A 121896-nucleotide genomic window follows, 5' to 3' on the forward strand; every position below is an offset into this window, starting at 1 on the left:
CATTTTACAGTCAGGTTAACAGATATTTAATGCCCGTATATGTGTCCATTATGTACCCGTCCTTTATTAGATATTTTATTGTTATTTTCCAGAGCACTGTCTCGTAAACCGTGGGAACGTTTATTCTCAAACATTGTTTCCGGAGGCAAGTATTTAGGTACACCCTAAATTATGCTTTTTTTTTTTAGCTCCGTGAAGCTAGCTACAATATGACTTCCTGTACAGAAGTTCCGGTCTCAACTTCCTGTGATTTTCCGTCAAAACAAAATAAGAGCTGCTGAGTAACGTTAAATAATGAGAACATACGTAGATACCGCGTTTTCTGCGCTTCCTCACATAATTACCATTGTTTAAATTCATTGCTGATACAACTTATAAAAGTCAGCAAGAAACTAACTTGCTATTTGACTAGTTACTATACTGTAGGCCAAGCATAAATTGCTTGACACTATAACAGTAACAGCTCATTTGCATACCTGCTTACTGTTTGAAAAATATGTTACCAAATATGAAGGGGCATACATTAAATCTATGTATAATATCTATAAAATTATACAATTATTATCTAAAAGCATGTTCACAGCAATTGTTGCTGTATTTACAGTGTGGTAAGGGCATGCAATGCCATTGACTGTCAATTCACGAGCAGCTCAACTGCATAGCTGATTACTCAAAAACTATAAATTGTTACCAAATGAAAGGGGGTATACATTCACTCTATAGACCTATATCTTTATTATTCTACAGTAGTTTCTGTGAAATCATTTTCCCAGCAATTGTTGCTGTGTTTCCAGTGTGGAGTGGTCATACGTTGCTATTGACTGTCAATTCACAAGCAGCTCATTTGCATAGCTGATAACTCAAAAACGGTAAATTGTTACCAAATGAAAGGGGGTATAGATTTACTCTATAGACCCATATCTTTAATATTCTACAGTCCTTTCTGTGAAATCATGTTGCCAGCAATTGTTGCTGTGTTTCCAGTGTGGGGTGGCCATATGTTGCAGAGAAACTACTGTAGAATATTAAAGATATGGGTCTTTATATATTGGGCCACCCCACACTGGAAACACAGCAACAATTGCTGGGAACATGATTTCACAGAAAGGACTGTAGAATATTAAAGATATGGGTCCAGCTAACAAATGTATACCCCCTTTAATTTGGTAACAATTCATAGTTTTTGAGTTATCAGCTATGCAAATGAACTGGGTGCCAACTCACAGTCCATAGCAACGTATGGCCACCCCACACTGGAAACACAGCAACAATTGCTGGGAACATGATTTCACCAGACATACAATAGAATATTAAAGATATGGGTATATAGAGTAAATGTATACCCACTTTCATCTGGTAACAATTTATAGCTTTTGAGTTATCAGCTATGCAAATGAGCTGGGTGCCAACTGACAGTGCATGCCCGTACCACACCTGCCAGACAGCAACAACTGGTGGCAAACAGTTTTTATAGAAATTAGTGCACAATTTTATATTCTCTGCAAATACATCATAATTATATCCAACTGTATTAATTTTTTAAATGAAAATTTACAAAATTACAGTTCATAAATTATTTTTCCACCGAACTTTTATTTTGATAAATGCGAACCGGAAGTCTCCAATTGTGGCCAGCAACATTTGCCAACTTCACGGAGCTCACTTATTTGGGTCTCAAACGTAGAATTTTGGACACGATTCTGTGATTTTACAGAGAATAGGATTTGTAATGACAGGCAAAAGCCAAATATGTTCAATATGGGTCGGTTCGGAAACTGGAATATTAAAAGGTAAGAGAATAGTTTGTAGACTTTTGCTAGCACGCTTCTATTTACCTAATAGTCTGTTACTAGCTAGCTAGCTAGTTAGCTAACTCGCTAAGGACACGTGGTTTTGAAGTGCCATGTATCAATCTAACGTTAGTTTGGTAAAACTTGGGCCACACTAGAAAATATCAGCTGTCAACTGTTAACCTGCTAATATGGCTGTTTCTAATTCCTTTCAGAAGGCCATTCAGTAGTTACTAATTAGTTGGCTAGATAATATTTATAGTAATCCTTAATAAAAGCTATCTAGGCTATAATACAATATCGAACGTTACTTTGTTTATAATGTGCTGACAAATTGTGTGATTTTAGTAACCATATCTTCTGTCAGAAACTGAATGAAATAATTGCCCTTATTTCCTCTTGTGTAGGAGTGAGTCTTGCAAAGAAGCAAGCTTTCAATTTTTGTGAATTGAATAGCCTAAGTCGGGATCAGGAAGTCTGTATGCTGTGTTGGGGAGATGCACAAGAAACCGAGGTACGTTCAGAATAATGTGATGCTGCTTTCAGTACCTTTACTCTTGTGTATGTTGAGATTAAATTAGGGGGCAAAAAACTGTTGTTGTACTTGCTATGAGGAAATGTTAGTCTTTCATTGGAGGCTGAGTCCGCCTGTAATAATGAACTGTAGTTCCACAGTTTTTAGACGAGATGTGTGTTGTATGTGTGTGCTGCAGGTGTTAGTTGGCTGTGCGAATGGAGCCGTGAAGACTTTCAGCACAGAGAAGGGCATCTTCACTGAGAGCAGGCAGTGTGGGGACGGCACGCAGGGCAAGTTCACTGGACTTGCTGTCACAGACAGGTAAAGCTACAGGCTGCAATGGAAGTCAAAGGCTTCATTAAGCCCAAGTGGGAGCAGTTATGATCATTTCTTAATGACCTTAATCTTAATCATGACAATTTCCTTGGCAACGACATTCTCCACTGTGTTGGAGTACAACCTGTGTTGGAGTACAAGCGCCATAGCAACTGGTAGCAACCCATTCATTTTGGTGGTCAAACTAGAGCTGGATGGTATCTGTTAAAAAGTATTATGATGTCAATATCAGTTTTCATATACAGGCTGGTTGGTTGACCTGTAACAGAAGAAAACCAAGATCTAATGGGGGGAAGTTCAATAACGATAATAATTTGTTATTTAGCTGATACTTTTATCCAAAGCAATTTACAGTTGATGAGACTAAGCAAAAGACATTCCCCCCTGGAGCAGTGTGGGGTTACCCATAGCTGGTAGTTTGATGTGCAGAAGTAATATCGTAGTTTTTACTTGCATATACTTTCAGTAGCAAGTGCATTACGGTTACTGGTCAGAACCTCGTATGTTAGCTCACCGTGTTCCAGATAGCCTATAAAAAAACTTAGATAATAGCATTCCTCTGTACAAGTACTTTTGTAGACGTATGCAACCGCGCAACAATGATCATTTCTCGAGATAAATTTTAAGTAAACAATGCACATTCTATCAACGTTCTCCTAGTTAGCATGGTCTTAGAATTAGAAACTATTGTGCATTTGCTTCGCTGGACCCTTGCCGTGAAAAGGACATTGACATTACCTTATTTTGTGTAGTATGTGGATTTCCAAAATGCAGAGAAGGCAAGGTCCCTCCATGCTTGTTTTTCCACCCACTGTTGTCGCTAAAGCAATAGCATCTTAAAATAGGTTATACAGATAGAACTCTGAGTTTTAACGCTTTCAAACGGTATATCGTGCTACCATAGTGATTGAAAATTGCACCATGAAAAAAGGAATGAATGCAAAAAATAAATTAAAAAACACACCGGCCTAGCCCCCGGGTTAAAGACTAGAAACAAAACAGCTATTATGAAAGTTAGGTTTCAACATTTAAGGTGAAGAAATACAGTTTAAATGTTAATAGGCAGCAGTGTCCTAATTCCAAGTATTTTGAAGACAGATTTGAATCAAAGTTCACTAGAATTGTCCATCTTATATCAACCTTCCACATTAACACAAAAGAAGCACAGAGGGTGAATGATGAATTGACAATACTTCTCTGACAAGCAAGAGCCAAGGAATGCTATCCTCAAAACTTGCCGCTAAATAATGAATGGCATTGGCAACTGCACAGCAATTCTTTTTCCATAACCCTCCAATTTGTAACATCAGTCATGATGGATTCGCCCTTTCGGAGTACTGGTAGGCAGCAGCAGGCTTGAAATGGTACTGGGCACCAATCAATAGAACTGTTTGTATTCTCCCCGATCTATCATCCATTTATTTACCGTGTCAAAAACTGCCATGTTAAATAACAGTAGCCTACAAAACAAAAAGTGTGAAATTATTTTTTTATTGTTAATCTTGGCAAATACTGTGAATGTTGACAAGATTGTTGCTTTAGTTTACAATGTTTACAAAGGAGATGACAATGTATTATTGTCTGCGGTGACGAGAGAACTGTCCCTAAACTGCGAACACACATTCAATTTAAAGGTTTGAGGAGAAACCAGAAGGTCTAGAGCAGTGGTCCTCACCCCTGGTTGTGGAGAGCTGAAGGGTGTGCTGGCTTCCGTTGTTACTCAATACTTAATTGATCAATGAAAACAGTTAATTACACCATTAGCTAACCTCACCTGGTTTCTTGGGTCTGAATCGGTTGCTGATGTTAAGACAAAAACCAGCACACACTGCGGCTCTCCAGGACCAGGAGTGGAGACCACTGGTCTAGAGTGTGTAAGAGTTGAGAGAGTTTGCGTCTCCCCTCAGACTCCCTTCCAGTCTGGGTGAACTCTGTGCCCTTGTCTCTGCAGTTCCTTGGTTACTTGTGTGGAGTCTGGGCTCGTGAAGATCTGGAAGGAGGGGAGCACTGATACAGTGAGTTTTGTTTTTTACATGCATGTGCTTGTCTGTTGCGTGTATGTGAGTGGAAGAAGGCAAAGGTTTGTAATGAGGTCACATAGATTTTACTTGTTTTAATATCCTGTGCTAGAGAGCCTAGCCTTTTGGAAAAGTAGACTGACTTCTCTGGTATGTTGTGTGTATTGCTTGATGCTTAAAGCATCTCAGTAGCTCAGACATCTTATGCCCACTTCTGCTTCCTGACCTCCACCATCTTCTCTGTCTGACCAGGTGGAAATCAATGCAGGAAGCAGTGTGTGTCGGATGCGTCAGAACACAGCTCAGCGCCACCATATGGCTACCGGAGGAAAAGAGAATCCACTTAAAGTCTGGGATCTGGAAAGGCCTGACACCCCAATTTTCAGTGCCAAGAATGTAAGAAACTACATCTTTTTAATCTGGAATACCAGAACTTTCTATATGAATGAATATATATGTATTATGTATATGTATATGTATTCCCATGTATCCTGGTACATATTTTGCATGCATAAAGTTAGTTTATTAGCATAAACTACCACCAAGGTTGATATGCCTTTAAACTTTGTATATGGTGTGCTGCTATGTTGCTAGCTGTGCTCATGTACACATACTGTCATAGCAACAGAAAGCAGCGGGTGCTTGTGTGTTTAAACATTGTAGCATTTTATGTGGACATGTCGTGACAGCCTTGTTAAAGCTAGCGTTTGTTCCAGGTCCGGAATGACTGGCTCGACCTGCGCGTGCCGGAGTGGGTGAGAGACATGGCCTTCATTCCCGACTCAGAGAAGATTGTCACCTGCACTGGACACCACCAGGTCTTTACACCAGTTCCCTAAATATTAGCCCATTTTATACGTAAAAACCCCCCTCATGTGACCGCATATCAAACTGCAAGGCTTTTATGCTTTGAATTCTGGGAAATATGTTTTGTGGAACTTGTTTTGAAGGATAATAATGCAGTTTGTGATACATGGGTATTGCATATCACTTGCTTTTGACCATGTGGGCTCTACAGCATTTTGCTTCACTTATGAATATTCACATTTTACTGCGTCCATAGGTGCGAGTGTACGACCCTTCTTCCCCTCAGAGGAGACCTGTTCTGGAGGCACAGTTTGGGGAGTACCCCCTCACTGCCCTATCCCTGCCTTCCACCCCCGGCTCTGTTGTCGTGGCCAACACGCATGGTCAGGTGGCCATCTTAGACCTGCGTAAAGGCAAGTGCTTTGGTCTGGCTATCTAAGGCAGGAATTGGCAACTCTGGCAGCACTAGGGTAGCTAGTGCAACTGACTGGGCTGACAGGCCTGTTAGCTAACGTTATGTTAGCTAACGTTCGCCAACATATTCCCTTTTTTTTTTTTCTGTTCTGCATTAATGTTAGCATACAGTAAGGTAGTGTGTGGCGAACAAGAAATAACTGCTGACGTAGAAACATGGAGGACCCTTGCCATGTAGTGAAGTTCACAGCTTCCCTCTTCCCCGGTGCAGGTCTGGTGCGCGGCTGTCTGAAGGGGCTGGCGGGCGCGGTGCGGGGGCTGCAGTGCCACCCGTCTCTGCCCCTGGTGGCCTCGTGCGGCCTGGATCGATTCCTGAGGGTACACAGCCTGGAGGACCGCAGCTTACAGCACAAGGTGCACACACATGCGCGCACGTCCATGAATTTCATGGACAAGGATTAAGCTCTGTCCTGGACTCGGCTTAATCTGTGTCTGTGAAATTGGCACACATTGTGGGATTTTGTTTCAAGTTGGTTTATGTCCGTTTTTCTCCCCTGTGCAGGTTTATCTAAAGTCAAGGCTAAACTGCGTGCTTCTGTCCAACCGAGACCTTGAGGTAAGGGCGAAGAAAGGAGAGCTGTGCTATCATTTATACAAAAATGATTGTGGAATTGTTCATTAACATTGTGTAGGCCTTGTAACTTAACAAACGGTCAGCACGGTAACTTAATCATAGGTAAAATGGCTGCTTAATAGCAGGATGTGGATGTGGATTTGGATCCCATTCTTCCCTCTGCCCAACAGGCCTGCCCTCCTGCAGACGGAGAGCAGGAGGTGAAAGAAGAAGACGGAGCGGGTGACGAAGTGTGGGACACCATGGAAAAGGTGTCAGAAAAAACAAAAAAACGGAGAATAGAGGAAAAGGCTGACAGTGCTCCAAAAAAGACAAGCACAAAGAGGAAAAAACCTGTGAAGAAATAAAAACAAGGGGTGTCTGCTCGAAATAATGATATTGTGACTTATGAAGAAGAGGAAATCATTTTCTGGCAGCAAGTCCTGAGCTTTGTTGCCTGGCTAAGCTTGTACCCTGACCATTGGGTAGCAAATAGTGGATGATGGACTGATGATGATTTTATATATACATGTGCGTGTGTGCATACCCATGGTATTGGTGTGACTCCTCAAAGATATGTTAGCTTTTATATTTCATATCAAATGTATATGCACGTTCTAGGAGTGGACACGTGAGGGATGTGCACGATAATGTAAACTGCCACAAATGTCAGCAATGATCATTTACCAGTTCCAAAAATAGTAAAAAGCACCATTGTTTTAATGGAAGCAATTTTATTACTGTCTGGGAGGGTAGAGGATGGTTGTTATTAGGGTGGGGCCTACTGTCAATGAACCACCAAGGTCATTATATATGGTCAATTAATGGCTTTTCGAGTAATATCACGGTCAAAGTGGACATGATCAATCCTAGTGTATACTAATTGGCTGTTAGCATTGTTACATTCATCCAATAAAATATTCTAAAGTAACTGCGTAGTGAAAACAATTTAATTTATTCTTTAAGTCAGACATTTGAGCTGTAGTATTTACAGGTTCAGAACATCGAAGAAAACGTGTTTAGCTAGTTAGCGGCTTTGTAAATTGAATTTGCTAGTATGAACAATTTGTCAAGGTGGCTCTGCCTTAATTGGGCTTATCACTCATTTCATGTGAAGGCTTATTTTTCAAATGATTGAGCATAGTACAAGGCATTTGAAAATGCTACCTCTACAATTTGCATTTAAATTGCTTGTCACCTGTTGTTTTATAAAGCACTGAGTTAGGACTTCTTTCTACACAGGCAAGCAACTTCAGTGCAGTTCAGTGCATTTGAGTAATGTGTATTGCTTCACCACATTCATTTGTTTTGCCCCATGGCATTCATGAAGGCACAGTACAGTATTGCTTTTCATAATATACAGATGTAAGTGTTAGTAGGAATATTGTTTCACAGTATTGATAATATGTTGGTCACCATGATTTGGATAATGTCTGTGAATATGGATGGTCATCACTTGCTGGTTGATTAAGATAAAGGTTGGAAAATGTCCATAGACTTTGCAGGGTAGGTTAATTGGAGAGTCTAAATTGCCCCTTGGTGTACTCCTGCCATTGCCCTTGACCAGAGTAGTGGCCTCAGAACTGGAGTTGGTCCCCGGGCGCTATAGTATGACTGCCCACTGCTCCCAGGTAACTCGGATGGGTTAAATGCAGCGGACGCATTTCATTGCCTTATAAGGCAGTGACAATAAATTGAATCTAATCTAATCTATGACACATTCCTCAAAAACCCATTGTGTACACACCGGTGTAGTACTGTACTACAGGATGGATACAATCACCAGCTAGCTTGGTACCTTAGTACCCCCTAGTGGAAGCAATTGTTTGGAGATGGAACTTGGAGATAGTTTATGGTTTTTAAAATATTTTTTTAGTGTTAGAATATGTTTTTGATTGGTCCTGGCAGTTTTCTACATGTGATGATGGGTATTTTATGTAAGTTTCTGAGGATCTGCCAGCTTTACAGTTATTGGGGAATTTTGGGGTTATTTTCTAAACCAAGAAAATACATGTCAACTCCAAAATGGCTTGTGTAGCAGTGATATGTTTTCATGTACTGTACATATACTGTACATATGTAGGGTTTATTTAGAATTACAACTTCCATAATATATTACAATATAATGTTTATATTATGGAAGTACTTCCTTGAATTCCGCAGTTTCAGGTTCCATGTGCCATAGGAAATGGTTCAAGCCTAAAACAAGGTGTAATGTACAGATGCAGTTTCTGAAGGCATAACATTACTGTACAATCAGTTTTTGAAATGACATCTCCTTTCTCAGGAATATAGACTACAGAATTACCGCCTTTTAGTCAGCCTATGTGGTATGTCAATTTAGACCCTTGGAGATATCAACTGAAGAAACATACGTTGGATGTTTTTTCACATTTAGTGTGTGTTGATAGAATAGCTTGTACAGTGTGCATGTGTCTTCCTTTGACACTGTTAAAGTGTGCTTTGTGCTGTGTGCCTGTGTTCCTCTGCATGTGTTCTTCTGCGTTTGCTTTCACTTTAAGTGACTGGACTCTGCACATTGACACACCCAACTGTCCCTTGCTTCAATAGATAAGATAACAACGTCTCTGCTTACAAGGATCGAATGAGATATGACAAATAGTGAGAACAATGCCATAAATAAAAAAAATTTAAAACCATCAGTGCTAGTGTTTTGCTAAAATTATAAAGTCTGTCACAGAATTATCTCTTGGATACTCAGGCTTTATAGTGATTTAAGCAATGAGGTCTGGAGGCTTGTACTAATTTGGCTGAGAAATTAGTATAATTCGCATAATGATCATGTTCATGCAGGTTCACTTTAAGTATAATGTAAGTAGCAGTTGTCTAAAGAGGGTATAAGCTGTGTAGGTGGTATGTGATCCCTTGTGTCTTCAACATGACATTTTACAAGCAGTTAAAGAGGAATTTTACAAGCAAACTAACTTGTAGTGACGTTGTCACACTGAGACAAATCACACCTGGAACAGGCTACAATCACTCATTCAGAAATCCTGAAGGAACATTATGATGTAAAATGTCTGATTTAACATTGTTTGATAGAATGTAAGACTTCTTAAAGTGAAACATTCAAAATGATGGCATGTGTTTCTAAGCCTGCCAGCTCTAATTTCTTTGAACTTTCACTGTCCATTTGTGTCAAAGGGAAGCTTCTTTTGTTGTTTTTTTACATCAGCAATGAATTCTTTTTTGATTTTATCAGAATGAGGTAAACAAATCCAAGTGCTGGTCAACAATTAACACAATATTACTGTGGCAGATTTGCATTCCTTCCATTTCCACAGCTGTCATGTGTCTTAAAAGTATTATTTGTCATAAGTAAATATTGCCACAAAAGTGTAGTTTTAGTGAATAAATATGACCATGCTCTCATTGTCACACTTGCATTATGCTTTGCAGTACAAAGCAAGACGGAAACGCATTGAAAGCTCCCCCTTGGATTTGATTGCGTACGTGTACTCTTTAACCCTGTTACACTATGACTAAACTTATTTTCCTTATGGCATTTCTACCGCCATAAAGTCTTATTTCCCTGTGCAGCCTTTGAGATTAGAGTCCAGAGTCCTACACTCCCCCTCCAATTCATGTTTAATTGCCCATATTATGCTGCATCTTTGCTTTTGCCTGTAATTAAGCAATAGTGAGACAATAATGTGTACGTATGCGGTGACTTCTGTGTGCATGTGAGCACGGTGGATGAAAGTAATTTAATCTTAAATGAGGTTAAAGATCAATGTCCAGGACAGGTAGTGTATTCTAACAAACAAACAAATGGGTAATGACGATCATACAAAACTACGAAACTAGCGGAAACAGCGGCCCCTTGACACTACCATAGTTACCATCTTTATGTTTGAAACTGTTTCAAGTTTAAATATCACATGCATTGTTTTTCCCTGTAATTACTGATGCTCAGAAGCTTTGACATGGCAAATTACATTTTATATTTGCCCTAGAATACAGTCCCCTCCAAAAGTATTGGAAGAGCAAGGTGAATTCATTTGTTTTTGCTTCAAACTGAAGACACTTGGGTTTGAGCTCAAAAGATGTACAGTCATGTTAAAATAAAATTAACATCAGTAACCTGATAGTAGTAGTGATATTTCTGCATGGCAAATAATTTACTTGTAGATGTAGTAGTGTAATAGAAAAACAACAGACCCAACTGTCATGACATGCATGGTCCTTGTTCTGAGTAATTTACTCATTCATTGAAAGGGGTGTGTTCAAAATAATAGCAGTGTTGAGTTTAATTAGAGCATTGATTCTGTGAAAAAACAGTGAAAACGTATAAATAAGTGCAGCAAATTATGGGATGCTCAGCTGAAATGATCTCAAATGCTTTACAAAGGCAAAACAAGCAACTACTGTTAAAACGGTTCGAAGAACAGTACGAATCTTGGTTGCAGACAAAAAGGATGGAGGTAATGGAGTGACCAGCTTAATCCCCCGACAAAATGCAGTTTCTGAAGCAAAACCCAAAAATTCACAGGAACTGTGGAATTTAGTTTGTTCATCCTGGGCTGAAATACTTGTTTCTAGGTGCCAGAAGTTGGTTGACTCAATGCAATGCAGATGCGCAGCAGTTATGGTTATGCAACTAAATATTAGTTCAGTAATTTAAAGTGAAGTCTTGTAAAATGTATTTCATTTATACAGTAATTTTGAAGAGAAAAATGTCAATACTGCCATTTTTTTTAACAGATTAATATTCCTTTTCTTTGCTTCCTGTGAAAGAATAACACAGACTTGATAAAAATTTGTTAATGCTTTGATTTGGAATTGAATGTTTAATGTTTCCACTACATTTTACATATGATACTAAACGCACTGCTATTTATTTGAACACAACTCTACATGAAATTTCAGCTTTTATTTATTGGTTTTTATCTAGATTTGTTAAACAACTTGGAACATATCAACTTTCATATCAGACCACCCAATTTTTAGGGAAGCAAAAGTATTGGCATTGGCATTTATGTTAGAAAAGATAAACCAACAAGCCATTGCATTAGCATTGGGGATAGCTTGTACAACAACTTGGAATATTTACATTTACATTTACATTTTTGTCACTTGGCAGACGCTTTTAATCCAAAGCGACTTACAAGTGCCTGAATATCCTGAAAATGAAAGAGACATCAAACAGGTCGACCAAGGAAAATAATAGAAGTTGAGAGAAACATTGTGAGAGCTGTTAAGAAAAACCCAAAACATCAGTCAGTGACATCACAAACAATCTCCACAGGATAGGGGTGGAAATATAGAAGCTATACCACAAGATGCAAACCATACAAAGCCGAGATTACAATGTGCAAAGAAGTACAGTGCCACAAAATGAGCCACAAAAGTTCTGGAACAAAGTTTTATGGACTGATGAGACCAAGATTAACCTTTATCAAAGTGATGGAAAGGCCAAAGTGTGGTCTGCCAAGTTATGGAGAAATGCGTCCAAACTGATTGGGAATAACTTCATCATACAGCAAAACAATGACCAAAATGATATATATGAGATGCTTTTTGGTACAGTAAAAGTCTTACTCTTCCACAGTACATTATAATTCTTAAATAATCACTAAAAACTCTCCCATCTACTCCCTCTTCTCTTATTCGTGGATGCAAATATCAATGTTTTACAAAAGCCATAAAGAGAATATCTGTCAACTCTGAGCAGAGTTCAAAGGCAAGGCTACACACTGTAGTGTTTTTCTGTGTGTACGTGTACGTGTGTGTGTGTGTGTGTGTGTGTGTGTGTGTGTGTGTGCCTTCTGTCAAAAAAGAAAAGGGGGGGGGGGGGGGGTTGGTGTCCAGACATTTTTTCCTGGAGCATTTCAGTGGAGGAGCATGACTTGGGCCATATCACTGACATTAACATGACAGACTCCTCCGTCCAGGGCCACATGCCTTATACAGTCTGTAATCCATTTACATAGCTCAGATTTCCATGGAGTAATCACAGCTTGAAGCCTATTCAAGGTCTCAAGACCATTACTCAACAAAATCTACAGAAATTAATGGATGGGATGATGGATAAATAAAATATGTACATGTGGTTTCATCACATCAGGAATGACCATACATAGAATAAGATATACAGTCATGATAATTGTATATAATGAGCATAATCTTTGTTTTTATTAGCATACTTATATGGATGTGCTCCACATGGAGGCTAACCAGCAACCTGACAGAAAACAACAAGGTACACACTTTAGAAGTTAGCATAAATTACAAGTGATAAGTTACAATGTATGTTCTTTTGGCTCTGTACTCCAGCACATTGGATTTGAAATTAAACAATGAGGTCAAAGTTTAGACTGTCACCTGTCATTTCAGGGTATTTGGTGAACCGTGTTGGAATTACATACAATATATAACCCCTTAATTTTAGGGGACCAAAAGTAATTGGACAGTTGGATTTTCAGCTGTTTCTGATTAGTCAGGTGTTTTCAATGGCTTACATAGTGCAAGTATAAGAAAGCACTCAGTATCTAGTCTTGACTCTAGGCTTTTAATTTCCAAAAGGCATTTTTCAACATGAGGACCAGAGTTGTGCCAATGACAGTCAAGGAAGGTCCTTTATGAGGCTGAAAAATGAGAAACAAGCTGACATATGCCAAGCAATATGATTACCAAAATAAATAGTTTCAACATCATTAAGAAGAGAGTTCTGGTAATTTCAGTAATTGCAAAGGACCTAGTAGGTGAAGGAAGACCTCTACAGTTGAAGGATGAAGAATTCTCTCCATAATGAAGCAAAACTCCCAAACACATTTCCAACTGATCAGAAACTCTCTTCAGGGGGCAGTTGTGGATGTGTCAGTGACTACTGTCTGCACTTTTTAAACAGAACTATAGAGGCTTGACACTGCAAGATGCAAACCACTAGTTAGCCACAAAAAAAGGATGGCTGGGTTACAGTTTGTTAAGAACTACCTAAAAGAGCCTGAGTTCTGGAAAAAGGTTTTGTAGACAGATGAGACCAAGATTGACTTTTATCAGAGTGATGGCACAGGCAAGGGACGAAGCCTAAAAGGAACTGCCCAAAAACCAAGCACCACACTCACCTGTGAAACATGGGGTTGAAGGTGTTATAGTTTGGGCATGTATGGCTGCCACAGGTGCTGAGTCAGGTGCCTTCATTGATAATTTAACTGCTGATAGCATTTTGACAAATGGCAATAACTGACAATCAAAAGGCAATCAAAAGCCTAGAATCAAGACTAGATACTGAAAGCTTGCCTATATCTAAGGATGCAATTGAATACACCTGACTTATCAGAAACAGCTGAGAAGCCAACTGTCCAATTCATTTTTATAAAAAGGGGTGTAATTCCTACATGGCTCACCCAACATGGATGGATAATACCCTGAGATTAAAGGTGACATATTGCACTTTAGCCTCATATTCATTTTTTTATTTCAAATCCAAGTAGATCCGAGTACAGAGCCAAAAGAACAGAAATTGTACCACTGTTAAAATACTTACGGACTGCACTGTATGCATGTTAATGTATGTGCTGCATCTGAGTGTGTATGTGTGTACAGGGATTGAGTCTATTTGACCAAAATGAATACATAAAGTAACAATAATAATATTCAAAAATCTAATCAAAGGGGTGCATGGGGCACCTGGAACATCACCCCATGCACACGAGGGGATTGGGGGTGGGGGGGGGGGGGGGGGCGTGGGGAGAGGGAGAGGGAGTGTATTTCACTGTGTATGAGTACAGGATGTTGGATTGAGGGGCAGGGCTCCAGGCCTGTTAAATATTGACAAGAACCTTAATCATTAACCTGTCTCTAACTCCCAATCTCCTTTAAACTGGCCTCTCTTTCTCTATCTCATTACACTGCTGACAGAAGCACCCTCTCACTTCACCTGTCACTTGTATCTTTTTCTCGTTTCTTGTATCCCCTCTGTCTCTTTCATCTTTCCAACCTCTTTAAATGAACATTCTCCCTGTTCATATCTCTGTCTCCTTCTTCTCCCCACTTCTAAAGTCTCCCAGGACCGTCTGAAAACCAGTGACTCCATTACCGCACATGGTGAGTACAGGTTCACATTAGCATTGCAGGTATCTGTTTTCTGCCTTATAGAAACATATGTTTATGTTAAAATATTTTGAGACAAAAAGGGAGAACCAATACATGTGCATCATGCACATGGTAACACATATTTGGTGGGAGTGCTGTTGGGCTATCGCCTTAGAGATCTACTGGATTTCCTTGAGATTAAGGAAAGAATGAGTACAGATCAGTGTATAATACTGAATCTAATCAGGCCAAAACACTATCAAATAACAAGATCCCTCTATAAAGCGATTTGACCATCCAAATAGCATTTATTCTATGAATTAATTTCATCTAGAGGCTTACAATGATTGGATGTAGTGCTAAATAAGATAAGATCTGTATGTAGTGCTATTACATAAGATCATTGGATCATTTTAAAGCTGCCAACAAAGATGTACCGAATTGACATTAAAGAATAAAAGATTGCAAAGGTGCTGAACTTTAACTCAAATGAAAACCTTAGTACAGTGCAGTATGAACAGTGTAAGTGTATGAATATTTTAGAAATGTGATAATCCTGAGTGCTGTCCAAATTCTTATCTTTAGCTAAGAGACATATGATAATTATATGTGCATTTTACTGAAAAGTAAGTATATCTAGTGTGATAAAAGCATGTGGGTTTTCAATCTCTAGATGTCATAGGCTACTTGCCACCATCTAATCTTTGCATGCACACTTTAAGTATGATGTCATTTTTACTGAACCAATGACAAATATTTGGCAATCTGCATTCAGTTCAAAGAAACACATTAGCTATGACAACCTAATCAGAAAACACACCTTTTTTTCAGAACTAGAGAAAATGTCTAAATTTGGACATAATTTCAGGGTTGGTACAATAAGTTAATCATAAATATATAAGAAAAAATATTGCATCAAAATATTTTTATCTGGCAAGCCAAATAGGCTGTGAACTATTGTAGTATCAAAGACTGTTGCTATGGCATGGGAGGTTGTGTTGTGGTACTCGTTAAGCACCATAAATTAACAGAAGTATTTGGTTTTGTAATCGGTGCAAACAGAGCAAATAGACAGACAACAGAAAGCTTTTTTTCTGATGTACAAAAAAGAGACTGAAAAAAGTGATGACAAGGATAGAAGGGGGGCGAAGCACCTGTGTCTCACCTTTAATTGTTTTATAGTGTTGTTTTTCCAAGGATGGAAGGAGAATGGTTCACTGCAAGTCAAAGTCTAAAGAGATACCAGAAGGAGAGACGGATAAGTTGCTAGGCAGATGGGATCGTCAAGAGATCATTGTAATTAAAAATATAAGAGAAGTGGGGAAAAGAGAAGGCACTGGGAGTTAGCTTGGTGGAATGTACAAACTAGTTGTATGAGACATAATGAAGTAAAGAAATAAGCATAGAACAAATGTGAAAGATATCGAGCGTATGGCCAAAGCAGGATAAATACAGACACACCCATTGTACTCAACTTGTAAATTCACATAGCTGCTTACACTGACGGCGGCCATAAAAGAGATGTTATCTAGATAGGCTGCAGTACTTTGGTCATCTATGAGAGTCTATGGCCGGTCATAAAATTAAGAGAGGAGGGGGAAAAAAAAAGAGGTCAAAGTCAATTACAATCAGTTGCATGCTCACGTGTACTGAGTGGAGCAGGTTACCAAGTCCAAGTCCCAAATTAACCCTAGTTTCTCTGCATTCTCAATTCTGCTTGTGTTTCAGGAGGCACCTTAAGAACTATTCTTCAGAAGAATGCACATCCTGCTGTATGTAGGTAGGTATGCATCTACCTTGCATGCATACTGCCTGTGTGCCTTGTTTGCCACTGTGAATATGTGTTGTGTGTGCCCTCCCTGCCTTGTGGTGGTGCTGTTTGCCCTATAGTAGTAGCGCACTCTGGGATCTGGTGCTTGCTGGTTGTAACAGCAACTCCATGTGGAAGTTATTTGTGTTCCAGTGGAGCTGCTGTTATCTGCAGAGAGACACCTCAAGACTGAAGCAGCACTACAACAGTACATCGCCATTGAACTAACTTGAGATAATAACCAACGCTTTGCCATTGTAAATAATTACACTATAGCAAACTGTGTAATATGTGATTTACTATACTGTGTTATCTGTCTCATCGCATTTCCCTGCATAGTTCTAGTTTCACAGATAAGAATAGTGTAAACATGGTTTGTTTTAGGTGTCAAACCCACTGTTTAGAAAATAAACACAAGAATGATTATATGAAGAACATGATTCCTCTTGGAAAAAGGGACAGTATTATTATTAAAGAAAATGAAATGTCAATTTAAAAAAAACAATTTATGCCTGAAGACCAATGAGGAAGCTAGGCCACAGAGTAATGACCTATGAATTGACAGCCGGTGTTTGCTATTGGACTGCCTGTCAGTTCTGTAGGCCACTGCCCTGTTTGTCCTACCAACACACCCATATTTCGACAGAGGGCATGAAGGAGAGGTTCACTAAAAGGTGAATAGAGAAGCAAGGTGATAAAAACTGAAACTTGTATGTGCCATCTGTCAGAAACAAAATCTCTCTGTATATCAGCCACAGCATATCAACGCCTGTGTTCAATTTTATATTTGTCTGGCTTTGAATTCAACGATTAAACAATAAATGAAAAAACTGACTGGTCGTACTGAATTGCATGAATATGACATTTCTGTGGCTTTCAAATATAACAAAGATTCCTTTTCAAATATCAAAAAATAGGACTTGAAGAAAATGGGACAGCACGCCGAACAAAGTAATGACAAAGTTTCACCGCAAGATAGAGATGTTGTAAGATAAGTCTGACTGAGTCAGGCCTGAGTCAGTACTGTGTGACTCAACTTTACGGCTCAACTGTCATTTCTTTGTACCCTATACAAGAATCAAATTGGTTTCCAGGAAGAGAGGAATGTGGATTGCCCTTCAGGTCTCCTCTAAACTATATCACCTTCTATCTTTCATTTTCACTCTCGTCGTCTTGTGGGTCACTTCCACAACCCCCATCTTCCCCAACCTCCTACCATTCAAATTAATCTCAAGTCCATATATTTAACATTTAATTTCACTCACATTAATTACCATATATCACATAGCAAATCTGATTCACATTCTGAATATATGTATACACTGTGTACACATGCATGTGTGGGTGAATCTGCATCTGAATCTGTGGTGCCTGTCTTGCTCAACTGCAAGGTGACATCACACAAAGAATCTATTGTCATTGGTCCTTGAATGCTGAGGGTTGGGCTCTTGAGATGGCCAAGGAATGCGCTCATTGAATAAACACGCTAGGATTTACACCGAAATAGAAAGTAATTTGGTTTTACTATTCCGTCTTGACAAATAAATGATGCCTGAATGATTTTATTGTACAATTTTATTGTTCGGTTTTTTTATTGTACAGTTTTAATGCTGATGGACTTTCACCAGAATGCTTGAAATATGACAATAACCTGTATTAACCTCTACTTGACAAGTGAATGGTAAAATGGTTGGCATTTATATAGCACCTTTATCCAAAGCGCTGTACAATTGATGCTTCTCATTCACCCATTCATACACACACTCACACACCAACGGTGATTGGCGGCCATGCACGGCACCAACCAGCTCGTCAGGAGCATTTGGGGGTTAGGTGTCTTGCTCAGGGACACTTTGTGTGTGTGATGAGTGAGTTCACATATTTGTTGGTTTTGTACAAAGTTCCATTGGGTTTTGTAAGTAATAGAAGAACAGATGTGGGCTGATTCTAGTCCTTCACATCACACATTCTGGGCACCTACTGTATGAGTACATATGAGCAGGAAACAATATTGATAAAACCATGGAGAGTTCCTGACACAGCACCTGGGTGAAGTATATTTCCCTGGCTGACCAGAAGACAGACGAGTCCATGCAGCCTATGGAAATGTTCCTAAAACACTGCACTCCTATTTGCATTTGACTTTTATTAAAATCCTCAATCATTATAAATGTAACATGCTCAACCATCAATACAAAAATACAAAAACATTTTTAATGCAGGCCTACCCAACAGCAATACAAAACCATTTGCAGGCAGTCACAAAGGGGCAGCCAGTGAAGGCTGAGAAATAAGAAAAAACATGACACATTTATGCCTTGCCTCCTGAAGAGCCTCTGATCTGTTGAACAGGTTTCTCGGGGGGTTTTTTCATGATGGTGAGAATTCTTCGGTCATCAAGAACAGAATTGTACCAACTGTCCAAGTACTGTATGTAAGCCTACATACTGACATGGAGGATTAGTAAATATATATAAATATATAATAAATTATATAAGGATAAAATTATATTTTCATTAAGACCTTTAGCCAAGGCCCATATGAAGGCAATGGCTGACAAAAAAATTATACAATATGACATTCACAAGTGAAACAACATGAAAACATCTAGAGTGAAATTGTATGTAGAAATGTAGATTTGCTAAATTAAGGTGAATATGAACTTTCTTGACTTAAATTTCATGCTTACATAAACATACACTCTTATCAGTATGCTTTAACTCACTGCCTTCAGCCCAGCAGGGGAAAATGAATGATAAATACACATTCCTGGCGTGTTTCAGCTCCTAAGACTAAGAGGAACCTATATGATTACAGAGTGTATTAAGTTACCTAATAGAGGTTTGCGACCATGTATGATATTTCAGTCCTAACTGTTGTTCAATTTAAGGTGCTTAATCTAAACTGCCTAAATATGCAGTTTAAACAATACAATTTATTTTCTTTTTTTTGTGAGTGAAATGCTTTTTCTTTGTTTGGAAATCAATCAAGATGACAAATATATGTTTCAAAGTAATACTGACTATTATGGCAACCATCTTATTATGGCAAACTTACAGTCTTTGCAATTCATTAATGAATAGAAAATAAATGATTTAGCTTTGGAATTTTGATATGTCTCTTTCAATATAACTACGCTTTGGAGGAGAGAGAGGATGTGCCTACCACCAAACGATTGACAGCAGGTTCTTGCACTCAGTGAGCACTTTTAGGTATTTATTAGACATATTTTTTTACTGATTGGTCTTTTGCTGCTATAGCCTGTACACTGAAGAGGTTTGACACGTTGTGCGTTCAGAGATGCTCTTCTGCATACCACTGTTGTAATGTGTGGTTATTTGCATTACTGTCACCTTCCTTACATGTCATTTGGCTGTCGCTTTTATCCAAAGCGACTTACAGTTCATTAGACTAAGCAGGAGACAATCCTCACCTGGAGCAATGCAGGGTTAAGGGCCTTGCTCAAGGGCCCATCGGCTGTGCGGATCTTATTGTGGCTATACCGGGGATTGAACCTCCGACCTTGCAGGACCAAGTCATGTACCTTAACCTACCTACAACCCATTCCTGTCAGGTTTGACCAGTCTGGCCCTTCTTCTCTGACCTCTCTCATTAACAAGACGTTATTGCCCGCAGAACTGCTGCCCATTGGATGTTTCGTGTTTTCTTTTCACTGTTCTCTGCACCAACAATCATTCCACAGTGAAAGTCACTTGGATCACATTTCTTCCCCGTTCTGATATTTGGTCTGAAAAACAGCTGAAGCTCTTGACCATGTCTGCATACTTTTATGCCTTTTGTGGCTACAACATGATTGGCTGATTAACTATTTGCCTAAACAACCTGGTGTACAGGTCTACCTAATAAAGTGATCACTGAGTGTATAACCAGAATTAAACCTCTCCGACCATGCATCCATACTCCGCTAAAATGTCATGTAATTGGTTAATTGAAACATCTGTTGAAAGAGCAGACAATACATTCAATGAGAAATTAGCTTTGTATCACAGGTGAACTTGCCTGTGAATAATGAATTTGTGTGTAACGGCATTGGAGGCGCATGTCTTAGTGACCAGAATAAACGGTAAATGGTAAATGGTCTGCATTTATATAGCACCTTTATCCAAAGCTCTATACAATTGATGCTTCCCATTCACACACACACTCACATACCAACAGCAATTGGCTGCCATGCAAGGCACCAATTCGCCAGGAGCAACTGCTAGGATCGAACCGGCAACCCCCCGACTGCGTACCTAAGACATCCATCCATCCATCCATCCATCCATTATCTGAACCCGCTTATCCTGAACAGGGTCGCAGGGGGGCTGGAGCCTATCCCAGCATACATTGGGCGAAAGGCAGGAATACACCCTGGACGGGTCACCAGTCCATCACAGGGCACACACACCATTCACTCACACACTCATACCTACGGGCAATTTAGACTCTCCAAACAGCCTAACATGCATGTCTTTCGACTGTGGGAGGAAACCGGAGTACCCGGAGGAAACCCACGCAGACACGGGGAGAACATGCAAACTCCACACAGAGAGGCCCTGGCCGACGGGGATTCGAACCCAGGACCTCCTTGCTGTGAGGCGGCAGTGCTACCCACTGCACCCGTACCTAAGACATAATTTATTTATTTCCACAAGTTTTACCGATAATATAATCAGCATTTTCTAAAGATGACAACTTTATATTTACATCAGGCATTACAGTATAACAGGGATGCACAACTCCGGTCCTGGAGGGCCGGTCTGCGAGTCGGTTTTTGTTCCAACCAATTACCTTAATTTATTTTTCTGGCAGCTCTAGAAATGATGTTGGTTCACTCCTGTACTTGAGCACAGTACAATCTTTAGGATACACTAGCAGTCTGCAGCTGTAGCTAGTCCATATACAAATGTCTGATCAAGACATTATTCAGCTAATTAAATAATTAAGAGCAGAAGTTGGCACAAACTCCTGAAGCAGATCAGCCCTTGCTATACACCCCTGCCATATAAATTCAATTAGAAATGCGCAACTGGATTTTGAGTGCGGTTTGAATGCGTTATAGTTTTTATTTTATTCTTTATTTTCAACATTAGAAAGCCGTTACTAACATTCCTAATCTTATATAATATAGCAGAAAGTGTTACTATTCGGCCATATTCTGCTATATTATATAATACTGAATATTCATTCATTCATTATCCTAACCCGCTTATCTTGAACAGGGTCGCAGGAGGGCTGGAGCCTATCCCAGCATACATTGGGCGAAAGGCAGGAATACACCCTGGACAGGTCGCCAGTCCATCGCAGGGCACACACACCATTCACTCACACACTCATACCTACGGGTAATTTAGACTCTCCAATCAGCTTAACCTGCATGTCTTTGGACTGTGGGAGGAAATCGGAGTACCAGGAGGAAACCCACGTAGACACGGGGAGAACAAGCAAACTCTACACAGAGAGGCCCCGGCCGACGGGGATTCAAACCCACGACCTCCTTGCTGTGAGGCAGCAGTGCTACCCACTGCACCATCCGTGCCGCCATAATACTGAATATGAAAAAGGCAATTAAACAATCGCTTCCTATGGAATACACCTATAAGAGGGCTTTCAGTGTCATGATTCTAGGCTTTTGATTGCCTTTGAAGTCTCTTATTGGTCTTTGTCATCGGAGGAACAGAGCTGTGCCAATGACAGCCAAGGAAGCCATTATGAGGTCTGAGAGGGTTAAATAAAGCCAAGCCAAAATAAGAGTCTTAACCAGATGAATGATTGCATGTTCCTCAGCTAGACGAAGCAGGAACAAAGCTATAAATATTCCCAGATTTAAGTTTAAGGTACAATATTGAACAACCTTCAGCATTATTGACAGTGGCAAAAAGAAAATACCATTGTTTTGTAACACCTAGACTATTCATGTTAACCAGCATATTGCAGTGAATCATTAAGTCTTTTCACAATTTATTTAAATGACAAGAAAAAAATAGATCATAATAACTAATATGCTATAAATACTGCATCTGATAATCTAGGAACCCATTAGAAATTAAATAAAAATACTACATCATATACAGTATGTATGTATTTATTTTAAATATGTGAACACTGCTCCTTCATACAGACTCAACTATTACCTTTATGCCATTACCATTCATGTAAAAAGTAAGGAAAAAAATATATTTGTTGAGGAACACTGGAATTTGAAATGTATATGGTCAACAGACAAACCATTCACGGACAATTTCACTGACAAAGTCCATACATATTCAGCTGTTCCTGGACTATTGCGACTATTGTATCATTGTATTTATAACCAATTTATTTCACCACCACTAATTTTTACATCATGCATGCATTGCAATCTCCCATGGATCAGGCGAATATGGTGGTCCATAAAATCACAATATCAATATTTTTGGGTTCTGTGACTTTACCAAAAGGATGTGCTTTTATTTTGAAATTCAACTGCGCTTCCGGTTGCCTACATACATATTTTTTCGCAGCTAACTTCTGTCCTGACTCCAGACTTTACACCCGGCTGGCGCTATTGAGCCTGGGAACTGGAACAAGCTTGCACGCGTTATGACAGTTTGACAGGGGACACGCCTGTAACGTTAGTCTACAATATATTTCAGCAATAGAGGAAACGCAAATTAAATAGCCTACATTTATCAGTAAATACATTTATCTAAATTGTAAAGCAACTGGAAGACAATTATACACCACTAAAAATCTACTAAGACGTCGATAGCCTACCAAGTGACTATTCTTCATGTTAAGTCACTTTTCCCTAACCAAGGAGAAAATAACCTTTCAGACCTTTCATCCTCTCTTGCTTTTTTTGGAACGTTGGGAAATTTGCATGTCACCTAGCTGACAAAGTTAGTGTGTTGTTCATTTTAATCACAGGTTACAAAGTTTGCCATCAATAAAAAGTTACTTTAGAGTTTACGTGAGTTCGGACAAAATGTTCAGCTGGGCCAGCAAGAACGGGAGGAAAAAAGACCCTGAATTATTTCAGACAGTTTCGGACGGACTTCGCCGATTGTACCGAACCAAACTTTTTCCTTTGGAAGAAGCATACCGCTATCATGATTTTCACTCACCAGCTTTAGAGGACGCTGACTTTGACAACAAACCAATGGTCCTTTTAGTTGGCCAATACTCAACCGGGAAGACCACCTTTATTCGGCATCTGATGGAGCAGGACTTTCCCGGTATGCGAATAGGTCCCGAACCTACAACCGACTCTTTCATAGCCGTCATGCATGGTGACCAGGATGGGCTGATACCAGGCAACGCTCTAGTAGTTGATCCTAAGAAACCATTCCGAAAACTCAACGCTTTTGGCAACGCATTCCTCAACAGGTGAGGTCACCTACATTTTTAATGTAATTAATTAGCTAGCGTCTTTTTACATCGCGACAGTAATGTTAGCTTATAAAGTAATTTTAAAAATGATTCACATTCAGAAGATTCAAAAGATTCAGAAGATTCATTCTGCCTATCCAGCAGAAAACCACATTTGCTGTGCGATCAGTTCGATTGGTCTAACGGTCCTGTTACTCATGTGCTGAACTCATGATTTTTAAGACAATATTATTTATCAAAACATTAATACTGCTTTAGACTGGTTATTTTTTAATGCTTCATTAGACTCAGGAATAGTAGCCCACGCTATTTTAAACACACAAGCACTGTCACACGCTTAAGTGATTAAAACTTGCAAAACAAAGTCCAAAGGGTGGCTAAATAACCTTCTTATGATCCCATTCCCAGGTTTCCTGAAATTATCAATTATTAACTATGTGTATTTCATTTAATTCTTAAGTAGACTAATCTACACTGTTCTAAATGATTGGTTGCATGCTTACTGCTCACGGAAAGTTTTCAGGGGCCTACACTAGCCTATTGAATGAATGCGACATAATTGACCCCCTTGTTTAGTATCACTTTCATAAATCCCCTTTGAAACGGAGATAAGTCGACTGTGGCAATAGCCTACGAAGTGCTCGGTTAAATAAATCATTAACTGTCATTGCTCTCAACCTGACCGCGGGAATTAAAGGGATGATTTATTTTACCTTTACCATGTGAAAGACTGCAGCCAGTTATTTCATTTAGCAGTTAACAGTACACCATCGAGTTATTTCAGATTTCCTAGGCTGTTATAACGTTGGCTATCACCTTCATTATCTGGAATGAAAATGACCCTGGCTTCAGAAATCTGATTATGGTCTTACTGGACCCACTGTGTCACACTGTGTCACACTTTCACTTTGTACTTTGTACAATGTCTTTATCATGTAGTGATAGAAAAGGGTGTCAACTGCAGTGACCTTCATTGTGGATGCTTACTTTAACTTTGCTGATTCAGTGTCACCTACTGCAAGCTAACTTGTGATCTTGGCAAGTTATGTATTGTACAGTAGAGTTTGTAGCGATGTGTTGCATAGACTGATGGAAGTTTTGAGGGTTTAACTGTATGACCTGCTCTGAGGCTAACTCCAAGAATTGGTTATTTTAACTGATCAGTTTACCGCAAGCTTGGCTCACATTTTATGACAAAACACATCATTGTAGATCAGAATCAAAATCACAGTGGTTCTCATATCATAAAGAAATAGAAAATTTAAGGGTAAGGGTTTGCAAATTGTTTTATGTGTCTTTTCTGTGTACCCCTATAGCAACACTCATTCATGTATCGAGATAACTCAAACAGGGAAAACAATCTGATGTTGCACTGCAAAATTATGTATATATATGCATGTGTATTGTGTGCACATTTATGTATATGTGCATATATATATATACATATACATATATATATATATATATATATATATATATATATATATATATATATATTTAATATTTAATTAAATATATTTCTGTAATTGTCATTCTGCCAATACACAATTAATTCCAGATAAGCCCTGGAGATATTTCAAGTACCCACTTGAATACAAGTTTTGGAAGGAGTGGCTTCAAATGTTCAGTACCATAATTGGAATCCATTCATTACACGGTTTGAACAATGGTCATCAAACTGTGTAAACTAGAGGACTGGAAAGGTGTGTATAGACCTTAATATCATTAGAAAGCGCACTAATGCTGCCATCCATTATCCTGTCATCATCTCATAGTTTTGCTATAGGCTATTTTAGTTTCAATCATACAGATTTGATTGATGTACTAGGTGGTTTAAGCAGTCTTTGTAAGTTTGGTTCACTGGGGTTTGGGGGCTTTTCGGGTTTTTGTTTTTAAATTGTGGATATTGATTGATTGTGCCCCTTCCAAGCTTGCCTGAGAGGTTAATGAAAATCTTCAGAAAACTTGTACTACAAATCTGGGAAGGCCAGATAATGCAGACCTGTAGCTTTGTGTGCTTTGCAGCATTGTGTTGGTGCCTGTTTGATTTCCCCCCTCTGTGGTAGGACCTTTGACTTTAACTAGATTTGTCTGTGTCAGTTACTCTAAGGGTGACTTTGAGGACAGGCCAGGAGAGTTGGGAGGGCGGGATGTTGATCGGTTCATCTGCATCTCGGTTTTTTTATTTGTTATTTGTTATTTTTTATTTTTAATGTATTTATTATTTTACCATCCAAACTCACACATAAGGCTACACAGCCTCAGTAGTTCTCGGTTTAATAATAAAGGTTTAAAAAAATTTAAAGTAAAATGTATGGAATTCTTGACATCCATGCCACATATATCTTCCATGTATGTGGAAACTTCTGTCGATATGCTATAATGTAAAACAGGGATGTATTGGCACTGACGTCAGGAATATGGCATTGAATATCAAAGAAAAAGTAAGTTTTTTTTTTTTGCCGGGATTGCTTGGTCAGCCGTTGAAAGTGGAAATGCAAGTCAGTCTGTTTGTTCCTCTTCTGCCCTGACTGTAATAAACGGGAGAACTGACGTGGCAGGTTTAGAATTCACACACACACACACACACACGCACACACATGCACACACACAGAGAAATCCCTCCACATTCGCCTTCCATGCAGTTCTTATAACGCGGATGCTACTTATTTCCTCACACAGTGCTACGGTGCTATTTCTACTTCAAGCCCAATCTTGAACCTTAACATCAGCCCTGGGAACCCCTGCCACTACCCCTCCAACCCCCACCCATATACACACACACTCACACACCAGGTTTGTGTTTGTGCAAGTCTGACAGGCCGGTATGTGCCATCGTGCGTCTGTGCTACTCGGTGCCGTCTCTGTTTCGCCACGGTAAATGAGAGGAGACACAGCGCACATCGCAGCTGTTGCACAGCTAAGGGCGAGGAATGAACAGAATGCATGAGGCAAGGGAAGTATGGAAAAAAGAGGGAGGATGAAGGGAGGCCTGTTCAAGAGGAGAGTGATAAATAAAGGAAAAAATGACTGGAAAATAAGAATGAAAATTGATGGGGAGGGTGGATATTCGGGGGGCCAACATGCTTTCCGTGTGACGGAAACTTTCACGCACATTGTAGAAATGAGAGACTGAGTCATTGGTGTGTGTGTGTTAATGAATAAGGACTTAGATCTGCCCCACAGATCTGATCTTGGTAAAAAAAAAAAAAAAAAAAAAAAAAAAAGAGACAAAAGAAGGAAATGGCAGCCTTCGGTCGTTTCAGGGAAGAAGAGCGTGAGGACACAGGAAGGACAGCTTGAAGGGCAAAGCTTCACAGGGTTATTGCCAAAATATATGAATGCTTTTACTTTTCCTAGAGCTTTCACATTTATTCATACCGCCACATATTGAAATATTACATTCAATGTTTTTGACTGGACAGGAGAAGGCAGCACTGGTAAGGATAGTGTCCTTCATACAAGCCTCAATAAAGTGGAGCTTTACCATCAACAGCAGCCTTTCAACAGTACCTGTCCTTGTTGATGAACAACAGTAGATTTCAACAGATTATTATTATTGACTCCCGAGTATCAATTCACTTTCAGCCAGAGTAGAAGTAGTCACACACAATAGTACGCAGGATACAATAAGAGACACCGCTCTGACAAAGACAGCAGGAGGAAAAGACTCATTGATGTGTCTCACTCTGTCCCCAGGTTCATCTGCGCTCAGATGCCCAATCCGGTACTGGAGAGCATCAGCATCATCGACACTCCAGGAATCCTGTCAGGCGAGAAGCAGAGGATCAGCAGAGGTTTGTGCTCTCTCTCTCTCTACCTCCTTTGCATCTCACTCAAGGGATACTGATTTGGCCAAGCTTTATTTTACTGTGCTGCCCTCCGCTCCTCATTGTAATATTGAGGACTGAGAAGAACAAAGACACAGGAATGTGTAATGGTCGCTTAGCCTACAAAATGTTACATTTTTCTAATGTCTGATCAGTATCTTGTAAAGTAAATCAGTCTTAACAGCTCATTCATTCATACAGAAATACATGCAGGCTTTCAACCTTGAGATAAGTACAGGAAAAAAAATGTATTGGACATAAGAAAGTGGAGCTTAATACCAGGACAGTTGAGAGGGGTATTTTTAGCTGTCCTGTTTACGTTGGGGTGTGCCGACTTTCAGGCAGCTTTACATACCAAATCCCCTGCACATACGTGTGTGTGTGTGTGTGTGCGTGTGTGCGCGCATGTGTGAGTGCGTGTGAGAAAATGTAGAATTTTCGTGAAACCCTTTGATGTCGATATAAATCACCATTGGGTAGATACAGGTTTAGGCACCTTGACATCAAAATTGCGGGCCCTTTTTGTGAGTTATGTTTAACTGTGGTATTTTTATTTGCGCAAAACACACAGAGGAAATGTTCATTTAAACAGTGCTTGAGCAGATGACAGTTGTGTATACCCATGTAAGACGTTATATTAATGAGCACACGCTATGCTTCTGTATATACTTGGGCTTGTTTAATTTATGTGGTGTCATGCAGAGCATCTTCCTGTCCTGTTGTTGGCTTGCGATAGGTCAAAGTATTGTACCAGTCTGCTCCACCTCTATGTCCACAATAACAGGAGCTGGTGCAAGTGCCATCCAGAGATAAACAACCGAAAACAGAGCAGGGCCAGCAAGGGCCAGGAAACAGACAGTGAACCAGGGTGGGAGAACAGGAATGAACTCGTGGTTGGGGGGATATGAAGGGAGAGTGAATGTTAAACGGAGAGCAGGAGGAAGTATTGAGTTACAGAAGGTGAGGAACCTGACTACCAGATTAACTGTTTTATATCTTTTTTGATTCTACGTTAGGTTTTACTTGACACAATGAATTCACTCAGTATTACGTGCTATGAGCCCACTCCCTAACCTGAAGAGGAGCTTGAACGGTGCCATCCGGAGTGCAGTTATCAGAGCAGAGTTAGATAACAGATTTTACAAGCTCAAGCAGTCAGAATGAAGGTAACCTTTACCCTTTTTCGAAGGAGGGTGAGGTACGGGGCGTGAGAGAAAAAGAGAGAAGGCGATGGCAGAGGGGAGGGGAAAGGAGTAGAGGAATTGGAGACGAGATGAGCATATCCCTGCATGGAGAGACAGGTACATTTTGGTGGGGTAGGAGAGGGAAGAGAAAATTGGAAATAATAGCCCCCACTTCCTAGTCTTAAACCCTTAAACAGTGGCAAGAAAAAACTTCCCGATGGGAAGAAATCTCGAGAGGAACCTGGCTATAGGGAGATGCCCATCCTCCACTGGTCTATTGGTTAAAATGGTAACAGTTCAGGTATTAAAGGAATACACCAACATTTTGGGAAATATACCTTTTTTCTGACTTACCCATACAAGATGTTGGATTTCATTTTCATTTTTTTGCATTCACTGGCTCGGGTTTCCATGTTAGCATAACATGTTAGCTTGGCATAAAGACTTGAAGCTTATAGGAGTCAGTAGCCTACCTCCTTCAAAGTGAAGAAATACATCTTCAGTCACTATGGTGTCAGGATATACCATTAGACACTGCTAAAACTCACGGTTCTATCTGTATAACCTATTTTAAGATGCCAGCGACAACAGTTCCTCATTTTTTAATATGTGGGTGACAAAACAAGCATGGGGGGACCTCTCTGCAGTTAGGAAGTCCATATACTACATGAAATAAGGTAATGTCAGTGCCCTTTTCACAGCATGGGTCTAGCTAACCAAATGCATCATAATGCAATTCTAAAAACGGGCTAACATGGAGAAACGTCGATAGAATGTCCATGGTTTATTTCGAATTTCTCTGGAGGAATTATTATTGTTGCATACTTCTACAAAAGTACTTTTAAAAGTACTGTTACCTATGTTTTGTATAGGCTCTCTTGAACTAGAAGAGCCCACATGTGTGCTTCTAAGACCAGTTACGGTAATCCAGTTGCACAGTAAAGGCGTGATCCCCATCCATGACCAAAAAATACAGTATTATTTAAGGTCAGCCTAGAACCAGCTTGTGGTATGGTAAGTAACGACTGAGAAGCATTTGAGCTAATGACATTATGTTTCCAACGGTGTATAGCTTGTTAGGCTTTCATAAAACAACACAACATCTTTTCGTCTGAGTAACGAAACCGTAGCATTTTCAATATGTGCGCTGAGACTGTCACACTTTGGCGAAAACTGTTCTTGAGATTTTATGGCCAAAAAGGTTAATGTTTTACAACAAATTTGCCATGGCTACGTCTAAATAGGGGACTTCCTTTGGGGGACTTCCAAGGAATCTCTTGTCTCTCTAGCCTCTTGAGTGTTCTTGAGTGAATATTCCTGAGAAAGACAGTGAAAACTCCTTTGGCTCCACAATAGAGGTCCCTGTTCCTGGTCCCCATGTTGTGTACTTTAGTAAGCAAAATATTTTACCTAGACACTAGGAACACAACGATGTAGCCTACATCCCTTCAGGATTAGCACATTGTCGTCCATGGCTAAATTAAATAAATAAGCATTTTTTTAAAGTATGTAAATGACGGTATATTGTGGATGTGTAATCGAAACGCCAGTCATAATGGACATATCATGAATAAAAATCCCCATTAGCCATTAATCCTAGTGTCTAGATAGATTATCACAGTTTTGGGGAAAATGGTCAATACAACTCCTTGGTGTAAGTTGTTTCTGAGTTCATTTGACATAATGGCAGGCCTTGAGAAGGTGGTTAATCATCTGCTGGTGTCTGCTGACTCAACCTGGACTCTGCAATGGTCTACTTTAAGTCGAGTGCTGCTTTATGTTCTGTTAATCATGATATATTGTAAGCTATTTGCCTCAAGGCTTTGAAAATAATGTCCATGTGACTTTTTCATAACTTTTTCATTTTTTCATAATCAGGCAATGTCAATCTGTACTACATTGTTATTGTACATTATTGTATTTTATTTTTATCCATCTTGTCTCTTTTAGAAGCATGTATGATATGTTAAAAATAAAAGGCTATCCAGAGACTTCTGCCTGCCTCTAGGACTACAGTTATTATCTGTTGTTTTGGCTTTTATTGCCCTTGACAACTGCAAACATCTTGCTGTCTGTGTCAGTCAAGGGTGTACCTCAAGGTTCAGTTTAGGGACCACCCATTATTGTCCTGAGTGTCAGGTTTCAGGGTCATACAAATTAAACCTAGCAATTACATGAAGGACACAATGTTTTTTGCATACATTTGCATAATTTAAAATGGACTTTATGTAAAGTAAAGTAATTGTAGTTCAGGAGCACTCGCTGATATAAGACATTTTGAATATATTAAAATTAATGGATGTTATTGAATGGATGTTGTTGGTCCCATTTATGACTGGGTTTCTTTTTTTACTAAGAGACAATCCCATCTTAAAATAGCAGTAAACTGTGTTTAAAATACAACTACAGTCCCAATTACAGAATGCTCTTACATTATAAACGATATTGAAACATAACATCTGTTTGTTATGTGGGTCTCTACTTTTCAAAGTATTGAATGCTTTTTTGGTGTAGTTCACTGTATGCAATAGCTGAAGCCAACATATTTGACAGATCTGTCACCCAGTATGAGGAGGTTATTCGAGGGGTGATCACTGCTAAACACATAGGGACACACCACCTCACTCACACACAAAAAATCCATTGCTTTGCCAAAAATGATATCACTATTACAGTAACTACTGTCCTTTGGAACTTAAACCCATGTTCATTGAGCACGTTCCTCCAGTAAATGTTTTCTTTCTGAGATGGAATAATTTACTGTCGGAAGCAATCTTGCATTAGGATACCTTACTGTATCTTTGGAAGTGTGGGGGCGGTTGTGGTGAGGAGGTTAATAATATGCTAACAAATGAAAATGTTTTGGCATAGTTTTTGGGTGAGGTTGCCTTGGACTTCACAGCCTGATTCCCATAATATGATTCATCTGATAATATGAGAGCCCCCACACTTCCCAAGTAATACAGAGACACTAACTGATAAACAGCTGACATCTGTCTTTTATTTCTTAGTGGCATAACAAAGCAATGCAGTGTAGTTTCTAAATTTGTAAACATATTCTCTCTGGGCTGACTTAACATCTTAACTGTGAAAATTCCTGTGGCAATTAGGTTAGAGAATATTTGTATTGTCTGAAAATTGTATGGTGTAAATAGTTCCTGTAGCAGCTGAATGAACACACGATTTTACTGAAAGTAAGGCAGCTGGGTATGCCTATTTCTGTGTTGCCCTCATGGTTGGTGTCAGTTTACCAGTTGTGGCTTCATAAGGGTCAGTGTGTGGCTGAGGACTGCTGTGTTAGTCACTGCGTGTGCTGTGATACACACAAGCAGCTGACATTTCACTGACACACAATAGCACTCATTGGACTGAACTGACACTGTGGTGTATGTATGTACATTCCCAGACTTCAACATACACACACACACACACACACACACATACACGCACACCCAGGTGCAAACTATCTTACATCTCTCTTGCTCTCTCGCTCTCTCTCTCTCTCTCTCTCTCTCTCTCTCTCACACACACACACACACACTCACACACATATACACACACACTTCCAGTCACTGCTAAGAACACATATGAAAGGATCCCAGAATGTGGGCTTAGTAAGTGAGGAGCGTTCCATTACTAACACAGTGGAAGGAAGGAAGGGGGGGGTTATGATGTGCCAATGGAACAAAAAACACCTTCCAGTTCTCTCTGTGAGGGACTAGGACTGAACAGGGCATTGCATTCCATTGTGTTCAGATTACTGCAGTCACACTGAAGCTATTTACAGGGAAAAAAACAGAGAGAATAATAATTATTTTCTGCAATATCATTTAATTTATTTTCTTGTAATTATTTTATTGTACAGAAAAATACATGTAGAAGTATAAAATGTAAATATGTAAAAAAAAAAAAAAACATACACTAAGATACAAGTTGCTGTCCTGTAAAAGGCCTGAGATTTGTGTGGGAAAGTTTTGTTCGGGGAAGTAGAAAAGGAGACTAGATTACAGCGGTACAGTAGATGACAGGGCCAAGATGCAGGTGTAGGGGTTGTGCAGGTTGACTTGAATGGGAGTTGCTGGTAAGATTGTTTGAATGATGAGAGCGTGATATTCCGATGGAATGAGGGGATAGTGTTCCACATTTTGTGTGTGTGTGTGTGTGTGTGTGTGTGTGTGTGTGTGTGTGTGTGTGTGTGTGTGTGTGTGTGTGTGTGTGTGTGTGTGTGTGTGGAAGATGGATGTGGGTCATAGCTACGGTTTTAACTTGAAACAGAATTCTGAGGTGGAGGGTATGAATTTGATGTATGTTTGTTAATTTTAAAGAAATCTCTGCCACTGTTTAAGCTGTATCTTCACAAAATCTTGTAGACATGGAAGAACTGTTAAGATGATGTGAAACTAAAAAACTGTCAACATGACTGCTTATTCTGCGGGTAGGTATTACGTAGTTCAAGGAAAAAGTTGAAATGTCTGTAGTGTTTGATGAGGTGTTCGGACTTTCCCAAATGGCTTTGACTTTCGAGTGGCTTGCTGCTGTTTCACACTTTACATGATACTAGAGAAAGACCATAAAAAGTACAGGGAGCAAACTCTTTTGACTTTGTTGGATTATTCATTAATGGGGATGTGTCTTAATCAAGCATTCTGCTGATATCAAGGATTCCTTTGACAAAAGCATTCTCTCCCAGTCGGAAAAGATTTACTGCATGAGTTTATTACTGATGGATTGTATTTGAGCAGATTAATCTCATGATTATTGCTGTGCACACAAACCTGCTGAGGGCTCGTTCCATAAACCTATGAGACCGCCAAACGAAAGTCCCTAACATCAATGCAAAACTGAAAGAAAATGGAAAATCTTGTTTCTTTATCAAAGTATAGCTGGTAATATATATTTCAGCATGAACATAAATGGTCCAGTGGTCCTCGCTTACGTCTAACTCAGAGCCACAAACTACACGACTCCCATACTGACAGATGTGTCAGCGCGGCAGTAAGGTGAAAACATTGTGTTCTTTGTTCCAGTGCTGCTGTGAGCCGCAGTTAAAGGGGCAGAGGAAGAAGCTCGAGCATTGGGCTGCTGCCTCAGATACACAATTTATGGTTCTGTGCTTTTTCCTGTTTGTCGTGCAGCGGTGAATTTGCAAGCTCTGCAGTCAGCTACTCCCAGACGCCTCTATAACTGCCTCTGTCCGACAGAGCAAAAAGGAAGAGGGCCAGTTATTTGCGTTGACCACGCTGTTTTTGTCATGCTGTTCATGGGGGTTATTTAGACATCGGCTTCCTCAAACAGGAAAAATGCTTTCTTTCTCTCTGTAAAATATTTACCTGTTTGTGCCTATGGGTGGGTGTTGCAAACACTGGTGTCATTGGAAGGAAACACCCATCGGGGCATTCGATCACCAGTATTGACTGATAAACTCAAGTCACACACTTTCACACACAGATTTCTTGGTTAATTCTTATTTTATATTGGCCAATAATAATTTAATAGAGGCATGTCAGATCTGGCTTATAATTTCTAATCTGTTTAAAGATCGCTATAGCTTGCTGTACATAACAGATAGATATTACGCACTCTCTTTTCAGAGTGGCGAGACTCCGCTTCCTACACAGTCCCCAAATAAAGCCACACAATCCGTATGAAGAAAATGTGCATAGAATATGTCCGCCTTCAGCATGGTCCACCTTGTAGCCAGAAGAAATCCAAGCACTTGGCACAGACGCCTTTCAATTCGTTGGACATAACCAGCCAATCAGAACAGCGGTTCATTGATATTAATTAGCCTTAAAGACACAGTCATTATAACACCCTGTTCTTTGTAAAGCTCATGAGATGCGCCAGGGAATGGACATGTAAATCTGGATAGAGTTTAAGCAAACCTTTTCTGGATATCAGGACCTAAAAGAAAACACTGGAAAGGTGTACCATACGGGACCGTTAATTGTGAAAATGGCTGAAAAAAGATCTCGAATTCATATTTTGCTGCTATAGCGCTGCTTACTTCTTTGTCTAATTACACATTAATGACTGACATGCGTTTAGCTGAACTGGTTAGCTTCCCCCTAGCTATGGTGTAGAAAGCTCCAATTAGAACATCAGCACTAGGAATATGGTGAATAAGTTAAGATGGAACTATATTTTGAAAACCATTTTGTCTGTTGTCTAAAATAATTTCAGTTGCAATACTCACTGTCACAATCACATCATACAATTGTGCAGACAGTGTTGAACAATGAATACTCCCCATAAGACGTGAGTGACCAGCAACATGAATGCCCAGCTTAGTTTTCCTGCATGCATGATCTGTAGAAGTATGGGATGGGATGACCCACAGACATTCACTCCCTTCCTGTTCTTTCTCCTCTCCTCTCCTCTCCGCATCCCAGGCTATGACTTTGCAGCGGTTCTGGAGTGGTTCGCGGAGAGGGTGGACCGCATCGTTCTGCTCTTCGACGCCCACAAGCTGGACATCTCGGATGAGTTCTCGGAGGTCATCCGGGCCCTGAAGAACCACGAGGACAAGATGCGCGTGGTGCTGAACAAGGCCGACCAGATCGGCACCCAGCAGCTGATGAGGGTGTACGGCGCCCTCATGTGGTCGTTGGGCAAGATCGTCAACACGCCCGAGGTGGTGCGGGTCTACATTGGCTCCTTCTGGGCCCAGCCGCTCTTAGTGCCGGACAATCGCAAGCTGTTTGAGGCTGAGGAGCAGGACCTGTTCCGGGACATCCAGAGCCTGCCCCGAAACGCTGCCCTGCGTAAGCTGAACGACCTTATCAAGCGCGCTCGCCTTGCCAAGGTAAGGGCTTTGGATAAATGCTACTGAATGATATTCTACATTCTTGTGGCTGAATTCACCCCCAGGAGAGAGAAGCTACTTGTTGCAGTCAGGAGTTATCTAGAAAGAATGAGAAGAATTACAGTCCTTCAAAGAGAGAGAGGGCGGAACTGTGCGGTTTTGCTTTGTCTTTAGATGTTTACTGCCGGTTTTCGTCGTTATATAGAGTTTGTCAAAAACCCAACCAGATCAGTCCTTTTGCAGTGAAAAATCATACTGCCCAATCATACATTTGGTAATATAGTTTCCTTGCCTTCTTTAAACTTAAGATAATGTTCAGAAGTTTTAAAGTGATAATTGGTGTATGACTAATCTCCTTGGAAGAGTAGGCCATATGTACTGAGAATATACTTGTCCATTAACCTGGAGAATTGCAGGGTGATATATATATCGTAACTGATAACTTAATTTCAGTGTTGAACAGAAGCCATTATTAAATGAATTATCCTTTTTCCTTTTATCAAAATTGCTCTGTGAGTCTGCGTATACTGTCAAGGCAAAAGGCTGATCAGCTCATTTTTGCTCTACCTCCGATTGGACTCGGCCATTTCAATGTCATAATGTCATAACAGCGACAGGAATTGTCAGTGAAAACCCATGAGTCATGGGTTTACTAGGAAATATTCCCCTCCTTTTTAGGTCCAGGCCTATATCATCAGTTCCTTGAAGAGGGAAATGCCCAACATGTTTGGAAAGGAAAACAAAAAGAAGGAGCTGATTGCCAACCTTGGAGAGATCTACCTGAGGATTGAGAAAGAGCACCAGATATCACCAGGGGACTTTCCCAAACTCAGTAAGATGCAGGTACAGTATATACTTCATATACTTCAGGCAGGGTCGTGTTAAATTGCACTGTACTGTATTTTAAAGGCTGGCACACATTTATATATTTGGTAATTGTTAAATTATATAATCATTACACCTTGTAGCTTTGGAACAGCTCTGACATCTTTTTTTTTAGATTGCATTTGCACCTTTTGTTGCATCTGCAAAAAAGGTTATTTTTACTTGGATATCCATTGGACTTACTACAGACCTAACCTCAAATTATTCTTGATATTCCTCTCTCTGTACACTTTCCCATATCCAGGAGATCCTGGCCGGCCAGGACTTTACTAAGTTTCAGTCCATCAAGCCCAAGCTGCTGGAAGCTGTTGAGGATATGCTGGCCAACGACATCGCCAAGCTAATGACTCTAGTGCGACAGGAAGAGGCTTCCATGCCCAGCCAGTCCGTTCAGGGTGGTGCCTTTGAGGGCTCCATGAATGGACCCTTTGGCCACGGCTACGGAGAAGGTGCTGGCGAGGGCATCGACGAGCTGGAGTGGATAGTAGCACGTGACAAGCCCACCTACGACGAGATCTTTTATACCCTCTCGCCCGTCAACGGTAAGGTGTCAGGCGCCATGGCCAAAAAGGAGATGGTGAAGTCCAAACTACCCAACACTGTCCTAGGAAAGATCTGGAAGCTGGCCGACGTGGATGGGGACGGCTTCCTCGATGATGACGAGTTTGCCCTGGCCAATCACTTGATTAAGGTGAAGCTGGAGGGTCACGAGCTCCCAGCTGATCTACCCGAACACCTGGTACCCCCAACAAAACGACAGCAGGAGTGAGGACCTGCAGGAGTCTGGGTTTATGAGGGTGGTTTAGGCTCATCCATTAGCAAAATGCCAATACAAGGTGGGGTGCAGAGATTGGTGTTTAGAATTCAAATCAATATATTATAGAAAATAAAAGTTGATGACACAAAATATACATAGTCATTTTTAGAAAAATAAACTAATTTATTCCTCACCCAAATTGTTAGTCTGCAGTTTTTTTTTTTTACTTTTTCATGCACTTTTACTAATTCTGACCCTTCAGCACCATTTATTTTAAGCTCACAGTAATACTTTACTCCATTTTTATTATCCACTCCTTAATAGTGACAATGTCTGCTCCTGGGGTCTCATTCGTATGGGGCATTTGGGTTTATATGACTAGAGGGAAGATCGCACCTTACTGACCAAGACCTTCTTGTGGTCTGCCATCTAAGTACTAAACAAGCCCATACCTGCTTAGTTTCTGCCATTTGGCAGAAGCAGGGTGCATGATGGTATGGCTACTTTGTATCCTATTGTAGTTTTGAGTAGAACCCTGTCTTCCTGTCTTCCTCTGCTTTTCCACTGTAAATTGCACCTCACTACACTGGCAGTGGTTTATCAGAATCACATGCTTTCCAAGGTTCATTTTCTGAGGAAGAGACTACGCCTATCAAAGTGATTCCACTGTAACACTTAAAATAAGCTAATATCTCTGAGGGGCTAGTTAGAACAGAGAAGTTGCGTCTTTTCAAAGCGATTATCCTTGTTTAACTCATGCATACACATCAGGCTGTTTTTGTTTAGAATGATAATTGATTTTGTCCATAATTGGTCCATTTCTATCGATACATTGCATTCCTGAATGAGAAATAAGTTGATGTCTAACACTTTTGATCTACAAATTCCTTTAAATTTGTATGCTTATTTTTTTCAGCACGAATAGACATTTACTTATGTGAGAGCCCTCTGTAGGTGGTAAAACAGAAAACAGCTGAAGGTATTAATTCATATTTAGAACACTGAAATCTGATCTGAGCATAGCGTTCATTCAAAATGGCTATGCTTGTACTGACTCCATGTACATTATTCAGTAGCTGGTTCTCAACTGGCTAGTTCTTAAATCTATTGTTCATGTTATCTATGAAAAACCAGTTCATGCTCTCATTCCATGTTTTATAATGTTAATTTTCGAGTCAACTATATGAACTAATATGTCTGTTTGTTCAAGAAAGATACAAACAAACTAGTTGAGCCAAATTAGAGGACTTTTGGACTGGGGTTATATTCAGATATTCAATTGTGGCTATTGTTAGCACAGACATGTAATATATTAAAGCAGACTCCCAATATATTGTTCTTTAGCTAGTATTTATACACTGACACACTATAAATGTGTACATTGTGTATGTCTTTCTAAATAAAATTCACTCAAAAAATACTGTCGATTTTTCTTCTTAATCTATGTAATCTTCCAGTGATGTATGGGGGAAAAATAACACTTCTTAACGAGTTTACACATTTCAAGTGGGTCAAAGGGTGTCGTTTTAGTTGCAAACTGCTGTTCATTAACACCGCCATCGCACATTATAAAGCAATACATGTATTTTTTCTCTACTTGCACTGCAAGTTGCAGTTAATCGAATCCAGCCCTTATTGTACAGCGCAGCAGCGCCATCGCCTGGCCAACGATGAACTACGTTTTGGCCATAGTTCCGCAATGTTACTGTAAAAGCTTGAACGTGAGCAACGCCTTTGTGAAAGTTCCAAATGGGGTACAAAAACTATAATTGTGTTTCCATAAATACGCTATTAAACTGAAGTTAATATTTCTGACACTTGCGAATGGCATTACTGCGTCTCGTCACAAAACGCGCGTAAAATAAAGACCAACAATACTGTGCGCGTGTCTCCGCCCCTGAAACATTCATGGCGCTATGGCGGAAAGACACTCTCATCGCCGACGGTCTGAAGGCAGGCGAGGTTCTGGACTTATCCTACAAGCTCCAGCGCATGTCAGTGAGGAGCAAATACTGCGGGAGTCCCTTATCCGTCTCACCAGCGTTACTAAAGCTATAACAACCAATATCCGCAACATAAATGCAAATGTGGACAGGTAGGCTACTGCCGGATAGTTTACGCGCCGAATTTTGAAAATCTGCTTGCTACTTAACGTTACAATCAAAAGCCTTCCTCTGTTTTGGCATTCGCTAACTAGCTTACCAATCTTGCCTAGTTGAATAGGCTACCGGGCATGTAGCATACCGAGTTAAAGTTTATTGTGGCTTGCTAATATTGTCATGGACAGATCTACAACAGTTGGGTATAACGTTATAACGTTTAGCCAGTTGCACTTTAATTCGACTTTCCGAGCCAGCATAGGCTATAGTCAAACGTTATAGTCATCTGTCTATTTGAGACCTAGCTTCGATTATTTTTTTTCTATCAGCAGGCTACATGAATTATTTCTGTCAAATCAAACACTATGATTTAACTTTCTTGCAGGATTCTAGAGGATAAAGCTGACGTCGAAGAACTAGAGACGATACTGGTAGGTTATGAGTAAATGCGCTATGTTTTAGATGTCAAGAGTTCAAATAACTGGAATCAGACTGCTGCCTGCGGCCAATTACTTTTCATTTTTAATGACATAAGGTACAGCCTAGCAGATTTCTCAAATAGTCTGCGGTTAGTAGAGTTGGAGGCTAAAGAAACTGCATTGAACAACAGAAACAAGACTTAGAGAGGCATTTCCTACCAATTGTTTGGGCGCTACATAAACAACAATTCAGATTGTTGCCCATTAATCAGCTGTCAAAACAATGCGCTGGAATTCGGATGAGACATTTGGAACTTGTATTTTAGTTCTAGTAATTTACTTCTTGGTTTTCTCGCTTTTAATTGTCTCGATTTTAATACATTTATAAACATTTGTAGCCTACATGCTCATAGGCTACTTATTTGCAAAGATAAAACATGTTCAAAGGGGCAACCTGTTTATAATTTATTAAACGATTTGCTCTTTTCATTAATTAAAAATGAATCAGTCTGGTTGTGATTCTGCTTCAATCCAAATATGAAATTTCACCTTTTGTCTCCTATTGTCTGACTTTTTTTTTTTTCATGTAACAAACAACTCTTGGAGACAGGCCCCTGTCAAGCCCACCTAAACCGAAACAAAGACAATTTTCAAATAAACACTTCAATGTTATGTCTAAAAAGCTGTAATACATGGAAAGATTAATCTCTCATATTTCATTACACAGCAATTATTTAAATTTAAGAAATATATTTAATTTTAGGGCGGCACGGATGGTGCAGTGGGTAGCACTGCCGCCTCACAGCAAGGAGGTCCTGGGTTCGAATCCCCGTCGGCCGGGGCCTCTCTGTGCGGAGTTTGCATGTTCTCCCCGTGTCTGCGTGGGTTTCCTCCGGGTACTCCGGTTTCCTCCCACAGTCCAAAGACATGCAGGTTAGGCTGATTGGAGAGTCTAAATTGCCCGTAGGTATGAGTGTGTGAGTGTGTGAGTGTGTGAGTGAATGGTGTGTGTGCCCTGCGATGGACTGGCGACCTGTCCAGGGTGTATTCCTGCCTTTCGCCCAATGTATGCTGGGATAGGCTCCAGCCCCCCTGCGACCCTGTTCAGGATAAGCAGGTTCAGATAATGGATGGATGGATGGATTAATTAAAAATGAATCAGTCTGGTTGTGATTCTGCTTCAATCCAAATATGAAATTTCACCTTTTGTCTCCTATTGTCTGACTTTTTTTTTTTTCATGTAACAAACAACTCTTGGAGACAGGCCCCTGTCAAGCCCACCTAAACCGAAACAAAGACAATTTTCAAATAAACACTTCAATGTTATGTCTAAAAAGCTGTAATACATGGAAAGATTAATCTCTCATATTTCATTACACAGCAATTATTTAAATTTAAGAAATATATTTAATTTTAGGGTGGCACGGATGGTGCAGTGGGTAGCACTGCCGCCTCACAGCAAGGAGGTCCTGGGTTCGAATCCCCGTCGGCCGGGGCCTCTCTGTGCGGAGTTTGCATGTTCTCCCCGTGTCTGCGTGGGTTTCCTCCGGGTACTCCGGTTTCCTCCCACAGTCCAAAGACATGCATGTTAGGCTGTTTGGAGAGACTAAATTGCCCGTAGGTATGAGTGTGTGAGTGAATGGTGTGTGTGCCCTTGGATGGACTGGCGACCTGTCCAGGGTGTATTCCTGCCTTTCGCCCAATGTATGCTGGGATAGGCTCCAGCCCCCCTGCGACCCTGTTCAGGATAAGCGGGTTCAGATAATGGATGGATGGATATTTAATTTTATAGCTGAAAAGTCAGGCCTGGGTTTAAAGGGGGCCCATGTACCTTTTAAGCCCCTACGTGTTCCAATTACAAATAAGCCCATCTTTTCATCAATTTTAGTTTGGGAAATTCTAAAAACAAATTGACAAATTTCTAAAATTGTATTAAGACAATCTTATTGATTGAGAGATGACACTGACATCTGCTTAGTTTAAGTGGCCATATCTGATTTCTACAGTACCATTCTTTCACCCTGTATGAAAAGGGAGAGGCTGAGACCTATTATTACTCATTATCGGTGTATTGAAATGAAAAATTAAAACATTTTACTGCATCCAAATGATAGGCCTATGCCTTAAATTGGCTTGGTGGGCATAAAGGGAAGCACTGGATTTGATGGAAAATAAAGACTATACATAATATAGCATATTAACCACTATATATTATCATGCATTTATTTTTTTTATATTATGGAAAAGGTACATGGTCAAATGCATTTTCAGTAGGACAGTTCCCTATAAGCCCACCAATAAATTATGGTTGATTTCACAAATCGGACCCAAAAAAATCATGGGCATGAGTTTACTCAAGAGTCTCTTAAATCAAATATTACTACCGACTAAATTTTGTCCACAAATGTTCAAAGAATATATCTTTCTAGTGCTCCAAGTTGAACGAAGTTTTCTTGTGTCTTTCAGCATAGCTTCAACACAGTGCACTCACAAACAAAAAGTAATATGTGATCAATGTAGTTTTTTAAAATTATTTTTTTATAAAACATTTACGTTTTTTTACATCTTTTTTTTTTTTTTAGGTGAAAATTGAAGTGGGTTTAATGGGGGGCTTTCCCCTATATGATATGAGCCATTTCATTTTATGTAAAGTTATATATTCTGTAAAAGGCACTCTAATTAAGAATAGGTCACCACTCTAATCTATGTACCTCCTTGTCTTGTATCATTATTTTTTAAACTGTTTGAGGTGCAATCATTTTCTGGAAGTTGGCCTTTATGTGTGCATGTTTGTGCCCAACAGTTGCGGCTGTCCAAAAAGCACTAAGAGATCGTTCAGACAAACAGAAATGGAGACGATGGATTTCCAGAGGTTTCTTCCTGCATCTAGTACCAACGGGGAATCGCTGTAGAAAGGACACATTTTTTGATATTATTAATAATTTATTCATTTAGATTTTTTATATATTCTGACTGTCCCTCTTTGGTTCAGTATACATTTTATGTTGTACCTACTTTTGTTAAAAAGAAGTAAGTTTGTTATCCCGGGGAAAAGATTGATGAAACAATATAATGTATAATTTCTGTTATTAAAGCCACAAAAATACTTGTGCATGCTTGACTTCTGCATTTCATTTATAGATGCGCTGAGTGTTGTAACATTCTAGAGTGCTTATTTCATTTTAAATAGTCACATACTTGTATCCTGACCTGTGACACCCGTAGAGATATGAACATTTATTTAATGACCATTTTTTTAAAAACAAATCCGAATGTACAGTACAGAAGTCTTCAGCACCTGTATAACATTCTGTACAGATAAGATTCTTTTAAAAATAATTCAATGAAAGGTCCTGAATAAACATACTATACATTTTACCTTACATATTAGTAATTTGGCATAATAGTTAAAAACTGAATCAAATCAATATTTTTTGTGACCACCCTTCGGCATTAAAACTGCATCACCTCTCTGAGATAGCCAACGCTGTCCTGCGCTTCTATAAGACAATCAGCAGGGAGGTTTTTCCAAGCATGTTGGAGAACTTGCCACAGTTCTTCTGCAGACTTTGGTTGGCTCCTTGCTTCTGATCTCAGACAGATTTGGAAATCTCAAATGTGTTCTTTTATACTAACACACAAAAAAAATACATATATACTTCTACTGTATATGTATAGCTCATTTCAGAAATTAATTGTGAATGAATGAATGAATGTGCTTTGTAGCATACCCCAGCCCATAAAAAGTAGTCTATGGCAAAGGTGGCAAAGCAAAACCCTTTAGGTTAGTGATGCCCAATCTAATCCGAAAGGTCTGCTATGGGTGCAGGTTTTTGTTCTGTCCCAGCACTGAGGCAGTGACGTTTACTTTCTGAACCTGGACTTCCCACCTCTGCCTGAGCTACAAGAGAAAAATAGAATAGCTAAGGGAATCACTGCACAATTCACACAAATTCTCAAAAGTCTGCTTGAACGCTTGGACTTGGCATGAATGGACATTTGGCAATGAATGTAGAAGTTTATTTACAGATGTTAATTTTACATTATCCTGGAAGCAAGCGTTCACATTTATGTTTGGAGTAAATATGAAGTATGAGGTTTCTACTTTGGTGACATTTGTTTAGTTTAGGCTACCTGTTGCTTGTTACCAGGTCATACGTGGTATTGACGTCATTGTTTAAAGGGTAACCCGGATTAACATCCAAAAATCCTCTGCCCTAAGCTTCTGTGCTGAGCAATACTGATTTACTGGTAACGTGGTTATTTACTTTGTGGTTGTATAATAGTTTAGATTTTTTGAATAAAATAACTAATTTGTTTCATATTCCATTGCAATGCTGAGACCGTTTGGGCTAAATACAGTGCCCTCCATAATGTTTAGGACAAGATTCTGTCTTGATTTGCCACAATTCGGAATCACTCATTAACGTGATTGAAGTGCACATTCTCTGGTTTTATTGAGGGGTATTATTTAGACATTTTTGGTTTAACCATGTAGAAATTACAGCGGAGTTTATACATAGTCCCCCCATTTCAGGGCACCATAATGTTTGGGACACAACAATGTTATGAAGCCCCCCCATAGCATGATGCTGCCACCTTCACTGTAGGGATGGTATTAGCCAGGTGATGACCAGTGTCTGCTGTCCACCAGACAATGCTCCATTACACCTGCTTGTGTCAATACATACAGTAGTAAGAATTTGATTTTGAATCCTCATGTTTCCTACATTCACATTAATCCCTTAAGAATCAGCCCCTTTTCTTAACAGAAGAAACTGACATGCCCAAATTAAAATGGTTACTATTCTTCATCCATTTTGACGACATGAATAATCCTCATATATATATATATATATATATATATATAGATTGAGGTCCACTGATTCAAGTTTTTATCAAATACCCAGCGCCCTATCAACAAGTCAAAATATATTTTTGTTGTGAAACATCAAACTTTTTATGCATAAAGTCTCAAGAACTGCTTTTGCCCATGCGTAATGGTATCAGCTTGCATCCTGAAAAATTTTGCACAGGATACACAATTGGAAACGTTATTTCATTAGCTAAAATATTACTTGGTTGTCCACGTTACAGTAATACCATACTCATTATTAGTTTTTCAGGACAAAAATATTTTGCCATGAGAATATAACAAATTTATTATAACAAAAAAATTATAAATAAACTGGGGGGTGGACTCTACAAGAGCTCTGAAGGCGCCCTGTGGTATCTGGCACCAAGACGTCAGCAGCAGGTCCTTTAAGTCCTGTTTGTTGCGAGGTGGAGCCGCCGTGGATCGGACTTGTTGTTCCAGTACATCCCACAGATCCTCGACTGGATTGAGATCTGGGGGATTTGGAGGCCTCGGCAACACCTTGAACTCTTCCTCATGTTCCTCAAACCATTCCTGAACAATTTGTGCAGTGTGGCAGGGCGCATTATCCTGCTAAAAGAGGCCACTGCCATCAGGGAATACTGTTGCCATGAAGGAGGTCTCACATAATAGGTTACCCGCTCCATTACAAATATTCTATACACTAAATCAATCCTATAATAATACTTTTACAGCTATTGTTTTTTGCAACTTCTGGTATCATTGGCGTATTTGACATTTGTGAAGTATTGTGTAAAGTTGTCACTGATATGATTTGACCTGGCCATAAAATATATATTATCAACACATTGGGTACAGTTTACTCATGGAGATCACATGTAGGTCATTGAACTTACTAAATGAAATACTGACATTCTCAAAGAAAAGTAAGCAGAGATAAATATATCTGGAATGTTCTATTTTGCCTCCTTAGTTCAACCTTAACTGGCTGTATTTATTCAGGTTATACTAGGCAGCTAATTGGTTGCAAGAGTTTGCTGTGAATATCACCAGCCATTTCCAATACTAGCTCAATCAGGTAGTAAACCTGATTTTTTTTTACTTAAGGATTATCCACAGCTCACACCAATAAACAACAATTTCAAATTCCCTTAGGCACCATATGAACAAGGCCTACAATAACATCGAAGTTGCACTTAAAATTAAGCTTCAAAATGTCTGCAGTACTTAAGATCTAATAGTTAACACAACAGCCTTTACAGTTAATACTGTTGCACATTTACAAATAACATGGTGCGCAAGCCCCAGATTAAATATGTTGTGCAAATGTAAGTGTATCAGAACATCTAAAATCTCATAGTAATAGCTAAATGCATCCATTGTAAGTTAAAATATATGTGCTGATGACCACATATTTTGTGCTGGATGATTAGATTAGAGTGAATTAAGAGGATTGTGTATGTTAACACATGTTGCTTGTCGCTTGCATTGTGCTGAGGGCTTTTACGAAAATGTTTAACTGAATATACTGTATGTTACATGTAATAACACTGACTATAATGGATCCATAAAATTTAACAGTACTTCTATTTCCTTTCCGCCCACTTGGTCTTATTCAAGAGAATAGGAAAGGACTTGAACAATACTTTTGTGAAACTGGAAAAGCTCACAATCCTTAACATAATGTTAGCTAATATTTTCATTGATTGTAAAAAAAAAAATATTAAAAATAAATAAATAAATAAAGGACATGGATACAAGGTAATGAGAAGTACAGCATTTTGTTTATGTTCTAGTTGCCAAGAGAAAATCTTTATCTGACGACAAAGCCATGGAGATTGAAGAGCTGGCCTACATCTTTAAACAGGTATGAAACTGTCAAATTATTCTCACAGAGTAGAACTGAGTACTACAAAAGAATAGGTACAAAAACTTGACTTTTTACAGATGTTCAGTACTACACAGATGAGCCAAAACATTATGACCATATGCTGTTGGTCCTCCGTGTTCCTCCAAAACAGCTCTGACCCGCTGAGGCATGGACTCTACAAGAGCTCTGAAGGTGCCCTGTGGTATCTGGCACCAAGACGTTAGCAGCAGGTCCTTTAAGTCCTGTATGTTGCGAGGTGGAGTCGCCATGGATCGGACTTGTTGTTCCAGTACATCCCACAGATCCTCGATCGGATTGAGATCTGGGGAATTTGGAGGCCTCGGCAACACCTTGAACTCTTCCTCATGTTCCTCAAACCATTCCTGAACAATGTGTGCAGTGTGGTAGGGTGCATTATCCTGCTGAAAAAGGCCACTGCCATCAGGGAATACTGTTGCCATGAAGGGGTGTACCTGGTCTGCAACTATGTTTAGGTAGGTGGCATGTGTCAAATTGACGTCCACATGAATGCCCGGACCCAGTGTTTCCCAGCAGAACATTGCCCAGAGCATCATACTCCCTCCACCGTCTTGTCTTCTTTCCACAGTGCATTCTGGTGCCATCTCTTCCCCGGGTAAACTGCGAACGCGTACCTGCCCGTCCACATGATGTAAAAGAAAACGGGACTCATCGGACCAGACGACCTTCTTCCATTGTTCCAATGTCCAGTTCTGACGCTCGCGTGCCCATTCTAGGCGCTTTCGACGGTGGACAGGAGTTAGCACGGGTACTGCGACTGGTCTGCAGCTACGCAGCCCCATACGCAGCAGGGTACGATGCACTGTGTGTTCTGACACATTCGCCCCGTAACAATGATTAAAGTTTTCTGCGATTTGTGCCACAGTAGCCTTTCTGTCGGTTCGGACCAGACGGGATAACCTTCGTTGCCCTCGCGCATCAATGAGTCTTGGGCGCCCAATACCCTGTCGCCGGTTCGTGGTTTGTCCCTCCTCGGACCACTGTCGGTAGGTACTCACCACTGCTGACCGGGAGCAGCCCACAAGCTTTGCGGTTTCAGAGATGCTCCGACCCAATCGTCTGGCCATAACGATTTGACCCTTTTCAGAATCGCTCAGGTCTTTACCCCTGCCCATTCTCTCCGAAATCAAACACAACACTTACGTTTAAATTTTTCAACTCTTTCAGCATTCATGCCGTTTACTTGGGTCGTGACCCAGCGCAATGCACCGTGGGATACTCGTGCCAGTCGTTCTTGTATATTTCGATGGTTCCAACGTACCGAGGTGACTTAATGGAAGGAAAAAACCCATTCATATTCGCCATAGACAATTTGATTCGTGCATGGATATGTATTAATAATAAATGGCAGACTTACCATCATCTACCAGTTTGTGAAACGAGTGTGTACGCTCTTTTAGAAGCCACAAATCTGTCTGATTTCAACTTGTCTGTCTTCATGTCAAAAGAGTAAATGTTTAAAGTAAAAATATAGTTTTAAAGGGTTTATACATAAAATGAGAATTTATGGATAAAATGAGAAGTTATAGTCGCGTTATCCCTGTTTCGATAGTCTTCCAACCTTACATAACTCGCGACGAAGCCGTTATTCTCAAAAACATGGTTTGGTGGCACTCATTTTTACATTATTTTGTGGATAAAATTGTGGAACTACATAAGCAAGCACCATCGTCCACTTACGGTAGTTGCACTTGTTTCCGGCACGGGAGGAAATAGCAGAGATAGTTAAGCTCATTGGAGACTTTGGTTTCCATAGACATTTATATGTCCATGTTGGTTTCCCCCTTCGTAGCAATTTGGAGAGTTCCGGTTAAAATCTCAGGCCTACCCTTTTAGACCTATGACTACCCACATATCAGAATTTGTCTCGCGTTTCCGGTGAAGAAGGTCAAATAGCAACATTAAAACGTGCAGCTACCTGGTAAGTTAGCTATGAATGTGTTCGAGATTTTATTAAAGTGGCAGGCCAGATACATTTAACTTTAGCCACAAAAAAGGAAATATCCGTAGCTTCCTTCAAAATATCACTTCGTTGGACTTCCTGAAAGGACTGTTAAAATAAGTGGAAGATGTTATGAATTAAACAGGCTATTGGGAACACTTGCATTGGCTATCAAGATTTCAGACGTTAGCCGATGTTACAGTGAAAATGACACCATCCGGACAAACCTCGGAAACGTCTGCATCACCCTCGGTCCAACAATCTCTACCTGGTCGTTTGCTCAAGAATTGTTGGAGCTGTCGGATCATCACTGGTAGTGGTTTGCTCATATCAGGAGGATATGTGTTTCTCGCCGCCCGAAGAGTGATGCGCGCAGGGGGACAAACCACTTTCGGAAATGTTGCTCAGATCTCCTTTGCTGCTTGTAAGTGTCTTAACTGTTCTGTCTGAACATTAGCAAATACGTTTAACATATTGCTATGGCTCCAATGAGGTAATACGAATCCAACAGTTGCCAGTGGTCGCCTCCCGTAACAATCATTATCAGGCATTTATCAGACTAATTTATCAGACTCTTTTTCCAGACCATAAATTAAATGTTTTTGCTCAGTGGACTGAGCATCGACTAAATAGTCAGGTCACATTATGCAGTTGCAGACCAATTTCGATGCATATAAAAAATACTATTTATTTCTTCCTAAAAATATGTAAAAAGCTGGCTGCATTTCCCCCCTGATACCAGTTTAATAGCCCTGTTACAACTTGTCTGTTGTTGTAAAAGTTATAAAAACAATGCAATTATTTTGTTCACTCAAATGTACGGCTGTTACAGTTCATTTTAATGTGCTCCTTTGCATGAAGTGATATTTGCTTGGGTATTATATGCCTTCCTTTGAGATGTACTCAAGTGCTGTGGCTAAAACTCCCTTTCCATGGTGACAGGTCTGGCTGCTTGGGGAATTGTGGTGATTGCAGACCCCGTAGGCAAAGCAACCAGGAAGGCGTGAGGATTGTGAGGATTGTGCTACTCCATAAATGAGCCCATTGAACTGACCTGCGTCTATCAGCCCTCTGTCAAAAACAGAAACACCTGTCCAACATTACTTATGTATTGATGACTTATGACATCCTCTCTCCTAAGAGCCATCTAATCAATAAGCAGCCACAATGGAAAGATGAATTAAACTTTCAGTGCATCTTGTGATGAGTCATAATGTTTTTCATGTCTCTGAATGATCTTGCTGTGTTTTCATAAATCCAGAACCCCCAACTTCCTGACCTACAGAAACTAGTTATTTACTTTGACTCTTATATTTGATTAATACTCAATCCATTACATACATGTCCTCTTAAGATCCAGTAACTCATTTTTGTCCCATGCAGGGGGCATACATTTCTGGTCTTAATCTGAAGAACCATATTATAGTATGCTACAACCAATATAAACAATTAAAATAAATCATATTTTAGAAAATATTTTCTAAAAATTCTAATTCTAAATATTTTCTAAACTGACTTGAAATGTGTGTTATTATAGTTTGCATTACTTTGTATAGATATTGGTGGTGGATGTGTTTAGTGGATACATCCCTCTGTGATAAAGTATGGTTATTTACTAGTCACTTTAATGTTTTAATGAAAATACACAGCTTATATTTCCTAATAGGGCTGTACACCAGCTTGTTAATGCAAATCAGCCAATCATGTGGTAGCAACTAAATGCATAAAAGCATGCAGATGTGGTCAAGAGGTTCAGCTGTTTTTCAGACCAAATATCAGAATGGGGAATAAATGTGATCTAAGTGACTTTGACCATGGAATGATTGTTGGTGCCAGACAGAGTGGTCAGATCTCGGAGCTGCTCTCCTGGAATTTTCACACACAACAGTCTCTAGAGTTTGCAGAGAATGGTGTGGAAAAACAAAAAAACATCCAGTGAGCAGCAGTTCTGCAGGTGAAATGCGTTATTAAAATAGGTCAGAGGAGAAGGACTAGACTGGTCGAAGCTGACAGGAAGCTGACAGTAATGCAAATAACCTCGCATTATAACAATGGTATTCAGAAGAGCATCTCTGAACACACAACGCGTCAAACCTCTAAGTGGATGGGCTACAATGAGACCAATGAGTCTAAAAACTAAGTCTAATAAATACCTAATAAAGTGCTCACTGAGTGTATATTGCGAAATAATGTATGATGTACAATAATAGGCTAGTATCAAACGTTGTTCAGTTCAAAACGTGTGCACTGATTAATTCGAGTAAAGCAAAAATATTTTGCGTACAAAGCTACTGGTTATAATTATGCAATTTGACGTGCGCAGCGCGGTGCATTTATTTAAAAGACAACCTTCGGCGGCGTTCCAATTTCGTCATTATTCTGCGACAGCCAGTCAGCCACTGAAACATTCGCGAGTGCTTTGGGTGGCAGAATTCACATGAATGTCTAATACACGTGCATTATATTTGTCGCTGTAATTTGATTACATGGATAAAATGTATTATGTATTAAACGGTTTATGATTTACGACACGTATTTTGACGTGTTTGCTATCAATGCCAAGTTTGGTTTAGCTAGTACCCGACCATTTTAATAGGCAGCGAGAAGCACGTATAACGTTACAGCAATCTAGTTTGCAATTAATTACATCACTGCCTAGGCTAACAAGGTAAGATAATACAAGTTCAGTGCTAACGCTGATCTTAGCTTTAGTGTAGTTTTAGCGAATGCTACGCCTGCTCTTAGCTAACGTATACATTGAGCTTTTAAAAATTTTTTTATTTAGACTATGCCTTTAGTTATTGACTGATATATGCGTGTGTTACTTGTAATGAAGCTATCTGTTTAATTACCATATTATGAATTTTGAATTTGTATTTCAAAGTAGTATGGATTTTACACATGCTTACAGCCATGTTTGTATTTTGTTGTGTATTCGTTCAATTGTATGCAGATATTAAATCACATAACTAACACGTTTTCTCACTTTTGCTCCTCTGATAAAGGAAGCACCATTGAGACGCACTGCCACAGTTGCATTTGAACCATCTGGCTGAATAGCTTTGGCAAGAAATTGGTGTGTCATGAACCCAATACTGAGACACAAAATCCCTGCATGTGTGAGGACACTCTTGACTGACATTGGACCAAGAGATGAACAGCACTATCTCAAAGAAGAAAATGATAATGAGCCTGAAATCCTTACTGTAGATGGGATTAAACTGCCTGGGAGAGGAGTTGCAGTCCAGGATGAACTCCTAGCCCCAGCTGGAAGGAGAGAGGAGAAAGAAGAGGGGGGCATGGGTTTGAGAAAAGAAGGCAGGGTATGTGGATTGTGCTTATCCAAACCTCCTTTCTACACCTGCCCACGATGCAACGTGCTGTATTGTGGTTTGGCCTGCTATCGTAGTTCAGCTCATTCCGTTTGCTCTGAAGAGTTCTACAAGGAGTCTGTGATTGAGGAGCTGAGAGGGATGGGGGAAACAGAGGAGGAGGGGAAGAGGAAGATGCAGGAAATACTGTTGAGGTTGAGCAGGGATGGGGAGAGAAAAGGAGGGACAGCAGAGGTGTTTCAAGGGATGGAGGAGGGGGAAGAGGATGGGGCTCTGGTAAATGGAGAAGTTTTGGTTCTGCTTTCAAGGCTGGCAGAGATCCAGTCAACAGGAGCAGGAGACACAGGGGAGGTAGAAGACATATTAAAGAAACTCAAGGAGATTGGAGAGAAGGAGGGAGAGAGGAGACCGATAAATGAGACTGTAGCATGTCACAGAGACACCGAAGAGCTGGAGGAACAGGACTTGGCACAGCGATTTTCAGGGCTTGACATGGAAAGTATGCCTGAAGAGCAGCTCTGGGCACTGTTGCCACAGCAGGACAAGGAGAGGTTTGAGGGGCTTGTAAAGGATGGTGCAGTGGGTGGGCTGGTGCCCCTGTGGAGCCCCTGGTGGGAGAGGCATGAGGGAGGGGAAGGTGCTCTGATAGAGCTGTTGGAGGAAGAGCGTGAGGGAGAGGAACAGGTGGCCACCTGGAAGGAGAGCGATAGAGACAGTCCAGAGGGACGGAGCAGGTCTGGAGAGGGAGTAAACACTGAGAGGGAGGAGCAAGGAGAAGAGGGAGGTTTAAAAGAGAGGGACAGGAAACGGGTGAGAGAAGTAGAAGAGGAAAGGGGACGTATGCATGGTAAAAGTGAGAGGGGGAAATCGGGAGAGAACAGAACTGAAAGCAGTATTGCGGTGCATGGGAATGAGGAAGATGGGAGCGGAGGGGGAGAGGGAAATGGAACGGGACCATGTGAAAAAGAGACAACATCCCAGATGCAGCAGGGACACCAGAAGAGAATGAAGCCACCAAGGACAGAGAGCAAGGGCAAGAGCAAGAGCCCAAGCTCATTGGTGCCCCGGGTGAATAGAAAGATCCTACCCCTCAACACCCTCTCATCGCAGGCGTCCCCATTGGTGCGATACAGCCTGGTCAACGTGCTCTATGGCTACACCACTTCCCTTTCCCTCTTCAATGGAGACCTCTCGGAACTGGACATGATCCAGGAGTTCTGCCAGGTGGTGCTGGCTATATCCGAGTCTCTGAGCTCCAACAGGGTTTTCAGCTCCTTGCAGGAAGCCGTTGAAGCTGGTACCAGGTTGGCAATGGAGATTGGCTGTTTTGCCCCAGGAGACCCAGATGCCCAGACCAGAGCTGTAGAAGCAATTGCTCACATTCTGGCTGGGAAGAGTAAGCAGGACACTGTGGGATATACACTGGCTGCCCTGTCCCAACTTCAGGCAGTTTTAAGCCAGGCCAGAGGGGCCCTGCCCAAGGAGGGTGATGGAAGAGAAACCAGGCGGAAATATTTCTTAGCGGGCAAGAAATGTGAGTTCTTGCAGTCTTGGGTAAAAGACAGTGGTCCAGCAGTGAGACTTTTGGCTGGGTGTGTATGGAGGGAACACATGAAGATGGCGAAGGAGAGGAAGTGTTTAGATAAAGAGAAAAAAGTAGTAGAGGAAAGCTGGAAGAAAGGGAGAGGAAGAGGGAAAGGGAAACTGATTGAAGAGATGGACTGAGCGTGGTTGATTAACTTGGGTTGTTTCTTTAGGAGGTTGTAGAGCAATTTGAATCTCTAAAAGAAAGTGTCTGAAAAGCAGAAACATTACATTTAAATTGGCCATTTTATTTCATGTACATTTTTGTAAAAGTCATCTTTAGATGTAAACTTTTCCAGTTTGTCTGATGATGTATTTACATATCCCAGATAAGTTTTTAACATTTGTAACAAATGTAATTTACATCTAAAAAGACTGTACATTAAAATGCAAACAGTGAACTGGTAGAAAAAGGTCTCCTGGTAAATGTCCGTAGGAAAATGATGATCAGTGCATTGTCTTCCCTTTCTTTTGGTAATCAAATGATGTCTAGCTAACTTGAACTGTACATATCTAACATGCGTTATTTATACAGTCCTCGGGCCTCACTTATGAAAATGTTCCTGCATTTAAACTTAAACATAATGTTAAGATAATTCCTCAAGGTTATGCTTCATTTACAAAAAGAGACAAGAAAAAAGCTGCCTATGTCAGTTTGAAGTGACATATCTTTGTCTTACGCACCAGTGATAAAACAACAATTTTAACTCCAGTAATGCTAGTGAAACCATGATTGGATAATAGCTTTCTCATGTAGCATGCTGTAAGATGTCTTAAAATACACCTGGGAGTTGTCATGATTCTTGCGCTCTTCATGTGAGTTGTTATGGTACTTCTGCATGAGCCACTTTTTAACATACAATTTGATCGTAAGATGATTTTATAAACAAGGCCCTTGGTGGTTTGAAGGCTGGGGGTATATCTATTTTTTTCCATTTATTCTTTCCAAGGTTAGTTTAGTTGAAGTTGGTTTAGTTCTATTCAAAACAAGTTTGGGGAATCCCACACACAATGGAACAGCACAATTGGCCAGTCTATTAACATGAGAGGCATGTTGGATAGCACAGTCACTGAAGTTATGGTCACCTGTTGGTGCGCACTAATGCCCATTGGTGGGCAGCCGGTAGCGTAGTGGTTAAGGTAAATGACTGGGACACGCAAGGTTAGTGGTTCTAATCCCGGTGTGGCCACAGTAAGATCCGCACAGCCGTTGGGGCCCTTGAGCAAGGCCCTTGACCCTGCATTGCTTCAGGGGAGGATTGTCTCCTGCTTAGTCTAATCAACTGTTCGTCCCTCTGGATACGAGAGTCTGCCAAATGCCAATAATGTAATGTATGCTGCAATAATTCAGCCTTAAGGCAACCAACCCGTCACCTTTGACCCTCATTTCTTATCTTTAGCATTAAAAACTTTCTGGGAGCGAATTAATGATCCAAGCAGCAGTATTGTTCGAAAGCAACACTGCACAAAGTGAATCCCAGCGCTTTGATTCAGTCCAGTCAGGTTCAGCACATGTACTTCACAGAATGTTGTTGCCTATCCACGTGGAAGATGAGAGAAGGCTGTGACCCGTCCTCTCAGACCAGCAGCAGCCATTTTGGGACTCAGTAGATGTAGGGGATGATCCTGTAGGGCACTCTTCGGCAGTATGTGTCCCAGGCCAGCCCGTATTTGCGCCTGCACTGCCTCTCATCCCGAGCCTCCCGGTGAATCAGCAGGACGGAGAAATAAATAATGTAGAAATAGGGTAGGAGGTGGGACACACCTGCAAAAAAGGAAGAGAGGGTCACTAACTTGCTCACCGCGAGCAAACAGTGTATGAAAACTCTAGTGTTTTGCACACCCAGATTACACAAAGTTCAATTCCTTGCTTACCACAGGGTAGGGACCAGGCAGTGGCCATTAGCAGGTCCCCGAGGTAATTCGGGTGACGGACAAGCCCCCACCAGCCAGACACTAAGAGGCGCTTCCCTGTTGCCGTGGCAATGGTCTCTAGGCCTGCAAGAGGGAGATAGTAGTTAAAGTAAGGGATAGAGTTGAGTGAAAATGCTCAATAAATGAAATATTTAGTGACATTATGCAGGGATTAAGCAATAGCCATCAGTTCTCATTTAAGATCAATACCGGTTCTGAATGTTTAGATTGCACAATAATAACGTGTTGTATACGAAACATTGCTTGTGCTAGGGCTGTTAGCTTTATCAATGCAACTGAAATGAAGTGGGGCAGGGGTCAAATAAAACAAGACAGCATTTAAGAGGGTGGTGGAATATAGGGCAAAAATTGATAACTCAACTAAAAGTCATTAGTGATAAAAAGTTAAGGAATAACCACATGCATAAGAGTAGACCGTGCCACTCACCTGCCACGCTGGGATGAGTAGGGTCTCTTCTAAACTGGTTCTTTTGGGAATTCGACCTACGGAAGATATAATACCCCACACCTAGGAAGACGGGTAGGGAGGCTTAAACTACAGGTAACAATCAAATGCAAGAAAGACTAGACTAGACTAGAACACAGTTAAAATAAAAGTACTGATCTTAACGGATTGTACTGTTCCTCTTATTTTACCATTGAGTATGATGATGCTAATGCCTCCGATGGTACTCAGCGGTTGTGGGTGTATGACCAAGAAGATGGACTGCAGGCTGTAGGTGAAAGGAACCCAGGTCAGGTCTCCAAATGCTAGCATGAACCCAAAGCCATCATGAACAATATCCATGGTGGTCAACACAGCCTCCTGCAATACATAAAAAAGCAAACTTGTGTGTTTTGCAATTGTTCTTGGAATGTATTGATTCAAGCATCAAAAAGCACGACAAAATGAACCCCGGACAATAATGTAAATACCACGCATGTGCACTTCCTTGCTGTTTAAAATACTCCACCTTTCAAGCCACTCTGTTTTTTAAACCAACACTTTAGTCATTCTTAGAATACCTCCAACAAGATGGAACAAACATAACATGGAATGCATAAGATGTCCCCTGTCCCCATTCAGTTCCAGCTCACCTCGTTCCATAACGCATCCGTCACATAAATCAGCTGGAAGACATTGACCAATACCATGGCGAAGGAGGGGGATCCTCGTAGCTCTACCTCCTTCATCAACATGGCCAGATTGATCACAACCTGAAAAGCAGAAGTAAAGTAGAAGATCGGAGTCTTTAAATATTTATCTGTGAGCTTTCCTACAAAACCAAATAACATGAAAGCAACATAAATCATATGAACAGAAAACATATTTTCAGGCAATACAGGACAAGGTAACAGAAGTTATTTTTAGCTGACACTTTTATACAAAGCGACTTTCACTTGATTTGGCTAAGCAGGGGACAATCCCCCCTGGAGCAATGTGGGGTTAAGGGCCTTGCTCAAGGGCCCAACAGCTGCATGGATCTTATCGTAGCTACACCGGAGCTTGAACCACCAACCTTCTGGATTCCAGTAAGGCAATTTAACCACTCAGCTAAATGTTGCCCTCCTAAGAACAGTATGTTGGGGGCACTGTCCTGCTGAATCTCCAAACGGAAAGGTTCTTGAGCAGCATTTCAGAGACCAGTGTAAATTAAGGATGTTTTTTAATTGAAGTATATTTTTTAATTGGGACAAACTTCCTGGCTACACATGGTTATTAAGAGTCTCCAACCTTAAATTTATGGGTGGTAAGCAGTACAATATTTTCTGTGAATCAACAGAGCAGGCTCATCACTGCAGAGTTTGTGACTGCTTACCAAGCATACATTTAGGGTTAAATGGGAGTACCTTACAATGTCCACAGGTAGTTAAGCCTTCTCCAGAATGGATTCTTCACAACAATAATTTTACTCAGAATATTAAGGGTATTAATCTATCATTATTGAACATGTTAACATGCTTACTTTTGACATATTTTATCATTTGTACACAAGTTATTAGTCTTAGAATATCACAGTTGTTGTGATTATAATATTGATAATGGTGACCAGGATGATTATAATGAAGATGATCAAGAAGTATCCCCTTGTGAATGTCTGTCATGGTTTAGAGGGTAGTATGATAGATGATTTTTCAGCTGCGGTTTTCTTTTTTGTAAAATATGTGATTTTACATATTCATATATGTAATTTTCTTTTTCTTTTACAAATTGCATATGAAATACTTTCCCTATCTGGTGATTTACCAAAATATTTAACGGTATCTTATCAGAGAAAACGGCAATGTAGCACCCGGGAAGCAAATGAGCAAACACCAGTCCATATATCACCCAAAGTAATCAAGTGTCACATGGCTACATGATTGGTGGAAGGGGTCAATTTACATTCTTCTGCAAGGTATTTTGGACTTTGATGAAAGTCTAATGGTATTTTCCTCTTTACACGTTTATACTCACCCAACCAATCAGACCTGGCCGGAGCTCACAGAAGTATTTGAGGTCAAAACTTCCAATTCGTGGGTTAAGTTCACGCCCCATGAAGAAATCATAGAGGGGGTTACCTGAAAAAGATACAACGATATATACATAAGCATTGTCTATTGCCTGAAATTGATCATTATTGTAATAACACATCTTTTATACTTTTTTATACCATTTAGTAGCATTAAGCAGACAAGCTATTTTAAGGTTATAAGGTTATGTGATTCACAAACTGAGGACAACTAGTGTGTATGCTATGCAAAGATAGTAATCTATTTCACATGATTACAGTTAACAGGGTGGTCATCGGGTTCATGGTCTGGTGAGCTGCAATCACATAATGGTCATAATGTTCCATAATTTCCTGAATTGACTGAACTGGTATCGGACTGTCCCTCAAACCAGACATGGCTCGGGCAGTAAGAGCAGTCGTCTGGCAGTCGGAGGGTCGCCGGTTCGATCCCCGCCCGGGCTGTGTTGAAGTGTCCCTGAGCAAGACACCTAACCCCCAAATGCTCCTGACGAGCTGGTCGGTGCCTTGCATGGCAGCCAATCCCCGTTGGCGTGTGTATGAATGGGTGAATGAGAAGCATCAATTGTACAGTGCTTTGGATAAAGGCGCTATATAAATGCCTGCCATTTACCATTTACCCTCTCGCAGGCCATCTTCCTCACCTGTGTTTCCCCCCAAGGAGAGGGCTTGTTTTGGGGCCCAGAATGAGCGCAGATAGAGGTAGAGGGATAGCAGGAATGAGAGGCCCATGGAGTACACTGCCAAGGGAAACAACAACTCGAAGATGTATCCAAGAGGCATCCTCAGCCACAGTGTCAGTGCCAACACTATGGCAGTTATACAGAAAGAGTGGAACCCTGGAGAAGGTGAGAGACACACAGACATAAACGGGGTGAGATGAAAGGGGTACTGTTTCAGGAGAAGAAGAATGGTTATAGTAAGGTCCATAATTACTTAAGCTCCCTTAATGAGATTGTGTTTGTGTTCATTTAGACCTTATCGGTGTGATGAATTTTTCAGTAATTCCAACTTCACTCTTACCATTGATAGGGTACTTGAGTCTGGATCCATCCCTCAACACCATCCCTTCAGCCAGCTGCCAATGGACACATCACAGGTAACAACATCAACAACAAGAACAATAAATAATAATAATCATCATATTTATCGTAATTATCGTAATCATCATATTCATAATAATAATAATGTTATTTGTTGTCGGGCTCATTGTGCCGTACAAAATGGAAGACATTATTGAAATCAATACAATGATGCAATTCACATGAATAAATAATTGTCAATGACCTGTTATTTAAAAAAGCATGCTCTCTCACCTTTCCCACAGGCAGCATATAGAGAAAGCTCTGGAGGGCCAGCCACCCAAGCAGCAGCATGGGGGCCGACGGGTGCCAAAGCTGGGATGTGTGGGGCAGCGGAGGGGGCCACTGGAGCACGCTGGCCTCCGGGGAGCGACATACACTCAGCAGGTACAGCACGGTCAGAGGCAGAAAGACAGGGATGCATGTAGCACCTGCACAAGTTCAGATGAAGCGTGGACAAAATGGAGGAGAGGGGAAAAAATTCAGCAGTCAGGAAAAATTTAGGAATTGGGAAATATAGATAAAATGTCAATAACACTGATCTCTTTGAAGTGAGATAAAATACATAATGTCTGATACATGGATATACTAAAGAAAGTTAAACATGTAATCTTATTTTCCTTCCCTTTCGAAGCATGCACACACGCACACCTCTTACCCAAGGTCCCCCCGAATTCCCTCTCCGTGGTGTGTGTGGATCTCTGTTTATCAAGCTTCATCTCTGTGTTCTGTGACGGGCAAAGAAACAGAAGAGATGGAGAGGATGGAGGGAAATTAGTGTAAAGATACTGATGTAGAATTCCGGCAGTTACATTTAGTTTGCTTCTTTTTTATTTGTCTTTGTTTAGTCTTTGATATTGTAAAGCAATACAATGATATCAAAATATCAAAATAAACAGAATCACAACCATGCTATAATAAGTTATGTCTATGGATGCTTTTGCTAAATTACAAGAATCTCAACTGTTCAGTAAATGAATTTACAAGCAGGCCACAGTAAGCATGGATCTTTATGATCATGAAACTTTGTTCATGATTACATACTGTTTTAGAATACCCCAGTTAACATATATGCATCACAGTAAAAAAAAAAAAAAAACATAATTGCCCAAATATTGTATATGAATCTGCAGAAAGTTAAGGCTAGAGTACACTGACGCGAGCAAAGGGGTATGTAGGATTCTGTCAATGTCGGAACAAATGCATAACGTTCAGTTTTTCTCTAAAAACCACGAGATCTTCTCTAAATTTCCCATTGAAACTGAGTGAACATACTCAAACTATGTTAAACGCAAAATAATCTGCTTTGTTTCATAACGTCCAATCCGGTAATATGTAAGAGTACAATAGACAATGCGAAACACAATTCAGAATTTCTAGAACACTTCAGTCAGACAATGAACATAACATCTGGTCAAATTAAGACAACTACCGTAACAAAATATATATAAAAAAACATTTATTACACACTGATATGCATATGGATGTTGTGTATGTCTGAATATGTGTTCAGGGATATTTAATATCCCAACACCGTCGCTCACAGGAATACATTCATTCAATAAAATGGAGAGATTGCAAACGTGTCTGCACCAAACGTGAATACAGAATTATACGTTTCTAAATTTGAAGATAATATTTTAAGATCATTTTCTGATGCACTATATACTTACCAGGACGAAATTATTCAGGCGTCCACTCCACCTGAATCATGGAGCCCTGGTAACGCTGAAGAGCGAAGACATGCGTGCGCAGTACCGCCCCATATAACATCGCTCAACCAATCGGTTCAGGACATTGTCATGTTCTGACTGTGGAGAGGGGAGTCTCGGACCAATGAAGCGGAGGGGACGTGCTGAGCTTGATTACTATTGTACGATGGCTCTATGACAGGTGGAATGACGTCTAAAACACACCCACAATCCGGAGGTACGGGGGTAGATCCACAAACTGGTGGAAGCGGGCCAGGAGTTCCCAAACTGAGAGCCCAGATATCAGGCCGCTGACCGGAAGTCCCTGACAATATTTTGCAGAATGGACAAGAATATGTTCACCTTATAATGAATATTCTGCATTTAAAAAACGGCATTTATAACCTATGCTACATATTGTCATAGTCCTACTAAATACAGTATCTTAAAACATTTCTCACCCTAAGATTTCTTCACTCATAGAAACTACATCCATTGAGACAAACGTTCATGCACTTGTGTGTTATAAACCATTAACCATTTTATTGAGTTGGGTGGGACTCTTCACCCGCAGGGTATTGATTTTAGGGAATGTGTGAATCATAACAAAAATAATAATCTGTATTCTTTGCAACCTTTGTGTGTTCTAAGGTGCAAATAAGATCTGGAGAGAAATTAAACTAATATAAATACAGTAATACTGTAAGAATTTGGACAGTGGTACAATTTCTGTTCTTTTGGCTCTGTACTCAGCACATTAAATTTGAAATAAAACAATGAATATGAGGTTAAAGAGCAGACGGTCACTTTTAATTTGAGGGTATTTACATTCATTTCTACACATAATTTTCAGGGACCAAAAGTAATTGGCCCGTTGTCTTCTCCGCTGTTTGCGATTAGTCTGGTGTATTTAATTGCTTCCTTAGTAGAGTTATAACAAAGCTTTCAGTATCTAGGAAAAGGGTTTGTGGACAGATGAGATAAGATTGACTTGTATCAGAGTGATGGAAAGCGCAAAGTACAGAGGCTAAAAGGAACTTCCCAAGAACCAAAGCTCCCCGCCCTTATGTGTGAAACATGGTGGTGGGGGTGATATAGTTTGGGCATATATGGCTGCTCACTTGCTCATTGCTGCAGAATTAATTCTGAAGTGTACAGAAGCATCTCATCCACTCAAGTTCCATCAAATGCCTCAAAACTCATTGGACGGTGCTTCATTCCACAGCAAGGCAGTGATGCCAACCAAAAACTGTTGCTCTCTTCATAATGTTCCAAACAGTTTGTTTCGGTAACGTGATTATTTGGCAAATTTTTTATTTCTCAGCCTCATTGGTTACTTTCATTGGTACTCTGGTCCTAATAAGACTCCACAGGCAATCAAAAGCCAAGACTAGATACTGAAAGCTTTCTTATACATGCACTAAGCAAGCGATTGAATACACCAGACTAATCAGAAACAGCTGAGAAGGCAACTGTCCAATTAACTATGGTCCCCTAAAATGGTGGGAGAATGTATGAAAAGGGATGCAATTCCTACACAGATCACCTGATATGGACGTGAAATGAAAGGTGAAAGTCAGCACCTTGAATTCATAATTAACATTAAATTAATTGTTTAATTTCAAATTCAATGTGCTGGAGTATAAAGCAAAAGGAACAGAAATTGTACCGTTGTCCAAATACTTATGGACTGCACTGTAAACTACATTTCATCAGTAATACAATCAATGTTTTTATTCAATCATACAGACAGATCCAGAGCAATGCAATTGTTGTACAATCATATTTATATTATTTTTTTATTTATTCAAGAGGGTGAATAAACAGAAAACAAACTGTCATTAGTTTAAATGTATGAATGTATCTTGTATTTTTTTTGGTTTGGTTAAGATGTATTGACGTCCTGGAGATAACTAAATTACCATTGGTGGACATAAATATATTTTTTGACTAAATTTGACAAAGCCCAACCCCACCCAAACTATCGCTGTTAGCTTTGCCCAAAATGACATTACAGACCTTAGTGTCTACAGTGATCATTTCTGACCATCCTCCTCCTCCCCTCCCCCCCCAATGTCAATTTCCTGGTCCTTACTTCAGGATTGGTCCTCTTCAACTACAGCCCTGTAACCCCCAGTAACCTGAACTTTTCTAAAAGTAATCAGTCTAAACTCAAGAAAGTTACCCGAATCATCAGAGGCCTCCTTCTTTCCCTTCCTATCGTCACCCCTTGGGTGGCCAAAGCTCAGTCTACACCCCCCAGTCCTGCTCCTAACCCCTTTCGCAGATCACTTCAATGACACTCTGCTCCATGGGCGCGGGGTCTAAGCAGCGGTGGGCAGCGCTGCCCACAATCTCGTCCAGCAGGAAGTGCACCAGGTTCTCGTCGGATACGAAGCGCCACAGGTACATCTGCAGGTAGTGGCAGTCCACCTGGATCTGCTGCAGGCCGTAGCGGCCAAAGGTCCGCAGCCGCACGCACTCCAGGAACGTCTTCAGGCTGATTTTAATGATTCCTGTGAGGACCGAGACCTACGGAGAAATACAGTCTGTGAGCAGGAATGTAAGGCACAATGCTGCTGGATAGGCCCTAGTCCTTATCTTTGTTGTAGAGTTAGCAGTTGAAATTGTACTTCCCACTAGGGTCTTTTGGCGCACTTATTCCTGGTTATGGGTATGCCCTATGAACTTTGTTGTACGTCGCTCTGGATAAGAGCGTCTGCCAAATGCCATTAATGTAATGTTAATGTAATGAAAGGAGAGTAGACGTTCTTATACTCAGATCTATGCAGTTCCTTGTGCAGAATGTGTAACCACATGATGGTTTAAATACAGTTCTCAACAAAATACACCAGAAAACAGACATACATTTTATTGACAAATACCTTTATGATAATACATTATTACATTTCTGAAGTGAAGTAGCTTGCATCTTAATTCATAACATAACCTAATCACTATAGTTGGTGCCTAGCTTGTCCACATATATCTAGCCACACATTCCAGCCTTAAACTCACCTTGTTGAACTCCACAGGGCTGAATATGTCAATTCTCTCAGAGAAGAGTTTATGAATGTTACTGAGCAGGTTGGTATCCATCGGAGCACTGTCAAAGACACATCAGTGGAGGCATGGGAATGATACAAAGACACAAACCTAATTTTAAGCATTCCAGTCAAACCCCTGCAAATATCTTAAGAAAAATATAGCCACAAGTGGCAATTAACAGGGTCCAAGCAGCATTGGGCAAATGGCACACAACTGCACAGCCTTGTCCAGACGTAATGAATGACACAACATCGGACTCTGATGAATGTTGGAATGGAAGGATTTTGAACGAAGGCCGAGAGGTAGTCAAAAATATGAAAAATATGCTTCCTATCTGAAGTTGCTTACCTTGGTGTATAACTGGGAGCATAGCGGGCTTGCTGCCTGGAGCTGCTATAGACAGAGAAGGTCCTCTTGCTTGAGTCACTGCTATGGGCCTTCCTCACGCCCTCCTCATACAAGAAGCCTACCTGATTGAGAGGAGAGGGAATCAGAACAATTGCTGGTTGGAAATGCAGTATAGATATGCACACTTTGGGAATAGAAATGGGAGAGACCGTTACCACTTGGCAAGTGAGGTGAAATAAAGGTGTCAGAAGCGGCGTTCTGCACAGTTATTCTGTTGCTGTGACGAAGTCTGGTGAAAAGTACAGTTCAGATTTCCTGTGTAATGCCTGGCAGACTTACCTGTACATCAATGGAGGTGGTGTCCTCTACCACCCTCTTCATAACTGCACGCACGTTGCGTGGTTCGATTGTGTTGACCCAGTCTCGCGTTTCCACACTCTTCCTCAACATCTGGGAGATGATCAACCCCTGGACCTGCCCGTCACATACACAGATTACTCACAGTTTACAATCACATTCAAATCAACTTCAGACCACTGTATCTCATGAACAGAAATCCCATAAGAAGACAAGCATATAGACATTAATAAAATGAAAGAATAAAATTAAAGGTTAAGATGAACTAGAGCATGACTGTGAAAGTGCATCTTTAGTCTTGTTTAGAAGAACTTTCCAGCAGACCTGGGTCAAATTAATTAGACTCAAATACTTTTCTATGCTTTACTGAGCTTCTCTGGTGTATTGGAATCTATGAAATACTGCGAAAAAGTGCAAACCCCGCCTTCTGGTTCTCCTGGATGGCTCAATTGCACTGGGCAAGATCAACTGAGCACAATTTGATTCCAAAACAATTATGTATTTGACGGAAGAGTGGCAGAAATTGCGCGTGTAGTACCTTCACATAGTGATTCAGCAGTTTCTGTGCAGCCTCACGGGCCTCCGAACAAAGTGCTGTAACTGCAGTCACGGGACTGTGGTGCTGGAGACAAAAAAGTACATTTCACTGAGCACTTAAAGGTTGATTAATAAAACGATCCAACTTAATATCCAAATACCTTCAAATCAATCTAAAATTGAAAAACTGAGGTCAAACGGTTGCACATCCAGCCAGCCATGTGAAAGCCTCTCGCTTATCCCAACTGCGGAGCTTCTCCACCCTAGCTCCCCAGTGGTGGAACAACCTCCCCATTCCTATAAGAACTTTCCACCGCAGTCTGAAGACTCATCTCTTCACACGGTACCTCGACTCCTCTGCACCGTTTCAATCTTGTAGCCCCTTGTTGTACTTTGTAGTTTACTATAGGACTGCATTTGTATTTATTTTGGTACTGTAGTTCCTGACCTTATTACTTATGGACTGCTTATTTTTTACCATGTGTACTAGACTTAAAGGCTGTACAACTATTTCAATGTGAATTGTACCTTATCCAACCTGTTCTGTAGTTTGTCCCAATGACCACGGTATGCGTTTTTTGTACGTCGCTTTGGGTAAAAGTATCTGCTAAATGAAATGTAATGTAACAACACTAACCAGCTCTACCCAATTCCCAGCAACCCTACCTGCACGAGGAACTGTTCGTCGGTGAGGGTGAGGATGTAGGAGATGGTGGAGGTCTCGTAGTCCAGGCAGAGCCGGGAGAGCAGCAGCAGGAGGGCAGGCGGCGTGGTGCCGCCCCGGTCTCCGGCACTCTCGCAGAACTGCCGGGACGACTGGCACACAAACTTTATGAAGCTCACCACCAGGCCCTCCCGCACGCCCTCACTGCAGAACTCCCCCTGGGGGAAGGAGGGAGAGTCAGCTGTGACGACTGGATATGAAGCTGGAGCATCAAGTCAGGAGTGAAAATAAGACAGAGAAACAGGAGCAGACCAACAGTCAAACACAAAAAAGTAGCGCACATACAAGCAGAAACAGGTGCACGCCTACAGTCGAAACACTACAAACACATACAAACAGACACAGAGGCAGACTGTAGCCTAGTGGCTAAAGTATGTGACAGGGACCCGGAAGGATGGTGGTTCAAGCCCTGGTGTAGCCACAGTAAAAAGTAAAATCAGTGCAGCTGTTGGGCCCTTGGGCCTTGGTCAAAGGCCCTTAAGCTCACATTGCTCCACAGACAATCCCATTTAGTCTAATTGACCGTAAGGCACCAAAATCCTTCCACTGTAATATAAACAGGGGCAGGCACAGACATTTAACATGCACACTTGTGACCCACTCTCACCTTGAAGTAAGGCTTATTAGAGAATGTGATGTCCTTTGCAGTGAAGAGATGGACCGAGGCCAGCACCGACTTGATCTGGTTCAGAATGGATCCCGACAGGGAAGCCAGCAGGTCCGGGAGGCTGGGAGCCGCATCTTTCACAGCTGCTCCAAGACCCCCGGCGCCCGAAACTCCCGCCCCGCCCACGGAGAGCCGAGGAGCGGCCAACGCCTGCCTCACGTCCGTCAAGCTGTCCAAGTAGAAGCTCTGCAGGGCGGCCAAGTACTGCCTGATTCTCTCCCTGGCCGCCCGCACCACGATCTCGGTTCCCTGGCTGGGAACCCCAGACCCCGGAAGCAGTTTGGACACGGCCTGAAGCCTGCGATGGAAGCGGTCCAAAGCCCGAACGAGCAAAGAGTTATCTCCCACCCCTTTCTCCTCCTGTATCCTGCGCTCCACCAGGGCGAAGTACCGAGCAGCTAGCGCGTCAACGAAGCTGTGGAGCTTGCCGTTGGCCATCTGGGGGATGTTTTTAGAGGCCAAGTCGCCCTCTTGTGGACGGTTGACGAACAGTTCCTGATAAGAGGCGATAACCAGGCAGAGGCTACTTACAAATTCATTGCATCCTCGGTCAATGAATTCCAGAATGTCAGTCCTGGATGTTGGGGAAAGTAAAGTGGACGGGGGAGACCCTGCTGGAGCTTCATCGGCTGGTTTTGAGGCAGAAGTACTGGCAGGGTCGACTGATGTTACTGGTACAGAGGCAGACAGTGGCTCTCGGAGCTCAGCCTCCAGACCCAGCAGGTCAGCTTCCAGTCTGGACTGGGCATGGCTGAGGAATTTGTCACAGAGCTCCTCTGCAGGTTCATCCAGTTGCAGCAGGAGCTCCACACAATCGGACAAGTCCTTGGCGCTCGAACCCCCATCCCTGCTGGCACACACATTGTACAGGCGCAATGCAATCATCAGGCTGTGTAATGAGTTTGACAAGGACTCTACTCATAGTGCTTTAGAATTACATCACTCAGGCAGAAAGGTGGGCTCAGAACCCATCATGATATATTTAGTCAGAAGCAGCCAGGTTTAAGACTGCCTGGGCATGACACCAGTTGATCATAATGCTATGCCCTATATACACTCAGTGAGCACTTTATTAGGTACACCAACTAGTTAATGCAAACATTTAATCAGCCAATCAACTAAATGCATAAAAAGCATGCAGACATGGTCAAGAGGTGGAGGATGTTTTTCAGATCAAATATCAGAATGGGGAAGAAATGTGATCGAAGTGACTTTGACCGTAGAGTGATTGTTGGTGCCAGCAGTATATAGGCTACAGCAGCAGAAGACCAATAAGTAAAAAAAGTCTAATAAACATAATAAAGTGCTCAGTGAGTGTACATCACCACAATGTAAGTATGCAAACCTCCAAGCTCCAAATTGTTAGAACACAGTTGTCAGCAATCTGAACAGAATCAGTGTTATATGCAGAATCTTTAGCAGATTATACTGTATCTATGTTCTGACATAGAAGTCAGAATCTCTTTGCCTATAATTGGGATCAGCAGAACACAATGTCAAAATAAGGTGTCACGGTGTATATGCTAAATGAAAAGTGGCCGCTCAACCATAACCGTATGACTTGTGGAAGTTGGTACACAGCATGACTATGACTTAAAACCACCAACAGCCTCTTTTCATAACTGGCACAAACTCCCATGGTACAAAAAACAATGCCAGACATTCTGTCAAACCATCTATGTAAAAGACGACTATATAGGTGTTCCATAGTTGACAATGACAATCAAACAATAATAAAGGACTCCACTGGGACTTTTTTAAGTGTACTTGTTCCAAGTTCTGTTTGCCCCAGTTTTCCTCATTCTGGGCTAGTCTCAGAGAAGTTGTCTAGGCAAGAAGTCCTTTACTAATTTTTAAAATTTGTGTATATAATTGTATACAGTGAGAAGGAAAGGTATAATAAGCTAAGGCTTCAGCCTATACCTTCTTGCATTATTGTCTTAATATGTTGATTTATTGCTGTTTTTTTCTTGTTTTCTAGGTACATTTTTTCACATTGTTACTATTGTTTTTAGGGACCGAAAAACAAATAATTAAGTAAATATTGCTACAGTCAGCCCCGTGGTCTCCGACCTCTGACCTGAACTTCTGGCGCAGCTGCTGGGCCAGCTGGTCCATGATGGCGTGGCAGTCGTCCTGAATCCCGCGGAAGGAGGGCATGTGGCTGTACTGCTGGAGCACACAGCGAGCGCGGCGGTGTGAGCCCACCGCCTGGGCGTACGCCTGCAGCTCCAGGCACTTGTTCAGCCTCGCCGGCAGCTCAAACAGGAACTGCAGCTTCCGCAGAAGGCTGTGGACGCCTGGGAAAGGCGGGAGTGAAGAGGAGAGCCGGAGAAAAGGGGGAACGTGAGGAGACGCGCGGTGTGATAGGCAGACATTAAGCGCGGAGTCAGCGCCCGCCGCCAGAAGGATATGGTCAATGCTTATGAGGTGACAATGAAGTGGTGTCTCCAGGAGCTCAAGGTTTTGTGTTGTGCCAACAGAATTGCATGCGAGACACAGTATTATTAAATAATAATGTTATTTTAATATATTCACTGGGCCCTATTCTCTTCAGCTAGCCATTACACTTCTTATCACTGTTCTTATCACATTGAATTTGCAGTCTAGCGGTTTGGAGGGGGAGAGATATATAGAACAGTCTTTGGGGCTTTTCTGCATTGATGCAGTACCTGATAGCTTGGTAATCTGTGTGTGCTGGTCCTGTAGAGTGCCACTGATACATGCACTGAACTCAGTGATAGCGGACATGTTGGTGGACAAGCAGTCCATCTCATCCTCCATCTTCTTGAAGTCATTCTTCATCTTCCTTATTGTGTCTAATGGAAATGGAGATAGACAATTTACAATTCTGTTTTTTCTTTTTTTCCATATAATGCCATTAAGCAGATTATACACTTGCCGAGCACTTTATTAGGAATATTTTTACTTTACTACACCTACTTATTCATGCGATCATGAAATCAGCCAATTGTGTGGCAGCAGTGCAATGCATACAATTATGTAAATACGGGTCTTCAGTTAATGTTCACATCAACCATCAGAATGGGGAAAAAATTTGATCTAAGTTACTTTGACTGTGGAATTATTGTTGGTGGCAAACAGGGTGGTTTGAGTATCTCGCCTTGTTAATGAGAGATGTCAGAGGAGAATGGCCAAAGCTGACAGGAAGGTGACAGTAACGCAAATAACCATACATTACAACAGTGGTATGCAGAAGGGCATCTCTGAACACACAACGCATCATAATTCGAAGTGGATAGGCGGCAACAGCAGTAGAGGTCTAAAAAATAAGTAAGTAATAAATAATACCTAATAAAGTGCTCACTAAATAAAGTGTTGAACCATGTATGAGATCATTATTTTTTTTAAAACCAAAAAAAAAACATCTAAATTAAAAAGGGTATCAGCACTGCAATAAGTAAAGGTGCGGTGCCAAAGGAGGAACTGTAATTTAGGCTGCTACATGAAAATGAAGGTTTCAATAGTTTCAATAACAATGTATGTACACAATGAAGGGGGGGATGCAAGGCAGCCTAGTCAGTGGGTTTCAATCTCACTCACCCACCCACCAGACTACACCACACCCCTTGCTTCTTCACTGCACACACACACACACCTTTCCTTATGCCCCATCACCCACACAGACCTGTGGCAGATATGAACTTGTTGTAATTCTCATAGACTAGCGTCTGCATGTCACTGTCCAGAGCGCGAATCTGCTTCACCATACAGCTTTCCTGGTCCATCAGCTCTGCTAAGGAGCACTCCTTCCTCAACTGGAACCCAAACACAATGTACAATGCATTAGTACCGTCAGATAAAAAGCTGTAAGATTCCCATTTTTGCTTCTCTTGAACAGATAGTTAAATAGGTGTGAGTGACTATCATTGCACGTTATGATCAATGAATTATTGCTTAGTGTCAACTACGTTAATGGATGACAATAGAGTAGGCTACCTGGATACAGCCAGCCTGACACAGCTAGCTGGCTAACAACATTAGCAACAACACTAGACAGTTTCGCAAGGCCAAGTCGTCGCTTAGTGCTGGCGCATCTGCTCGACAGACAACATATTTAACTAGGGGGGAAATATGACAAATTCCTGCTTTGCGTTTTGTTTACCTTGTTCAAGAACACCTCCGGATCGAAATGCGGCCCGTTTATGTCACAAGGATCCAATGATTCCTTCTCATCGGGCTTCCCTTCTTCGTTCAACCCGTAATAAAGCTTCAGCATACCGTGGGCCCTTCGCTTACGCGCCGGATCCGAGTCCGGTGGGCTCACACTACCGGCAGCGGAGTCACTGATGTCCGCATCCATTTCGAACTAATAATCCGGAGAATGCTGGAAGCCAGGTAAACCGACGGAGGGACCAAATGTATGTGAAAACCGGTGCAAACACTGCAATACGGAAAACCAAGTTCGGTTGAAACAAATTTACCGTAATGCCTCGAATACATCCGCAAAATTGGAATGACGACTTGGCAGGACCATTCCGGAACTCGACTGTTTTTTAAATTTAAGAAACTAAAGACCACGGACAATTAAAGGCCACGGACAGTTATGTTCAAGCAGTGATAGACAATAATGTCAAAACTATATACTGTATGCTCAACTGCAGGAGTCAAAGCCGTTCTGTCACCTGCGTGAATTCTCGATCAGCTTAGTTAGTGAGCAGAATGGGGTGAAGCCATCCTGAGTGAAACTGAGCGGCATGACATTCACAAATAAATGTATAAATTATATTATATAATTACACAACATAAAATTAAATAATCAGCCTTGTTTTTGAAAAGAAACTGTAGTTGGTCAAATTGTCAGTAAGAACATGATCCTATACTGGCCAGCCTGCCAATTCCTTTTTGCAGAACATTAAATAATATTTGGTTTGCGTTTCGATTAGAGATATTCATGCATTAATGCAACAAATGCACAAAATAATGATACACTTGCAGTACTGTATCCAGAACGCACTCTTCATAGCAGACACTTAACCCAATTCTGTGTTCCACTGTGAAAAAGGAAGTTTATAAACAGGATTTATTCATTGCACTTTTTTTTTTTTGAGGATCAAACCTTGAATATCTGCTCTGGATATGTGACATGAGTGTGGTAGGTAACAACACATCAGCTGTTCTCTTGAGAAAACATTTACCATTTTTTCAACATCATCGGACTTGAAAAAATCCCCAGGAATGTCAATTGATTACTTTTGATAAATTAGTAAAAATAAATACATAAAATATATATAATAGTGGAGAGTATAGAATGACAATGTAAAGAGAAAATGAGTCAGCGACACAAAACGGCACCAAAAAATGGTATCAGCTGTGAACCAACCTTTTATGCTCACTTGAAAATGAAGGCACAGACAACTTCTGAGAATATATAAATCATTTCCTAACTTTGAAATGAAAATAATAATCTACAGGAGGTATTCTAATTGCCATGCAGAAGGAAAATCAGGACACAGAATAAAAGTGACAATATTTTATTTCCAAAACGTTAAATTAGGTGAATACAACAAAATCAGTGAGCATATTTAAATTATATATAAAAACTCTATGAAACCCATTAACACGATTTAATGTCTCGCAGTCAGAAAATTAGTATAAAGCAAGATTTGTACAGTACAAATGCTAGTTAGTTTCTGGTTATCCCTAAAGTCACTGAATGTGTTGTGGTGTGAATACAGTGAATGACATTAATGGACTATCATCTCATGGCTCTATACCCACATATGGGCAACATAACTACTGAAAACTAGTTTTACCGATATAAGCACTGGGATTAAATTTAAAAAAACCCTCAGTCACAGCCGAGACAGATAGGTGCTAATACAAACGTCTGGCCACTTCAGTTATCAAATTAGTCAAGTCAACTAGCCTGGTCCTGAATCGGTGATACCAGACTTTGCATCTTACAAGAACAGGGAGAAGTTCTATTGTTTTCATCCAAATGATTGGCCATTTGAAAGTTAAAGTCGGTGGCAGGATATGAACTTGCAGGTGCTGCCGTCATTAGCCGTTTTAAATACTTAAATACCCAGATGGAGGGTACATAGTACTAATGGTTGAGGGCATGTGCCCATCTCCTTGCTGAGGTCACTGCAAGCATTGAAAGGCATAATGTAAATCCATTTCCCACGAATCATAGCCAACTACACCACCTACCAAACATTTCCTCAAAATACTGAATTCTAAAAAAAGCAACCAAAAAAAAAAACATTCTGAGAATCGTGTGTTACCTGGGTTATATATAAGAAACATGTAAGTGTCTCATTACAACTAGCAGGAGTCTGCAACAAAACTCAAAAGGATAGAAGTAACAGAATTATTTCATATAATTCAGACATAGATTGATAAAGACAGCCGGACAAACATTTGAACCCAGGGTGGCTGACTGATTGCACATACAAGAGGCACTTGGTCTTTTTCAAAATCATAGTAAAACTACTGCAAACAAAATGGTTTTCAGTTTTAACATGTTCAGTTGTGTTTATGGCCATGAATGTAAAATGAAGTCTGAAATATGACGACATAAAATGAAGATGTAATGACTGTTTTGCAAAATGCTTACAGTATTTAGAAATGTATCAAAAGTGCAATTCTTAAAAAAAGATTTTTTGCCTTTCCCTCCTTTCACCTTTTTTGGAATATAATTTGATTGGACATGCCAACAGAGAATAAACGGCACAAGTATTTCAGTATGCGCGTACAGTAAACGTGTAGTGAACAATCCAAGGACATGCATAGATGCTATCTGGAGCTGAGAGCAGATCATTTGGCGCTAGTTTAGCTCAAATAGCTTTGCATAAGTTTTGGATATAGAATAAAAATTATGTCCTTCAGTTTTATGGAATATATACATAAACCACACACACACACCTGTCCTAGAGAAGGATACAGGCATTTTCCCATAACAGCAGTGACCAGGTTTAAGTGTGTCAGAGGAGGTAAAGAGAGGTACGGGTAGGCAGGAGCAGAGAGTAAGGTAAGCTTGTTTTGTTGTTGTGCAGTCACAGACAGAAGTACGGGCCCTTTCATGAGAGGCTAACCCCTCTCAGATTTGCATAGTTTAATGGATATCGAGAACTTGGGATTGCACTTCTATCAGTAATATTTCACCGTACAATGACCACAGTCAATATCCCATTTAAACTATCGAAGGGAAGATTAGAAGGCACTGCTGTCATGATTGCGTGCTACTCAATTGACAAGCAAGGATATAAGATAAGATAAGATACCCTTTTTGCCTACATTTGCCAGTGTCTTTGTACGTGAACAAATGTTCACACCAGTGGGTGTTTTTCTGCAATACCTACATCGAGGAAACAAACTTTAGCCTGCAAAGAATCTCAAAATCTTAAAAACTGTGAGTATATATTCAAACATTAAACAAAACTGGATATTTCATTTTCCGGCCAAATTGTTGGTCCATTTTCTTTTCTTTTTTGTTTTTTTTTTTTACATTTAAGTTTCTGTGACTATCTGCGTCTGAATGTCAGTGTTCAGACGCTGATTTTGGTCTCCGGGGTGCAGCTCCGTCTCCACGGGCTCACCCTTGCTCCAGATTCTCTCCCACTTGGACGGCGGAATAGTTGGGGGCCGGCGCCTGCCTGCTGAAGAAGGAAGCCGCCCTCTTTGGCTTTAGACGCTTGATCTCTTTGCCTGAGCGGATCGACACAAACGGGAAATCACAGGGGTTACAACATGTTACGAACATGTCAGCCGTAAAAAAAAAAAACATTAAATAAAAATAAACCAAGGAATAAACACCACAAGGTTATTTGTACCAGCAGGATAGCTTGCAGTCCTTTACTCTACAGTTTAGGGAAAAGGGAGAAAGCAAATGAATGGAATATTCTGGAATAAAATCCTGGTTTCCTAATACTATACAAGACAGAACCGGTTTCAAATATCTTGGGTCAATTCCACAGAAAGGTTACATCCAGTCCTAGACTGCATTCAATTCTGAAAGGAGATTCTCCATACAAAATATGGTCAGGGACTAAGCTTAATCTGCGTTTATGAAACCGACCCGTTATGTCCTAAAAAGTACTTTGAGAAACATCTCTCCACTCCAGGCGGAGCTCTCGTCCCTCTCCAGACCGCTGCTCACCATCGTCCACGTAGCTGATGGTGCTGAGGGTGTGCACCCTGCTGCACACCACGCTGCTCTGCCGGCGAAGCTTCCCGCGCCGCCCCCCCCTCCCCCTGCCGCTCGCCCCGGCCCCCCCAGGGGCCTGCTGGGAAGGCGCCAGCTCGCCGTCCGTCCCCGCCGCCTCCGCCTCCGCCGCTGCTCCCAGTTCCACACAAAACTCAATGAGACCGCTCATGAGCTCCGCCTAGTGGACAGGAGGACCGTCAGTATAATCAAAACACTACTCATTATATTCACATGAACATATTCCATAAAGGCAAGGCTGGTCTCTTTAGAAACCTACATTTTGAGAAATAATAGGTATCTACATAAATATATTCCAAACTCATTGTGAATAAATATATTTATTAAATAATTTAATAAATAAAATTAATTTCAAATTAAAAATTTAGTGTCAGCTGAACAACAAATTATTATCTAAAGCGACTTAATTACACTAAGCAGGGGACAATTTCCCCTGGAGCAACACACGGTTAAGGGTCTTGCACAAGTGGCCGCAGTGTCTGCTGGTTTTGGCTAAAGAATGCACACGCCTTGTTCTCAAAGCCTTCATTGACAGCAGGCTGAAAGGAAACCACAAAAAACCTGCAGACACTGCGGCCCCCCTGGGAATTCAGTTTGACACCGCTAGGTCTAGGTCGATACCTGTTTTGAGTATATCTTGAGTAGCTTGTTGACAGGTGTGCCAGCCTCCTCCCCGTCAAACTCGAGCCACAGGATGTGCGAGTCTCCCTCGCCCTCGGGGTAGCTGTGGTCCCAGGACAGCTCGCAGAAGCGGAGGCCCAGGAGGACATGCTTCAGGGCAAGCAGAGGGAGGGGGAGGGTGTTGTTTAGGGAGCGGGGCAGAGGCAGCAGAAGAGTCGAGAGACAGAGATACAGTACGTGTGGCTTCACGGGGATTCCCGAGGCCTGTTAATTTACTTATACCACCCTGGTCCTGAAGAGCTACTGGGTTTTCGCTGTTACTCTGCACTTAATTAATCAATTAGAGCAGATGATTACAGTTAACTCACCTCACCTGGTTACCTGGGCCTCAACAGGGTGCTGATTTTAAGGTGAAAACAAAAACCTGCAGACCCAGTAGCTCTCCAGGACCAGGGTTGGTGACCTCTGACTTATACCCATCACGCAGTGCAGGCCTCACCTTCTCTTTCACGTCGATGACGTACACTCCCTCCAGGCTGATCCCCACGTTCACCGTCTTGCGGCCGCCCCTGTGGAGGATCCCCTGCACGGGCTTGTCGATGTCTCCTGAGAAGAAGGCGCATCTGTGGGGACAGAATACACACAGTAAACACGCGACTGACGACTAGGGCTGCACGATATACAGAATCGCCCTTTTTAAAAAGGTAGTAAGAATCTTTTTTTTTTCTTCTTTAATCTTAACAATAACTGAAGTGGGAGTAAACAAACAAAGTGCAAGAAGCCATGATAAATCACTGAAATCTGTGTTGACAAGATAGCCAATCAGCAGCAAAAACAAATCACATCATCACGACCTTGCTGCCAATTGGATCTTATCAATACCTAGTAGATATCAGGGATGTTTTTCCCAGAAGCGTTTCTCAGGGCCTCTGACAGTTGTTTAGAACTGCATCAGGCATGATAAATACATTTTTTTAAAAGGAATAAAAAAAGATTGGATATATGCCGGTTATTCTTACGATGCAAAAAGCGCAACATCATGCAGCCTTACACAGCTCACACATACTTGCCCACGTAAAAGACAATTCCAAAACCAATGCTTCACTTTTCTCATGGAACTTCTGCTCCTAGATTCACTACATGGTAGAGTCAACTTGGAACTATATTACCAGTTTTTGGTCTCTGAAAGCCCCATCCTCCTCACCCGTAGTAAGGCAGCGAGTGACAGGTGCTGAGGTACTGCCGCAGGTAATGGGTGGGTTCCTGGGCGCCGCCGTCAGCGCTGGCGAGCTGGAGGTACTCTTCCAGAAGGTTCTGCTCCAGCCCTGCCTGACGCCCGCCTTTCCCCCTTAGAGCAGACAGCAGGCCCCCTCCCCCTCCTGTGACATGGGCAGGCAGGAAGGAGGAGAGCTTCTTCTTTCTGATGATGGAAGACCAGTCAGACGTTGTATAACACACTACTCAGATCACAAGGGTCAAACTGTGTTTCAGCCTTAATCATGGTCACTATAGTCACCAATTTCTCAAACATTAAATCCCTTTCTCCGATTTGTGAGAACTTCAAAGGTGTGTGTATGAACACAAAATTTATACATTTTAAGAGTGTGCAAGGTGCTCAATAAGTTCACCGTTCTGCTCATCAAGGATTAACTTACCCAATTGTCTTATATAAATAAGCATAATCAACGACAACACAAAGGGCTAAAGACAAACTTTTACTCCTTTGTGAAAGTCTACATTAGTGTGTGACCACCCGATATGAAGTCGTAAAGTTCAGTAGTGTAGTTGAAGTTGAAGCTCTGCGGAATGTACCGGATGGCAGCAGTGGCCGCCGGGGCGTCCAGGCCCACCCCGAGCTCTAAAGCGCAGGACAGCACTCCCAGCCTCAGCCACTGGTCAGGGTCACAAGGGTACCGGCCCTCCAAAATGTTTGCCTTGGCTTCGTCATACAGGAGCCTCAGAACACCTTCATCTTCTATCTGCAAATGGCCCAAGTCAAAGAGACATTATGAAAGACAAGAGGAGATAAAAAAAATAAAAATGTCATTTCAACATAATTATTATTATATATATTTTTTTAATCAATCAACCAATGTAGCCCAATCATGTCAAACACTATCTAACATAAACTCACAAGTTAGCTCATTATGCTCCCAACAGTGCAACTTTCAGGACAAATGAATAAATACTTCCAGATCAGCTTTGGTTTTTGTGTGTGTGTAAAGTCTAATTCCTTCTGTTTTCATAAAACCTTGGTACGAGTCACATAAGTGACCCATTTCAGCATACAGTGACATGGTAATGGTCATTGTGTACACGCTGTAACATTGTGGTGGGGAAGCTGTTGCTAATGAGAGACTACGAACTGGGCAGGCTTATACGGCTCAGCCTGCATAAAAGAGTGAATAGGTGTTCGGACCATCGTGGGATAGTCAATAAGCAACCATGATCATAAACCGCATTCCTCCGGTTAACTTCTGGTAGAAGCGGCCGCTTCCCCATGCTCTGTTCGGAACACTGTGAGCTTACGTTGTATGCACTTGTGTAAACAGGCAGGCCTATGGAGGGGTTCAGAGTTTATTCCACCAACCTCCGAGTGTGTAACTATTCACAAGCTCAGAAGTGCGTAGTACACACAGTCAGTTGTGGCTCATATGGTCTTATCTAATAATGCAAAGCATCTCTGGCACGCGTGGAAAAGCGAAACATTCTGGTTTGGAGCCTACATAGCGTACAGGCATTCCACTCATTCTCATGGTCTTACACACACACACACACACACACACACACACACACACACACACACACACACACACACTATACCTGCAGCTCTTTGGCTTTAGGGTAAAATACATTCCTTCTGTACTGTAGGCAGGGTTCATCTGAGGAGGCAGTCACAGAGAGGCAGAAGTTTTAACCAACGGGCCACACAGGAAAGACAGAGAATTGCTACCACAGAAATTCTGCACGGAGGCAAACTGAGTATGTCAGAAGCATCAAGGCATCAGGGTGGCCTATACACTGACGGACACACAATTGATAAATATTACATTGAACTGTATAAAGGCATTTCTTTACACACATCTCATGTATGTGTACATACTTTAGACTGAAACAGACACAAAGGGAAATGCAGACACTAAATCACCGTCTCACCCTGGGAGATGTCCTCTTCCGAGGCTTCTGTGAACCGGTACAGTAGGTCCTGCCACTGCCGGCAGAGCTTGTACGGCTGATGCTTCGGCTTTAACTGCAACTCTGCCATGAAGGACAGGGAACGGGAGAGGAGCAGAGCAGAGCAAATGGTTTATAAACAGACAGATATCGCCATACAAGCAAAAAAGTATGTAATGGTATACAATACTGTGCAAAGGTCTTAGGCACCCTATGTTTTATATATGAATTTGGCTTTATATTCTTTTTTTTTTATGCATTAGCGTGTCAGTAGAAACTAGCAAATGAGATTTGAGATTTCCAAACATTCATTTTTCTTTTGCATTTTGTTCAATAAAATAAGCAACATATTAACCACCATTTTTCAGATAAAAACTTGATCAATGCTGTATGATATTTCCTAGATAGCCAGAAGCAAGCAAGACAGCCAAGTCAGCAGAAGAACTGTGGAAAGTTATCCAATATGTTTGGTACAACCTATCAGCTGATTACCTTGCAAAATTGCAGTACAGTGTAACTTAGTGAACTGCTGCAGTTTTAACGGTGAAGGGTGATCACAACAAATATCGATTCGATTTAGTTTTCAACTATTCACTGCTATTTATAGTAACATTTTTCGACATTTAAAAATGTAGATTTAATTCTTTCTGAAAGTATCTTTGAGCCTAAGATGCAACACAGTACTGTACGTAATGAACTTCTGATACCGAGTAGAGGGGAGCAGAGCCAAAAGGCGAAGGCCTCCTGCGCTGTCTCTGGGATGTGGAGCGCCTCGCGGACACTGCGGCCGAGCTCCTGCACGTTCACACAGCCCACACTCTCCACAGTCAAATGTACTGCACTGTCGCCCACCAGGTACACCAGCACATCCTGGGCTGAAGCAGGGAGCAAACGGCAAGGTCATTGTCACACCCATTCTCCAATCCAATACAACATCAGGTAATTACGACATACAGTAATTACGAGTGACAGACCAACCAATCATGATCAATATCGAACAGATGCATGATTGATACCCGGTGAAACAATTCTGTCTTTGTATTATTTTCATTTAATACTTATAGTCTGAAAGTGGAGGCAGAAGATATTACTCACCGCGCAAGCCTGCTGATGAAACGCTTCCTCTCTGAGAGGGCTCCGATGGTTCGGGTGGGAACCCACACTCCCCTCCCTCCATCTAGCACAAAACATATTTTACCTGTTAGTAGCAACTACGTGACAATGTTCAAAGGGATAAACAAGAGTTAAAAAGTACGAATTTCAAAACACATTTTGTTTTAGAGAAAGTTAGCATTTTCAGGTAACTCCTTTAGCTAGCTATTGTGTCAAAATAACGTTGCACAAATGGCACTGTACTAACGTTATATGTGGGCGTCTTCGCTAGCTAACCATGACCGGAATTTATACAATAGATAGATGTTCAAATGCGTAGTTGCTGAGCTAGCTAGCTGCATAGCTAGGTAACGGTTACATGTAGATATTTCAGCGTAGCTGATAGTTGGGCTAACTTAGGTTAACGATTGCAAAGTAAGTTCACAAAAAAGCGCGAGTGCGCTCGCTTAATTGCTCAACAACAGACCCTGGGCGTTATTGGTTTGGCAACGTATTTCTCAAGGTTGAGTGTAACTGTTAGCCAGCTATCTAGATTGATGGCAAACTCACAGTAACTTTACGGTTGATTTTGTTATCCAAGTGAAAGTACATTAAAATGCATCAGGTACTAAGCTAGCGCTAGCGCTAGCGGTTCCCCCCGCCCAACACACAATAGCTACGCTGCAATTCCCTATCTTACGGGCTAGCTAGCTAGCTCACAAACGTTAGCTCGCGAATTTAGCTCTGGCTAAGTTAGCTACTTAATAGATCGGATAACGCATACCTGGTCCGTTTTAAATGTAACCGAGTTTTGATAATCCAATTGAAAACATGAATACGTTACTGAAATGCGTAAAGTAGTCTAAAGAAACAAAATTAAAAACTGTTTTCAACGGACATTATCACCGATGAGTATGAAACGGCGCCTACCGCAACCCGGAAACAGTTTAATTGTTATTGGCAGGAGTCACTGCGACGCAGCTTTGAGTGTATGTTTTGTACAGATTCGCCGTCCAGAAATCCTGGACAATGCAGAAGTCTCTTTGATAATGAGCTAAATGTGCCATATGCAAGATATCGGAATGCCTCTAAATACGGCTCATTTTTGTACGTCACTACCCACTTTAGTGTAAGTTTAAAGAACATAAATTATCTATGGACTTTGTTTATTATATCTGAAGACAGCAAAACAAGAAAGTCTGAGGTTGTTCTATAATAATATATTCCATATTTTTTGTTTGTAAAAAAATTATATATATATATACATATATATATATACACATTTCCTTCTGCTTGCAGTACACTTTAATAGTCATCTTCATTAATACTGTCATCATGCATCATTTCCTCATCGTCTCAATGCTGATTCAGGTCCTGGGTTTGAATTCTGGTCGGCCAGGGCCTCTCTGCGCAGAGTTTGCATGTTCTCCCCGTGTTTGCGCGTCCAATTTCTTCCCACAGCCCAAAGACATGCAGGTTAGGCTGATTGGAGAGTCTAAATTGCCCGTGGGTGTGAGTGAATGGTGTGTGTGCCCTGTGATGGACTGGCGACCTATCCAGGGTGTATTCCTGCCTTTCGCCCATTGTATGCTGGGATAGGCTCCAGCCCTTCTGTGACCCTGTTCAGGATAAGCGGGTCAAGATAATGGATGGATGGAAAATCCAACATGAAATTTATATTGGTGCAAAGGTTGAAACCATATTTTAATTTAGTATTTTAAGTTAATGGTTAATCTCTGCCCAGGAGCCTATAGATCATCCACCATGGAGGTGCTCCTGAAAACTGTCCTGAGGATGAAATGCATTAATCTATCTTCTCTAATCATAGACACAATTGATGTCATGGAGGAGTAAATGAGTCTGGAGAACCAAAAAGCTAAGCACACATTTAGAGTTAAATGTATAGAAGAAAAAAGAAAGCCCCAACTCACATCAAAAGCCTCTGCAGAGACATCCATGTGAGGCCCAAGATTAAATTCAGCAGCTGAGTTATGGCGGCCTGTAGCATAGTGGTTAAGGTACACACAAGTTCAGTGGTTCGATCCCCGGTGTAGCCACAATAAGATCCGCACAGCTTTTTGGCCCTTGAGCAAGGCCCTTAACCCTGCATTGCTCCAGGGGAGGATTGCCTCCTGCTTAGTCTAATTAACTGTACATCGCTCTGGATAACAGCATCTGCCAAATTCCATTAATGTAATGTAATGGGTACATGCTCAGATTATGCGGTCCACCCCTCAGCCTGCCACCACAACCAGCCTCCATTGATGACATTGCAAAACTTGATTGGAAAGTCTAGATACAACCCACGGCAAATAAGAATTTATACCCTGATGAACTTAAAATTAATGTATTGTGTTTTCAATTTTTTTTTTAATGCATTACAGTAAGGATACGGCAGCAAAATTCATCTAGAGTGGAAGAGGCATTCAATAATCTCCTTTATCAGTTGTGCACCCTCCTCTTTTGGTACTGGATTAGATTACTTTTGATGTTCTTTTACTGAAACACAAAACTTTCCAAAATGCCTTAAACCCTACCCTCAGACCCTATTTACAACATCCTCCACCCCTACGTTTTTAGAGGAAGCTTGGGATTGGACAACGTATATGACGGAATTAACGGCCATGCTTACATGCTTTTGACTCGCCTTTTTTAGACACGCCCCGTACTCCGGTCTGCCAGAGACTGGTTGGCAAGTTAGTTGACGCATAAATCTCCACCGCACCTGTCTGCAGGGTCTCCAGACCATAGAACTCTACGCTCCAGACTTCTCAGACGTGCCTGCCACGCGACATTACCGCAAATATAAAAAAAAATCTACTTGACGGTTCCAATGCACGCCCGGCTCGCGGAACGTTTTCATTAGACATTTAATTAACGTTTGCCAAGGCACTCTTGATGCTATAACCAGTAACCGACTATGAAACAAAAGAGTTTCACATAGTTATTTATCAGGCCTGCATAGTGCTCCCATTTAGGAACATTTGCTCCTGAAAAGAGCAAAGAAGAAGCCAGAACATAAAAGCAAAATAAAGGACCCAATTAAGGAACTACTCAGCACATTATGAAGAGGAATGTAGATTCATTTTACACACCTGGCTGGAATTAAGATGTAGTATTTATGTGTTTATTTATCCTGTCTCAGCCTCAACCCCTCTGAAATGACCCTGGTGGAATTTGTGGCAGGATGGATTTCAGGTAAATTTATAGCTCAAAGATTATCTTTGTACATGTCCACAATTTGTTCTATGGGAATTGAAATTGGTGTGCAACAATGTTAGATATTAAATTAGGTTAATTAATTTAGGTGCAGTGGGACTGGTGGTTGGACATCCAATGGACACAGTGAAGGTGAACCTGCATGCGTATAGCCTACTAATTAATGGATAATATTCATAATATGAAGGCAGTCCCTAACAGCTGGGTGTAGTGTCATTTTGAATTGTATTCCGATAGGTGCGTTTGCAGACCCAGACAAGGTACAAGGGCATCGTGGACTGCGTGGTCAGGATGTATGCACATGAGAGGGTGAGTGCAGAGATGCCAGCTTCTGAAGTTTGACATGGAGATGATGACTAAAGTACAAGTGGTGCCTTTCTATGCTATTAAGTAATACAATAATATACCAATTATCATTTACATTGTAATTTGTAAGCAGCAAAACCATGGAATAATGTGTTCTCCATATACCCCCAGTTTGATATTTCCTGGTACAAATGCTAACTCTCATATAACAATATAGCAATACTTAAAGTGACTGCAAAGTGGCCAGAAATAACCAGTGACATTACACAGTTAGCTCCAATGGTGTCTGAGAAGGCATTCTCCGCCATAGTCCTGCATTACTATTGATTCTGGCTACACCCTCAACAAACCCGCCAAACGGGATTGGAGACCACTGCTATATACAAATCTCATGAAACTATGGGAGGAGGCTCAATTGAGACACAATAATGCAATGACGCCATTCATTCTTGATGTCATCAAGGTGCCTGACCCAATAGCTCAAGAGTCTATTAATAAATTCAACTCCACCCATTCAATCTCCACATAGGAATAGGTGGAAATGTTTACACAGATATAAGTTGATATTTCAATGCATTTGATTCCTATAATTTTGCCGATGCTTAATACGTATCATAAAACCTCCATTCAATGTAGTTTAATGTACGTTCACTTGCAGCAATTCAGTTTCCTCTTCAGATATGATTACCAAACTCAGTCGGGTGCAAATGCATTTAACCCTTTTCTGACTTAAGCTGCTGCCAGAACACATGGATGTAATTGCGCATTCTTGGTTGGAAAAAAGTTTTCCAGGCATACTGATTCTACAGCACTGTAGTTCCATGTAAAAGTTTGTTATCATCCAATAGGTGCTGTTTAAAGCTCACTGCATTTTGGACTAATTCAGTTTGGTCTTGATCTTGTTCAACATATGGGAACTAAATGGTAAATAAATGGTAAACGTCCACATTTATAAAGTGCCTTTATCCAAAGCGCTGTACAATTGATGCTTCTTATTTACCCATTTACACACATGCTCACACACCAATGGCGATTGGCTGCCATGCAAGGCACCAACCAGCTGGTCAGGAGCAATTTGGGGTTAGGTGGAAAAGGTTTGCATACTGCCAGCTGCTGGATGATTAATTGTTGTCATTTTGTTTAGTTTATTTCTTGTTACGATAAATTGTCTTGTCATGTCTAGTTATGTTTTCGTTACGATTATTTTACCTTGTTATGTTGTGTGGTTATCGTCCTAGTTCGTTTAGTGTTATGTTTTGATTTATGTTTATTGTTACGTAAACTGGCCGCAAACCTTGCATTCCGGCTTTCTCTCTCTCCCTTTCTGTCACTCACACCCTAATTGTTTCTATTTGTCTATTTACTAAAACTACTAATGCTAGATCAGGATTGGGTAATACTAACAGACTAATCGTGATCATGTTACCTTACGTTTCTTGTGCATGTCATTTACTAATTTACTAATGCTAGGGCAGGATAGGTTTATTACTAACGATTACTAATTACCTTGTTAAACTTGTCATCCATCGCACCTGTTTTCCATTCCCTTGCTGCTCTCTAACTAATTGTCTACACCAGCATTTATAGCCCAGTCGCACTTCTGTTCTTTGCGAAATTGCCTGCCTGAGTTCTCTGAAGAACTCAAGTGGGTAAATGCCCTTTTCCCTTTGGAAACCCTTTTGTATATAGAGTGTTTTGTTTTCTGTGTTTTTCCATCTTTTTGAACTTTTTCTTTGTAAATATTCACACTGTGTTGTCTTGGAGGCCGGCATAAATAAATCTCACTAAACCGAGATTTTCCGAGTACGCCTGAGTTCCCAAGAGAACCCCGCCACATCCGTCAAAGCAACTCTTGAGCATTATTACCATTGATTTCCCGAACAAAGCCCTGACGGGACTTTATTTTACTATTGTTTCCGAGTCGTGCATTTTGGGTCCAACCCCCACGCACCCGTCTCAGTATTGGCATCAGGTTATCTTGGTTTTTGACAGTGAAACTAATAAACTAAGTGGCCAGAATCCCGATATGAATAGCCTGCTGACCTTGCTAAGCTTGCTACTGTAGCTAGCTACCCAGACTGCAAACCTTACTCACCATTATGGTTCACCAAACTGACAGCCTCAGACCTCATTCTGGAGGTTCCTTTCACTGTTTCAAAGCTCTCCTCTATAAATATTTGACATCAAAAGGAAATTAAATGTTTTCTCTGATTGTATATTTGGTGGAAGTAGCTATAAATCTTTTTCTCATGGCTTAATGAATGCACAGGTTCACATATACCCGTTTCTACATATATTTATTTGTCTTTGTGAGTATTAATTGCTAATCAGTTTCTCTCTTTATTAGATCCCTGGGTTCTTCAAGGGCATGTCATTCCCTGTGCTGAGTATTGCTTTCAGCAACTCCGTGGTCTTTGGTTCCTATAGCAATGCCCTGGACTACCTCACCCAGACACAGTATGGCCAATGCAGCAAAGACAACTCTTCTAATTTAGCAGCAGTCTTTATGGCTGGTTGCTTTTCTGGTGCAACCCAGGTAACAGAAAAAGTACAGCTGTACATTAACAAATTCAAATTCTGCGTGTTTGTTATTATAAGCACAGTTTTCAGGTTTTCTAAACAGTTTTCTACACAAATGTCTTGTATAAAAATAACCTGTTCTAATTCAGAAATTTGTTAAAATGTTTAAATTGGGGGTGGGACTGGTGCGGTGGCTACACTTTTTTGCTTTTGGAGCGCATTTGCTTGTAAAAATCTTGTTGCTTGAGTTTTTTAACAATGAGGGTGTTTCTTACGGCTTTGTGAATTAAACCATTTATCTTCACCGCCTGCAACATTGTTACCAATCCCCCACCCAAACTCCAACTGACCTTCTCATCTCAGATACAGGTAACACAATGCTCTCTTGTTGTATCGCCCTCTTTCTCCAGGTACTGGTCACAGCCCCCAGTGACCTGGTCAAGGTGCGGTTGCAGAACCAGATGAGGGGAAGCTTGGGCTTGGGCGTGGGTGCGGACAAATACAGAGGTCCAGTGCATTGTGTGGCTGTCATCCTGAAGGAGGAAGGTCCCAGAGGCCTGTTCCGGGGGATGGGGGCCCTTGCTCTGAGGGATGTGCCCTGTTATGGCCTCTACTTTCTACCCTATGAGCTTGCATGCAAAGCACTGACTGAGAGTGGAAAACAGCCAGGTGAGTCAGTGGAGTGAGTGTTTTGTAGAAGATTATATTATATCTTGCATGGTTTGTAAATACATTGCTCACTGCAAGCTCACTTTAACTGGTTACCTTCCATTTTGGGTCCTCTTAAAATGTAAATAAAAAATTATCACAGTGTGGGCGTCAAGACTGCATAGTGCATACATGTGTAAACTATAACTGCATCATAACTGAGTGAATTGAGTAAATGTTTTTTTTATTATTATTAGCTGATACCTGATCTGCGCATGTGTGTAATACAGTGCTGGTTTATAGTATAATAACTGATATGTATGTGTGTTTGACTTCAGGCACATTTGCAGTGTTAATGGCTGGGGGCATAGCTGGTGTGATAACTTGGGCCTGCGCTACGCCTATGGATGTGGTGAAGGCAAGACTGCAGATGTCAGGAGCCGGGGGACCAGTCTACAGGGGTGTCCTCCACTGCATTTCTGTCAGCCTGCAACAGGAGGGTGTGCAGGTTTTCTTCAAGGGACTTCTACTCAACAGCCTCCGAGCCTTTCCTGTTAACGCCGTCACTTTTATGTGCTATGAGCACCTGATGAGGGCCATGACATCACTGCCATGAGACTGTTTCTAGGACTGAGGCCGCAAAGCAGAGTCTGCCATAGCCATGGCCAATCATCTAACAGTGTGGCCAATTGCTGCTGCCCACACAAACATTCATGAAGTGGTGAACCAGGCTGTTATTTAAAATCAAATCTAGTCTAATAATTTTGCATAGGTGAACCACTATGTGTCCTGTGGGATTATCCTCCATACTATTTTCTAACATTGCTGAAGAGGTGTTGTAAGACATCCTTTGTAATAAAAAGTCCCCGCTGCTTCCTCTCTGATTTATTGGACTGTGATTGGACCTAAAGATGGCTCTGCCTATTCCTCCCAGTGGGACCTCCTAAAAAGTGCTTTATTTCCTGAAAAGGGTGCTCCCAATTACACTATGCAAACCCTGGAAATACTGTATGTACATACAGTACTGTGCAAAAGGTTTAGGCAGGTATCAATTAACAAAATGCATGAACAGAAGAAGTGAATGAACAGAAGAAAAATCTAAATCAAATCAATATTTGGTGTGACCACCCTTTGCCTTCAAAACAGCATCAATTCTTCTAGGTATATTTGCACACAGTTTGTGAAGGAACTTGGCAGGTAGGTTGTTCCAAACATCTTGGAGAACTAGCCACAGTTATTCTGTGGATTTAGGCAGCCTCAAATTCTTCTGTCTCTTTGTGTAATCCCAGACAAACTCCATGATGTTGAGATCAGGGCTCTGTGGGGGCCATACCATCACTTCCAGGACTCCTTGTTCTTTACGCTGAAGATAATTCTTAATTACATTGGCTGTATGTTTGGGGTCGTTGTCCTGCTGTAGAATAAATTTGGGGCCAATCCAATGCCTCTCTGATGGTATTGCATGATGGATAAGTATCTGCCTGTACTTCTCAGCATTGAGGAGACCATGAATTCTAACCAAATCCCCAACTCAATTTGCAGAAATGCAGCCCCAAACCTGCAAGGAACCTCCACCCCAGTTCCTGTGTTTTCGTGCATAGTTGAGTCGCTTGGCTTTGTTTCCACGTCAGAGTGATGGCTTTTTGGCCGCAATTTTTCCAAGAAGACCACTTCTGACCAGACTTCTCCACACAGTAGATGGGTGTACCCATTGGTTTCTTCCAATTCTGAGCTGATGGCACTGCTGGACATCTTCCGATTGCGAAGGGAAGTAAGCATGATGTGTCTTTCATCTGCTGCACTAAGTTTCCTTGGCCAACCACTGCGTCTGTGGTCCTCAATGTTGCGCCTTTCTTTGTGCTTCTTCAACTGAGCATGGACAGCACATCTGGAAACCCCTGTCTTGCCTTGAAATTTCTGCCTGGGAGAGACCTTGCTGATGCAGTATAACTACCTTGTGTCTTGTTGCTGTGCTCAGTCTTGCCATGGTGTATGACTTCTGATATTAAACTCTTCAGCAACCCCCCCTTGGAAGCAGGGTTTGGCTGTTCCTCACCCAGTTTTAACCCTCCTACACAGCTGTTTCTGTTTCAGTTAATGATTGTGTTTCAACCTACATATTAAATTGATGATCATTAGCTCCTGTTTGGTATAATTGGTTAATCACACACCTGACTATATGCCTACAAAATCCCTGACTTTGTGCAAGTGTACCAAGAAGAATTGAAGGCAAAGGGTGGTCACACCAAATATTGATTTGATTTAGATTTTTCTTCTGTTCACTCACTTTGCATTTTGTTAATTGATAAAAAAACAAACTATTAACATTTCTATTTTTGAAAGCATTCTTACTTTACAGCATTTTTCACACCTGCCTAAAACTTTTGCACAGTACTGTATATCATCCATGGACTTTAAGTACACAATATTTACAGAGTGTATTAACGGTTGGCCTTCCAGAGCACATCGCATACTAAAATAAGTAGGATGTATGTTTAGTAGGCAGTACATATTTTGAGGACACAGCCAAATACATTGAATTTCAACTTCCACCCATGTTCACTTTCTTTCCTTGCTCTCCCCATATTAGATAAACTTAATTGTTTTTATAAATGACTCAACTGAGTCACTTGGCTGTGCTGTTGGAGTGTCTATGGGGACCCCTGAAGGATAACCTTGAAAATACAAGTTTAAAGCCTTGTAGGTCCTGTAGAAATTACTTGCTGCTTTTGAATGAAAATAAGTTCACAATTGCAAACAATGTCCCCCATGTATGCCTTTTGAGTTTTGCTCCAACTTGAACTATAACAGAAATAACTCAGACACAGCTGACCCAAATTATTTTATGTATTATCTTCTACAGTGTTTTATACAGTATTTGTTCATTTGAAATATATAATCCTTAAATCCAAAATTGATATATTTATAAAATATTGGTATAAATTTAGTTTGGCATTAACATTCAGTTAATAAATAAAAAAAAATGATTAAAGAGGATATAAACCCAGGACCAGAGTTTTAAAAAATGACCAAAATTTCTTTACCCTCAGAAAGCTTGAACAAAAGCATGGAAAAATTAAACCTAGAGCTTTTCCTAATCTACTCATTTTGAACTATGTTATTTTAAAGCGTTTGAATAATTGGTGGTTTATTTTACTGTTGGTCCCAGAGCTTTTTATTTGTCAGATATTGTTCTGGTATTATCTAACTGTTCTGGAAGCACACACTACTAAAATATGCTGATGAATATCAAGGTTATTCATCAGCATCTTTTAGCAGTGTGTGCTTCCTGACAATAAAACATAATTTAAATGCAAATTATGTATGAAATTCATACCTCGCCTACCCCTTTAGCATACCTCTCACCCTTGCATCTTTCAAGCTTCCTATTATTAGACAGCAAAATATTTTTAGAAACTGGTAGCTATTGGTTTGAACATTTTTGAGTTCCTTGTGGGGTGGTGAAGGCTGTGACGGGTGTAGTGTTGCTGTAGTGCTGTAGTGCTGTAGTGTTGAGCCTGAGGCTTTCTGAGTGTTTTGCCATTCTGTACACGTATTCAGCACCAGCCGGATGTAGAGAGAACCCCAGGGGCAGTGAGTGAGGCACAGGTAGAAAGGTCAGAGCCAGACTTCAAATGGAAGCGGTAGGGAACAAAAATAAATCTTCCGTTTTACAAATTATGCCAAATGCTGCTCTCTATTTTCTTTTCTTAGTGAAAATTGCAGTTGCTGATATGAATCAATAACCGATAATGCTTATTTGGGTCGGGAAATGGATAAAGCTGATTAAGGAGCAGCCTCAAGGCAAAATAATACCTAACCTTGACCATGAGTCTTGTCAAAGCAAGTGGTACAAGTTTATGATTAACTTTGTATTACATATTCTGACTTTAAACCAAAGGTGAACTATTCATCTTGGACATTGGTCTTGTTCCTATTCCTGTTTATCAACTATTTCCACATTGGACACATTGGAAATTCATAGATAGGCCCTGATGATTGGTACAATGAAGCCATTAATCATTTAATGAGGAACAGGACACTATCTTTCTACCTCCAGGGCGAGATGAATGAGGGAATCAATATAAATATAACATATCTTATCTCACACCAGCTCCCCCTGTCTGTACCCTGTGCTCCTGCATGATTAGTCTTTTTCTCTCTCTCTCTCTCTATATATATATATATATATATATATATATATATATATATATATATATATATATATATACATATATATAGTGCGGGAAAAATGCACAAATAAGATATCACAGGTGAGCATCGCCTGATGAAACGGATCCAGTAAAAACACAACAATAGCATTTCTTCAGTTTAACTTTCTCATTTATTTGATCAAACAGAATAAGAGAGTGGACGGCCTACCAGTTTTCTGATATTTCTTCAATTTGCACATACACACTGTATGACTTAAATACAGTTTTCAGTATACTGCCCCAGAAGGGAGGGGGGAACATAAACAAAAAATAACTTTTATCAGTATTTGATCTTTACTGTTATCAGTATTTGATCTTTACTGTTACCCCTTGTTGGCCTTCTATGAGAACCGGAGTGTGCTAGCTACTCCCTTCTGGGTGAAGCAGAGACATCTAGGTGAAAGGCTTTTTGCCTGCTGGGAGAGAGACAAAGAAAGACTCGGATTTTAAATTAAACGAACAAGATATGCTTTAACTGCAGACTTTCAACTTTAATTTGAGGGTATTTACATCCAAATCAGGTGAACGGTGTAGGAATTACAACAGTTTCTATATGTGCCTCCCACTTTTTAAGGGACCAAACGTATTGGGGAACTTGGCTGCTCAGCTGTTCCATGGCCAGGTGTGTGTTATTCCCTCATTATCTCATTTACAAGGAGCAGATAAAAGGTATAGAGTACATTTCAAGTGTGCTATTTGCATTTGGAATCTGTTGCTGTCAACTCTCAATATGAGATCCAAAGAGCTGTCACTATCAGTGAAGCAAGCCATCATTAGGCTGAAAAATCAAAACAAACCCATCAGAGAGATAGCAAAAACATTAGGTGTGGCCAAATCAACTGTTTGGAACATTCTTAAAAAGAAAGAATGCACCGGTGAGCTCAGCAACACCAAAAGACCCGGAAGACCACGGAAAACAACTGTGGTGGATGACAGAAGAATTCTTTCCCTGGTGAAGAAAAACCCCTTCACAACAGTTGGCCAGATCAAGAACACTCTCCAGGAGGTAGGTGTATGTGTGTCAAAGTCAGCAATCAAGAGAAGACTTCACCAGAGTGAATAAAGAGGGTTCACCACAAGATGTAAACCATTGGTGAGCCTCAAAAACAGGAAGACCAGATTAGAGTTTGCCAAACAACATCTAAAAAAGTCTTTACAGTTCTGGAACAACAATCTATGAACAGATGAGACAAAGATCAACTTGTACCAGAATGATGGGAAGAGAAGAGTATGGAGAAGGAAAGGAACTGCTCATGATCCAAAACATACCACCTCATCAGTAAAGCATGGTGGTGGTAGTGTCATGGCGTGGGCATGTATGGCTGCCAATGGAACTGGTTCCCTTGTATTTATTGATGATATGACTGCTGACAAAAGCAGCAGGATGAATTCTGAAGTGTTTCGGGCAATATTATCTGCTAATTTTCAGCCAAATGCTTCAGAACTCATTGGACGGCGCTTCACAGTACAGATGGACAATGACCCGAAGCATACTGCGAAAGCAACCAAAGAGTTTTTTAAGGCAAAGAAGTGGAATGTTATGCAATGGCCAAGTCAATCACCTGACCTGAATCCGATTGAACATGCATTTCACTTGCTGAAGACAAAACTGAAGGGAAAATGCCCCAAGAACAAGCAGGAACTGAAGACAGTTGCAGTAGAGGCCTGGCAGAGCATCACCAGGGATGAAACCCAGCGTCTGGTGATGTCTATGCGTTCCAGACTTCAGGCTGTAATTGACTGCAAAGGATTTGCAACCAAGTATTAAAAAGTGGAAGTTTGATTTATGATTGTTAGTTTGTCCCATTACTTTTGGTCCCTTAAAAAGTGGGAGGCACATATACAATCTGTTGTAATTCCTACACTGTTCACCTGATTTGGATGTAAATACCCTCAAATTAAAGCTGAAAGTCTGCAGTTAAAGCATCTTGTTCGTTTCATTTCAAATCCATTGTGGTGGTGTATAGAGCCAAAAAGATGAGAATTGTGTCGATGTCCCAATATTTATGGACCTGACTGTATATATATATATATATATATATATATATATATATATATATATACACACCCAGTGACCACTTTATTAAGTAGACCTGTAGTCCGGCTTGTTAATGCAAATATTTAATCAGCCAATCATGTGGCAGCAACTGAATGCATAAAAGCATGCAGACATGGTCAAGAGGTTCAGCTGTTTTTCAGACCAAATGTCAGAATGGGGAAGAAATGTGATACAAGTAACTTTGACTGTGGAATGATTGTTGGTGCAAGACAGGGTGGATTGAGTATCTCAGAATATATATATATATATATATATATATATATATATATATATATATATATATATATATATATATAAACGTTTGACTGACTAATATCTGACACAATCTGAGATCTTTAAAAGTAAACTGATACTCTTCCTGATACGCCAAAAAGGGGGCAGTAAGAAACTATCATCTGAAAAACCAGTCATGATTTTCTTGCTCTCAACCTTTATTAGCTTAATGTCAAATTGCATGGCCATTTGAGCAGGTACAGCCCTGGCAAACTGGTGTGTATGCAAGATTTTGCTGCCAGTTAGCCTGGCTCAATCAGCTAATTAGTCATATGCACCATGGCCAATTCCCTCGTAAATTAGACCACAATAAAATGCTACAAGACAGGAACATTTATCAGAAGCTTAATTTATGGAATGTTGCAGAAAATGAAAGATCAAATGGTAGGCATTTATATAGCACCTTTATCCAAAGCACTGTACAATTGAGGCTTCTCATTCACCCATTCATACACCAACAGCAATTGCAAGGCGCCAACCAGCTCATCAGTAGCATTTGGGGGTTAGGTGTCTTGCTCAGGGACACGTTGACACAGCCCAGGCGGGGGATCGAACCGGCAACCCTCCGACTGCCAGACGACTGCTCTTACTGCCTGAGCCATGTCACCATGTCAGTTCTAGTCTGTTCACGCACATGTTCCATGCAAGTTTAAAAGTGTGCAAGCATGCAAGCCCTTTTGAACAGATGCAACCATACACCTAAATGATTGGGCTAATGAAATAATTAATAGCAGAAGTAGGTGTGAAATCCAGAAACAGATATGGCCCGCCTTGCCTATTCCTGACCTAACTAATTTGTTTCCAAAGGATATTACATTTCGCAATTTCCTCTACATAAGACTGGATTGTCAGAGTTTCCAGTTCAAACCGTTGTCAAACGACTCCTGGGATTTTGGAAAGACAAAAAATGGGACCAGGAGTCCAAATACCTTTCTGAAGTAAGCCAACTACTCACTTGGACCCATTAGCCCAACTGAAATGAAGATACCAAATGAAAGTTTTTTAAATGTAAAAGTAGCTACCAGTCTCACATGTACCATTTACAATTGGCTCGCTACAAATTACGATAACATGTCCAAGCACAGGGTGGCGCTGTGGTCAAACGGAACTATGAGTAAAAAGTTTAGATCTATTTGACAAATTGTTTCTGTGATTATGTGACGACATGTGCTGTATAAATACTGAACCGTCGTTCAGATTAGTCCTTTTCTCTTTTTGGTTTGGTCGAGTTTGAGTCTCCGCGGTTCTGCTGCTTCTGCACGGTGAGTGTGAAATGCCACGTTGTTCGTTTTATACTGGCTATTCTATGTCTGTTGTATTTAGATGCATTCTTCTACAAAGGAAGTTCTGCACGGAAACAAAAGTTAGTCCATATGTGAGTATTTTGTTGGTGAGGTCGGCTAGTTGACTATGTTAATGGAAAGTGTTGCAAAGTTAGTGGAACGTTACTTTTTTTGGGTTAAAACTGGTCACAATATTCTAGCTAATGTTATTTTGTCAATCTCGTCTTTTGAAAGTTGGTTCTTTCCCCTACTTTTAATTACCATCTTTCTGATTCCCTTGTGTTGACCCGCGAGTAATTACGCTATAACTAATGTTAATCAACTTTTTTTTTTTCAATTCGATTTGTATCAGTGGGACTACACCAACAGTTGCGCATGTGGTTTAGGCCATTTATTCCAAGATGTAGACATCTTGACAAAGCAGGCCTGCCTGCTCGGATTAACGTCGCACGTGGTGGTTTCGATTCAATTTTTGGTAACCTCCTTTCTTGGCATGCACGCTGTTGCTCGTACTCGTGTGTGTATGTATGGAGGAACAGAGTTTTCAGTGCTATGTCTTCGGTACCAGTGCGTTTCCTGTCGTCTGGTCCTATCCTCAATCACTGGAACAATTTAAAATCAATTGGATCGCGAATTTACTCAGTCGTGGTATACAGTACAATGGAAATGTTGAATATTAATTTGTATGCCCTTTATTTGGCTAACGACTTCTAATTGAATCCCTTACAGAGCCTTGCGGCTAGGCGTGCGAAGTTTCTGCATATCACAGGTGAATATTCGGAATTTCTGCATCGTTTACAAAAACTTGGTCTGCGTTCACACCCTCCTCATATTGGCATGCGCAGTGTTGATCGTGCCTGTGTATGTAATCTATGGAGGGACAGCAGTCTGTCAGACTACAGCTGGCAAAGAGATGTCTCTTTGTGCTGGCTCAATGACTGGCACAGTCTGGTTTGGGCAGGGTAATTATGTGGCTATTCTGATGCGTGCAACTGCATCCATTGGCCAGGATTTAATTTCTGGCGTTTTGAGGCTAGCTGTGCTACTGTCTGTTGAGAATTGCTGTGTAGCACTGTACTGGAAATTGTTTGGAACTAATGTTGTACCTGGAGCTAATTTTAATGAGGCTGAAAGCCTTTGATAACCGTTCATGCTGCAGCTAAACTGCAGTGCCTGTATTGGTGTCAATATGCATGATTTCAAATCTACTACTGGTGAATGGTAAATCACACTATTTCCCTCCCATTGTGTTTTTTAGGTTCCTGGATGCCCCATTGAGGCCTGTTGATTTGGGGGATATTATGCTTGTCCATAATGTGCATTCATGTATACATTTAGAATTACTTGTGCGTTGTTGGGGATTGAAAGGCTAATATGCTAGCTACACTGTAATCCAAATAAGTCAGTAAATGCTGTATAGTCTTATACCTGATTATTCAGCTTGACCCTGGTACATTCTAGTCTTCTGAATGTAAGGCTGCACTGTAGGGCTTGGGGGGGTTCTATAAAAGCAGGGGGCTGCTTCTGCATGGTCCATTGGCAGCTTTTGTCTCAAACTAGGGCTGCTGAATTAAACTAGCACCTCCTATACTTTTCCAGGGCCAGGGTTGCAGAACACTGCTCTAGAGAATACATTGTTTTTCGATAAAGGCTTTCAGTAAGACTTCCCACAGCATTGCTAATGAGTATTCGGTGGAAATGGTTTGGACTAAGGTGAGTATTTCAAGAGTGACCCAGCTACATGAAGGATCCAAGCTCAAATGTGGGGCTATAAACATATTTTGGTGTTAACACTTCAGTGATGTATGTGGGTGGCAGGCCATTATCTAATTTATGAAGGCTGTTCGAGTTCTTGGAATTGGCAGAAAAAGTAATCTATTTAAATGGACTATTATGATTGCTAATGTTCTTGCTACGTTGGCACCTACCCAGTGACTCAAAAGCAGGCCATCCCTGTTCATGAATGTCTACAGTCCTAATTGGTAGAATTCGTTTAATTCGGGTTGCCCTGTAAACCTACAAGGGGCTTGGTTGGGCAGACCTGATCTAGAGGCCTGGTAACCTGCATTCTGTGTTTCTGCTTAATATGCTTCTTTTAATAAATTTTTTATAAAAAAAAAAGAAAAAGAAACGAGTGTCTTTTCTGTCTCCCTGGAACTCTCAAATGCATGTTGAATGGATGCCATTTTTGGATGGTACCAATTCCCTTTCAAGCAGATGTGTAGTAGCCCTGTAACAGCTGTTGCAAGGTTGCACCTGGAAAGGGGTTGAAACTGCCTCCCAGCTATGGTCTCCATATGTAAGGTATGAACCACTTTTGATATGCAATGAGTTCCTGAATGCTGATGAGGGATGTGGGAGGGGAAGCAATGCTCAATTTAGAGTACATATTTGCAGGTTTTTGCTGTGTATTTAAGCGGTTTTCTAGAAGTAAGCGGCTCTTTAGGAGGTCCCCCGGAGTGAATGAGATGTGGCCATCTTTTGGTCCTATGACCGTCCAGTAGATCACGGAGGAGGTGGGGCCTTTTTATTCCCGTGTATGACTGCCTTATGACTGTTCTGTTAAATTGCTTTGGGATGTCATGTAGATGGCACATGGTTTGAGGACACTGGTGCGCAAACATTCAAACCCTTGGAATGTGTACGTCCTCACCCTGCTAAAGTAGCCTACTCCACTATGTTCTCTTCCTGTGTCTGCAATTTACATATGCAAGTAAGCTTCTTTTGTTACCCAAGGTGACTATTAAACACGGTGGGCTCTAGTAATTTATACAGGCCGCTGGGGGGTGGTTTGCTCTTTACAGTAAATGCCTGGGTCTGTAATGGCCTTTGAATCCGAAGCCTCATTTAACATGTCTTGCTGCACTCGGGCATTTGAGGGAAATGCGGGTTTGGAACCGGGCTCGTCAACTGGTGTCCAGTGTGTGTCCATGCATTGGCACGATTGTGGTCGGTTCATTTAATTCTGATCACAAACCGATTTGCGCTCTGCGTCTGTAGGGTCTGCACACCCCTCCTTCCAAGTGCTAGAAATGGGTATGCATTCTAAACCACCATATACATGCATTTCATACCTTAAGTATGTGGAAGGTACTTGACCTATAGTCAATGCACTGTTTTAAAAGTACATTTTTGTAAAAATCTTACAAGACCATTGTAAATCCTTATTGGAAAAGGTTCACGATGACTCTCCCTCTGCCTGTGTTTATAGTCCTTAAATTCAGATTTCAAAATCTACACGCGATGGTCCTATTGTACAGCTGTACAACGTACCAAGGCATTGTATAGCTGTACAGTAATTCAAGCTCATTGGTTAAACTCTGAAAATACCTATTGTACCTTTAGCCACTTAACCTTCTGGTTGAAAATCGAGAACACGACTATCTATGTGCTCTGCCTCTGCTTATCAAGCATGCCCTGGCTGTCTGGTCAATGCTTGGCCAGTAATTGCAGACCTGGCAAGACATTACTGACAGCTGTAACTGGCTGTGCCTTGAGCCCGAGATGTGCTCTGTCTTGAATCTTAAGTTCCGTTGTGATCCCTGCATCTGCAGGTTGGTTGTACTGTAGTGGCCACATCTGTTTGGAAGGTAAGACGATGCATGTGTGGCAGTACCTCAGAATGAGATTGTATCAGTAACACCTCCGGTGGATCTGGCAGCACTGAAGCCACAATTCTCATTAGCTGATTTTTGGGAGGACCTGGTTACCTGAGGAAACCTCAAACGGGGATACTTAGGAAATATGGGTGGAGGGTTTACTTGCGCTGGATCCCAATTTGGTCATCTTTGGTAGGTGCATATCATGGAATCGTGGGGTGAGTACTTGTACTGTAGCTAGGACGTGCTAAAATATAATGGCTCGGAAGATATCCTGTCAGCACTAATCCAGAACCTGACTGCATAGCCCCGTAATGACACAGTCCTGGAACTTAACTGCCATTCCTGCCGACTCATCCTAAAGGTACTGCATCCCTCCAACTCCAGGCATCTTGTGCTGCTAGCTGCTTTTTTTAAATTTTATATATATATATATATTTTTTGCAAGAAAACAAGAACTGCCTCATTGACCTGTTGGGTATTCTAGGATGAGATGTGACATTTTAAGTGTGTGGCCAGTGCACATACTTTCTTAGGATTTAAATAGAACTGGAGTAAATTTCACCACATCTACAATGCATGGCTGCAACATCACTGCATGGCTACCAGTGGTACGTGTATTTGGTTGTGGTCTGATTTCCTCTGCAGACCTGGGTTTATGCTTGCTTGCTCCCCCGGATTTTCGATCAGAATTCTCCACTGCAACTGTGTGTACCCTTGGGCAAAGTACTTAAGCTCATTTACTTCAGTAAATGACAAGTCCATAAATGACAGCTTGTATGTAAATAAGAGAAGGCAATCAAGCACATAAATATCATTGTGGGATTTGAATTATGATACACTGTTATTGTAATGTACTGTAGTGTGCTGTAATTCAGCTTTGAACTACGGTCGCGAAACTGATGAAAAGGCATGCAGCCTCTTAGCTAATTGCAAGTTACAGTTATTATACAGCTGTAAATAGATACTTAACCAAGCTATTTTCTTGTCAGCAAAAGAAATCCCTGGAGTTTAGCACAAGCAACTATGAAAATGGCTGACTTGCTCCCTGTGGCAAGCAGGGGTAGTTTTTCCTCATGCGACTTATATTGTATAATAATTATTGGATATTAGTGCGACATTTACCCATTGCTTCATAAAATGAAGTAACCATAGCCTCATCTCAACAGTTAACTGTTAAATTATAGGTCCTTTACATATGAAAGATTGCCAGCAATCCACATTTCTGCTTCACAATACATTCTTTACCTCTTTTTGGCAAGTAAATATGCCATAGGTCATAATATACAATTTAAGCACCTGTATTTGGTTCACCGCTAACGAATTTGGTCAATTGCTACACTTCTTAGACTTAAGCCATTCCTAGGACACACATAATTATGTTGAGGTTGTCATACCCTGGTGGAGGAAAGGGGCTGTTTGGATGGGTGCTTCAGTCAAAATGTTGGGAGCGTTCCATAGTCACGCTGACAACTGGAGATTTTAGTCTGTTGGCCAGATACTATGGCGTATGCTGTACTGCAATGTCAGGACTGCAAGTGTGCTGTTGCAGACATTGGTATTCTGGATCAGTGTATACTATATTAGTCCAATGGGACTCATGCTAAACTGAGGCCCAACTGAGGTAAAGTACTGACCTTGTGACATTTGTGCCCACCAATCAGGTACAAGCAACAATAAAATGCAATGTAACATCATAATTATTTTTTGCTTACATACACCTTGTGGATGGTTAATACATAAGTTATCTTGAAATATTGTGCACAAATGCAGTTTACACTGCTGCAATGTATTTTTCAAATAAAATATTGTTTCCTCAGTGAAATGGATTGAGTATGCTGTATTGCTCAAATTCTCTGGTGAAAGTGTTGAAGTACATGAACTAGTTGTTGTCAGTTTGGCTTTCAAATTGCCCAGCTTTCCGCAATGTAACTATTATAATATTTCAAGTATTACAGCATTGTGGTGTGTGCTGTGCCTTTACATTTTTATTATTTTTAAGATGAAGTCATATCTCCAGTTGTTCTTTGTAGCAAAATGAATTTATCAGCAATGTAATCATGTATATAAAGCCTATTGTACTACTCTTGCACAACTGTAATATGTAATCATCAATCAAGTTGCTTGCCTTAAAGTGACTGTAAAGGAGCTCTGATTCATAGACGGATATATCCACTACACATCCATCAAATATCTATTCAAAGTAATGTCAATAATTATAATAACACACATTCAGACATAAAAACTGTATTGGAAACAAACCTCACCTTCCTCCTCAACTATCCCACCCACAAGTATATTGTATTGGAAAAGGAAGAGATGAAAAATAGAAAAATGCCAACTCCACTCAGAAAGGCTCTGATCCGGATTTGAACTCAGGATGTTATCCACTGCAGCACCATGTTGCTGCATAGCTGGGGCTACAAATCCCTCTATAAAATAAAATAAAAAACTATACAAATCTCACAAAACTGTGGGAGGAGATATAAAATGAGGCTAAAACATGTATTGGCCATTAGGCCAGGGAATTCATGACGTCATAAACGATCTGGACCCAAGAGCTCAGAGTCGGGTTATAAATGTAACTGCCCATTTAATCCCCACATAGGAATAGGTGGAAATGTTTAGACTGATATAAGTCGATATTGCAGTGCATTTGATTTCTCTACTGTCGCCAATGCTCAATGCATACCACAATAACGCCATACAACGTAGCTTGAAGCCATTCATGGATTTTCAGTCACTTTAAATTTGATCACAATAATGAAAAGGTTACTGCTTGTTAAGGTGAAGAGAAGTCCCTTCAAAATCCCGATTGCTCAGATTGCTCATTGATTGGTTGGAGGTAGAATTTGTTTCAGATCAATGGAGCGCGCTGTGAAAGAGAAAGCTGGTAGCACCTAACCGCTCGGAGAAGACCCCGGTCGCTCGCATAGCTGAGGGACGTGCCGCCGTGTTGCCGCACTTATGTTGTCAACTCGTCAGGAGTTCAGTGTTTTCGTTGTTCATTTTGCACACTCTGGTGAGACTATAATTACAGCAGGTGTTTCTGCAGTTTTCTATCCCTGTCATCTCATTCTCTGCTAATGAAGTGCGTGCACCGACACATTCTCTCCTCTAATTGCTTTGGTTGCCGAATGATGTTGTGTTTGTTTTTTTTTTCTCTCCTACAGTCTGTTCAAAGGCTGTACTCGACTGTACGTGTAGTCTCACAGCGGGCATGAATGAGACCGTCTTTCGGATGAATGAAGAAAGAATTATCTATTCTGTTTCCCCTCTCTTGTCGATTTTCCCTCCTTAATTTTCTTTGATGATTCAATTGACAGAAGTCTTAGAGGCTGAGTGTCTACAGACTGCAGGCTCACTGTCATAACATGTTCATAGGCTTGCTAGGATTTTGCTTGGTGTATGTATTCTGAGGAGATTTGGAGAGTGACTAACTAATTTTGGAATTTCTTGTTTGGGACATTAATCACCATTTTTTGATAGACTGGCCGCACATCCTCTTTTTCCTAGACATTTCATCTATATGGGACCAAAAATATCCATTCAGATGGGATTTCTAAATTCCAAAAAAAAAAATGGCTGGCTAGGTCTTCCTTGTTCCATAGACCATGTAAAAACAAACAAATGACCTAGTATTATGATCAGAATGCAGACCCATCCCATCCTCCTTTTAAAAAGAATTCTAATTTAGAAAGTCACCCTACTTCAGAATGATCTAATTACTTGGCTTAGTTTTGTTATTTCAAAGGGAGTACAATATCCTATTTTGTCATTGCATAAACCGGTCAGTTAATTTCTTTCATGTTCCTATCTTTTTGTTGTTGTATTCAGGAGGCCACTGCCGCCCTGGTACTTTCCCTAGTTGTCCACAAGAGGGTGTGGTTGTTCTGCAAGATTTCTTTACTTGAATACTGCAGTTGCCTGTAAATTCAAGGCAGGGAAACTCATCCAGATGGTGGCACAGATGATGTCATCGACAGCCTTGACATTGTGAGCCTCTGGCTTATATCCAACCTACAGGTCTTTGTAGTGACTGAATTAATGTCATTATATTCATGTCCCTGAATAACATGCTCTAAGGCACAAAATCAAGAGAGAAAATGACCAGCAGATGCAGAAAAGGCAAAAGAAAATGGAAACTATCACAATAATGGCAATCAATAGGTAACAGCTGTAGTCTCTCTCTTACACTCTCTCTGTCTCATTAAATTTTAGCTTCCCTGAGCTCTACACAGTATTTCTCTTAACATAAGGGATATTAAATTAAAATTAAATTAAATATTATTTTAATAATATTTTCACTGCAACATATTTTTATCATTTATATTATGTGAAAAAAATGTTAATACTTAAACTTGTTTTCTCCTGGGTCTCAGGAGGTTCATCAATTTATCTTTTATTCCCCTCCAAACCAAAAGAGTTCCTGTTTGTAACATTGTTGGCTCATGAATTTACATGTAGCCCACTCCCTTTAGGGGAACATAAGTAATTTTAAAAAATAACATTATCTTAAATAAAGTCATCATATTTAGTACTTGGTTGCAAATCCTTCGCATTTGATGACTCCCTTAAGTCTGCAAACCATAGACATCCCCAGTGGTTGGGTATCTTCCCTGGTGATGTTCCACCAGGCCTGTACTGCAGCTATCTTCAGTTTACTGTTTGATTGGGGGGATTTTTGCCTTCAGTGTTGTCTTCAGCAAGTGAAATGCATGTTTAGATAGATTCCAGCTGCATATAGGTGCTTGACTTAGCCATGGACATTCCTCTTTCTGACCCTCAATTGCTTTAGCGATTGTGATGCTGCATCCTAAAGTGCTGTCCAATGACTATTGAGGCATTTGGTTAGCTCATTACAGTATTTGCTATTGCTGAGCTCAGCAGTGCATTCTTGTTTCTTAACAATGTATCGATTTTGACACACCCAATGTTTTGATTGATTTATTCAGATTTTTCAGCCTCTTGATGGTCTACTTTACTGGCATTGACAATTCTTTGATGCTCATGTTGAGAAACAACAGCAACACACTCCAAATGCAAATGCCACACCTAGAATCAACTCTATACCCCCTTGTTAGCTTGTGCATGAACAAATGATCAAAAACACACAGCTGGCCAAGTACAGCTAAGCAGCCAGGATGGTTGGTCCACTAAAATCAGAGCCAAAAGCTAAAACAGCAAAAAAGGTTGCCGCTGTCCAAGTACTTACGGACTGCACTGTATATACACTACTTACTTGTATGCATTGCTTGTTATTTTTGCCTATAAATGTACAGTATGAACTATTGTCTAAAAGCCATATGAACAGTAAAACCTTGAGTGAATTGCATGGCAGTGTAAAGGGAGATTTCATGAGTTTGCTTCTTGTTTTGGGAGTTGTATATAATTTACTGATACTATGTAGTCATTTCCAAGTATTAATGGTGATATTCAGTTTTAAAAGTTTTGGTGAATGGTAAATGTTCTCTTTTATAGATCCTTTCAGTATTATGTCTACTGGCCATTTAGTACAGTTTACATTAAAATGCAATGTACAGTACTGTACCAAAGTCTTAGGCACAAGCAAAAAAAGATTTGTTGTGACCACCGTTCTCCTTTGCATGCATTCTCTTACATACACTGTTCTGCAGCTTTATCAGAAAATCAGCTGGTAGGTTGTACCAAACATACCAGAGAAGTTCTCCTGCACTGTCTTGCTTGCTTCAGCCTTTCTAGGTAATCCCATACAGTCTCAATCAAGTTTATATCAGAAAAGTGGTCTATTACTTAATATGTAATGGACAAAAAATTATTTGTAGCCTTGAAGTATTTTGGGAAAATGAATGTTTGAATTTTTTGTGTTGACTTACAAAAACAAAACAAAACAAATACACATCTCACACCAAATTTATAGAAAGAGAAATCTAGGGTGCCTTTTGCACAGTATTGTATGTTTCTATATTTCATCTCTCATAATAACTCTGCAAGTCTGGTTTAAGTTTTCTTTTTATATTTTATCCAATATATGACCGGTTCCTCTGATTGAGTACACAAACCCTTGAGCCAAATATCGTGGGATGGTGCTTATTTCGGACTGGAAATGGTTATAAAACTTTTTTTTTTTTTTTTTTTTTTGCTTTTATATAAGGCAATCACTTTCCCTGAATGCAAGGGCAGCACTTGGGGGAGGAGCATGTTAACCTTCCATTCTCTTTGCTGGAGGTTGCATCAGTGCGGAGCTAGCATCGATTGGCACTGACGGCAGCTCTCTTACATAGCAGGTAATTGATTTGGCGAGTGGGGACCGGGAGCAACAGGACAATTACAGCTGTTGATAGATTAGGCGTTGTGTTTCCAACCCGAAAGACCAGTTTTGGAATAGGTCACTGGAAAACTCATGCATTTTTATCTGTTGTGGTTCTTTCATTATCCCTCGCACCCCGAAATACAACTGTTTGCTTTTAACGTTGTATTTCCGGGAATTGTTTTGAAAATTCTGTCATATGTGTGTAGCTGTATATGTATGCGAGTGGTCATTCGCAGTAAGTTTGACTGTACATGGTATTACTCCATTGGAAATCAATGTGATTCTCAATGAGTCCATCACCAGTTTGAATAATCATGACTGCCACATTGACATAATAGGGGCGGGCAGGTCAATATGTGCAGGGAAAGTTTGGAGCGAGACATTGATGAATAGTTAATCCCTGCAGCATAGGAAACAATTAGGAAATATGTCCAGGAAATCCCTGATGAGGATATGGCCTAAATTAGAAAAAGTGGCTTTCAGTATTCTTAATGAGAGATTTCCTTTGAAGCAACTCAGTGGCATAGCATGGAATATATCTCAAAGGAGATGCAGCTCTGTTATGTGCAAAAGCAAGGATACAATTTGATGAAGTAACATATTTCATATGAAAAAGTCTTTGGAGAAAATATCTGGGAGCTAATTTGGCTAATAAATAAAAATAACAACAAACACAAACACATAGAAAAATTTACAAAAATGCCTGCTGTTAATTATATATAGCATTTCCCCCATATTCTTGAAAGAGACTTCAGTTTACTGAGATATTTATTTGTGGAAAAAAAAACACATCATGTTTTGTGTTATCGCAGAAGAAAAGACCTGAGGCTTTTAACACATTTTTTTCAGATTTCACCCTGAATTGAAACCTCTGAACTTGTTTTCAAGGTGGTTGTTGGAATCCCAGACTTCATCGCACTAATTATGCAAAAACATGTGCAACCAGATTCAATATTTCTATCACATAGAATGACTTGTTTCAATAGTTTTCCTGCGGGCAATTGGACTGGCATTATTGATGCTTGCCACTCATGTTCATGCTCTTACGCCGTTTGAAATTTAGCCACATCAGAATGAGGATAGGGAGAACTGGTAGAGGTAGAAAAGAAAAAGTACATGATTTTTGCAGTCCAATATTTGCTATAAGTGCTCCAGACAGACAGAACTGGAACACACTGGATGGAAAATAAATATTGAGTCATCCAAGTGTACATACTGTAACCTAATCTAACCTATTAGTTTGATAAGCTGCAATTTTCAAGAATACTAAATACTGAATCAAGGATACAGCACCATGATTGAGGTAAGTCGATATAAAAAAGACCATTTCCAAAGTAAAAATTTGACACTCACTCTTATGCTGAAATTATATGGATTTTTCTTGTTTTTTTTAATGATATTTCTGAGGGACGAGAATATAACTATGAATATATATTATATAGTTAGAAGTGAGACATTATTTTTTAACTATGATACAATAAGTATATTGTAATTTCAATTGCAGCATCAAATTGCATTATGTCATGAAATAAGATCCAATAATATCCTTTGAACAGTTCCGCCCTCATAAAACATCAGAACACATAATCTTAGTCTCTCTTGGGCTTCATTCAAGGGGCAGAACTGAAAATTTGTGTAATGAATGACAGAAGTAATTCCCTTATTAACAGCAATGTGCGGATTACTATGAGTCCATAATTAGTCATTAACTTGAAATTAGATTCCTGAGTATTGAGTTTGATGGTAGTTAATGACAACTTTTTTTAATGAAAACAACTTTTCAATGGTTTTTGTGATGAAGAAACCCCACTGATATTCCACCATTTGTTAGAAGAACCAATTTTCTCTGTACGGGTATGAAGATATTGACAGGGAAGATCCGCAATTGCAATCAAACCTGTGACGTTTGTTGCTGTTTGCTGGTCCCCATTGCAGTTCCGCGCACCCACCCCCTGTGGACCATGACATCAGCAGTGGGCAGAGAGTTCACAGACAGCAGACCTCAGAACCACAAGGGAAACCCACATAGAGACAACAGCGCTGGCTGGGGAGCGAAGCCCATAGCAGAGCCCAACAACAGAGGGAAACACTTGAGCCCAGACAGTCCTTCCCTGCTCTCTCAAAGAAGGCTCTGGGAGCAGCAAGCAGACCGAATCCTTCTCGGAAAGCTGGAGGTGATGGAGAAGTTCTTCTCCCCAGTGGAGCCACACCAGGAGATGAGAGGTGGTGTGTATGACAAGGGAGAGCATGCTGGGACAGGCCATCAACATCGCCCTCACCGTCGTCATTCCCATCACCGTCATCCCCATCGCTCCCAACACCAGCACCAGGAGCCACGGTGGGCTGAAGATCAGGAGAGCTGTGGGTGAGTCTGGAGGCTTGTTGAGATAGTGTATAGTATACTATGTAGTAAGCAGTACTACATTAGTAGTATATGCAATGGACATTCCTCTTTCCAACAAATATTTAATACATTCAGTACCTGTATCATTGTCATACATTGCATTATAGCAATATTCTGGTCAAGTCTCAAATAGTCAATTTTGTTTTATGTTTGAAAAGCTTTTTTCATACTTCATGCAAGGCTAACTGTCTTCAGAACATTGTAATAGCAATAGAATCAGTGTTTCATGAGTGTAGATCAAAATGATACTCCATCGTGGATTAGTTCATTTGTGTAAAAAAAAACGAATTCCTGTTGGTAAATAGTTACTTCTCTTTTCTACTTATTCTCCCACAAATAAAATGGTTGTATGATTTACTTCTCAAAGTTTATTGATAATTTCCAATGCATTTTAATTTGACCTGCGTCCATTTACAATTCCACATATGCCATGTTGGGGAACAGCGGCTCGCGAGCTGGTCAGGATGTTCACCACCATCACCATGAGCCCCCCCATCATCCACCCTATGAACATCATCATCATCATCATCATCACAAGGGTCGCCGCAGCGCTGATGTGACCTCCCGTACCTGCACCCCGCCTCACACCTCCTCTTCCATCTGCTCCTCTCTCTCCTCTTCCTCCTCATCTTCCTCCTGGTCCTCTGAGGCCAACATCAAGAATGAAGCCTTCCTGGTGGACAGGAGACGCAAGCACTCGCAGTCCTGTATAGACATCTCAAAGGGCGGGAGGGCATTTGGGGAAGAGGATGATGAAGATGGCACTAGACCGTTGCTGTCAGAAGACTGCCATCTCTACAAGTCTGCCAGTCTTGAGCGGAGTCTTGCCTCCAGAGATAACCCTGAAATCATTCAGTCCAGGAAGAAAGCTGTGTCATCCATCCATCTCCCTACCAAGAGTATCTTGAAAAATAAACAGAGTCTAGGTAGCGGACTGGGGAAAGCAGCAAACATACGCAAGGCCAAATCCATGGAGGTACTTTCTAGCCGAGGTGAGAGGACCTCGGGGGGACTCAACAATGAGAAGGACCTAGAACTGAGGAAGGAGGAAGCCAGGCAGAATTTAGTAAAGGAAAAGCTACAGTTTTCGGCATTCCTGAATGAGATTACCAGGCAGGTCCTCAGCCCCTCCAGACTAAGCTCTTTAGGGGTCACCAATGCCCAGAGGCCTGCCAATGTGGGGTTGTCTTCTCCAAAATCAGCCAGGGAAGGACGCAGGGGTCAAGGGTATAGACTAGAGGAAGGGAAGCAGAGCCAGCAGAGCGACAGGCCTGGCAGCCCTGACTCTATGGCCTCTAGTACTCACTCCCACTGCAGTGAGTATTCCCGCGCCAGCCAACACCACCACTGCACCACCAGGGGAGGCCCTCAGCTCCATTGCCACACCTCAGGTAGTCATACAGATGCCAATACCAGCCCCGAAAATCGTCCCTCCCTGGAACAAGGGCAAGGCAAACACAATGGAGGGTCCAACAGCCTTCTGACAGATGGCACCGACACCAGCCCGGAGCTTAGCCCAAGCCTACCGAGACATCAATCCCACCACTCCCATTGGCACCACCAGTACAATGCTCCACACAGCCAACCCCACCAACCCCACCACTCCAAGCAAGCTCACCACTCACCCAGCCACAGGGATGCCTCTCCAGGAACTCCAGTTACTCCAGAAGGAGAGTCGCATTCCAGTAGGTTGGATTCACCGCGGAACATAGTCAGCCCAGAACCAAAACAGACAGGTCATAGTGTCACAGAGGTACAGTATGAGGTGAGTTTTTGGGGAAGGGGCATTTTGCTGCTCATAAGTTTTAACTAAAGTAAAGACTGATTTAATTTAAGGGATAGTTTTACAGTCAGGTCCAGATTTATTGGTACCTAAATATACACAAAAATACTGGAAAAATACCATTAACTTTATTTTCCACCAGGTGTAAAGTAGTGGGCTTTATTAATGATTAAATGTAATCAACCAAAGTCTTACATTTTTCAAATAAAAAACTATTTTTTTATTAAACCATGCACTCCTGGTCAGTTCAGACCACAGGTTATTAGCTGGATTTAAGTATGGAGACTGAGATGGCCATCTGCTGGAAAATCCATCTATAAACAGATCTCAGTTTCCTTGCAGAAACAACCAGATTTTCTGCCAAAATGTAATTGTACTTTGTTGAATTCATTATTCCATTGATCTTAAATAGTGCCCCTGGAACATCCCCAAAACATCAATGACCCACCTTCATATTTCACAGTATGTACGTATGAGGTGCTTCTCCTTGTATGCATTCCTCTTTTGCTGCCAAACATGTTGTGTATGGTCAAAAGATGCTCTCATCTGACAATAACTCTCTCTTCCAGTCACAATTCTGTGACGTTTGGCAAGCTCCAGATGCTTGGTTTTGTTTATTGTGCTCAGTAAGGGCTTTCTTCGTGCCACCGAAGAGTTTAATGGTATGGAGGTGGCATTTTATAGTTTGTTTTGAGACTTTGTGAACCCAAGATGTAACCTGCAATTCTTAAACCATAATGCCTGGTTTCTTTATGACCTCAACCATAAAGACCATCAACGTCTTTACCATCCATGGGGATCTGTGCACTTGCACACTTTTCCTGGTGAATTTGCAACCATTCCACATATGTTTTAGAGTACTAAGTGCTTTGTTTAAAAATGCATGTATTTTTTTACAAGACTTGTGAATGTCAATTACCATCTGCCTCTTATGAATTGACAGTTATTTGGCTTTTTGCATGCTTGCTACCTCATTTTTATACTCTAGTGAAACAGGAAGTGATGGAATATCACAATATAGTTCCTTTAGACTGAGATTAACTAAATGTATGGCCTTTGTTTGATTTTATTTACAAAAATTGTTAGGGGTGCCAATCATTTTGACACCTATTGTTTTCAGAAAAAAAAATATTACTGCATAAAAACCACTGAAATATGAGATTGAAATAAAAGTAGATTGTTTTCTCATATGTGAATATCTGTTCTTTATTATTTGCAGCCTTTTCTCTTAATTCTTTTTAACAAGTGTGTTAAAAAAAAAAATTCAGTATCTGACTTATTCATGTATATATGGATGAATGTGTAGATATTGATACATACCACTATATTAGTGCTCTAGAATGTAAAATACATATTATTAATCATGCCTCATTAATGCAGTGACACCCAGTGACACTCAGTTTGTAATGAAATATGTACACTGTGAATATAAGCATTCTATCTCTGTGTTGACACATGTACCTCAAATTTAACTTTGCTCTGTATTGATAGTCTATACTTTTCAGGCTGGAAACCAGGGAATCGATGGCGATTTCCTAAAAGCTATTTCTGTACAACTAAAAGATCAATCTCTCACTCTCATTGTCCTCTCTTCTCAGAATGTAATGTCTGAGGTCAACAGAATACAGTGAGTGTCATTTTCCTATCTTGCTATCCTATCTTGTCCAATTATTCCACAAGATGCTTTATTTCCCCCCACCATACAATAATGAAAAGTTAATTTGTCTCATGTGGCCCCCTAACATTTTCCCTGCGACTACTAACTCCCTCTCTCGTGTGCTTCAGTCTCTCTCTCTCTCTCTCTCTCGCTCTCTCTCTCACTCACTCACTCTCTCACTCTTTCTCCTTTTCTCTACCCTTTATCCAGGATCCTGCAGAAACGGAATGAGGAACTGCACCACAGCCTGTTGCAGACAACCATGCGCATGGAGTGCATGCAGGTGGAATTCAAAACCAACCACCAGCAGTTAGAAGTGGATCTGCAGAGGACCCAGCAGGAGCTGGAGAACCTGAAGGACAGGTTCAAGAGGTCAACACTCTTGAACTAATGGTGGCATGAATGACATTGGGGTGGGGTGATTTGCTAGTGACAAGAGAACCTGGCCTTCCCAAGTGAAAACAGCTGAAATCTAATATATACGTATAGATCCTATTCATTTTGAGCAGATACTTTCACCAATCCTCTTTTACATGCTTTCTTTGTGTCTGCTTCTAACCCTCTCTTTCTTACTCAGGCTCCAGGACAACTACTCCAGCACTCAGCAGACAAATCAGCTGCTGGAGCAGAAACTACAGTCAGTGGTGGGTTTTTTATTTTGAGCTGAGAATCACTCTTCCATGAGAGTACTGGTCTGGAATGATTTCCTCTGTTTCTTTTATCCGCAGTACGCATAGTTGCACCTTTCTATGAAATGCTCACAGCCAGTATTACCAATGACATATTTAGAACAATAGTCACTTTTCTACTCCTAAAAGATACTTTCTGTTCCCAGATAATACATGTGTACTTTACATTTGCCAATGACAGCTAAACAGAAGTCCCCTACAATGAAACAAATGACAAGTGACAGGGGCCAATTAATGCCAGCGACTACTGCAGCCCTGACACTTTCCACTTCACCCATTACACCCTACAATCCTGTTACAAGTCATGGCACATTTTGACAATGTTCATTTCTAGCTGGCTATTATCATTTTGCTATAACTAGATCATTTAACTGAATGTGTATAGACCATATTGGACAGTTTTCTCCTCATGCACACAACACCCTGTCCAATTGCGAAGAGACAGCCAATAACTGTAATGAGTTCTTTTCATGTTTATTGTTTGCCTTTATTGTTGCCATTACAGTCACAGAGTATGGGCGGGGAGAGTGAGTGCCTGAGCGAGCGTGTATTGGAGCTGACTGAGCAGCTGGCCACTGCACAGACCATCCAATCCCTGGAGATCATTAACGTGAGAATGCCCCCTGAAAATATGCACCGTAGCTGAAGAAATGAGCAAATCTACACATAGTATAAATGCAAATGTCAAGGACAGACAAGAACGACTGCGTCAGAATGAAATGAGCACCTTGGCTGTCTCATTATGCATAAATCTGCAGAAATATGTTATGTTTAGTTCTCTCCTGATGAGATTCTCACCGAGCCGTAATCTTAGATTACAGTCTGTGTGTTGTTTAGTAAACAGAGCTAAAAGCTATGAGAAAGGAGAGCTTTCAATCATTTTGCCGCATAGTCACAGAATACATTAACCACAAAATAAAACTGTATTTGCCCACCTTATCTGAATACAAGAATATGTTAAATGATCCATTTCTGGTTGAATATATGACTGCTTTTAAATCTGCGCCATTAATATTATAAATGCTTTGGATGATTTAAATGGACATATTGTGATTGGACTGTTACATTCCTTGTCATTGTTTTGCCAGATACATTTTAATCTCCATTCCATACAATTTTGAGCAAGAAAACAAAAGCATTCTTAATGCAATTTTGTGATTAATTCTGATGTTTCTTGGCTTTTTATTTTGTTTTAACTGCCTTAGGTTCCCTCCCTGTTCCAGGAAGCACAGGGGAAAGGCTTGGAGGCAGAAGAAGCTTCCAATCAGTTCCTGCTCCCAGTCGCCCCTCCTCCTACCCAATTCATGGACAATGACCATGATAGCCAGATTCCTGGAACAGGGGACAACCAATCACTGGGACCAGTACTGGAGGAGGAGGAGTCTGATTGGTCGGTAGCTAGAGGAGGGATACAGCAAGGTGTGCCAAAGGGGCCAGGAGGAAGCCAGTGGAGTGTCACAGCTTTTCTACCCTGGAAACAGGAGCAGGGCAGGTGTGAAGGGCCAAGGCGTGAACGAAAGGGTGAAGTGGACGCAGGAAGCGAGTCTGAGAGAGACAAAGGGGCCAGAGGACCCCCTCCTCACTCCTTGCAGATACCCCACCTCCAGTTCACCATGCACCCTGAAACCTTGCCAGTCCCCACTGCTGACGTTAGCCTCGCCCGTTTCAGGAGCACAGCCAACTGTCCCGCCGGGCAAGGCTACGGGGTCACAGCTATGCACAACCCACACTCTCCCATCCGAGTCCTATCAGATAGCCTGGAGGAGATACGCACCACCAGAGTGAAACCGCAACAGCCCGGCCCGGCCGTACTCAGGCCTCGCACAGAGGTCCTGGCGAACCTCCACCATCCAGAGGGGGACACCACGGAAGATTCTGATGGGGATGACATGCTTTGCAATTGGAGGAAGAGAAACAACCAAGTAAGAGGTGGATGTACTGGCAGTGTTGGCGGCCATTTTGAGCCTGGAGCAAGCCTCTTTAGCTACCAGGCAGCTCCCAGGATGGTGAGTCACTTGGTCTGCCAGCTGCAGCCCATAGAGGTGGAGACCCAAGGCTGGACTGGTGAGGTGTCAGAGAAGGTGCTCAATGGGGAAAGAACACAGTTGTAAAGCAAATGGCAGGTAGGGGCTTTTCCCCTCAGGGCCATTTTGTCCCTATTAAGAGCACAAGAGATTCATTTAATGGTTTGGTCTAACCTATAGAGTATTATTTTGTGTTCATTAGTGCATGTTTTATAGGTTTTAATTGGTTCTCATATATCAAACTGACCAAATACAGACAACTTAAGGGCAAAGATTATTCAAAGACTTAAAAGTGTAAAAACTGACAAATAATCAAGATTTGGACTGTTATTCACTTGCTGCAGTAATTTCATAAATTAAGTGTACTATGATTAAAATCACTCAATTGAAACAAAATCAAAAGCACCATCTAGCTTTGAGTTATTTGGCAATATTATAATATTCCTTGCCATGCCCACATTCAAGATTAATTTTTCAGGGGTCACGTTTTAAGGAAAAAAAAATCAAGCTTCAAAGAAATAATGGGCATGCTTCAGTATTCATGCAGATTTGTATTTCTTTTTTATTCATTTTTAATCCAAAAAATGTTATGAGACTATGAGAATGTGAAATATGAGAATATGAGAACATTCTAATTAATTTCTTAAATTCATTCAGAAAGATAGGCTACACTTTCTCATATATTTTGACCTTGGTGTTTTAAAACAAATTATAATTGGTCTAAATTAGACAGATCTTTTGGTAAACTTGTTCTGCTCTGATTTGCAGCTGCATAACGTTTCCTATGAATTAATCAGGAAGTATGAGTGTTCAAGGCTAATTTCTTTCTAAAGAGCGTAAGAAATGCTTCTGTGCTACAGTAAGTGCGAACAATACGATGGTCTCTAAAGACAACTTAAAATTAGACCACTGCAGTGGCTTTGTGTTGACTTGTACCAGGTGTGGGCCCCATGGAAACTCCATCATGCATGGAAACCTCACAGGACCAGGGAGAGAAAAGTAGTGCTTAATCAGAAAACACCAAACCTGGGCAGGTCTTAGCTGGTAGATACAGCCATTAACACTTCTTTGAATACCTCTTACTGATAGTTTGTAATGTGAAGGCTAGATAAAAGGTAGAGAGAATCATTACAACATAGAGTATATGTACTGTATCTATACTTTATGTGTGTATACAGAATATGCACATTCAGTGACCACTTTATTAGGCATTTACTAAACTTTTTTTGGACTTTGGCTACTTCAAGGTTGAATGTGTGTTCAAAGATGCTCTTCTGCATACCACACATACCACTCTTCTGATGCACCTTTCTGGCAGCTTGAACCAGTCTGGCAATTCTCCTCTGACCTCTCACATTAACAAAGCATTTTTGCCAACAGAACTGCCTCTCACTGGACTTTTGTTTTTCGCAGCATTCTCTGTAAACTCAAAAGACTGCTGTACATGAAAAGCACCCTGTCTGGCACCAACAATAATTCCACGGTCAAAGTCACTTAGGTCTTTCCCATTCTGATGTTTGGTCTGAACAACAATTGAACCTCTTACTGCCACATGATTGGCTGATTTGCATGAAGGAGCTGGTGTACAGGTCTACCGAATAAAGTGGTCGCAGAGTGTATAAAATGTATCTTCCCTTGATTTCTTAAATGCTTTAATATTATAGGAGTAAACAATGCAAAATAAATACTGTAATATAATAATTAGTACTATAATTCTGCACTGTATATAAAGTGCAGTGAATTTGTAGCCATTTATTTTACTGGTCATAATTACAGTAATAAACGGTTAGAGCCAGAGGCACTATTTTCTCAGGTTTTGTACATAGTGGGTGACTGTAGTAGAGCTTCTGATGCAGTTCAGTGGTGAGTCTGAATCTTACCAGGAGAATCCCAGCCCTGGTGGTGACAGGATGGTCAGGATGGTTTATCCCTTTTCCATTTTACCGAATTGTTACATTTTGTGTTTTTCTTCTGCTTACTTATAACTGTATTAGACAGGCATGAGTTATGGTCTCGCAGCGTTTAAATAATAGTGTACCTTTAATGCTAAACTGCTAGCTAGGCAGGTTATAGAGCACCCTATAAGCGAATAGATTGATGTTATATTTCCTTGGCTTTGTTGAGTCAGTAATTTAGCAAGTAATGGGAGCATTTATAATAAAATAATACATTTATAGCCATTCTTATGCTTTAATCAGATGGGACAGATCAGGGTTGTGTGGTTTCTAGTCATTATACCAAAAACATATTATACATTTGCCTCATCAGAATATGTCCTTTTCCTGAATAGCATGCAGGTTTTTTTCTTTGTTGCTGCAAGTATAATAAAGAAACAAAGATCTTTGTTAGGTTGTTGTTTGCTATTCTTCAGTGTTACTAGCTGGAGAAAGTCTATCTGAGAAATAAGACAAACAGCTAGTATTACACAGGCACTGCCATTGAAGATAAGCAGTCTTTCATGCCTTCTAGATGTCCCTCTCATGCACACATTCTTCTACACCAGTGGTTTCCAACCCTGGTCCAGGAGAGCGACACAGGCTGCTACTTTTCTCTGCACTTAATGAATCAATTAGAGCAGTTGATTGCACAGTTAACTCACCTCACCTGGTTACCTGGGTCTCAGCATTGTGCTGATTTTAAGGTGAAAACAAAAACCAACAGACCCAGTAGCTCTCCAGGACCAGGGTTGGCAACAACTGGTGTAGAAAAAGGTCTGCAGGACCAGGGTTGGACCACTGTTCTACACAATGTGTTCAGTAGGTCTGTAGTTAGAGGAACAGTGTATTGCTATAGGACTTCTTCTCATAATGCCGGCTGCTCTTGATGACTAATCACCTAGACCTAGTTGTCAAGTAAAATCTGGATTAAAAGGCTTTCTTTGTTACACCTCCAGGCTCTGCACATAGATGTACGCTATCTGTGTCTAAATATGTTAAGAACATATAGAATGTATAGAATTAATGTAAATTCATAACAGGGTTGATCATTTAGAAATTACTCTGTATAGTTGTTAACGTCCCATATGTCAAATAATAAATAAACCGGTTTTGTCAAGTGTTCCAGTGTGCAGTCGTGATGTTTTTTTTGTTTGTTTATTTAATTTTGTTTCTGGCAGATTGATCCGCAGGACCATCAAGTAATGCTTTACAGAAAAGTTTGTAATAAATGAATTGTAATTGAAAAATAGTGCTAAAATAACTTAACTATCCAGACAGTAAATGTTGGAATGCTAATTATCTGTTTTCTTTTGATTAACTGTCCAGACAGTAAATGTTTGAATGCAAATTATCTGTTTGTATAGACGTTGTCCTTTTCTCTCCTGCATTTGTTTTTCTGTGAAAACCAAACAGTAAGTGGCTGGCAGCGTTATGTCTCTCCCCAACACTTGTACTCGATGAACTTATAATGGGGCTGTATTTATGGACTTTAAACAAAATGCAACAAAATCTCCAGCAATGGCTCTTCCCTCTCTGTCACTTTCACTCTCACTCTCACCATCATATTCAATCTGCTGTTCCAGCCAAATCCCTTAATGACCGTATTTTGCTGAGCAGACACTTCTGTGGATTCTCTGTGGAGAGGGCAATTTAATGGGATAGAGGAAGAGGATTAGAGCTAAGAGAGCACCAACTCCATGCCCTGGGCAAATCCAGTGTGTCTCTCTCAAGCATGGGGGTACATACGCAGGGACACAGCATGCAGCAGTGAGGGGATCAATCCTGCCACAGACCAGCTCGTCATAGATTTTGGGGATCGATTTGACATCGAGGAATTAAAGTAAGGAGGAGGGTAAACTAATGATTTGACGAACTACAATACAAAAAAACAAGTTTGCGTTTACATTTTTGGCAGAATGTTTCACATTGCAGCGCAGGATATTGATTTATCCTACAGACCAAATTCCACCAAATTCCATTCCTTTCATAAATTCATTATCATTTCTAGTTTATTCCCTCTTTCCACATGCACCCTCTTGAGGGACCTGTTGACAGCTTAGCGCCACAAATCTTCATATACGTACACGCTCATGCATACCTGACTCCAGCTGTCCTAATTCCGTTGAACCAGATTTCGTCTTTATCCCTCCCCTGCATCGGCTGCCAACGCACCCGTCGCGTCCTCTAGCCCTCTTCTGCAAGACGTTCCACACCTCCATCGATCCCTCTATCTGTTCCCCTCCTGCCAGCTTCCTGGCTCTCTGGCCACCCGTCCGCCATCATGGTGCTGCTGAAGATGAAGTTCCCCTTTGAGAAGAGGGTGCAGCTGGCACAGGGCCTCTGGCTGCTTTCCTGGCTGGCCACCATCGGAGCCTCCTTCACCTTCACCCTGGGGTGCTTCCTCAAGACGGAGCTGCGCCGGAGGAGTGAGGTACAGTACCGAGTGTCCTCTACTGACTCGCCATTAAAAACACCAACGTGGCCCGCACCTGATGTCCTTCTCTAGTCTGGTAATAATTTTAATGGGTCTGCTTAAATGATAATTGCATCTATAACACTTCAAAATGTAATTATATTACCTTGAGTACCGTGAGGAATGGTGCTGGTCAAGCCCTGTATGAGGTCAAGACAAGCAAAGCTAGTAGATGTCAGGCTTGATTTAATACAGACAGATATTTTAATTAATTAATTTTTTTAGAGAGAGAAACAGAGAGAGAAATATAGAGAGAGAGCTTTAGGGATATATATATTTTTTAATATTTGGCATGCTATAACTTGCTATGCTTATTTGAATTTTACAACCTGAAAGATGGTCTTTCTAAAAACAGATTATTACATTTTCTGCTTAAAGGTTAATGTAAAACAACTGATCTACCACCATTTGAATTCCAGAATGGGTTATTTATGCCACTAGCAATAATCATCCAGCTGGTATTTCATAATGCGTGTCTGGATTCTTTCAATATTTAGCCATTTATTCAGATTACAGTGCATAGGTCAGGACAGGTAATATTTGTATATGAGTGGCATAAATATTTGCAAACTATTTAATTTATTTGAAGTGTTTCAGCGAGAGGACCCCATAATGACAGTCATACAACCATTTTCAGCAGATTTGCTCAGATACATGACCAGATTTTGTTCGGAATTGGCATACAAGAGCATTATTAAACTTTAAGAGGGGTGAGCAGAAGTATGAACGTTCAAGGGAGATTATGGGGATATAAATAACTCAGTAATTGTGTAACAGATCTAGCTGTGATATTCAATGACAGGATTTGGAATAAAATACTTCCAAAGCAGGCATGTATCTATGAGGCATGGAAATAACTGCACAGCAGTATGGCACACTTGTACCCCACATAATAGGGGTCCCCCCTCAGCCCTCTCTAGGGATATAACAAGACGTGCTTAGGCAAAGTAGGATACAATTCTTTGGGATTAGCATGTGATGCAAACAGCCATGATGTTTGTCACACAACACACAAATAAAATCACAGAAGGTGGGGGAATTAAAACTAAAATTAGCCAAAATAAGTCTTGAGAAGGAAAGAGGGTGAAATTTTGAATTGCAAATAAATTTGTAACTGCTGTTGCAAACAATTGTGGCACTCAAAAGTTTAACGAATACAACACACTGTGACTCAGCTTGTACCTACACCTGAGTGTTCCTCAGTTATCTTATTGTATTAAGCCAAACAATGTCATTATGCTGTAAAATATTGACAGTATTGCTCAAGCATTTCATGGGGTTTGCTGTCTGCAGTCCTGCCTGTGATGGACTGCATTTCTTTGTGAATCTGGTCTGGTCTGCCTCTGGAAAGTTCCAGTTACATCATAAATTATGATTGTGAACACACTTTGGAGGATTACAGATATAGTTGTCTGTTCTCTCTGTCTAAAGTGGACAGATACCAGAACATGGCAGAAATAGTTTTACCATATCAAAAATAATAATAATTCCTTGCACTTATATAGCGCTTTTAGGAATCTAGCGCTTTTCTCACGAGCCGGCGACTCTATGAGAGGGAAACTTGCCCTAAACCAATGTGTAGCACCCACCTGGGTGATGCAACGGCAGCCATTTTCCACCACAATACTTACCACACGTCAGCTAAGGTGGAGAGGGACCTACCAGGTTACTTGTCTAACTGGCATAAAAAGGTAACTGATGGTGGTGGTGCCGTCTACAGGTGATGGACAACACAGAGATCCACGCCGTGCCCAATACGCTGATGATGGTGGGCCTGGCCTGCATGGGGATCAACTTCTTCACCGGGCGGATCTGCCTGGACGCCCTGGAGCCCGGGCGCTTCCCGCGCTGGAAGACCTTCCTGAAGCCCTTCTTCGGCTTCTCCATCTTCATCGCCTCCCTCATGCTGGTGTCGGTCATCATGAGCTACGCCATGAAGGGCAACCTGGAGTACTCGCTGAAGATCGGGCTGAAGAACGGCATCCGCTTCTACAAGGACACGGACACGCCGGGCCGCTGCTTCCAGAAGCAGACCATCGACAGGCTGCAGATGGAGTTCCGCTGCTGCGGCAACACCGACTTCAAGGACTGGTTTGAGGTGCAGTGGATCAGCAACCGCTACCTGGACTTCAGCACGAAGGATGTTAAGGAGTGAGTGCTGGCCTGGGCTGGGGGGTGGAGGGACTGAGAAGAAGAATCACAGACCTCTCCCACAGGGCTATTGAGAATCCTGCTGTAAACAGGCTTAATCCTCCAATAAATTGGTTTTATTTGTATTGTAATTTGGCCCGTTCCAAATATAATTAAGAAGCTAACCTAATCCTGTAGTAAATTTAGATGGATACCGTGCCTCCACTATCCTCTTTCAACTTTAGACTGGCTCAATAACATCAGAAATCCCATTACATTTAGCGGCTGATTAGCACCCATAGTAATAGGTGCTTTAAAATCCTATCCAAGCACAGACTTTAGTAAGTAGGGTAGTTTAACTCTGAAGTGTTATGAAAACCAGAGTGCCCCACAACCTCCTGCTGCTTCAAGTCTTTGCAGGTGTGTGCCCAGATTAGACGGCAACTCTTTGTATACTTAGTTTTTGTGAGAAACTAAACCCTATATAAATTTCATCCAAGAAGATCCTCCTGAAGTTTGTTTTTCAGAGCTCTTTTTCTTATCACTCCTGCCACATCTAGACAGTTCAATGCTGCACACTAAATAACAGACAAGGCTGTTATGAGTAATACTCGGGAATGATTCAGGAGGCAATGTGAATGAAGAATGAGAAGTATAGGTTACGAAGGGACAAAAGTGAGGGCAAATACAAAGTTAGCTGGGGAACTTTGAGAATATTAGTGAACACATCCCACGAGGGCAAAGGCGATGGAGGCCAGACACGGGTCAAATATGTAATTGTTTTAGATTCAAATGCTTTTATATGCTTTACTGAGCTTGCCTGGTGTATTGGAACCTATGAAAATCCCCCGTCTGGCTTGGTCTGGTTTCACTTGGTTGGTTCATTTGCCCCAGGCAAGACCAGTCGAGCAGGGAGAACTATTTCAAATCCAAAACAATGACATATTTGGCCCTGGTCTGGTGGAGAAAAGCACTCGCAGTAACCCAGCAGCCCTCTTCATCTCCCTTTCTGTCGTCTCCAGCCGGATCAAGAGCAATGTGGACGGGCGCTACCTAGTGGACGGGGTGCCCTTCAGCTGCTGCAACCCCAGCTCCCCCAGGCCCTGCATCCAGGAACACCTCACCAACAACTCCGCGCACTACAACTACGATTACCAGACCGAGGAGCTCAACATCTACATCCGTGGCTGTAGGGAGGCTCTGGTCAACTACTACATGGGTCTGATGAACAGCATCGGCGCAGGAGTGCTGTCCATCTTCCTGGTCCAGGTACGGCCAGCTGTCAGATTCAAATACTGGCTCTATCAGCAGGATTTACATCTGGCTATAGGCAATTCACAGGTTTTAATTGGCTAGGTTAGTGTGTCCTCACTTAGTACAGTAATGTTGTAGGATTAATTCTCGCTGTCCTCCATTGCCCACCACACATATTCTCAACATTAAAAGAAATGGTCTGTGATAATGGCATTGCAATAAAGCCATACTTTCCAGAGGGCCTACCTGAGTGTCAAGGCACTTTGCTTCACCCCAAATGTTCCCATATATGGCTGACATTTTATTCGGGACGGTTTGCTGATTGCAGTTCAGTCTATCCCCCCCTCCCACCCTGTAACCCATAATTTGAATTAGAAGACCTTTTTTGTTCAGGTATTCATTTTTTATTATTATTATTTTCAGGTATTCTGAGGAATAATTTCCACTGATTAATGATCTCTCTGCCTCTGTTTTCCTTGCTCCTTTTCCTGAATATTTCTGTAATATCTCTTCTTTGTTCTTTCTGTCACTGCAATTCTTCTAATCATCACCCCTCACCCCCCCTCCCAAACTTTACATTATTCCTTACCCCCCCAACTCCACACCCTCCAAACTTCACATTACTCCTTATCCCCCAAACCCCAACCCCTCAAACTCCACCTTATTCCTTACCCCCCCCAAACTCCACACATCCCACCACCACATTGTCACTTAACCCACCACTCCCCCCAAACTCCACATTATTCCGTATCCCCACATCCCCACACCCCCCAAACTTCATATTATTCCTTTCCCTCCAAACTCCACACCCCGCAAATTTTACATTATTCCTTATCCCCCAAACTCTACACCCCCCAAACTCCACCTTATTCCTTACCCCCCCAACCCCACACACTCCACATTATTCCTTATCCCCCCAAACTCCACCTTATTCCTTACCTCCCCAACCCCACACCCCCCAAACTCCACATTTTCTATTGCTCGCAGGCATCAGTGCTGGTGAGCCTGCGGTACCTGCAGACATCCATGGACGCTCTGGCCGGGCAGGAGAACAATGAAATAGAGACTGAGGGGTACTTACTGGAGAAAGGGGTGAAAGAGACCATAAAGGAGTACCTGGACCCTGTCCTCAACGTGCTACTGATCAACCAAGTGGATGCGGCGGCAGAGAAAAAAGCAGAGGAGGGCACATCTGCAACCGTCGCTGAAAAGCCGAAATAAACGGTGTAAAGGTGAACTAGGTGGAATGGAAACAACAGCCTGTTAAACACCTGCTCGTTCCCATTTTGGCTCTGCACTAGATCTGCGTTACATCACCCTAAGCACACGTCTGTTGTGCTCACACGCCGAAAATGCTCGCGTTCACCTCGACCTCGTATCCACACCTATGTTCATGAACTGAAAATGTGAAGAAAACCTGTCCTTGTTTGCCCTTCTTTCCTCTACACACCCCCACCAGCCTTCTGGAAACTCAGCATCCAAATTGAGAACCCTCGCTGTTGCAGTATAGTCTCTGCATTCTGTATTAGTGATCTGTTTTCATTGTGTGGGCATTATCTCTCTTTAGTCTGCGGGGCTGCAATGCAGTACGATGCTTCCCAGCAGTCCTGGTGGAAGATATTTCATAGTCGGCATCATTTTCATAGCCTGTGGGAAGCTAGAGGCAATCTGTAATATGTGTGAGGCTGCAGCCCCACAAGTCAGAGAAACTCTAAACCTTTGAACAAGGTGGACAGAAGCCCAGAGGTACGTTACCTGCCTAACCTCTGTAAAGAAGATGCGTGGTTCTTATGCAGCACAAACATCTTAAAGCAGCTGTTTACCTTGATGCAAGAATGGCGTACGATTACATT

General features: G+C 41.0%; 8 protein-coding genes, 1 long non-coding RNA gene and 1 other non-coding gene across 15 annotated transcripts; 7 read left to right on the plus strand and 3 right to left on the minus strand.

Annotated features, from left to right (window-relative positions):
• Positions 1–1623: 1623 nt before the first annotated feature.
• Positions 1624–7426, plus strand: wdr74 (WD repeat domain 74). Of its 2 annotated transcripts, none has more exons than XM_061249017.1 (10): positions 1624–1790; positions 2198–2304; positions 2504–2628; positions 4595–4658; positions 4914–5057; positions 5378–5479; positions 5725–5881; positions 6154–6296; positions 6445–6498; positions 6687–7426. In XM_061249017.1, exons 1-10 carry the CDS (start codon positions 1730–1732, stop codon positions 6861–6863), a joined length of 1134 nt encoding a protein of 377 aa, XP_061105001.1. In that variant the 5' UTR covers positions 1624–1729; the 3' UTR covers positions 6864–7426. The 2 variants fall into 2 exon arrangements, with proteins under 2 accessions (XP_061105001.1, XP_061105002.1); XM_061249018.1 differs by lacking the exon at positions 1624–1790 and adding an exon at positions 1877–1918.
• A 15472-nt stretch (positions 7427–22898) lies between these two features.
• On the plus strand, positions 22899–38618 carry ehd1b (EH-domain containing 1b). The gene is made up of 5 exons (XM_061249978.1): positions 22899–23734; positions 27437–27534; positions 35144–35556; positions 36235–36399; positions 36686–38618. The coding sequence occupies exons 1-5, from the start codon at positions 23334–23336 to the stop codon at positions 37208–37210; spliced, it is 1602 nt and encodes a 533-aa protein (XP_061105962.1). The 5' UTR covers positions 22899–23333; the 3' UTR covers positions 37211–38618.
• A 9540-nt stretch (positions 38619–48158) lies between these two features.
• Positions 48159–53733, plus strand: znhit2 (zinc finger, HIT-type containing 2). Of its 2 annotated transcripts, XM_061249074.1 has the most exons (3): positions 48159–48383; positions 49347–51072; positions 51410–53733. In XM_061249074.1, the coding sequence occupies exon 3, from the start codon at positions 51488–51490 to the stop codon at positions 53459–53461; it is 1974 nt and encodes a 657-aa protein (XP_061105058.1). In that variant the 5' UTR covers positions 48159–48383; positions 49347–51072; positions 51410–51487; the 3' UTR covers positions 53462–53733. The 2 variants fall into 2 exon arrangements, with proteins under 2 accessions (XP_061105058.1, XP_061105059.1); XM_061249075.1 differs by lacking the exon at positions 49347–51072.
• On the minus strand, positions 53548–60585 carry tm7sf2 (transmembrane 7 superfamily member 2). The gene is made up of 11 exons (XM_061249077.1): positions 60503–60585; positions 59488–59557; positions 59064–59260; positions 58771–58825; positions 58392–58586; positions 57693–57796; positions 56333–56452; positions 55892–56060; positions 55683–55763; positions 55196–55318; positions 53548–55085 (listed from the first exon to the last, which is right to left on the minus strand). Exons 2-11 carry the CDS (start codon positions 59546–59548, stop codon positions 54925–54927), a joined length of 1266 nt encoding a protein of 421 aa, XP_061105061.1. The 5' UTR covers positions 59549–59557; positions 60503–60585; the 3' UTR covers positions 53548–54924.
• Positions 60586–62289: 1704 nt separating this feature from the next.
• vps51 (VPS51 subunit of GARP complex) lies at positions 62290–70670 on the minus strand. Its single transcript, XM_061248767.1, has 11 exons — positions 70328–70670; positions 69851–69980; positions 68874–69020; positions 68282–68501; positions 66142–67048; positions 65477–65692; positions 64812–64895; positions 64256–64390; positions 63917–64038; positions 63539–63626; positions 62290–63052 (listed from the first exon to the last, which is right to left on the minus strand). Exons 1-11 carry the CDS (start codon positions 70523–70525, stop codon positions 62792–62794), a joined length of 2508 nt encoding a protein of 835 aa, XP_061104751.1. The 5' UTR covers positions 70526–70670; the 3' UTR covers positions 62290–62791.
• Positions 70671–71680: 1010 nt separating this feature from the next.
• frmd8 (FERM domain containing 8) lies at positions 71681–80260 on the minus strand. Of its 2 annotated transcripts, none has more exons than XM_061248451.1 (11): positions 80210–80260; positions 79283–79364; positions 78895–79062; positions 78170–78271; positions 77837–77895; positions 76826–76992; positions 76218–76433; positions 75513–75636; positions 75014–75163; positions 74327–74552; positions 71681–73875 (listed from the first exon to the last, which is right to left on the minus strand). In XM_061248451.1, the coding sequence occupies exons 2-11, from the start codon at positions 79362–79364 to the stop codon at positions 73763–73765; spliced, it is 1407 nt and encodes a 468-aa protein (XP_061104435.1). In that variant the 5' UTR covers positions 80210–80260; the 3' UTR covers positions 71681–73762. The 2 variants fall into 2 exon arrangements, with proteins under 2 accessions (XP_061104435.1, XP_061104434.1); XM_061248450.1 differs by having other exon boundaries at positions 80064–80236.
• A 1710-nt stretch (positions 80261–81970) lies between these two features.
• Positions 81971–86856, plus strand: LOC133133180 (solute carrier family 25 member 45). 3 transcript variants are annotated; one of them, XM_061249249.1, is made up of 6 exons: positions 81971–82477; positions 82587–82630; positions 82710–82807; positions 85152–85340; positions 85735–85993; positions 86311–86856. In XM_061249249.1, the coding sequence occupies exons 3-6, from the start codon at positions 82790–82792 to the stop codon at positions 86586–86588; spliced, it is 744 nt and encodes a 247-aa protein (XP_061105233.1). In that variant the 5' UTR covers positions 81971–82477; positions 82587–82630; positions 82710–82789; the 3' UTR covers positions 86589–86856. The 3 variants fall into 3 exon arrangements, with proteins under 3 accessions (XP_061105233.1, XP_061105232.1, XP_061105234.1); XM_061249248.1 differs by having other exon boundaries at positions 82736–82807; XM_061249250.1 differs by lacking the exons at positions 81971–82477; positions 82587–82630; positions 82710–82807 and adding an exon at positions 84422–84449.
• A 6829-nt stretch (positions 86857–93685) lies between these two features.
• Positions 93686–95902, plus strand: LOC133133699 (uncharacterized). Its single transcript, XR_009709203.1, has 3 exons — positions 93686–93780; positions 94531–94570; positions 95060–95902. It is a non-coding gene; the product is annotated as an uncharacterized LOC133133699 (long non-coding RNA).
• On the plus strand, positions 94281–94414 carry LOC133134192 (small nucleolar RNA SNORA57). Its single transcript, XR_009709301.1, has one exon. It is a non-coding gene; the product is annotated as a small nucleolar RNA SNORA57 (small nucleolar RNA).
• Positions 95903–116467: 20565 nt separating the features above from the next.
• On the plus strand, positions 116468–121264 carry LOC133132532 (RDS/peripherin-like protein xRDS35). The gene is made up of 4 exons (XM_061248001.1): positions 116468–116617; positions 118380–118810; positions 119812–120058; positions 121031–121264. Exons 1-4 carry the CDS (start codon positions 116468–116470, stop codon positions 121262–121264), a joined length of 1062 nt encoding a protein of 353 aa, XP_061103985.1.
• Positions 121265–121896: the final 632 nt, after the last annotated feature.

Source organism: Conger conger, chromosome 7 (assembly GCF_963514075.1).
Source record: "Conger conger chromosome 7, fConCon1.1, whole genome shotgun sequence".
NCBI lineage: Eukaryota > Metazoa > Chordata > Actinopteri > Anguilliformes > Congridae > Conger > Conger conger.

What these genes read in the sequence shown, in the direction of transcription:
- wdr74 (XM_061249017.1), top strand. Translation starts at nt 1,730, where the DNA reads ATGACAGGCAAAAGCCAAATATGTTCAATATGGGTCGGTTCGGAAACT. An exon ending in GAGATGCACAAGAAACCGAG is followed by an intron (nt 2,305 to 2,503) that starts GTACGTTCAGAA and finishes TGTGTGCTGCAG; the next exon opens with GTGTTAGTTGGCTGTGCGAA. An exon ending in CATCTTAGACCTGCGTAAAG is followed by an intron (nt 5,882 to 6,153) that starts GCAAGTGCTTTG and finishes TCCCCGGTGCAG; the next exon opens with GTCTGGTGCGCGGCTGTCTG.
- ehd1b (XM_061249978.1), top strand. Translation starts at nt 23,334, where the DNA reads ATGTTCAGCTGGGCCAGCAAGAACGGGAGGAAAAAAGACCCTGAATTA. An exon ending in AGCGCGCTCGCCTTGCCAAG is followed by an intron (nt 35,557 to 36,234) that starts GTAAGGGCTTTG and finishes CCTCCTTTTTAG; the next exon opens with GTCCAGGCCTATATCATCAG. An exon ending in CCAAACTCAGTAAGATGCAG is followed by an intron (nt 36,400 to 36,685) that starts GTACAGTATATA and finishes TCCCATATCCAG; the next exon opens with GAGATCCTGGCCGGCCAGGA.
- znhit2 (XM_061249074.1), top strand. Translation starts at nt 51,488, where the DNA reads ATGAACCCAATACTGAGACACAAAATCCCTGCATGTGTGAGGACACTC.
- tm7sf2 (XM_061249077.1), bottom strand. Translation starts at nt 59,548, where the DNA reads ATGAAGCTTGATAAACAGAGATCCACACACACCACGGAGAGGGAATTC. An exon ending in ACTCAAGTACCCTATCAATG is followed by an intron (nt 58,587 to 58,770) that starts GTAAGAGTGAAG and finishes CACCTTCTCCAG; the next exon opens with GGTTCCACTCTTTCTGTATA. An exon ending in TACTCATCCCAGCGTGGCAG is followed by an intron (nt 55,319 to 55,682) that starts GTGAGTGGCACG and finishes TCCCTCTTGCAG; the next exon opens with GCCTAGAGACCATTGCCACG.
- vps51 (XM_061248767.1), bottom strand. Translation starts at nt 70,525, where the DNA reads ATGGATGCGGACATCAGTGACTCCGCTGCCGGTAGTGTGAGCCCACCG. An exon ending in CCACCTCCATTGATGTACAG is followed by an intron (nt 64,039 to 64,255) that starts GTAAGTCTGCCA and finishes CCTCTCAATCAG; the next exon opens with GTAGGCTTCTTGTATGAGGA. An exon ending in GCTCCCAGTTATACACCAAG is followed by an intron (nt 63,627 to 63,916) that starts GTAAGCAACTTC and finishes TGTCTTTGACAG; the next exon opens with TGCTCCGATGGATACCAACC.
- frmd8 (XM_061248451.1), bottom strand. Translation starts at nt 79,364, where the DNA reads ATGGAGGGAGGGGAGTGTGGGTTCCCACCCGAACCATCGGAGCCCTCT. An exon ending in TTCATCAGCAGGCTTGCGCG is followed by an intron (nt 79,063 to 79,282) that starts GTGAGTAATATC and finishes TCCCTGCTTCAG; the next exon opens with CCCAGGATGTGCTGGTGTAC. An exon ending in GCTCTGCTCCCCTCTACTCG is followed by an intron (nt 78,272 to 78,894) that starts GTATCAGAAGTT and finishes CCTTCATGGCAG; the next exon opens with AGTTGCAGTTAAAGCCGAAG.
- LOC133133180 (XM_061249248.1), top strand. Translation starts at nt 82,441, where the DNA reads ATGACCCTGGTGGAATTTGTGGCAGGATGGATTTCAG. An exon ending in TGTGGCAGGATGGATTTCAG is followed by an intron (nt 82,478 to 82,586) that starts GTAAATTTATAG and finishes TAATTAATTTAG; the next exon opens with GTGCAGTGGGACTGGTGGTT. An exon ending in ATCCAATGGACACAGTGAAG is followed by an intron (nt 82,631 to 82,735) that starts GTGAACCTGCAT and finishes GTATTCCGATAG; the next exon opens with GTGCGTTTGCAGACCCAGAC.
- LOC133132532 (XM_061248001.1), top strand. Translation starts at nt 116,468, where the DNA reads ATGGTGCTGCTGAAGATGAAGTTCCCCTTTGAGAAGAGGGTGCAGCTG. An exon ending in AGCACGAAGGATGTTAAGGA is followed by an intron (nt 118,811 to 119,811) that starts GTGAGTGCTGGC and finishes TGTCGTCTCCAG; the next exon opens with CCGGATCAAGAGCAATGTGG. An exon ending in TGTCCATCTTCCTGGTCCAG is followed by an intron (nt 120,059 to 121,030) that starts GTACGGCCAGCT and finishes TATTGCTCGCAG; the next exon opens with GCATCAGTGCTGGTGAGCCT.